This window comes from Podarcis gaigeae (genome assembly GCF_964106915.1).
Source record: "Podarcis gaigeae genome assembly, chromosome: Z".
NCBI lineage: Eukaryota > Metazoa > Chordata > Lepidosauria > Squamata > Lacertidae > Podarcis > Podarcis gaigeae.
In genome coordinates, this window is record NC_139691.1 from 18642354 (window position 1) to 18758832 (window position 116479).

Sequence of the window (116479 nt, forward strand, 5' to 3'; positions counted from 1 at the left end):
TAGTCTATAAAAAGACTTCACAAATCACTAAAGAACAATGACTGGTAGCAGCAGAAGGCTATATGGACCTAAATTCCTATTTAATTCAGCCCTTTATTCAGAACTATGAGGACTAGAATCTTACTTTGTTTGTAGGAAGGGCCATAATTAAGTATCAGAGCATCTGCCTTGTGTGCAGAAGGTCCCAGGTTTGTATGTTCTATGCTTATGATATTTTGTTAATTATGAAGTTTTAAATGTGCATTTTATATTTCACTTCCTTTAGTAATGTCTTATTCTGAAATGTTTAATATAATATTTTAGTCTCCTGTTAATTATGTTGCTTTGAATGTATACTTTATACTTGACTTTCTTCAGCAATATTTTATTATGGATTATTTTATTTGATGTTTTAATCTGTTGTAAACCACTTTGATTTTTTCCCCCCTTTAAAATATAAAGCTATATAGAAATGAAAATGAAAATGAAAATGATGATGATGATGATGATGATTCCAAGACATCTCCTGGTGGGACCAGAAATGTCCCCTGCCTGAAACCCTGGAAAGCCTCTGCCAGTGTAGGCAATACTGAGCCAGATAAACAAATGGGCTTGATTAAGCATCCCTGTGCATTGGACTAGATAAGTGAAGAACTTTGCCTGGTGCAAAGTAGCTTTCAATAGCAATACCCTTGGATAATTTTAGACCCCAGGCTAAATGGACTTATGGGGTCCTTTCTTTAACTAGCAGCGCTTATTAAATCATGTCCTTCAAAGTGTGGTAAGCCAGCTGCATTGCGTTCAGGCTGCCACAATAAGATGCACTCCTCTGGAAGCACTCTTGTTGTATAGCAGCTAGTGTTGGACAAAGACCTGGAAGCTCAAATCCCCACTTGGCTATGAAGCTCACTGGGTGCCCTTGGGCCACCCACTGCCTCTCAACCTGACCTACTTCACAGGGTCGTTGTTGGGGTTCAAAGGTTGAGTTTGTAGTAAATGCATGTACTGTACTACTTTAAACTACATGAGGGCACTGCTTGTGGAGCAATCTAGCCTCTCTGTCTAACTCCACCCCTAAAAGCTGAGCCATCCTCCTTGTTCTTGTCTCCAGACAAGATGTCTTCTTTCTTTTCATCTCTACTCATCCTGTAAATAGTTCCTGCATAAACAAGGCCTTAGAACTCTAGAAACTGTAAGTGATTATTCCAGTCTAATTCACCCAAGGTGCAAGATGTGCTAACACCACCTTGAGCTCCTAGGAGCAAAAAAGGTTGGATATAAATGCAATAAATAAATATAATAAATAAATAAATAATTGTTCTGGGCTGTGCAAACTCTTCTGGGTTTGGAGGAAAGCTTTCAATTTGGGTGACCTGAGGTCCCTCAGGAGCTGCCTCTCCTCCTGCTGCTGCTGTTGCCGCCTCTTATTTTCTCTTGGACAATAGTTTATCTGCCCCTTTCCTGTTTATTTTCTCCCCTAACAAATGGACTTTGATGCCATTTTTCTTCCTTTTTCAACTGTGTTTCCTGCCTCCTGATAGCAGTGATTGTTTTCGTACTGCACACCAGATCCCTGCTGCGGATCAAACACATTTGCCTGAGCCCCTACTCAGGTGGCGGGGGGCATAGGGAGAGTCAAGCCTGCCTTTAAGCATGAACTTGCACAATTTGCAATCTCGAAAACAGCACACCAACTATCCTTTGACATTTGGACTTCTCCACATTTTGCAATACAGTTCTCTAGCCCAGTAATGTGTACAAAAAGGCGCACACCAGAGCAAGGCGTGCAGGATGCCTCTGAATAATATCAGTAGCTGGGAAGCTCTTATTGCAGTCAGGTCCTGCTTGAGGGATTCCTGTAATGGGTGCCAGGTTCCATAAGAATATCAGAACAGTGTTGCTGGGTCAGGCCAAAGCCCACTTCGTCCTCGCAGTAGACAACCGGCTGCCCCAAAGGGAAGTCCACAAGCGGGACCCGAACATGACATCACTCTCTCCCCACTTGCAGTTCCCAGCAACTGATATTTAAGGCATTTACTGTAGCCATTGATAGTCATATCCTCCATGAATCTGCCCAGTCCTATGAGAATTGGGCAAAGGGCATTTATAGGCAGGTTGCTCTTTGAATGTATGCACTACTCATTTAGTTGCTATTTTGCAAGGTGAGGTACAACTTTTGTCTCCCTTCCTAGTGGAAACCAGCATCTATGAGAGTTTCTCATTGTCTTCGCCAGCATGCTTTAATGTAGGTGCATTATTGCAAATTTAAATGGAGCAAGGTGGAGAGAAAGAGAGTACAGTTGTAGGACACGGATGGGATGTTCCCCAAGGCCAGCTCTAAGGTAGGAAAGGACAGATCAGTGGCCCAATGGCCAAACCAGGTCATGACTGAACTTGCTCAGGAGTGATGCCAGGCTCTCCCCAAATTCATCTGCCTGAGTCCCAGTATGGCATTGTACCAGTATCTTCATGCTATCATACCAATCCATGGTGCAACCTCATTTGGAACACTGTGTACCGTTCTGGTCACCTTGCCTGAAAAAGGATATTGCAGAGTTGGAAAAGCTTCAGAAAAGGGCAACCAAAATTATCAAGGAGATGGAACGACTCCTCGTTCCAGCATTTGGCTGCAGCATTTGGGGCTTTTAAATTTAGAGAAAAGGTGAGGAAGACGGGACCTGTGGTTACTAGCAAGTGTGATTCAGAAGCATTATTGCCTCCAACTGTGAGGGAAGAGCACAGCTATTCATAGAATCATAGCACTATAGAGTTGGAAGGGACCCAGAGAGTCAGCTAGTCCAGTCCTCTGCAACTCAGGAATCCCAGCTACAGAATCTATGGCCATCTGATCTCTGCATAAAACTTAAAATGAAGGGGAAACTCTAAAGGAGTCTGTTTCACTGTCAAACAGCTCTTAGTGTCAGAAAGCTTTCCTGATATTTAGTCAGACTCTCCTTTCTTATAACTTGAAGCAATCGGTTCTAGACCTACCCTCCGAATCAGGAAAAAGCAAGCTGTGCCGGTAGCCAATGATAGCCCTCTCCTCCATGAATTATTCCAGTCATCTTCTAAAGCTATTCAAGATGGCGGTCATCGCTGCCTCCTGTGGGAGGAGTTCCAACATTTAACTGTGCTGCATGAAGACATCATTCTTTTTATCTGTTCTGAATCTTCCAATATTCAGCTTCATTGGATGTCCACAAGTACTGGTGTTATGAACTTTTCTCTGTCTGCTTTCCATGTCCCATGCATAATTCTACAAACTTTTATCATGCAACAACTTACTTTTTCTCTAAACTAAGTCCCAAATGCTGCACCCTTTCCTCATAGGAGAGGCACACCACCCCCCTTGATCATTTGAATGTCCCCTTTTCAATTTTTCTCGGACCTTCAGCTTCATGAGTTAGATCCCAATCCCGCTAATTTGATCATCTTGGTCTGCCTGGGAAGGGAGGTAGGAGAAGGGTTTGGCTGTTATGCTTGGCCCTCATCCAGGCAGCATTTTCACTTAGAGACACTCAGGGTCAGGGAGGGCTGGGAAGCCCACTCCTCAAACCAGTCCTTTCACACAGGGGAGGGGGTAACTTCAGCAATGATCATAAAAGGATGATAGCCCCCGCCCCCTGTGCTTTGAGGGAGAAAGCAGGAGGAGGAGGGGACCGACCTCAGACAGGGCTTCATCCATATGGTTGGGTCAGGTGTGTTGCACCTGGAGAAGATGAGAGGGAGAGGTGAACTGACAGCCACTTCAAGCATCTGAAAGGCTGTCCCAAGCTTGCAAGCTTGCTTCCTGCTGCTCCAAAGGGCAGAACTCTAACCAACAGATTCAAGTTGCAAGAAAGAAGTTTCAGACTAAATATTAGGGAGAACTTTCTGATGGTAAGAGCTGTTTAACAGTGAAACAGACTCCCTTGGAAGGCAGTGGACTCTCCTTCTTTGGAGGTTTTTAAGCAGAGGTTGGATGGCAATTTGCCAGGGACTATTGTGAACCCTGCAATGCAGGGGGTTGGACTAGATAACCCTTGAAGGTACATCCCAACCCTACAATTCTGATTCTATAGCCTAGTGAGAAAGCCTCTTCCTAAAGCAAGGACCCAGCCATGGGTGCCACATAGACAGACACCCTGCAGACTCTGGCTGGACCCATGGAAACCTTAGGGCTCTGTATATGTGTGTGTGCGCGCGTGTGCGTGTATGTGTGCGCGCATGCACACATACACACCCACACCCATGTATGAAAAACCTGCATTTCAAACCCCTGATTATTTTTATTGCACAGAACCAAGCAAGGAACTCTAATCTATGTGTAATAAGAATAATAAACCTGTGTTGTGAGAGGTGCTGTGGCTTAGTGGGTAGAGCACCTGCTTTGCATGCATAGGGCCCCAAGTTGAATCCCCAATGACATCTCCAGCTGAGTGGATGTGGAGATGCCTTGACTGGAATACTGGAGAGGTGCAGCTGCCGGGTAGTGTAGACAGTACTGAGCTAGATGGACCACACTGCTTGTTCGCATAAATATGGCTTGTGGCTTACTAGGATGTGCAAACATGGCTGTTGCAAGAACACGGCAAAAGCCTACTCTTCTGTTTCCAACAGAGGCCAGCCAGAGGCTTCTGCAGAGCCCACAAGCAGGTTGAGATGAAAGGTGTGGCTTCCCACTGTTGTCACCAGGATTTCCCCCTTGTATTTGTGGAGTTCGTCTGCCAGGACTTCTTGCGTCCCAAGGAAAGAGCTCTGCTACTACACACAATTCATTATTTGCTGGGTTGCCACTATTGTGTTGTCCTAGGCGTAATCTATTGTGTGTCCCAGTTCCTGGGGAAATCCTCCAGCTGAGAAGTAAATAAGACCAATTACTGGAGAATAAGAGCAATGGCATAAAATGGCATAAAAATGGAACCTACTTATCCAAGAGCAGTTAAGCCCCAGGCTTTTTCTCTCTTTGCCACACACCCTGTTTTGTGATCATCCACACACAGCCTCATTTTTCAAGAGAATGTTGGTCTAGATGGAGCTTCCTTCAGCCATCCTATTCTTACAACCTTTAAAAAAAAATTAAAAAAGAAAACAACACTGTACTTTAATAGCACAGAGAAATCTACCACAGAGACCATCAGGGCTACAGCTGCTTTGAATGGCATGGACATTCACATTCTTTTTTAAAAGGAACCTCCACATACAAGAACTGTATAGCTTTACTTTTCTCTTTTTGTTTATATACCCTGTTTTGTGATCACCCAGTGCATCTGGGCACAGCCTTCGATGCCAAGAGAATGTCAGCCAGGTGCGCAGCCTGGGAGTCATTTTGGACTCACAGCTGTCCATGGAGGTGAAGGTCAATTCTGCGTCCAGGGCAGCTGTCTACCAGCTCCATCTGGTACGCAGGCTTAGACCCTACCTGCCCACAGGCTGTCTCATCAGAGTGGTGCATGCCCCGGTTAACTTGCTCTTGGACGACTGCAATGTGCTCCACGTGGGGCTATCTTTGAAAGTGACTCAGAAACTACAATTAATCCAGAATGGAGCAGCTAGACTCGTGACTGGGAGTGGCTGCCGAGACCATATAACACCGGTCCTAAAAGATCTTCACTGGCTCCCAGGACATTTCTGAGCACAATTCAAAGCGTTGGTGCTGACCTTTAAAGCCCTAAATGGCCTCAGCCCAGTATACCTGAAGAAGCATCTCCACCTCAGCTTGGACACTGAGGTCCTCCTCTGAGGGTCTTCTGCTGGTTCCCTCACTGCGAGAAGTGAAGTTACAGGGAACCAGGCAGAGGGCCTTCTCAATAGTGATGCCCTCCCTGTGTAATGCCCTCCCTTAAGATGTCAAGGAGATAAAGAATTGCTTTTAGAAGACATCAGAAGGCAGCCCTCTATCAGGAGGTTTTTGACGCTTGGTGTTTTATATTTTTAGATATGCTGTGAGCCGCCCAGAGTGGCTGGGGAAACCCAGCCAGATGGGCAGGGTATAGATAATAAAATTATTATTTTTATTGGTTTAGGTGGAGCTTATTTTTTCAGTCAGGCTATTCTGATATTCTTTTTAATTTTATTTATTTTAAAATAAACAATTTTATTTATTTTAAAAACTGTACTTTGAAGGCACTAAGGAATCTACCATAGGGACCATCAGGACTATAAGGTGCTTTGAATGGCACGGACTTTCACAGACAAAAAAAAAAAATCCAGTTGCATTAACTTCCTTCTAGGAATGAGTTCATCGTCCTTTATTCTTTAGAATAAAGTGGCAGTTGAGGCCTCTTGCCCAGACACGTAGGATGAGGAATCCAGCTTACAATTTCTCTTTGGCACACTTGCTGCTGTTGGTGCCATCAATGCATTTCCGTTGCTGCATTTTTTAAAATCTGTCCAATCCCGCCTTTCTCACACAAACCCTGAAGTTCCATCCCTGCCAATGGAAGCATTTATGTATCTTGGGCTAAAAAGCAAATGTCATCCAGGAAAGAAATTCCCTTGCCTCCCCATGCACAACTACATTCATTGAAGTTTTTATTTCATATAATTTATACTGGGCTTTTTCTTTTCTTTTCTTTTTCTTTTTTTTTAAAGAAATACCTCAAAACAGTTTACAAAGAGAATAAAACAATAAAATCATCAGCAAAAACAACTCTTTAAAACATGCCAAAGGCAAAATCATCAATAAACGAAATACAGATTGAAACACACACCAACATTCCATGTCTAAACAAAAATGTTATCAGATGCTGAAAGAGGGCAGCGAAGATGCCTGTTTGATGTCAATAGGCAGGGAGTTCCAGAGTGTAGGTTCTGCCACACTAAAATATCAAGTTCTTACAGATGCAGAGTGGGTGTTATGTAGCACCTGTAATAGCACCAGTTCTACGGACTGAAGCAGTTGAGTATATGGGGCAAGGTGATCTCACAGGTAAACTGGTTCCAAGTTGTTAAGGGCTTCATATATTAATAATGACACCTTTGGGCTCCACCACAACTAGGAGCCACCTAGACTGGTGTTTCTCAGCGTCCTGGCAGCTCATACACCACCACTCCCCACTCCCCCGAGTTAAGACTTAACATCTGCCTGGAAAACAGGAGACCCTATAGCACAAACGCTCCCTTTCTTAGGATCAGAGTGATTGTCATCTTATAAATAGCTTCCTGCAGGGATCCACCATTCAACTTGGTGAAGCTTACTTTTGACTTCATCAGTTCAAATTGTAAAACACAATGGGTGCTTTAACAAGATATATTCAGACAGCTGAACTGCAGCCTTTGGCTTTTAATTAGAAATGCAACTCTTTTTTTAAAAAGTTACCATTTTAAACTGATGGCATGAAGCAGGGGCCCTATCAAAGAAAAGGAAAGTAGTATCTAGCCTCTACTTGGTTATCTACCTCTACTTGGTTATCTACTTGGTTATCTATCTAACTTCCTCAGGGCTAAGAGGCCAGAAACAAACTTTAAAGCCTCATTAGCACTTCACTTATTTCCAAATGAAACAGGCTGATAGCTAATGTGTGTTTCATTCCTCAGAAATACTGGCACCTGGGCCTAAACCTATCTGAACATATGGGGAAGGACTGCTGCTCAGTGATAGAGCAGCTGCTTTGCATGCAGAAGGCCTCAGGTAGGGCTGGGAGAAACTCCCTGCCTGAAACTCTGGCGAGCATCTGCCAGTCAATATTGGCAATAGTGAGCTCGATGGACCAAATATCTAACTCAGTATAAGGCAGCTCTCAACTTTCCTATTTAATTCAGCCCTTTCTCCACAACTATGACTAGAATCATATTCTGTATTTAGGTGAAAGGGCTGTAGTTCTGTAGTAGGACACCTGCTTTGCATACAAGAGGTCCTGGAGTCAATCCCCAATAACATCCTCAGGCAGGGCTGGGAGAGGCAGGCCCCTATCTAAACCTTTGGACAGCTGCTGCCAGTCAGTGCAGACAATACTGAGTTAGATTGACCCAAGGGTCTGACTTAGAATAAAATAGCTTCATATATGTTAGGGATGGGGGACCATTTTTCAGCCTGGGGGGGGGCACATTCCCTTCTGGGTGATCTTCTGAGGACTACACAGTGAGTGGGGCTTCAGGCAAAAGTGGACAGAGCAATGGATGCAAATGTATAACTTTGTTCCATAGGCTGATCTCTACATATGCCCCTCTCTATGTTCCATCCAGCCAAGCAAGCATGACCAGAGTTCCAATGAAGCGAAGCTGGATAAAGTGTTTCATTCATGGGATAACTAGCCTCATATAAGCTTCCTCCAGCTTAGCCGCATGGCTCTCATAAGCCACTCTTTTGAGTTCCTATACCAATAATTTAAGAACTTTCACCACTGCAACTAAGCCATGTTTTACGGCTTGTGCAGCTTTTTCTGACTGCTGTAGGAGAAAACTGTGCACCAGATGAATAAGTCTTTTATTTTCTGTCCTGAATTTTCCAACATCCAGCTTCAGTGAACATCCTTGTACTATAGTATTATGAGAGACGGAGAAAAACTATTCTCTGTCCACTTTCTCTATGTCATGCATCATTTTATAAACATCTATCATGTCACCTCTTACTTGACTTTTTTTTCTAAACTAAAAAAGGCCCAGACACTGCAAACTTTCCTCCTAGGGGAATTGCTCTGCCCCCTTTATCATTTTGACAAATTTGGCTAGAAAAAGCAAGTAATATCAAATCTGATAGCAGGCTTTTGGGGGTCCAGTGCCCCATCTGTTTAAAAGCCAAGATATTGATTGTGTGATTATGTAAGAGAGATGAAAGGGACGTGGATGGTGCACCCACCCAACTGTCTGGGCAATTGAGTAGCTGTAGGATTCGTGTGGAGCATGCATTTGTCAGAAAAAAAGTGGCTGATTTTATTTAAATAGCCTAGGGCAAATTTCTCACTAAATCAACTTTCCCACGCTGGGACTCTCCTCAGCCTCCACATTTTGGCAATTTTTTTGTTCCCTGAGCTGTCAGGGCAAAATATATAAGCATGCTGGTTTCACTTAGAAGGTTTTTTTTCAGCCCCTGGGGACATGAAAATAATTTACAGATGTGTGTTACCTGTTTATATTTCCTCCATGAACATAATTTCCTAGCTTGCAGGAGTGAAAAAGAATTAAAATAATCTTACGGAGGGTTTTTCTTATCCATTTTATTTTAACTTTCAGGGGGGGGGGGAATAAAGAAAGGGGAAAAAACCTAAACCCCAACAACCCCAAACCCTCCGAACTTAATACATGTTTAAATATGTCTGGGCAGGAAAAAAGTTCAGAAGAACAACGAATCCTGTGGAGATTTGCCAAGGTTTCCATTAAGACAGACTTAACAATCATTTATTTTTAAATGCCTAAAGTCCTGCTATTTTAACTGAAAACATGGACTCAAATTGCTCTTTTTAAAAAATAATGATCTGGCACCCAGTTATCATTTAAGATATTTTATTTTGTGAAAACATTTCTCTCTAATGCATCATTTAAAAAAGCAACAGGGAAAAAGTTAGCGTTTGTTACAAAAGAAGAAAGAAGTCTCTATGTCCCAAGTCCCATGATTTAAAAAATATGCCTTTTGCTTAATTACCCAGCGGATAACTTGAAACTAACTGGTTGTGTCTCACATAAGGAAAGCAAGATTGTTTCTGATTTTCTCCCAAAACCCTTTCCAAGAAACCCAGCAGAAGCTATTTGCAACCCTCAAACAAGCACCCACATTCCGCCAGACCAGTGTGAAATATCTTTGGATCACAGGTTTCTGCATGGGTACACCTTTAGCTCTGTATGAGCCATCTTTTAAAAAGTTATCCTGGTTGGGAAAACAGACCAGGCATAATCCTGAAAGAGATACTGTATTAAAAATACAGAGGCCAAGGATGCTTAATAGTGCACGGTCAGGAGTGCCTGTAAGTGCCATTAAATACTGTACAGTGGTACCTCGGGTTACATACGCTTCAGGTTACAGACTCCGCTAACCCAGAAATAAGAACTTTGCTTCAGGATGAGAACAGAAATCGTGCGGCGGCAGTGGGAGGCCCCATTAGCTAAAGTGGTGCTTCAGGTTAAGAACAGACCTCCAGAATGAATTAAGTTCTTAACTCGAGGTACCACTGTATATCTAATGTGGTGAAACAATGATAGGATGTAAGGCCCCCCCACCCCACCCCCCGCTGCACTGATTTAAAGCTTTAGGAGGCTAACCCTAATCCTGCTCCAATAATTACTTGCATTGGAGCTTGTTTCTGGGATACAATGGCCCATCAAATACAACATCCTTTCCCCATAGTGCCCAGCCAGGTGCTCCAATTGGAAGCCCACAAGAAGGACCTGATTCCTAGCAACTGGTATTCAAAGCATTTCTGCCTCCAACCGTGGAGCCAAAAATAGCCATAGAGGCTAGTAGCCATTGAGACCCTCCTCCTCCATGAATTTCTTTAATCCTCTTTTAAAGCCATCCAAATCGATGGCCATTACTGCCTTCTGTGAAAGAGAGTGCTGCATGAAGTCTAACTCTGTGCTGCATGAAGTCCTTCCTTTTATCTGCCCGGAGTCTTCCAACATTCAACTTTATTTGATGCCCACCAGTTCTAGTGTCATGAGAGGGAGGAAAAACCTTTCTCTATCCACTTTCTCCATACCAGGCATCATTTTGTGAACTTCTTGTCATGCCCCTTCTTGCTTGCCTTTCCTCCAAACTGAGAAAGGGAGTACCCCATCTGCTGCCAAAGGCTCAATGGAGCCACTGAATACTTTAAGCTGTGGAGCATTAAGGTCCCTGACTCTCACCTGAAGTAGCTCAGTGTTCTCTAATCCGTAACCTCACTTATCATATACCCCAGTTCCATCCTTAAATCATTTGCTCTACTTTTCCTAGGTCGAACGTAATTCCAGAGGGAAAGGAGCAAAATGAAACAGGAGTGGATGGTTCCACTATTTCTCCATCAACTGTTTGCTATCTCCTCAGAGCACCAGAGACCTGCCGCTTCTTGAGCTGAACACAGCCAACAGTTTAAAAAGCCACTCTCTTCTTTCCAGACGGGATCCCACTCAACTGCTCTATCTGAAATCTCTCCCCCAAGTTCCTACCACCAAAATCATTTCACACTCACCCTTAGAAATAACTTTTGAAAGCAGGAAATGTATCGGAAGCAGCCACTCTTTTCCTTGGGACGGGGAGGCCTTTGTGGGCCTCAAATGAGAATCGCTGTCTCTACTCAGCTGTTGCTGGTGCTGCATGCCTAACGGGTATTGCTGTTGGGGGGGGGCAAGAAATAAGGTGCCTGTTCCTGGCTGCAACCATGATTTTCAACTGCCCACATGCCAAGATTAGCTTCCCTCCTCCTTGGAATTGCTACCAAGAAGAAGAAGGGCTTAAAAGAGTCTTCAGCAGAGAGAAGGAAGAAGGACAAAGCGGGGGGGGGGCATGATGTCCCCTCTGCCTTTCCCTTGGAAATAAAAGAATGCCCCACTATATCCAGCAGAAATATTTTGCTAATGTGATGAAGGGGGATGGGAGACCAGTTCACAGGCCACAACAACTGCTGTCCTTCGGAACATTCCTCTAGAAACATGTCTCCAGCTTTAAGAACAACTGCTGTGGGACAGTGGTACTCCAGCAATTTTGGAACTACAGGAAGCTTCCTTATACCTAGTCCTAGCCCATCCCTTGTACCAACTACCTCAGTGGTGTCTACACCAACTAGCAGCAGCTCTCCAGGGTAGGGGACATTCCCACCCCTACCCGGAAGATGCCACTGGGGCTTGAATCGGGGACCTTCTGCATTAGCCCCAGTGAGTCAAACCATTATGTCACCCAGCTCAGCAGCTTCACCCAAAATTTTGGATCCTCTCCAAACTAATGCCAAAGTTTTGTGCTTGTTTTGTGCCATGAACCCTGCATTTTGTGCTGCCACCCCAAACTGAGTAAATGATACTCAGACTGGGGGCCATAGGTATTCTTCCAAAACCCAGCATTGTCCCATTCACTCCAAACTGGTGCCAAACCTTTGCAATGATTTTGTGCTGTTTTGTGTTGCAAACCCCACATTTTGTGCTGCCCCCCCCAAAACTGCGTAATAAATCTTACACATTTCCCTGCCTATTCTGCTTTCTTTAACTTCTCATGCATTATGCTTCTGGAATTCTTGCTGGGCCTGGTGATGCCAACTTTAACTGCTGAAAATGTCTTTGTTAATAATTTCCCAGTGTATTTGTGTATAAGGATATATGTGTATACTCCTTGTTATTCAACCCATGTGTGCATGTTTTTATATTTGCTCAACTTCTTCTCCATTCAGTTACATATCTTAAAGTAAGAAACCTCAAGAACAGAGGAGCATAACTTTGACATTGGGGTGAAGTAAGTAAAACAATGGAGGAAGCGGGTGGCGCTGTATGTTAAACCACAGAGCCTAGGACTTGCTGATCAGAAGGTCAGTGGTTCGAATCCCCGCGACGGGGTGAGCTCCCATTGCTCGGTCCCTGCTCCTGCTAACCTAGCAGTTCGAAAGCATGTCAAAGCAAGTAGATAAATAGGTACCGCTCCGGCGGGAAGGTAAATGACGTTTCCGTGCACTGCTCTGGTTTGCCGGAAGCGGCTTAGTCATGCTGGCCCCATGACCCAAAAGCTGTACGCCAGCTTCCTCGGCCAATAATGCAAGATGAGTGCCGCAACCCCAGAGTCGTCTGCGACTGGACCTAATGGTCAGGGGTCCCTTTACCTTTGTAAGGCAATGATGATTTTGAAGTGGGATTTTGAGTGCAGTTAACTACAGTGACATTAACTAGGAACCCAGCTTTTAGTATCAATTCCTCATTTTGGGAGTGAGGTTAAAAGTGCAGAAGGATTTGAAACTACAGTATTGTAAAAATTTGGCCCCAGTTTAGAGTGAACCTGTCAATGCTGGGTTGTGTGGGATACCTATGGCCCTTGGTTGAGTATCAATTACCGTACTCAAAACAGCACAAAACTTTGGCATCAGTTTAGAGACAAATTTGGGTTTTTGGGTGTCAACTTGTAACCCCAGTTTTAGACTGGACACATTCGCAGCGCTGCTTGCGATTTGGGGATTGAACTTGAGACCTTCTGCATGCAAAGCAGATGTTCTGCCACTGAACTGAGCTATTGCCCTGTACCTAACACCATAAGCCCATCCTGCATTTTGATAGGCCAACAACTGTTTCTTTATGATACCAATGTTCTCCAATATATCCCTTACTTCCTTTCTCTTTGCTCAGCTTTGGGACCTCTCTTAAGCCAGTGTGGTGTAGTGATTTGTGTGTCAGACTGCAGTTTAAGAGAGACCAGGATTCGAATCCCCACTCAGCCATGAAGCTCAATGGGGGACCTGGGAGAACAGTCGCTGCCTCTCAGCTTCCCTTACCTCACAGGGTTATTGTCGAGATTAAGTGAGGAGGGGGAGAAGAACCATGAACGCTACCTTGAGCTCCTTGGATGAGGTATATAAATGTAAATAAATAAAATACTGTAATATATGAGAAACTCTTTCCCCCTTGGTGATCCTTCTTGCCTGGATAAGAGGACCCACTCATTGCCCTCCCCCTATTAACTACATTAAACATGTTGAGTATTCTGGGTTTCTTTTTTATTTCTTTTTTTGTTTAGTCAGACATATTGATATAATGGAATACGATATTAGTCATTGTTCATTAAAGTTTACTCATAACCTGATGTGTTTTCGGTAAACTGTGTAATTACTGTTTGCTTGTTTCCATTTCTGGACTTGCATTTTCAGCGTAGTGACATGTCTGTTATCTTTATAAATATAGATGCATTTTTAAAAGGCTTTTGTGTGTGTAGCAGGGTTGGGGGGCAGGCTCCTTTGCTGGACCAATGTGCTTGGGGGCCAGCTCCAGGTTTCAGAGGGGCCTTGGCAAGGCACCACCCCATGGGCTGCCCCATGAATCACCTTCTTCACTGCCCTCGTGCTCCTCTTCTTCCTCCTCCCTGCTTCCACACGCTTCCTTCCCAGGCAGAGTGCCAACGGCTAAGCAGGCAGTTTGCTCCGCTGCTCCTTCCACTGACCTGTAGAGCCTAAGAAGAGCCTGGCTACACGTGGGTCAGGCCAAAGGGGCCCCATCATAGGCCAACCTATTTTGCTCTTGCAGTGGGCAACTGGGTGCCCCAATCGGAAGCCCAAGTGCAAGAGCAACTCTCCAGTTGTGTGTGTCCCTCACCATCTGGTGTTCAAAGGTAGACTGCCCTTGGGCGCTGAGGTTCTGCTACTATAGTAGACATCCGTATGGAGAGCACTGCTTGGATTGGGCCGAAGTGGTGGTATAGTGGTTAGGGTATCAGACTAGGACCTGGAAGACTCAGGTTCAAATCCCTGCTCAGCCCTGAAGCTCACTGGGTGACTCTAGGCCAGTCCCTGTCTTTAGCCCTAATCTACCTGGCAGGGCTGTTAGGAAGATAAAAGGTCATGTATGGAAGAGTCACGGTGTTTCCGTGTGCTGCGCTGGTGCTGGCTCGCCAGAGCAGCTTCGTCACGCTGGCCACGTGACCCGGAAGTGTCTCCGGACAGCGCTGGCCCCCGGCCTCTTAAGCAAGATGGGCGTGCAACCCCCGAGTTGGTCACGACTGGCCCGTACGGGCAGGGGTACCTTTACCTTTACCTTTATGGAAGAGTCAGTGTGGTGTGGTGTGGTGTGGTGTGGTGTGGTGTATGAGTGTCAGACTAGAACTTGGGAGACCCAGGTTTATCCATAAAGCTCAGTGGGTGATGTTTGTCTTTTTTTGGCAGAAACTGTCATGCGTTTGTTGTTTCAAATTTGTATCACTTCTGTTGTTTGTCTTGGCATTATTTCATATTTGCACTATGGTATTTGTATGTGTCTGTTCATTCTTGTGAGCCTCCTTGGGGGCTTTTTTTGGTTGAAATGACATACAGTATAAACAAACGGTAACGTAACACTCTCAGCCTAGCCTACCTTCTAGGGCAGTTGTGAGGGTCAAATGGAGAGCGGGTATAGTCCCTTGTAGAAAGGGAGAGCCAGAAATGTAATAATAATAATAATAAAATAAAAACAAATGATAAATAACTAAGTCCTCTCCATTCCTGAGAGGTCCCCTCGCCGCCTCTCCCTGGCGCTGAGGCAGGCAGGCAAGCGAGCGAGCGGAGAGGAGTAGCTTCCCTCTGGGTGGCAGGGCCGGGTCGGAGCAGGCGCCAAACTTTGCATGCGCTCGAGCGCCTTTCCCTCGCCCACCAAGAGGAAGGCTGAAGCCCCCTTTGAAGGGAGGGAGGGAGGGAGGGGAGCGTCGCCCCTCATATACTAAGCAACCCCCGAGGCTGTCCCGCCCCGCGACCGGCTGGTCCCGCCCCGCGAGAGGCTGTGGCAGGGCGCTCGCTTGCTCCCTCCCACACATACTCCCCAAACTTATCAGCGAAGAGGAGGCGGCGGCTGCGGAGGAGGAGGAGGAGAAAGTTCCTGTTTCTCTGTGCGGCGCGCGAGAGAAGGGCCGTCCCGAAGGAGAGCCCGCCGCGCGCCAGGGCGAGGAGGGGGACCGGGAATCGGGCGACGGGGGCTCCTTCTCTGCGCCCCACTGGGAAACTTCGCACCTGGCCCGGCGCGGAGAGATCCTCCGGCGGGGCGAGGGGGGGCAGCGCGCTCCAAGGGGAGCTAGAGCGGAGAGAGAGTTAATAAGTGTCCCGGCGCTTCCTTTCGAAGGGCTGCTGCGGCGCCCGAGAGCGGACCGAAGGGGCGGCCGCGTGTGCGGAGCCAGAGCCTCGGTGGGCAGGGCGGAGAGGACGCTGCCATCGCTGCCAACTTTGGGAGGCTGACCTTCTTCTTCTTCTAACCCGGCGAGCCGCGCTCGGCTGGGGAGCGGCGGGATGCGGCCCCTTGGGGTGCGGAGCCCCCGCGGCTGCTGCTGCCTCCTGCTGCTGGCACTGCTGCCCGCCTTCGCTCAAGGTAGGTGCGCTGGAGACCGCGACGCCACTTCGGCCACCTGTTGCGCTCCCCAGCCTGGACATCCTCTGGTGGGGTTCGCGGGACCGTCTTGGGCCTGATCCGGTGGGGGATGAGCTTCCTGGGCCGCTTTTTCCACTTTCAGGATTTCATGGCGAGCGATGGAATGGAGGGTGGGGGCTGAAATGTGTACCTGGTATGGTCCTCCTATGCTCTGCATTGCAGGGGGTTGGACTAGATGACCCTTGGTATCCCTTCCAACTCTTCAACTGTAGGATTGTGTTTGCAAGCGTCTCCCTTGCCCACGGCGTGGTGGTGCTGACGTTTAGGGCGATTAAAACAAAACAACGAGCCGGGCCGTTGTGTCGGCTCAGATCAGCTCAGATGGGAAGCCTCCCCGTGCAAGCGCAGTCTACCCTGAGGGTTCCTTCCTGCCCTCCGCGCGGGTTTTCCAAGCTGCCTGGCAGCCGGTTCAGGCAGCGTCGGTGACCTGCAGCTCACCTTAAAAGGAAAGAGGGCAGGATTTTCTTTTCTTACTCTCTTTACATATTTATTTGATGCAAAGGGCGCTTTGGGGTTTGCAACAAAAGTGAAACAAAACCGAACGGATAGGCTGCTTGGGGCTTTTTTTGCTTTTGCGAAAAAGTTTGCAGAGATGTTGATTTCCCCGGGCAAATGCAGCATGAGCCTGGTACTTTACTGGGAACGGCAGTCTTTCAAGAATGGAGCGCGCGCGCGCGTGTGCGTGAGGAATCCCCTCTCCAGCTGCTTTACAAAACTTTTTGCTGCCCGCTCTTTCTAGGAAGTGGGAGTGGGACTCTCCCAGCACCGTGTTTGAACAAATTCGTAGCCGTGCAGCACACAGTCCTGACAAAATTTGTACGGGGAGAGAGGAGGGAGAAGAGTTGTATCTAACAAAGCTCTTCTCGGAGTAGACTTTGATTGCAGGGGGTTGGACTAGATGATCCTTGGGGATCCCTCCCAGCTCTACCGTTCTGATTCTACACTCACTGAAACATAACCATGCGCATTCATTTCAGTGAGTCTGCTCTGAGCAAGGCTGGCATTGGAGATGACCCCAAATCATTGGATATCTGGTCCTCTGCCTCTTCCTGGGCCTCCTGGGAGCACAACCACAGTTTTCCCCCTCCCATCTTGGAGAGGGGGCTTCTTTTGCAAACACCCAATCAACCCAAACCAGGGTTTGCTGCATTATAATGTGTGAAAAGACTGCCTTCTGTTTGGTAGGAAGCTGTGAAAGGCCAAACTATTGTCTGCATGGTGGTTTCAGATTTAATTGGGAAATTTAGGACTCTGTCACAGGTTAGGGTGCTTTTTCTGCGGTTGAGGGGGGTGTTTCTACTTTGTGGATATGCGTAATATTTCCTGTATTCGCACTCTTGCCTCTCTTTCACCTCCCTCTTCCTTTTTATTTTTTGCTGTGTTACTTTCTGGGGGTGGATGTCACAAGCTGTTTCTTGTGCTCTTGTTCTGCAGAACTCTTGTGAATCCTTGGTGGGAAGGGGGGGACAGTGGAATGAAGAACCTGGACAGTGAGCGCTAGACTTGGAGATGGGGCAAAAAAGTTTTGCACAGAGCAGGCTGTTCTCACTTTTCTCTGAAGTGCCTCAGGGCAATCTGTTTTGGAGACAGAATTTTAACTGGAGTAGTGGAGACAAAGAGAAAAAGGCTCTGTGTGCTGGGTGAATGGAACTTCTCACCAGCTGCCTGATTCATTGAATGAAGTCGTTTCAATTTCAAATCAAAGTGTGCAGTGGCTAAATGCTGGGGTGCTTGCTGGGCAGTTTTTTCTCACCTTGATTCATACGCTTTGCTGCCAGGGAACGGTTTGTGATTGTTGATGCTGTGTGTGCTGAGAGTATATAATTCAGAGCACTTGCAGAGGTGTGTTGGTTTAGCCTCTGAACAAAAAACAAAAACTAAATTAAAGTTTGAGTTTCAGGTTTCTCTGTCACACATGCTGTGGGTTTGGAGAAGAAGGCATCCTTGCTTTTGCAAGCACCTTGAAATGGGGCTGTGGGGGGTGGGGGTGGAGAAAGAGATCTGCTCTGAGGTTTGGTGGGTGGGATCCTTAAACTATCTGGACACATAGATGTACACACACATCTCAAGCATAGCTCTCCCTGGATTGGAGCTGGGAGAAGACTAGGGCTCGGATCCTGATTTGGATCCCTTAGTGCAGAATTCATCAACTTTGTACTTCCAGGACTGCAGAGTACCATCACTGGGCTTAGCCCAATTATGAGAATCATAGGAAGCTATCAGGCAATCTTGTCCTAGCTCTACCTGGAAAGTCCAGGGATTGAACCAGGAATCTTCTGCATGCAAAGCAGTTGCTCTACCACTGATTTACAGGATGATGGGAGTTATAGCCTAACCACACGTGAAAATCTCAAGGTTGAAGGGGGTTGACCTAGTGACTCCAAGCTCAGCCACTCAAGTCTCCCATCAGTGTCACAGGTCTTGGTCTCTCTTTCTAGCAGGGACATAATTTGCTAATAATTTGAAATGGTCAAGCAATTCAGTAAATGTTTTTTAGAATAAACTTCTGGTGATAGTTGGCATGGATTGACCCATGTTAGTGAAAGTGAAGTGATTCTCTCCCCACCCCCGCACTCCAGCCCCCTTACTTTGGAGCAGCTTGTAAATAGTTTCCAAAAGTTGTCGGCCCAATATCATCCCCTACCCCCCCAAACCCTTGCATTTCTAGTCACCCAGAAAGACCTTTTTGTCCCCACAGCCTTGGTCTTTCCTGGTTTCCTCATACCCAACAGATAGTGTCATTTCAGGAAGACACCCCCTCCACCCCCACTTTGTGTCATCAATGTCTTGCATTCGGATCCTAATTCAGTTCTCACAGGGTCATCGTTTAATTAACTATCTTTTTTTTTAAAAAAAATGCATTTATATCCCACAAGGTGATGTACATTGTTCTCTCTCCTCCCCATTTAACCTTCATAACAACCCTGCGAGGTAGGTCAGGCTAGCCTAAGGGCACCCAATGATCTTTATGGTCAAGTGAGGGATTTGAACCCTGGTCTCTTGCAGGTCCTAGTCCAACATTCTAACCCCTATGTCATGCCCACACGGGCTCAGTGGCAGGGCAGAGGGTGCCTGGGAGGCTTGCCATAACCCTGAGATTTGCAGAAATAATAATACAAAAATCATAAGGGAGAGAAGGGAACTCCTACAAAGCTTCTTGAAAAGTTTGTGAGTGTGGGTCCTGAGCCTGATTGATGGTTAAGGGGCGGCGCTGACAGCTGTTTGGGATGAATGGAATGGAAGAGGAGGAGGGAGGAAGAGACATAGATATGGAAAAGGGTAGAGCGAACAACTTCATTGGCTAGGTAGCTCATTTCCTGGTTCAACCTGCAATGCTATTTTTATATCCCTCCCAGGGGTGGAAGTGATTAAACTTCCCATAGAAATCAGCAGAGAAATCAGAAGATTTTACGTAGCTGGGATTGGGAACCTATGTTTCCATCACACTCAGGCACCCAAATGGAGTATCAGTAAGATCATAATCTTACTGATTGCCTTTATATCCAAGGAGGAAAACCAAGGAGCTCAAGGTGGTGTACATGGTTCTCAGTCTTCCCATTTTATCCCCACAGCAACCCTGTAGGTAGGCTTAGAGGCGCTGACTGGCCCATTGGCCCAAAGTCAAGTGAGCATCATGGCTGAGTGGGAATTTGAACCCTGGGCTCCCAGATCCTATTCTGTGATTCTAAGCATAACACCACACCGGAATACACAGCTTGCATGGAGAGTCCTGATTGATTTGGTAATAAAATTAATTGGCCCATGAACAGAAGCACTCTACAGTCCTAGCACTTTGCTGCAGGGCCATCACATTATATGCCAATCCTGATCAAACAAGAGGGGCTTGTTTGATCAGGCCAGTGGCCAAACAGACCCCTTCCCATGTCTGGGTTGTATGTGCATGTGCAATCTTGGACCCAGTCAAACTGATAACCTCCCAGTCTCTCATAGAAGCTGGACTGTTTTAGCTTCCTTAGCAACTGAAAAAGTCAGGACCTTTGTTCCTGCTCAACCAATCAGCTTTTTAAGCTTCACCACCAGGAGCATTGAGACAATAATAGGTTTTTCTGTGGGATTCCCAAGAATATCTTGGGTGGTGGAAGGAAGAAACTAGGAGGCAGGAGTCTCCATTACTAGAGCTGAGGGGCAAAGTTCTAACAGGGAGTTGGGGGTGCCTTCCCCCTCCCGCCCCCCAGGCAGTTGTAGAGCACAGCAGAGATTAAAGCAGGCATAGGCAACCTGTGGCCCACCAAGTGAGTCTACAGTCTGGAGGGGGAGGGCACCATGTTGGTTGTTCATAGGTTAAACTGGATGCTCTTCCAGCTGAGTTCCTTGAGTGGAGTTTGGGGTTCAGTTGTGACAAGCAATTAGGAGCTGTAACAAAATGTTGCAGCGTAGGGTCCTTATTTTTTGGATTCCAGTCAGGATACTCCACCCTCCAAGAGTTGGGCTGCGCCCCATGCCTACTCAGCACACTCAGTGCTCACTGGGCTGTTGGGTTTCTTTCCCCCTAAAACTTGTTTGTGCTATATTGGGACTATGGAATGTGCTGCCACAAGATGTACTGGTGGTGACCAGCTCGGATGGCTTTATATAAAGGCGATGAGACAAAATTCAGGTTGGATTGCCATCTGTCATGGATGCATTGCAGGGGGTTGGACTAGATGACCCTTGGGATCGCTCCTGTGATTCTATGCAGGAGGATAAGGGTACCACTGCCTTCATTGTTGGAGGCAGTATGCTTCTGAAAACCAGCATTCCTGGGAACCTCAGAAGAGGGCGGCTGCTGCTGCGCTGAGGTCCGCCTTGTGGACTTTCAGTAGATACCTAGGTGGGCCTCTGGCCCGGCCTGGCCCGGCCCGGTAGCCTCTTCTCATGCTCATTACAGGCCCATAGTTGTCAACTTTTTCTTTTTTTTAAGGGAAATTCCCTTATTCTGAATAGGATTCCTCACAAGAAAAGTTGGCAGCTATGTACAGGCCACTTCTGGAGGGTCCTCTTTAGGTATTCACACATTTGGTGCAAGCCATCAAGTGGTTGTATGCGCACATGTGAACCGCCCCTTTGGAAGGGCCTTCTAAGGATCTGGGCTGCCTGAGGCCACCCTTTTCTGGTGTTCCTGTGCACAGCAGAAGTCTGCAAGTCACCTTAATCATCATGCCAAATAATAATTTCACCTCTTGCCTTCTGGGAAATGGAAGAGGAACAGCTCTCTTTTTTTTTTGCATACCTTTTGGGGTCAGTGTCTAGTTTCGCTCTGTGTTTTCTCCCCCCAGCGGCAGTTCCAGCTACACACAGGCCCATCCTCCACTTTCCTTCTGAGCTATCAGTAACTAGAGTGCCTGGTTGAGGTTGCTGTGTGTTTGTGTTGTGTGTGTGTGGTATGCCTGTGTGTGCATGGGTCCTGAAGAGTGCTCTCTCCCGACTCAGTCAGGAGCATGTAGGTGTTGGGTATCAAGGGGACTGAGCCAACCCCATCAGCTTGTAGTAAATACAAGAGGTATCCTTGGCTTTTGACAATGGGCAGCTCTGATTTCACCCCCTCCCTTCCCGCTTTGTTTGGGGAAGGCCCAGAGCTCTGCTCTGCAGCTGTTGCTTTTTCCCACGAACTCGGACCCGCCTGCTTTAGAACTCTCTCTTATCCTGGTCTCTGTTGGGCTCTTTTTGCAGACACACTGCGCTTAAAAAAATATATATTCATGAATATCTGAGCAGCCAGACAATTCAAAAATAGCTTTGTAAGAGAGAGTGTGTGTTTGTGTGTGTTCTGTGAGCAGGATGGTGGCGGGGTGTGTGTCTGTGTCTGCCCTCTGGAAAGAAAAGAGCCTGAACTCCTATAGCTGTAAATGAAAGACAGGTTTTTTGCTTCCTCTGTCCAGGGTAGTGGGTTTTCTAGAATGCAGCCGTGCCCCGGCTGCAAGGATGATCTCCCGCCTGAATGTTTTTGAAGCAGTAGCTTAAAAACTTAAGTGAAATACCAATACTTTGCTAATTTGGGGGAATAGTCACTGCCCCAGCCTCTTTGGGACAGAGACCAATGTTTCAGTTTCTTGCTTATGCTCACCTCACAGTGAATGTGATGGAAGCATCATACCCATTTTTATTTTACAGAGAGGTGCTGAGCTGAACTCACCTTGTTGAAAGCTAAGCCATAAGCCAGGGGTATTTTGTTTATTTATTTAGTGAGAGTCCTTGTTTTCTGGTTTTAGAGCACTCGCAGCCAAAAAGACTCAGAGTGGCTTTACATGCAATCAGTAATAAACAACAATAAAACAAAACAGTCTTTACCTCAGTAGGCCAAACAGCTGGTTCACAATCTAGACTTCCTTCATCTTTTGTCTCAAAAGCAACCTTAACTTAAGGTATAAGTGGCAGCCTATAAAGAGCAGAGCAGTAATAGGGTTGTGCTTGGTTCTGGTTTGCTTGTCTGAGGTTCTCCTGGCTAAGTGTAGCCTTGAACCCAGGATCCCAAGATTCAGCCATGCAGGTAAGTCTGCAGTAGCAGCCCTGCCCATAGCAGTGTCTCATGTGACCCATCAGGGACCTAAAGAGAAGAAATCAACAATTCTTTTCTGATGAGCAAGTACTTCCGTGCCTTCTAGGCAATCCAATGAATGAGCATTTAAATTCCACTACTGTTGCCATTGTTATACAACAGCAGAAGTTAAGTAGGCAGCTCTTTGCTTCAGTGAGCTACCACATAGGTGTGGAGCCTAAGGACTAGGTGTGGCCCTCAGGACTCTCTCTTCTGGACCACCCACATTCACCAGGCTGCATTAAATAGCCCTGCACTGCCCTCTCCTTAAGTGCTCTTACCTGGCTAGCTCTGGTGTCCTTAAACCACGATGGTGCTGTCTGCTTGTGTGGATGGAGAGAGAGGTGTGTGTACAAACTTCTGACTTTTGCATGGCTAGAGCAGAGCATACTGTTCACATGTAACAGCTGCATCCATTTGTTCTTCCCACTTTTTCCCCTAGCCATGCCCTCCTCTGATATGTGGCCCCCCAGAAGGTTGTGGCCCTTGGGAGCTGAAATAAAACTCCCTGTCCTTGGCTTACTGAACAATGCTGGCTGGCTTCTCTTGCACCTTAGCCACTAGTTCAGCCTTGTCTCATTTGCCGCCTTAGAACCCCATTGGAGAAGGGCTTTCTTGCTCTTTTCCTTTTCGCAAAGAGCGTTTGGTTTAAGACTGAACAGTAGCAGTTGGAGGGTCTGACATTTGAGGGTCTGATGCTGAGCTTGATCTTCTGAGTAACCACCGCTGACATCATTATGGGGCTCCAGCAGGGTGGCGTGAACCTTTTTCTATTAAAACAAAGCCCACGCTTATGTGCTTTGAAACCATTGCTGGTCAGACATGAACTTCCTATTTGCAGGGAAGTAGGGCAGATTTTGGGACTGATAGCTCCCCACCCACCCTCTTGCCCATTAAAAAAATGTGGCTCATCCAACAGCCAAGAACACAATATGGTTGTTCTTTGGATTTGGTTTGAGAATCAGACTTGCAGCATTTGCTTTTCCACAAAACTGGCCCTGAGGTCTCTCTGTTGGCTAACCAGAATTATGCTCAGCCAGGATGCGCCTTGTTGCAATGCGTTACTGCTGGCAAACCACAACACGTTCCAGTTTGTGGATCTTATCTGTAGGGCTGTGCACGTTTTCCCTGAATTGAGTTAAGCATAGAATTTGGCATCCTGATTTTTCTTCCTTTTCAAAACATTAAAACAAAAAACCCACCCTAGTCCTCATGGTTATGGAGGAAAGTCTGGAACTCTGCAGGGAGAAATCAAGAAGGAGATCTGATGTGGCTCGAAATTGTGGGGTTAGAGCTGGAACTTGCCGTTCTGCACAGATTCCTGTCCCTGCCAGGCTCCCTCCTCTTCCCACTATCTTTGCTTGCCCCTCCATCCTCTTTTAGCTTCTTGGGGAACTGGGACTTTGGTTCCAAGCTAAATTATGCACAGATAAGAAGCATGGGCTTCATTGCATCATTTGTTTTAACTGCATATTTTATTTTAACTGCACTTTAACACTGACTTGCAATTAACACATTCAAACCTGGATCTCTAGCCTGCTTCAAGGTGGCAGAGGTGTCTTTGGCTGTGTTTGGGACCACGTGCAAGCGAGAATGTCTTTCCACACTTTCATTCCACGTGTGGCTTAGCCCGGGTGGTGCTGAACTTGAAGCACAGGAAGTGTTCAGAAAGAGACCTTTGGTGGAAAGAGGCCTCTTTTCTCTTTTTTTCTCTTTTTTTCTCTTTTCTTTTCTTTTCTTTTGCCTGACTGATGCTGAGTTCCTACTTGTTGCATGTTTACAGTGGAGGAAAGTGAATCGTGTAGAACTAGAAAAACTGAAGGGCTGTAAAAATTCCCTTTCTTTACAAAGAAAAATGCCCCTCTTTACAAATCTTTGGGTTGTTTTCAGTTCCTAAACTGAATTGCAAACAATTGCTGCTATACTGAACTTGTTTCCTTTTTGCTTATTCTGTGTTTACTACTCTCCAAAGGCTTGAAAATAATGTTTTCCTTTTCTTTTTTAAAACACATTTATTTGATATTAAAACAAATGATAACAATACGTTCCTCACAAAATCAAGAGTTAGACTACAGCTTTGTCCACTGCCATAATACCGCAGAATAATCACTCCTTGCAAATAATAAACTAGGGTGGAGATAAGCGGCAGGCGGCTTGCGGTGACCTACTCCCTAAACAAGACATTGTACTCACTTAGCATTCTAGCTTGGTTCAAAAAAACCCTGAATGCTGCCACAGTCAAAGAAATATAATCATCAGACCTCTTTCCTCTCAGCATTAACAACCCCACAAGGTAAATGAATCCTGTCCCCATTTCACAGATGGGGATCTGAGGTTGAGGCAAGGCCCAGACTCAGGCTGTTGGCTGACTTAAGAATGAAGGTGGTCTGAAGTTTCCCAGGTTTCAAGATTCAAGTCCAATGATCTAAGCCCTGTCCTACATTGTCTTTTCAACCAAATTCCCAAATACAGTGCTACCTCAGGTTAAGAACTTAATTCGTTCCAGAGGTCCGTTCTTAACCTGAAACTTTTCTTAACCTGAGGTACCACTTTAGCTATGGGGCCTCCCGCTGCTGCCGTGCAATTTCTGTTCTTACCCTGAAGCAAAGTTCTTAACCCGAGGTGCTATTTCTGGGTTAGTGGAGTCTGTAACCTGAAGCGTCTGTAACCTGAGGTACCACTGTAACTCTCTGCGGTCTCATTGCAGGCATCCAGTGTTCCCAGGCTTCGGAGTCCTGCTTGAATGGAGGAAGGTGTGAAACCTACCCCAATGGAACAGGGGTTTGCTGGTAAGTGCGAAATTATATGCAGTGGAGGTGTGATTTCTGGTTTACATCCTCAGACCTGGGGGCCAGATGTGGCCCTCAAGGCCTCTCTTTCTGGCTCTTGGAACTCTCCCCAGGCAACACACACCCTGCTTCGCATCCCAAATTTGAGGGTCTTGTCCTTGAATTCTGAGGATACCCTCTGCTTGTCTGGATGGAGAGGAGTGTGTAAAAACAACAACAAACAACCCTTAACCTACTCACAAAGGTATAACTTAAAGTGGTTGTCTTACTCACTTTTGGCCCCACCTACCACTGGCAGTATGGCCCTTGGGCAGTTGCCCAGAAGGCAGTGTGGCCCTTGGGCTGAAGCAGATTCCTACCTGTTTTGTTTTTTAAAAAACATACATGGACTGATGGAAGCTAATCTGCAACCTGGTTCTGATAGGCAGAAAAGGGCTCCAGATTTTAATAGGACACTTTACATTTTGAGTTTGAAGTCCAGGATTACAATATGGCTTCCAGGAGGAGTCAGATAGCCTAATATTACATTGTGGGTGTGCCTATTAAGAGGGAGACAACTTTTAGTCTCCACAGGTGATAGATGTGACGCTGGGAGCCAACAATTTCCTGCCATCACTCCCCATCCACACCCCTAACTGTTTGGGGGTGTGCATCTTCTATTAACTGCTGCAAACATAGGCATATGTGTGTCTGTGTGATATGAAACAATGCTGTGCTGATGGGCGTTTGCAGACTGGATCCTTGGGAGCTGAACCTGGGCTCAAGGTGCAGTTCCATCTGTGGAGTTGCCATTATCCAAAGTAGTTTCAACACGGCAGCATGCATCTAAGAGCGATTGTGAGGATAACACACACACACACACACACACACACACACACACACACCTTCCCATTTAATTCATGCTGAACTTTGTGGAAGTGGAAGGAGGGGGATGATTGCAATTTAACTGAGCAACCCTAAACTATCCATGTCAATTGATCTGTAATTGTGTATGGCCCTAATGAATGTATGTTGTACTTGTGCTCTGTGCTGGGGATTAGAGATAACTGGGGTTGAGGGACAGAGCCTCTTCCAAGTGGGAATAGCCAGCCCTTGTCTAGATTTAGGATGATGAGCATAAGAAGCTGCCTTGTGCTTTTAAACCTCTGAGAGTTTTTGCTACTATCAAGCAGTATGTGCGTTTCGCTTAAATAAATAAATAAAAAATACTAAGTCAGGGGATTAGTTTATCTGGACCAGTGTTGTCTGCAGTGGCTGGCAGCAGCTCTCCAGGGTTTTGGGATCAGGGGTCTATTTTTCTCAGCCCTGCCTGGAGATGCTGCTTGGGACCTTCTGCATGCAAATCAGCCTCTCCCCCCCCCCCCCAAGCACTCCTAATGTTTCTGAAGAAAGAGATGTCAGAAGCACCATGCCTCTGAATACTAGATGCTGGGAATCACAGGAGGAGAGAGTTGCTGTTGAGCTCAGGTTCTGCTTGTATGTTTCTTGCCATCAGAGCGCTGTTGCGAACAGGATGCTGGTCTAAATGGGGACTCCTTTTGACCCATTCCAGGATGCTTGCCTTATGTTTGTGTGAATTAACTATGGAAATAGGCAGCTGCCTTATATGCAGTCAGACCATGGATATTGTCTGCACTGGCTGGCAGTGACACTCCAGGTTTTCAGGCAGGGATTCCCCCCCCAGCTGCACTTGGAAATGCCAGCAGCTTTACTGCAGTGCCCCCATGTTCCCTACAGTGAGGAAAGTTTTAGAGTCTTTGAACTTCTCATGGTCTTCCCCAAGTGATGGCTGCAGGGAACAAGTTGCCCACCAATTAATGTGGGGACGACCCAGCATCTCCTCCACCTCTGCTCTCTTTTCTTAACCCTTCTATAAAAGAAAAGCAAAAGGCAGCAGCCTTTCCGCCCTCCCTGTCCCCAAATGCATGTAGCCTCAGGATATGTTCAGTGGAATCCCCTGCTTGCAAGAGTCCTGGAACAGAATTTGATTGAGAGCTGGATATGTTGAGATTGCTTGTTTTGGTGTGTGTTTTTTTTAACTCCACCTGTTGGAAGCAAATGTGAAGACTCTTTTAAAAAGGGGGGGGGGTGCGTCTCTCTCTCTAAGGAAGCAGCTCTCCCTACAGGCATTCCTGATCCCAACTGTTGAATGGCAGACTTTTTCGGTGCAGTTGGGAATTGAGGGTGGGGGATGGAAGGCCTGCACCTCTCTGTCCCTTGTCTGCTCCACTTCTTTAATTTTGCCCCCACATTTGGCGTCTTCTGTTTGCTCCGGGGATGATGGGCGGGAGAGGGGGAGACAGGGGGAGAGAGAAGAGAACCCTTCAGCAAATTAATCGGGCACATGAGCAATTTAAGGGACAAAGGCTGGGCGCCTTTGTGAGCCGCTAATGAATGCGCACCGCACCGTCCCCCCCACCCCTTCTGCAGAAGCTGTAAGGACGCTTGACGCTCTAAATCTTGTTTTCTTTCATTCAGGGAGTGACAGCTGGGATTCGGTCGAAATTCAGCAGCTATTGTTGCGGGAGGCAGATTAATGCTATGTGACTAATCGCGGAGGGCTTCCCAGAATGCATAACTGACTCCTCTTCCCCACCTCCTGTACCCTCACCCACCCCCCATTCTCAATCTCTCTTCTCTGGGTGTCCCCCCTCCCCCAGTTTCTCTCTTTGGCTATTCTGCCCCCCCCCCCCCGCTCTTTCTTCCTCCAAAAAAGAAGCCTTCTTGTATTCCCCTTGATTTACATTGGATGTACAGATGGCAGGGGAATCTAATTAGGCTTGAGGCGTGTGAGCTGTGGCTTGGGGGGCGGCGTGCGGCGTTCAGAGAGAGGACTTCCCACTTGTAGAATGAGCAAGGATGACAGTGGGAGAACGCAGCCATGAATTTCCTCCTGGTGTCTCAAGCCAGCCTAGAAACCTTTGGGTCATGTCATATATATATCAATATTTGGACGGCTTCCAGCGTTCATCATCATTGAAAGGGCCAAGCAGCGATGTGGAATGGAACCTTTTTTCTGTTTCATAAAATTTGCTAGCAGTGATCACAAATGGAAGCAAGCCTTCAGGAGCAATATTGCTAGGCAACCTTCAGCAAGTTTGAAAGTTTCCAGCTTCTTAATTTTTGCAACTAAATATGAAAGTAAACAAGTAAGCATACTGCATTAGATGGTGCACTCTCTCTGTCTTGGGTATCAGAATATTTTTCAGTTGCAACCTGAACAAAAATTGTTCTGATAAAAATCAAGCTTAAGATTTGCCTAGAGAAAATGTTCTCCCATTCAAGGTTTTCTGGGGAAAGGTCTGCAGCCCTGAGGGCTGATATATTTGCATGGCTGCCCATCCAAGCCTGGCTGTGTATAGTTGGACAAATGCAAATGGCATTGTTATATGCAGTTTATTTACTTTATAGCACTTGCAAACTGCTTTTCGACCACTAAGCCTGCCAAAGTGGGTTATATACCATCAGTTAAAATAAGACATTAAATCCTTTGGCAGGATTTCTAAGGTGCTGTTGTCCTGGACCACTATCTCTACATAGGTGAGTGGGGGGACGACCTTTCAGCTTCCAGATGTTGTTGAACTACAACTCCCGTCCTTCTCCCTGCCCCATTGGCCACTCTCTGGAGCTGGTGGGAGTTGTAGTTCAGCAACATCTGGAGGACCAAATATTCCCCCACATCAGCCATGCAAGGAGGACCAAAATCTAGGAAGCAACATGTGCCAGAGTTGCCTCCTTTTCTGCACTTTCTATGCATGAGTACTGACTGTCTTCTGCATGCCAGGCAGCTGCTCTTATCACTGGGCCAGGGCCCTATCCTTCCAAGATGTTTCTGTTACACTGTATTTTGTGGCCAATGTAGGAACTTGGATGATGTTTTCAAGGCAGTAGCAGGAATTGAAACTGGGATCTGCTGAAGCGTTTTGAGAAGAGAATCATGTCTCAGTGGCCGCAGTGTGCAGGAGGTCTCCTCAACTTGAGAATCTTGTTTCCAACTTCAAAAGGCAAATTAAAACTCTCCTGGCTGCCTTTGGTAAATAGGAATCATATCCAGGTGAACTTTTTTCTATACTGTAACGTTTGCAAAACAATTCTAGATAACAGTGGAAGCTGCTTTGTAGATAAGACCTTTCCAAAAAATGGGGTAAAAATAAATAAATAAAAATTTATGAAAGTTGATTTTAGCCACACTATTTTGTTCTTACTAGATTATATGCTATGCCCATAGAAAAAAAAATAGCCAACTTTTTACAATAAATAAATGGAATAATAGTCCCAGCCCACCTGCTTAGAACGAAGTTTTTCCCTTGCATGTGATGATCTGTGTTCCGTCATCCTTTCAGAAATAGTGAGAACAGCACATAGAAACCAGAAAGCAAAACTATCTATCTATCTATCTATCTATCTATCTATCTATCTATCTAATATGATAAAAACAAAATAAGTGCTTGGAGGTGGCAGGGCTGGTCTTATGCCAACAAGCACTGATGGTAGCTTCAGCTTTTTTCCTGCGGAGTCCTGTGGTTTTGGGGTGGAAAGTGCTAACTGCAGCTTTGCAGAGGAAAAATTGGGCCCTCCACTTGGGCTAAATGCTTTTTCCCAGATCAGATGAAACGGTTTCTGTAGGGATCATGTAGCTGTCGTAGGTACCAATTAGACCTTGGCATCTCTGTCTCTCAGGCTGGCATCCCCACCACAGATGAAAAGGGACTTGCTTATTTATTTATTTGTCTTGGGATTGTGGTGGCGCGGCTTGCCACTTTCCCAGGAACTCCCTCAACCCGCTGGCTTAGTTAGAAGCAGATGGTGCTATGGGGGGGGGGGGGAGGGAGGGTCTGGATCAATGATTGGGTAGAAGGATGTGCTCATAAACTGGCCCAGAGTTGGGCTGGCTTATGTGTGCAGCTCTGGAGTCCAGGTGATGTGAACATACCTGCCATTGGCCTTGCATGGCAATGGGATTCCCATTTTGGCTGACTGGAGGTTGCTCTCCTGCTGCCGCAGTTGTCTGGACCACAGTGAGAGTCAGGTGGACAAGCAGTGTGGAAGAGGATGAGGAGGGGCTTTTTCCAGTGGTCATCCTTCTAGGTGTGGCCCCTTGGTAGTTGCCCAGTTGGCCAAACCTTGGTTCCAGCAATTTGATCTTATGCCTATGTTGGCAATACACTGCGACTTGAGCCCCAAGAGGAGCAGGGTGGCCCAGCCAAGGGGGCACATTTTTGCAGAAGGCCAAGGAATTTCCACTATGGAGAGAACAGCTTTTTAGATGGCTGGCCCTGTTGGCTACTGGAAATGAACAGAGGCCGGGTGATTGTTGGGTGATGATTTGCACCGCACGGCATCATTTTCAGAAGTGGCAGCTGCCTAGAAATTAGATTCTGATGTTTGAAACTGATTCTTCATTCTCGTGAGGGGGGATAAAGTTGTGAGGAGCTGCTTCTTGTTGTTTCCAACCCCACTAACTGCCTCTGCTTCCCAAGCCTCCGGCCATGGAAGGTTCAAAATGGAAGCCAGCAGCCACTATGTCTGACATGGGATAGCTATGCTCTGCCTCCACAGTTTGAAGCAGAAATGGTTCTGAATACCAGTTGTTGGTGACTGCAGGAGGGGAGAGCACAGCTATTGCACTTGGGTCCTCCTTTTGGGCTTCCTATTGGGGGCATCTGGCTGGCCACTGTGAGTAAAGGATACTGGACTGGATGGGCTCCCTTGGCCCAATCAAGCAGGCCCTTCTTAGGTTCTTAGCTTTTTGCAGGGGTTGCTTAACACTCATGGGTGTTGCAGAGAAAACCATACCAGAAGAGGAGTAAGTAAAGGACCTTGCATGGAAAGCTTCTTATGGTGGGGAGTCTAAAGCCCCTTCTGGTATTGGGTTTCTTCCCATCCAGCCCTGGGGTTATTTAACACCATTGTTTAATGCTGTGAGAGGTGGAAGTTTTTCTGCCTGAGTTTTTTCCTCCCGTTTTAAGCTGCTGTTAATTCCATCAAATAACAGCAATGTGGGAGTGGGGGATGGGGTGGGCAAGAGAGAGAATAGGGACTCTCAGTGGGCAGGAAAAGGATGTGGTGTTAAAATAGCCAGAGGAAGTCCATAAAGGAACAGGGAATAGTCTTACTGGAACTGGAACTGTTACAGGTCCCACATAACACTCATTCCCATTTTTAAGAAATCAGATCTTTTAATGTGGTGGTACCTGCCCTTCAGAACTCCTTGCCTACTGATGTCAGGCAAGCCCCTTTGCTGTACACCTGTTACAAACATTTTTGTTTAGGATTTTTTAAAAGTTTCACATAGCATTTTTTAAAAGTAAAATGCATACACTTGTGAAAAAACCCTCAAAGTGATTTACAAAAAGAATAAAATTATCAGTTAAAACAGTTAAAAATAACTGTTAAAATATATATTTTTTAAAGTAAGATCAGGAATTAACTAAAAACTGGATTAAAACACACACCAGACATTCTACATATTGGCATAAAAACAGAAATGTTTTTAGCAAGTGCCAAAAAGGGTACAGTGACGGCACCTGTTCGATTCCAACAAGCAGGGAATTCCAAAGTTTTAAATTGTTTTAACTGATGATTTCATTGCTTCATATATATTTTTTGTAAACCACTTTGAGGTTTATTCGCCTTTTTTTACCATCCATAAGTCTATGAATGTTATGCAATAAATAATAATTTTTAAAATACAAACAATAAGTGAAACCTAATTTGGCTGCCATTCTTTGTTGACAAGGGTGCCTCCTCTGCTTGAGACAGGGTGATCTTTTGCTTCAACCCAGAACTGAACTACAAGCACAGCCATTTCCTTGGCAGCTTCCTCTTTTCTGTGGCTCTGTAAACTTAAATGGGCATTTCTGGTTTTGCAGAGAGAGATGAAATGCATTTGTGGCTCTGCTGAGAGTAGCCCATGACACAGAACAAAACAGCAGTTTGGTGCTAAAGGACTGGCTTCCGGTATCGTGGGCCTGTGTTCATTATTATAAAGAGACGGCAAGTGGAAGGAAACAAACACACCCCTTCCCTAAATTCTTTTCCTCAGTTGGGCATGCAGCCCTGCCTTGCATCGGGCCAATTTCTCTTCCCCCAAACTTGCAAGGTCTAAAGTTAAACCAAGATTTCATGAAGATTGGATTATACCAATTCATGGAGGACTTTTGAGGGCAACTGGCCATGATGGCTATGCTCTGCCTTCCATGTTTTGAGGCCACAATGCTTCCAAATACCAGTTGCTGGAAACCACAGGAAAGGGGGGAGTGTGGAGCTGTTGTGCGAATATGTGTGGGGCTGGCCCAAGATCACCCTGTGAGGATTGTGGCTGAGGTGAGATTTGAACCCAGGGGCCTCCCCGCTGCTAGTCCAACATACTTCAGTATTACACTGCTCTGTCTCTCTTGCTTATCTCAGTCAGGGGACAGTCCAGCTGCATTGTATAAAGTGTTGGGTTTGGCATAGAAACATTGCAAGCACACACACACATGCACACAAGCTCTGGCAACATCTTGTGGCTTCTGTGCTTTGCAGCAGGGAGTGTGAAATTTTGGTCCCTGTCTTAATTCCGAAAGAATTGACACCTCTTTGAGGTTCTGACAGCCTTTTGGCTCCTTTCCTAGGTTGGGCGCTATTTGGAAGTGGGATTGGGAGAGAAATCTGCTTCATAGCCTTGTCGCCTTTTGCTGCTGGCAGTCTTTGGATGCTGGACACGTGCAGCTGTCCTTGGAGTGACCTGGAACCGGGCAGGGATCTGGTAGAACAACCCTAAGTCTATCCTGTGGGGGTGGTTTGCCTAAGGGAAGATAGCCTGTGCCCACTAAACTCAGAACTCTGGTCCTCTGACGCTGAATCCCCAGTAGCATTCTGACCACACTGACTCAGGAAGTGCTTTTAGGAAGCCAGGTTTGGGGAGTGGGGAACTTGCACACTGACACACCTACAACGTCCACAATTTCGTAAGATGCCTTCTAGCAAGCCAGACCTTTGACCTATCTAGCTCAGTACAGTATTGCCTACACTGGCTGTCAGTGGCTCTCCACATGCTTCTCCCAAGGCTTCCCCTCTTCATCTTCTGTGCTCCCATCAGATTCCTGGCCCACACTGAATAGAATGGCACTTCCTAAGTGGGGTGGGTTGGGTTGGGGGGAGTCCCTGGACCTGCCTGCTATCTTGCAGGAATTTTAGATTGAGAGCGCCTGGGGGGAACTTCCAAAGGCTGCATTCCACACCCCTCTTATCATGGGAAGGAGGACAGAGTTGACTTATTCAAAGGCTGGGATAATAACTCATACTGATGAGGCAGTGCCCCCCTCATCCCCTCCCAAGAAATGAGTGCAGTTTACTTTGCAATGTCAACAGCTCAGATTCAGTACAGCTCAGTGGTTCCCTTTTCTTTTTCCAGGCTACTGGTTTCATAAACTCATCTGGCATGCACCATACCCTATCTTATAAGAAGCATTAATCAGAACAGCAGTTTACATGATAATTTTGTTGGCATTGGCTTAGGGGTGTGCCTTTGGGGGTGAAGTCAAAACTCTGGAAAGGTTACAGTGCCTGCTATAGCTGTAGAGACAAAATGGTAACAATTAATTTCACATTTATTCCAAGCCTGATAGGCATTTACACCTCCAGTGCCTCCCTGTCACCCCTTGCCTCTTAGTACCTCCCCACCCCCGAATCCCACCTCCCTGTTTGTGTCTTGGTCTGATGAGTGTTTTGCACTGATTCCTTGTTCTGCCTCTACTTCTCTTTATCTCCACCCCCCACCCCATGTCTGAAGTTATTCAAGGGTAGAGTTCATCAAAGTTGAAAGCAATTAACTTCCTGGGTCTGGGTTGCCATACCTTTTTAGTGGAATGACCAAGGAAGGTTTCAAGGAAGAGGGATTGATGGTGAGGAGTTGCATTTTAACAGAGAAGTTTCACGCTTGGCTTACCTGCAAGGGTTTACAGGCACGTAAACCAGTGCCTTCTTTAACAATTTTTTTCCTGTTTGCATGTTCCTTGGACCTGTATATATCTACCCTACACACACACACACACACACACACACACACACACACACACTTATTCAGGTGGCATTTATATGTCTAGAAAGCTGATTTGTACCTTTTAAAAATTATGCCAAAACTGCATCCTCATCTCTCTCTTTTTCTGGGAATCACAGCTAAGCCAGTCATTTGAGGTGCTCTGGCAAGAAAATGTGAGCCCTTCATAGCTTGGGGGCTTGGATGGAACTGGCTGTTCGTTCCTCTTTGCTCCAGACACACAGCTGGTCACGAGAGTCTGGTGCAACAAGTAGAAACGCGAGGGGGGGTTGGGGTTTTTTTGGCTTTAATTTCTGACTGTACTCTTTCTGAACACTGGGCTCATCCAGACTTCAGCTTTCCCCACCACTTTCTCCTGGGGAAATCCAATCTTTAGCACTGAATTGGAGCAAACAGCAACTTAAAGTTAAAGAGCAAGTTTTCCCTAGGAGCGGAGCGAAACCACTTGGACCTAGAAAGCTTGGGTCAAATGGAAAACTGTTCAGACCCGTGCTTTCTAGGCACAGAACAAGCAGAGCCCATGGTAAAGAAACAGGTGGGAAAGCAGGAAGGTATCTTCCTTGTCCTGGCTTCAGTCTGTATCTTGCAGAAATGTTGTTTGGAGATGTGTTAGGTCTGATTGGATAGAGCGGGAAGAGAGACCCCTTGACACTTGTTGTGGCCTGGAAGAATTGATTGCCCAGAGGAAGCTGGCAGGGAGAGTTCAGAAACCGCCCCCTGCCCCCCATCCAGCTGCCTCCTCCTCTTCAGAGTCAAAAGGCAGAGGGGTGACAGACTGCTTTTCCGCACAGTGCCTGTTGTTCTCCATGAAAGGTGGGTTTCCAAGAGACCCCATGGAAGAATGGCGGGAGGGCCAAGACTCCCCTCATTGTCTAGAGTCTGTCAATAAGGCCTCATGTTGACACATGGGCTTCGCTGACTGAATCTTGGTCTGAAGGCCGCTGACAGTATGCTCCCAAGCCCAGCAGAGAGGATTTCTTTGCTCTGCAAAGTCTGCTTGTTTGCTTCAGGAAGTGGCAATTGTTTTCCCCCTCTTGCCCACCAAACACAACCAGAAGCTTCTCTTATAATAGTGCTTGAGGAAAAAACAGACAACAACACTTGTTAGCACCCACCTTGTTTTTATAACTTGTTTTAAGCGGCTTTTAATGTTCTCACTTGTCCTGGAACCTTAGGGTGAAGGATAGGTAATAAACAACAAAAACACAAAACAAAAACCATGTTCATTTCTAGTGGTTTGCTTTTATACTTCTGACTGTCCAGAGTTCTCTACTTAACCCCCTTGCAAATGTTCTCTCAGTTGCCATCTGACTCATCTGCTGATGAAAGATTGTGCAGTTTTTTGTTTTTTGGTGACAGCAACTGTTAGGAAATAGTTAGTCTGGTTTTGACATCAGTCCTTGGGCCACATGTTAATAGTTGGGGAGGTGGTCTTGTCTCAAAAACAGAACCATCCCTCCATCAATGCTCCACAGCACCACAAAGCAGCCTGAGATCGGGGCCACATTTTTTAACACTCCCCTCCTCCTCCTTTAAATCCCCCCACCTTGCTCTTCCCTTTCAGAAAGTCTAGCCCAGCTAGCCCAGATACAATTGCTCCAGCTATTGCCCTACAGCAGTGCAAAATTAAATCCATCAGACATCCAGATCCAAGTTTATTAAAACACTCCAGGATGCCATCGGCAGGGGGCAGGGCACACAATTAAGCAGTGGCAAAATGCAAGGTGCAAGTTATGAATGGCAGGCGGTGTTGTTGTTTTTTTTAAAGTGCCTCTTTGGTCATGTTTGCGGTCCCCCCCCCCCCAAAAAAAACCCCATTCTTAATTAAAAACAAATTGCAGACAGAATTGCGAACTTTTATCATCATCAACAACAAAAACCCATGTCTACCATTTATGGTGAAAGTTTGGGAGTGTTTCTTTTCCAATTTGTGTGCAACTTAGAATTGTTTTTCTTCCTCCATCCCAAGTGGGGCAGGGAGGGATGTATAGAATAAATCCTCAGTGCTGTTATGTAGGCAAATGTCACCCAAGTTTTTTTAAAAGTTTTTTTTAAGAATTGGGAGTCCCTATTGTAATGAAAAGACAGTACAGTCCCCACTGATAAAAGGAGTGTGGGGGGAGAATCACAGTTTGTGTCTGTCTCTGAATGGGGCGGGGGGGGGGTTGGGATTGAAAGAGAGGAACTGCTTTTGAATGAAGCATCTACAAGGTTCCATTCACAGCAGAAATACTCCTTTGCCAACTGAAGGGATTATGAATGATCATTTGCATCCACCCCCTTTTCTTTCTTTCTTTAAAAAAAAAAATCTAAGAAGAATCTCTTGTCTTCAAGTCTTTGAATATTAACCCTGTATATGCGAGTCTCTGAATGTCTTTGGGCATAATTTTCAACCCTGTGAATTACAGCTTGCTTTTCTCCGTTTCAAATGAAATTTTGAGGTCTCAAGAAATGATCTGGAAATGTGGGGTGAAAACCACACCTAGCATAGGCTCAGAAAGCGGAAGGCAGGGTTGTGCAGGGTTCTGTGCTGTTGCTCTTTAATGGGTACAAGGTGACTTCTAGCCAACTCATGGTCTTTTCCACATCTAGCTTTTCTCCCTCTCTTCTAACACTGGAACTCGTGGACCTCTAATCAAGCTGATGTTTTTGGAGATTCAGGATGCATAAAAGGAAGTACTTCATGCAGCGCAGAATTTTAACTACGGAACTCTCTCCTACAATAGGCAGTTACGGCCTCAACTTGGATGGCTTTAAGAGAGGTTGACAATATGCATAGTCCATATGCAATTACAGATCACTATTGAACAAAAACCAGACATAAAACAAATAAAAATAAACCACAAGCATACGAATGTGTGGAATGTAGCAACTGGATCTATTCATGGCATACGTACCTTGGTTCTCGAACGCCTTGGTACTTGTACGTTTTGGCTCCCGAATGCCGAAAACCCGGAAGTAAGTGTTCCGGTTTGCAAACGTTTTTCGGAAGCCAAATATCTGACACGGCTCTGTTTGAGTGCAGGAAGTTCCTGTAGCCAATCAGAATCTGTGGCTTGGTTTTCAAACGGTTTCGAGAGTTGAACGGACTTCCGGAACAGATCAAGTTCAAGAACCAAGGTTCCACTGTATCCGAATGCCCCAAGTTACTATATCAGCCGTATTCATTTGTAAGTCGGGGGGGGGAGGGGTCCTCCACCATGTTCCTCCTTGCTTGAGGTCAGATCAAAAAGGTACAAAACCATGCAGAACTCCTCCACCCATAGGTTCATACAGTGCACAGCTGAATTATGGAACTTCCACCCACAGGCATCAGTGAAGGCCACCAACTTAGATGGCTTACAAATAAGATTGGTAACTCTCATGGAGGAGGAGAAGGCTGTTGATAGCTACTAGCCATGATGGCTGTGCTGTGCCTCCAGGGTTGGAGGCAGTCATGCTTCTGAAAACCAGTTGCTGGAAAATAGTAGGAAGGGAGAGTTGCTTTATACTTGGTTCCTGCCTGCAGATTTCCCAGAAGAGGCACCTGGTTGGTTGGCCACTGTGAGAACAAGATGCTGGACTAGTTGGGCTCCCTTTTGACCTGATCCAGTAGGCTCTTCTGTTCTTAAATTTAAGAAACTCATGGCAAATCCAGATCTATGCAGCTTTAGTGGAGTCAAGAAGCTCAGAGCCCTTGATTCCTTTCCTAGCGTGTGCTGGAATCACAGGAACTGCTTGGAAGGAGAGGCTCTGAGTCATGAGATTGAGCTATCTTATCTGGGATAACTGATGAAAGACTCCCTGGCAGCATAGATTAGCTCTCCACAAGCGGCAAGTGCCTCCGCCTTGCCTGATTGAGAGCCTCTGCAACTTTCTAAGAAAGGATCTAAGAGAGTCTGGCTTCTAGATAAGGCCAACGGCCCACCTAGTCCAGCATCCTGTTCATACAGTGGCCAGCGAAGTTCTCTTTGAGGATGGGTCCACTGAAAACTTAGGTTGATGCTTGTTTGAGCTGGAGAAGTCAAAGTGGGCGCAGACAAAATGGTTGCCGCCTGTACTACACAGTACTATACTACACTGAACTGTTTAAATGCCTTTAAACTCCCCACCACACTTGCCATCTTCTCCTGCCACACCAGTATGGCGCGTCACACCCTTTGAGAACCACTGTACTAGTGGTATGCAACAGGAGCACTGCAACCAGCAAAAGGTCAAGAAATGTGTCCCTAGATGCATGTTTGGATTCTGGGTCTAAAAAGGTTGAAGACTACTGTTTTGGGGGCACATCTCCCACTTTTGGGGACCAAAGGAAGCTGCCTTCTGCTGAGTCAGACCCCATCAGTGATCCAGCTCAGTTTTGTCTACGGGACTTAAGGCAGGGAGTCTTTTCCCAGCTTTACCTGCCGATGCCCCAGGCAAGTGAACCTGGGACCTTCTGCATGCAAAGCAGATGCTCCACCACCCAGCTACAGCCTTTCCCCCAATTTTTGTTGCTGCTGGAGTGGCTGTAGGCAGTTTATGGAGAGCGGCAACCCCTTTTGATGGGTGTCATAAAACACTTGCTAGCCCTCAGGCAGGCAATATCTGTACTGGATTGCTGAGAAACCTATTTTCTCTTCTTGCAGAATATTCCTCCCAGTTCTCCCAGGCATGGGAGGAAAGAAGCCCTTTTATTTTAATCTTTATAAACACCCAAGAGTAGAAGTGCCAAACTTTCCTCAGGGCGGGGGGGGGGGGGGCACGGCACATCCTGGGACAGAGAGTGGAGAGAGAGGCACTTTTTCTGTTGACTTTTACAGCCAGCTTCAAACTTTGAGCCTCTGCATGGATCAATCATTAAGCACTTTCCAGATACAGGGCTAGGTGGCAGGGCCATAAAACGGCACCTGGAGCAGCAGAAGGGCTCTATAATCTCCACCAGGTGATACCTGTAATCAGGAGGACTTAGGGAATTTGCTGGGGAGAGCGCAGCTGTCAGCTACGGAACTGGGCTGGCAGCTCACCTGGGAGGGTTCCCAGTTGTCAGAGTGGCAGAGGTGGAAACTCTTAGTGCTTAATTAATGTGGAGGCGGGCGGGGGGGTCTAATTGAAAGGCAGTGACCTTTCTATTCCCAGACTTCCCCTTGAGTTGTTTTACCATGGGGGGGGGGGGGAGACAGGCAGAGCCAATATGATTCCAACAGATAAAGATTTTGGGGAGCAGCAGCTTCCATGAGAGAGAGTTAGCAGGATTGGGTGTGGAAAAATTTTTTAGAGGGGCATTTAGTTTGCAATCCTAGAACTTTCTTAGAAACCAGTCCAAGTCATTGGTTCACACAAGCGCTGATCTCACTTAATGAGTGGTGCTTCTTCATGTAGGGCATAGTTAAACTGTGGAACTCACTCCCACAGGAGGCAATGATGGCAACCAACCTAGATGGTGTTAAGAGGATCAGATGAATTCATGGAGGAGAGGGCTATTACAGTGGTACCTTGGGTTAAGTACTTAATTCGTTCCAGAGGTCCATTCTTAACCTGAAACTGTTCTTAACCTGAAGCACCACTTTAGCTAATGGGGCCTCCCGCTGCTGCTGCTGCACCACCGGAGCACGATTTCTGTTCTCATCCTGAAGCAAAGTTCTTAACCCGAGGTACTATTTCTGGGTTAGCGGAGTCTGTAACCTGTAACATATGTAACCTGAAGCATATGTAACCCGAGGTACCACTGGAATGGCTGTTAGCCAGGACACTGCCTGCACACTGATGGTACAGAGGAGAGGAGAGGAGAGGAGAGGAGAGGAGAGGAGAGGAGAGGGTTCTTGTGCTCCAATCCTGCTTGCTATTTTCCCACAGGCATTTGGTTGGCCACTGTGAGATGAGGATGCTGGACTAGATGAGTCTCCTTTGGCCTTATCCTTCAAGCTCTTCCTTTGTTCTTATGAAGTATGAAACCTACAAGATCCATTGGAAAGCACTGGGTTGTAGCCACTGTTGGACCGAAGTTATCCATTGGACTTAAGGAATTAACCCAAGATGTTCAATCCTGCCCATACTTCAAAGAGTCTCACTGAGGCAGAGTGAAATGTTATTTTCTTTTTTTTATAAGATATTTATTAAAGTTTTACAAAAAGCATAGAAATGCATACATCATAAAAAGAGAAAACAAAGATAACAAAAATACACAAAGAATAGAATACAGAACAAAGATAATGAAAAAACATAAACAAGAGGAAAAAAATCAATCTTTAACTCTATATTTGTTTAACCCTGGTTCTTGACTTCCTCACACCTCCCTTTTTTGTGTTCCCACTTTTCCAATCAAATTCAGCAAATCCCTACCCTCTTTCAGTTCTCATTATTAATTATATAACTTAACATAGTATGTCTCCAATCTTTCATCCCTTTTTAGTTCATTGTTACCATAACTTAATCACTAATGCCATATTATTTTTAAATCCAACATCATCTTAGCATTCATAAATTTTGCAATATTTTTGAAGATAGTCTTTAAATTTCTTCCAATCCTCTTCCACCGACTCTTCTCCCGTGAAATGTTATTTTCCCAGTGCAAGTAGGAACTGCTTCGTAGGCCCCACCTGCACATTTAAATAATGATCCTGCTTTAAAGAGTCATGGCTTCTCTCAAGGAACCCTGGGAACTGTAGCTTGTTTAAGATGCAGCAATTTGTACTTCCCTCCCAGAGCTACAACTCCCACAGTTCCTCATGAGGATTGAGAAGACATTCTGTGAATATTGTAGCTCTGTGAGGGGAATATGGGGGGGGGGCGCTCCTAACAGCACCCTGAACAAACTACAGCTCCTAGGATTCTTTAGAGGAAGCCACAAAAGTGATATGATGCAGGTTCAAATGTATAGTGGGGCTTTAGTCAGAAAAGCCAACCTCTAAACTCACCCCCTCAGTTTGAGAATTAACTTCGAATCCTGATTTAATCTGGTGGGCCCAGCCAGTTCACAGAGACACTGCCCCTTCCTAACCAGTTTTCTCGACCCCACTCCCCTGCTTTTCCTTCTTCGTGGGTCCAATAAGATCGTAACTTCCATTGTTGCTAAAAGGTGCAGTGGTACCTCGGGTTACATACACTTCAGGTTACAGACTCCGTTAACCCAGAAATGGTGCTTCAGGTTAAGAACTTTGCTTCAGGATGAGAACAGAAATTGTGCTCCGGCGGCGCGGCGGCAGCAGGTGGCCCCATTAGCTAAAGTGGTGCTTCAGGTTAAGAACAGTTTCAGGTTAAGTACGGACCTCCGGAACAAATTAAGTACTTAACCCGAGGTACCACTGTATTTGGTTTGACTAGGCCTTTTTGTATAGCTTTCGCTCCTCAACTTTCTATGTTCCTTCCTGGTAAAAACAAACAAGCCTCAAGTTGAACGGACAGGCAGTTTTAAAAATGAATGAATCAGAATTAGTTTGTGGGAGGGAGGCTGTGGAGCTGGGATGCCTTATGGTCCATGGGAAACTTCTTTCTTTGCAGACAGATTCCCCCCTCCTGAATTCACGCTTTCTCTTGTCCCGTGATGGACCTTTTGATTTCTGTGTCAGATTGGCAGTGGGCTTATCCACCGTAAGGTGGGAATAGGGACTCCCCCCGCTCTGAGAAAAGGGCAGAATGAAATGGACTGTGAGGCTTTTTTTAAGGGGGGGGGAGAGTGTGTGCGATGTGTGGGGGTGCGTGTGCATGGCATCTGTCCCTGGGGTGGCAGATGGTGAGCTGGAAGCTGTGAAAGAAAAACGGTGAACCTCTTGAATTGATCGCGGGTTAAAGGTCAGCAAAACATCTGCCTGGGGTTGTGTTAGGAGACGGCATTTCTATACAGGGAGAGTGTAGGGGAGACAAAACCTGTTGCTGGTAGAAAGGCAGAAAAGCCCCGAAAAACAGTGGAAATATTGAAATAAGAGAACAAAAGGCAGGGGGGGGCGCACGTTTTGTCAAACAGGCTCCAGACTGCCAGAGGACTGTCGGCTCTGTTTCAGTTTTAATTCAGGGAAAGTATTGGGCTTCGCCATTATGGGTTTCCCTAGAGGTCAAGCAGGCAGTTGCCCAAAGGGGTAGCTGGCATTCTTACTTATAAAACTATGTGCGGCACAAAGCTGGAGATGGGGAAATATTTCCTCCCTCTCCTAAACCTAGAACTCATGGGCATCCAGCAAGGCTGGATGTTGGAAGATTCAGGACATGTAAAAGAATGTCCTTCGTCACATAGTGCTTAGTTAAACGGTAGAACTCACTTGTGCATTTTGGATGGCTTTAAAAGAAGATTAGGCAAATTCATGGAGAGGATAAGGCCACCGATAGCCACTAGCCACAATGGCTATGCTCTGCCTCCAGAGTCAGAGGCAGTAATGTTTCTGAATACCAGCTGTTGGAAACCACAGGAGGGGAAGGGTGCTCTTTGCTCAGGTGCTGCTTTGGGGTTTCCCTTTGGGGCATTTGGTCAGCTACTGTGAGAACAGGATGCTGGGCTAGACGGACTATTGGACGGATCCAACAGGTCTCGTCTTCGAAATGAATTTTATAGGAGAATTTGTGAGAAATGCTGTTGCCTCTTAACTCAGACTGCACATTTTGGTGAAGTGCAACAGGCACCAACTAAGATCTTCCTCGTTTCCAACAAACGCCACCTAAGAAAAGCAGAGAGCCAGTTCCAGGATGCACCCAGTTTGTTACAGCAGAAATGTTTGAGAATCTTGTGGCATTTTGAAAGACGCAACACGTATATTTGTAGAATCATGGAATTGTAGAGTTGGAACCTCCTGTGATGCAGGAATCTTAGCTAAAGCATCCATGACAGATGGCCGTCAAACCTCTGCTCAAAAACCTTCAATGAAGGAGAGTCCACCATGTTCTGTGGGAGTCCATTCCACAGCTAGTTCTTCCTGACATTTAGTCGTAATCTCTTTTCTTGTAACTTGAAGCCATTGAGAGTCCTACCCTCCAGAGCAGTAGAAAACAAGCTGGTTCCATCTTCCATGGGACAGCCCTTTATATATTTGAAGACGGCTACCAGTTCTTCTCTTAGACTCCTCTTTCCCAGGCTACACATCCCCAGCTCCTTCAACCATTCCTCATAAGACTTGGTTTCCAGATCCCTCATCATCTTGGTTACCCTCCTCTGTACATGTTCCAGCTTGTCAACATGTTCCTTAAATTGTAGTGTCCAGAATTCAGACACAGGTGTGGTCTAACCATAGCAGAATAAAGCAATGGGACTCTTACTTCCCTTGGTCTATTCTTCAGTTGATGCAGCCTAGAATAGCATTAGCTTATTTTGCTGCTGCATCACACTGTTGAGCTTGTGGTCCACTAAGAACCTCTAGATCCTTTTCATATGCACTGCTAGTAGAGTGCACTTTCCTGGGCCAGAGACCATGTCATCAAATGCATGAAGCACTGTCCACATAGGTACAATTGTGTGTGTGTGTGTGTGTGTGTGTGTGTGTGTCTTGTTTTCTCCTGCTCTGGAGGGTAGAACCCAAACCAATGGCTAAAAGTTACAAGAAAGGAGATTCCAGCTAAACATCAGGAAGAACTTTCTGACAATAAGTGGAACAGATTCCTTCAGAAGGTGGTGGATTATCCCTCTTTCCTTGGAGGTTTTTAAGCAGAGGTTGGACGGCCATCCGTCATAGATGCTTTAGTTCGGATTCCTGCATTGCAGGAGGTTGGACTAAATGACCCTTGGGGTCCCTTCCAACTCTGCAGTTCTGTGATTCCTTTTGATTGGAAGCACCACCAGGCAGATCAATGAATGTGTGCACCTACACACACGCTTTTGCCAAATTGCACTGCTGCGCTCAGAAAAACCAGAGCCTCCTTTGCCAACATGACCAAGTGCTTCTTCCAGTGCCCAACACCACTGCCTACAGCCTGCACTACAAACTGTGATGTGTTAGCAGAAATTACACACCGAGCACACTGCACACAGAGCCAGTTTTCAAAAGAAAAGCCCAAAATTTGGTGAACAGATTAGATTAAGCACCTGCATTTATGGGTTGTTTTGTTGTGGTAGTTCCAAGATTGTGCTTTTAAAAGAAATACTTTGTTGGCAAAGCCCTACACGGGAAGCTGACAGGTGGGTGCTGTGGCATTCTTAGATTAAATGTCATGTCCTGATGTGATGGGAGGTAATGGAAGGGCCCCGGAGCCACAAAGAGCTCTGACAGGATGTGTCAGTTTGCCTCCCTGCTCTGCATACCACCAGAAAGCTTTCTTCAGCCTCGATTGGACTTCTGAGAATTGAAGCACCCTCTTCCCACACAGGTTTCCAAGCTTTTATTTGCAGGCATCGGGGCCACAGAGAGCTGTGCTTGTCTTTATAGACACACAACACACATGCACACTCTAGGAATGGTGGGTCAATGCAACGGTTTAGTTTCCAACGGAAGATCTTCACCAGGGCAGATAGATATGCCATGAGCTTATCTGGTGCTTATCTGCAGCAGATCTTGAATCCACTGGAGGGTTAAGAGCCAACCTCTCCAGCAGATAAGCAAGAGCCTTTATCGCAGGGACACAGGTTGGGAGATGCTCAGTCAGACAACCAAATGGAGTCAAGCACTATTACTCTGGACCAAGGGTCAGCAGCCTAAGGCCCATGGGCCAGAAGCGACCCGCAGAGGTCGTTTGACCGGCCCATGAGCCGCCCCCGAACCAAGCTGCCCACTCGCGTGCTGCACTAAAGTGGCGCAGCGAGGCATGGGGACTCACTTCTGTGGCGCTGGAAATTGCACCTGTGCATGTGCAATCGCGGGCACGCTCACTCATGCGCACGCATGATCCAGCCCACAGAGGGATCTCTACGGGACCAATCTGGCCCAGGCAAGATAAACCTTCCTGACCCATGCTCTGACCTTTGAGGGTGTCTGAAAGCTTGTCTCGTCCACCCAGAGACCTAGCTACTGTCTTGCCTCCTCCTGTCTGTGGAGGGATTCACACACACCCCCACCCGACCAATGCATTTTAATTTAAATGTCTATAAGGCACAAATTTCATTCAGTAGATCCAGGTGTTAATTGTTTTCGTTTTAAGCCAAACCGCATTACATTCCAGTAGGGAACGAGGGAGGGGAATTTCCCCCAAGAATCAGAACTGTAGAGTTGGAAGAGACCACAAGGGTCATCTAGTCCAACCCCCTGCAATGCAGGAATCTTTTCCCCAGTGTGGGGCTCGACCCCATAACCCAGAGATTAAGAGTCTCATGCTCTACCATCTGAGCTATCATCCTATTTCTTTCCTGGTTTAATGTATTTGTATCTAACATTTCTCCCTATTTGGCATTCAAGGCAGCTTCCAACATTTTAGAATTGTCATTGTAATAAATACAAAGCAATAAAAATAAACTAGGTAAGAACAATAATTAAAACACATAAATTAAAACAAATTTAAAATCAGCATTCAAATATGGTTTGACCTGATGACAGCCCAATACAGAAAATGGGGAAGAAACAAGTGATTAAAAAAAAAGTGTGTGGATGGGGAAGTAGTTTATTAACCATCATAAATCAGAGAATATCATATCATAAAATTAAAGCTGCTGGATTGTAATTGTTGCTAGTCGTACTTGCAGTGTAGAGGGTGGTTTTGCAAGCGTTTACTGTATTTTTTGTTATTGTTACTAAGAGAATCTTTGCCCCCCTGGATCCATACTTTGGCTAAACCCAAACTACATGGATTTTGCAAGGATTTGCACCTCCAATGATGTATTATTATTATTTTATTTTTTTATTATTTATTGAATTTATATACCACCCTATACCTGGAGGTCTCAGAGCAGTTCACAGAACAAGATCAAAATATATAAAACCACAAAATATATAATAAAAATAAAAACAACAGCCCAATAACACCCCCCTACACACACACCAAAAAAAACCCACATTTTAAAAGGGTATAGGATGTCAATCAAATCAACCAAAGGCCTGGTTTAAAAAGATCGTTTTTGCCTGGTACCTAAAGGTGTATAATGAAGGCGCCAGGTGAACTTCCCTGGGGAAGCTTTCCACAGATGGGGAGCCACTGCAGAGAAGTCCCGTTCTCGTGTTGCCACCCTCCAGACCTCTCGGGGAGGAAGCACACAAACAAGGGCCTCAGAAGATGATCTCGGGGTCCAGGTGAGCTCATATGGAAAGAGGCGTCCTTGAGGTATTGCGGTCCTGAGCCTTTTAAGGCTTTATAGGTCAAAACCAGCACTTTGAATTGGGCCCGGAAACAAATTGTTAGCCAGTGCTGTCGGACCGGGATCGATGTAATATTATATGCTCAAACCGTCTTGCTCCGGTGAGCAATCTGGCTGGTGAATTCTGCACTAGCTGAAGTTTCCGAACCATCTTCAGAGGTAACCCTGCGTATAAGACATTGCGTAATCTAACCTTGAGGTTACCAGCGCACACATAACAGTAGTTAGACTATCCCTGTGCAGAGAGGGGTGTAGCTGGGCCACCAACCTAAGCTGATGGAAGGCACTCCGGGCCACTGAGGCCACCTGAGCCTTGAGCAACAGCAAAGGATCTACAGTGGTGCCCCGCAAGACGAACGCCTCGCAAGACGAAAAACCCGCTAGACGAAAGGGTTTTCCGTTTTGGAGGCGCTTCGCAAAACGAATTACCCTATGGGGTTGCTTCGCAAGACGAAAAAAATCTTGCATCCCCCCGCGGGTTTTTTCCGCTTTTTCCGCCCTTTTCTTAAGCCGCTAAGCCGCTTATCAACTGTTCCGCTGATAAGCCGCTTAACAGCTGATCGCTGGAAGCCGCTTGACAGCTGTAGCGCTAATCCGCTAAGCTGTCAATGGGCTTGCTTCGCAAGACGAAAAAACCGCTAGACGAAGAGAATCGCGGAACGAATTCTTTTCGTCTAGCGAGGCACCACTGTAGAAGTACCCCCAAGCTACAAACCTGGTCCTTCAGGGGAAGTGCAACCCCATCAAGAGCAGGCGATTTCCCACCCATCTGGTCTAGGGAACCACCCACTAACAGTGCCTCAATCTTATCTGGATTGAGTTTCAGTCTGTTGGCTCTCATCCAGTCCATTACCAAGGCAAAGTATGGTTTTTTCATTGTTATTTGTAAAGACATGAGAGCATTTCCTGCAAGTGGCTCACAAATATGAGGCAATTTTCCTTACTAGTAAAGTTTGTGGGAAATGTAGAAGAGCAAAATTACTCCCAGACGTGGCGCACAGCATGATTCGTGAGCCCTGCTAGCTAGCATGATGCTGCACAGACAACATCTGTGGAACTGAGTTGGTCCGGAGAGTGTCCGCAGTAAGACAGTATCGGCCAAAAAGTTGTTCAAGAAATGTGACAAGCTTTTGAGACTTCCAGAACTCTTCATCAGGTGGCCTGCATTTGTATAAGAAAGAAGAGCCTGGCTGCTGGATCAGACCAGTAGCCCATGTAGTCCAGCATCCTGTTCTCACAGGGGCCAACCAGATGCCCATTATGGGAAGCCCACAAGCAGGACCTGAGAACAGAGCAACACTCTCCCCTCCTGCAGTTTGCTGCAACTGGTATTCAGAGGCGTACTGCCTCCAACAGTGGAGGAGAAACCTAAGAGGGATCCTGTTGGCTTAGGCCCATGGCCCACCTCGTCCAGCATCCTCCTCTCATGGTGGCCAACCAGATGCAGAGAAATGTGCAAGTAGGGCCTGAGCACAAGAGCACTCTCCCTCATGTTGTCTCCAGCAATTTCTATTCGAAAGCATTGTTGCCGCTGACCATGGGAGCACAGTACAGCCCCCATGGCTAGTAGTAGTAGTAGTAACAATAATAATAATAATAATAAATTTATTATTATTTATACCCCGCCTATCTGGCTGGGTCCCCCCAGCCACTCTGGGCGGCTTCCAACAAAACACTAAAATACTATAACCTATTAAACATTAAAAGCTTCCCTAAACAGGGCTGCCTTTAGATGTCTTAAAAGTTTGGTAGTTATTTTTCTCTTTGACAACTGGTGGGTGGGCGTTCCACAGGGCGCGCGCCACTACTGAGAAGGCCCTCTGCCTGGTTCCCTGTAGCTTTGCTTCTCGCAGCGAGGAAACCGCCAGAAGGCCCTCGGCGCTGGACCTCAGTGTCTGGGCAGAACGATGGAGGTGGTAGTAGTTGTAGTTGTTGCTAGCCTTATTCTCCTCTATGAGTCTCTTAAATCCATCCAAGCTGGTGCCCTTCACTGCCTCCTGCAGGAGGGAGTTCCATAGTTCAGATGTGCGCTGCATGAACTTATTCAAGCAGGAGCTCTGGGGAACTTGGGACCTTCAGCTGTTTATGTGACTTCTTTTGGTTGGCCCCAATGCAGACAGATACCCAGCTGTGGGCTGCTGAAATAAGGAAGTTTGCTACTTCCTTCTTCCCTTAAACAACTCACAAACCTCTCCCACTTCACGCACCCTTTAATGCCCGCGCCATGCACTTGGGGTGATTTGCTTCTCCAATCTGAGCTTATGAGAAAGAAGAGAGGAAGCCACCACAGGAAGTGCCAGAGGGTGCAGCCGCTAGTAGCCACACATGCAGCAGCAGCAGCCCTGCAGCCGCCATCCTCGGGATGCCGCCATTGCTGCCCTGTGCCTCCATCTCACTGGCGCCTTTCCCCTGAGCAGCGCCAAAGCAGGCAGCTGAATTCCCTAACAGAGCAGTATGTGTGTGTGTGTGCGCGCGCGCGCCCAGCCCCCTGCAGTTCCCCCTTCCCTGCAGCATTCGGTCCTCTGGAACAGCACATTGGCTGGTGAGCGGGAGAGCAGCTGCTCTGACCCTCTAATTAACATGCGCACCTGCTCCTGGCACCCTTTTGTCTGCCCAGCAGATGCCCTGCTTTCCTTTTTTCCTTCCCCCTCCCCTTCTTCCCCTCCTCCTTCTCTTTCTGTTATGCCCACTTTTCACTGGGCCTGGCTCATGCCATCTCATTAACTTGAAATGTCCTCGGATTCTCACAAACACAAGGACCCCAAACAATGGGAGCTTGGGGGTTTGTGGAGCTGGAGGAGGAAGGGGTAGGCTGTTGGCTGCCTCCTTCCTTTGCTCTCTCCATTTGCCTGAAGGACATTTGGGGGTTTGGTTTCCTTGCGCCCTCTGGATCAGCTGGTTCTGCTGACCTACTTCCTGCCTTGGTCTCCCACTTGGTGTTTTTGCTGCCCCCCCCCCCCCGGTTTTTCATCTGGACACATTTTGGCCTCCCAGGTCTTCAAAGTGTTGAATGTGGACCACCCAAAGCCGAGCAGTTTTGAAGCCCCATAATAGCAACAGTGCAAGGACACAGAGGGAGCTGCGCTTGCGTCAAGTCAAACCATCGCTATTTCAGCTCAGTCCTTCCAATGCTGACCGGCAGCAGTATCTCTCAGGGGTCTTTTCAGGCAGGGAGACTTTCCCAGCCCTCCCTGGAGATGCTGCAAGGGGTTGATCCTGTAGAGCCTTGAGCAATCTTAAGTTGCAAATGACCAGCATGGTTCTGGGTGGGTAGAGGAGGTTTTAGCGGGTGGGGGCATCTGTTACCCTCCAGATGTTGCAGGACGATGACTCCAAATCATCACTCCTGGCCATAGACCACACTGACTGTGGGGCTAAATTGGCGGGTACTAGTTTTGCCTGAAATGCCTCCAGCACCCCACGCGGTGATCTGTGGGTGGCAGCGGGGAAAGCTCTTGGCACTCACCCTACAGCTGCCCTAGGAGAATGGGCTGTGCCTCAAAAGGCTGCCCTTCCATGTTGTGGCAGTTTTGCTACATCCCATCCCCCTGTGTAAAGTGCTGCTTATTCTCCATGAATGCAAGAGCAGGCTGGGGCTGAAGCCAGCTGCAGTCCTCTTTGTGCAGGATGGCAGAGTCGTGGCAAAGTTAGATGGCGGGTGCAGGGAGTTGAGAACGGTGAGGAGAAGGAGAGAGAGAGAGAGAGAGAGAGAGAGAGAGAGGGGAGGGAACTTTCCCTCCCTCTCTCTTTCCAGAATCCAGACACAGGGCGCTTCTTAATAATAATCGCCATCATTGTAATCAAAGGGATATTCCCAAGACAGCCCCTGTCAACACCTGGCTAGCACAAACCCACCTGTCTCCTGGCCCTTTGTTCGGGCATCTGTGGCACAGGATGGGCCTTCATTTGCCGCCTTTGAACTCTTTGGGTTGTTCATGTAACCAGCCTTGCGGAAGAAAAGGAAAAGAAAGAGGGGAATTATGGTACACAGGACACCTTTTCTCTGTTTTCTCCCTACCATACAGGCAGAGTTTCACTTGGAAAGGGCCAAGTTCAGCCTCTGAACCAGAACTGGCTTCTATGTCCTGAATCCGGTGGATTTATTTATTATCTTTTTATTGCATTTTTATCCCACCTTCTTCCCTTCAAGGGGCTCAAGCTGGTGTACGTGGGTCTCCTCCCCCCTATATTATCCTCACAACAGTCCTGAGAGGCCTGACCCTCCCCTCCATCTTCTTAAGTTGTGGGGTGTTAGGCTAAAGCTGAGAGAGAAGCCCACAGTGTTCCTGCCATGTTGTCCATTCCTCTCTTGGGGCAAGAGAGCCGTCTGTAACATCCTTGTAGTGTAGTTCTGTTATGCCAGCATTGAAGGCAGGAATGCTGTGTTTCGAAGAGAGTTGCTCAGAACAGCCCAGCAGTGTAGTCCACTTTTAAGTGTTCCAGGCCAGAGGCAGGAATATTAAATTGCCCCATTCAGACCAAACCAAGCGCTTGAATTGCTTGGAGGGGCCTCATACTGGTGATGATGGTTGTTTAATACAATTTATACCCTGTCCTTCTTCCCCAAGGAGCCCAGGGTGGCAAACAGTTAAACCATTTAAAAGCAAAGCAAAAGCATTCTAAAAACAACTTCAGTTAAAAACGTTCTTTTTATTATTAGCATGAGGCTTCCTGGAGCAGCTGTCTTCCGCCTCCTAATGGCCGGGGTAAGCAGGAATGTTTTCAATTTCCTCCTGAAAAGCTTATAATGATGGAGACAGCCGCACCCCACTAGTGCGGGCATTTTGCAGCTGGGGAGCCATCACTGAAAAGGCCCAGTCACAGGTCAGCACCAACTAAGCAGCTCCCAACAAGCCCTCACTAGACAATCGCAGGGTCCGAGGTGGTTGGTACTTGGGAAGGTGCTTGCACACAGACTGGGTGCTCTTTTTAAAAAACATTCGGAACTTAAAATAAATCTCTCTTTTTTTTGCACATGATGTAATGCCCACGTTAGAGATGGGGGCTCTGGAGTGTTTCTCCATCCTCCCACCCACACCAGGGATAATGCTGCAATGGTTATATTGCAGGGCTGTGCTCGACTCTCCAAAATTCCAGCCCACATCACCACTGCAGCCCTCTGCAGGAAAAGAAACTGCCACCTTTTTGCTAGGCTATCCTTCAAATACCTTCCTTTCCCCAGAGCACTAAAACTAAAGCAAGAAAGATTCAAGCTGCACAGGATTTTGCTGCTGAAAGACTTTCTCCTGGTTTAAAAGAATGATTGTAGCTTCCTGGAATCTCAGAGTATCCTTTCCATGGAATACTCACATCTGCAAATCCTCCTCTTTCTCCGGCCCATATGTGTTTGTGTCACATGCTGCCTTGTTTTGTTTAGGGTCTCTCTCTTTTATTAACGAGCTGGCCCTTTTGGCTTCTGGTAACAGATGGCTCTGCCAGTGACCACTTGATGGATGGGTGTGTTTGCTGCTAGGATGTCTCTATTTTTTCAAAAGAAAGAGAGAAAATAAAAATGGAAGCGCTTTCACACTGAGATAATCTGGCATATGCTGTATTTAGGGGGAGAGCATTGTTTCCTGCCTTTTTAGCTGTAGGTAACAACTTTTGGAAGGGACGCGGGTGGCGCTGTGGGTAAAAGCCTCAGCGCCTAGGACTTGCCGATTGAAAGGTCGGCGGTTCGAATCCCTGCGGCAGGGTGCGCTCCCGCTGCTCGGTCCCAGCACCTGCCAACCTAGCAGTTCGAAAGCACCTCCGGGTGCAAGTAGATAAATAGGGACCACTTACCGGCGGGAAGGTAAACGGCGTTTCCATGCGCTGCGCTGGCTCGCCAGATGCAGGTTGTCACGCTGGCCACGTGACCCGGAAGTGTCTCCGGACAGCGCTGGCCCCCGGCCTCTTGAGTGAGATGGGCGCACCAACCCCAGAGTCTGGTACCTTTACCTTTACCTTTTTAACAACTTTTGGAAGGGAGCTTATAGTTGAAGAGAACGGCGAAGCAGTTGTCTCAAGGGTTGTGCACCCAATAGGGGTGGGGGCATTAGTAAGGGTGCTGCTTCACCTGTTGACAAGTGCAGAGTGGGCCCCTCGCTCTTTGACTTCCATTGCATAAGAACGTAAGAACGGCCTGCAGGATCAGGACAATGGCCCATCTAGTCCAGCAGCAAAAAAGGGTGTGATTTCTCAGGGATGGCTCTTTGATCTTTGGAGCAGCCTCTTTGAAGACTGGGAGATTTATAGCTCCCTCGGTGGCTCTGGGAGGAGTTGGGGCAGGTGGTTTGTGGGCATTGGGGGGGGGGGAGTGTGTGGCCAGGGTGTGAAAGTGGTGCCTAAGGTGCATGTGAAAAAAGGGTTCCCATGGGCTGTGGAAGGCTTGGACAGTTGATGGATTGCTTGTGATTCTCCAGCTCAGGTCTTTGCAGGAGCTGAGGGTAGTTTGTGATTTAAAAACCCAAGGGATTGAGTTTCACTTCTGTGGGAAGCCTGCCTTTATTTTGTGCAGTGACCCCTGTCTCTTGTCATAACATCAGAATCCAGGAGTCATTCAGTGAAATTGATTTGCAGCAAGTGCAAATTGTGAGATGGCTGCTTTCCGCAGGACATAAGGGCCAGTAGTTGTTTAAAGGGGGCTGGACAAAATCCAAGGAGGGGGACACATTTATTCACAGCTATGAGCTATGACAGCTCAGTGGAACCTCCACATTCCAAGGCAGTCTACCTCCAAGTATCAGTTACTGGGCCGGTGGGAAGCAAAGAAGCCTGTTGAGTTTCTGCCCTGTCTGAGGACTCCCTAGAAGCATCTGTCTAGCCACTGTGGGAGACGAGAAGCAGGGGGCTTTTAATGGAATCTGGCAGGGCTGTTAAGAATTTACAGCCTTGAGGCCCTGCCCTCCTTCTTTCTTCTTCTTGTGTCCCCAGTAACAGTTTATTCAGCTGTTTTTAAATGTGTTGCTTCCCACCTAGAACCTTTTGAATGGGATGGGCTATAAATCCAAGAGAAACCCACAAATGTGTGACAAGAGGTAACAAAAAGCCTGTTGTGGCCCTGCGGAATATACAGGTTACCTGTCCTGTCCTGGAAATGAGAGGGCATTTTTTTCAGGTGGCAGGGGTCAATTGCAGACATGGGCTGCAGGAGGTGATAGTTTGGGGGCATAACCCCTTCCCCGTCATGCAGAATGCTGGGAGGGGTTGAATCAGCCCCACCAACCAGTTGCCCTGAGCATTGTATGGATTGCTGAGGTACCTGAAACATGTTGGGAAAAGTCTCCTGGAAGACCTCCCCCAGCACCCTGTACTCACAGTGGGTGTCCAAATGCCTATTATGGGAAGCCCACAGGCAAGACCTGAGCACACAGCAACTCTCCCCACTTGTGATTCTCAACAACTGGTATTCAGAGCTAGACTGCTCCTGGGGATGGAGGTTCTGCTCTTATGGTAGACCTCTTATGGTAGACCTTCACGTTGGCTAACCAGATGCCCCAATGGGAAGCAGTGTTAGATATATAAGTTAGGCGCCAATGGTCACCTTAAACCTAGTTTGTGGTCACTACAATGGAGTGCCTTACTTGTCAAAGAGTTGGACTAGATGTCCCTCGGGGTCCCTTCCAACACTACAACTCTACGATTCTATGATCACAGCTACATTGCTTGACTATAGCTTGCTCTACAACAATTCCTTTGTCCCAGTATACAAGGAGAAACACAACACAGCAGAAATGGTATTAACTATGGCCTAAGGCAAAGGTTTTTAAATTGTGGTTGCCAACCTTGTGCCCAGAAATCTCCACATAGTTGCAATTGGGCCTGTGCCAGTAGCAAAATGCACCTCGGGAATTTCAAACACTGATGTGTTCTGAGTGCAACTGTAGTCTCCTCTGCTGTAGTTGGCATTCAGAGGCAATGGAGGTGCAATGTAACCATTGAGGTTTGCTGTTTTGGGTAAATGCTGCCATGCCACCACCCTCCTTAGTCCTGAAGTGTCCCCTTCTTCCTCACTCTAGGTGCCCCAGCTCTCATGTGGGCAGCCGGTGCCACCTGCAGAACCCGTGTCTCAGCTACCCCTGCAAGAATGCGGGCACCTGCCAGCCCATCGTCCGTGGCAATGTGGCCGAGTATACCTGTGCCTGCCACCTAGGCTACACTGACAAGCTGTGCCTTACTCCTGAGGAGAACGCATGCCTCAGCAGCCCCTGCCACAATGGAGGGAGCTGCGACCTTGTCACGCTGACGGAATACAAGTGCCGCTGCCCTCCAGGATGGTCAGGTAAGCGGGCAGCAAGTCTTTGAGCACCAGCAATCCCAGGTTATTATCAGTCCCAACTCAGTTAGGCTGCAGGATGTTTCTCTAAAGGAAGCTTGTGTTCTGTGTTCGCCCCTTCCCTAGGCAAAACATGCCAGCAGGCAGACCCTTGCGCCTCCAACCCTTGTGCCAACAGTGGGCAGTGTGTGCCCTTCGAATCGACCTATGTGTGCAAGTGCCCGTCGGGCTTCCATGGGGCCACATGCAAGGAGGACACCAACGAGTGCAGCCGCTCCCCTGCCATCTGCAAGAACGGCGGCACCTGCGTCAACGAGGTGGGCTCCTACCAGTGCCACTGCAGGCAGGCCTACACAGGACAGAACTGCGAGCACCTTTACGTCCCCTGCAACCCCTCGCCTTGCCAGAATGGAGGCACCTGCCGGCAGACCGGAGACACCACCTACGAGTGCACCTGCCTGCCAGGTATGGATGGGGAAACTGTCCGGTTCTTGCTGGCTGCTTGAAGCTGCCTTTCTTCCTTGGCTTCTAGTGGCCGCAAGCCCTTGGTGAGGGTGGGTACGTAGGAAGCTGCCTTCTGCTGAGCCAGAGAATGGGGCTCCCACTGAGCTCCAGCCCTTCACCAGGGTGTTTGTGGAGAGGAGTTTCTAGTCCTCAAGAGTTCTGTACCAAAGCGCTGAATTATATGGAAATACAGGAAGCTGCTCAATGCTGAGACATTGGTCCAACCAGCTCAGCATTGCCTACACTTAATAGCAGCTCTTCAGGGTTTCAGGCAGGGAGCAATTCCTGCCCTACCTGGTTAATTCAGACCTTTGTTTAGAACCATGAGGGCCAGAATCCTCTCTTATTTTGGGGTGAGGGCTGTAGCTCAGTGCTCTGCATGCAGAAGGTCCCAGGTTCAACCCCCAGTACAATCTCCTTATCTTGGACCCTAGAGAGCTGCCACTCAGTGTGAAGGATATAAAGCTAGAATATTCCAATTACCCAACTGCTATACGGCAGCTCTTTATGCCCTATGCAAACCACCTGGACCCAGAGCAAAGAGGGGCTTCTTTGCTCCCTCCAGCAAGCTACCCACTAGCAACCTGGCTACTAGTGGTCCTGTCCTATGGCACCCAGGCTTGACATCTGCAGCTAGAGGTCCCTTAGATAGGTTTCCTCCCCACCCAAAGTGCTGCTCAGTATCAGTGCAGTCCGTTTCCCAGGCAGCAATCAGATCCTTCCGTGTACCCAGGAGGGGCAGAGAGGGGTCAGTTATCGCAACAGGAGTGTGCTGCTGCCGGGCTCTTCAAAAACAAAGCCCTCTTCCCCTGTTGTTGTTTTTTCCATCCCAACTGCCTGCTAACTTTATCTAAGACCCCTATTGCTGCTGCTGCTGTTAATGTGCTGCTTTGAGTTTGAAAGCATTGGTGCCTCTCCAGCTGATTAATTGCTTGGGACAGGCTCAAAAGGAGTTGCGAAGTGTCTTTCCTGCCTGATCCTTAGATTGGTCAATTGGGCTTCTTTGAAAGATTAATCAGTTTGGAGAGGCACAAGTTCAAAAAGTAACAAAGAAGAACGAATCAGGCTTCCTCTTATCTTAGCTGCCCTACTTTTTTAGTATTCACAAATGACTAATTTTTCTTTTTTTCCTTTTTGTCTGACCTGCTGCCTATTCTTTTCATTTCTTTTTTTTAACACCCAGTCCTCTTTCTGTGCCGCTTAACAGCAGCCAGAGAGACAGCAATTTAACAGCTTTGTGGCGAGTCAGACATTGGTCCATCTAGCTCCATACTGCCCATGCTGACTGGCAGCAGCAGTGACTCTCCAGGATTTCAGGCAGGGGACAGTATTTTTCCTCCAATCATGGCATCTTCATGACAAGAATAACTTCTTTGAGCTGTAGCTCAGTGGTAGAATACCTGCTTTACATGCAGAAGCTCCCAGGTTCAATCCCCAATTGGCATCTCCAGGCAAGGGCGGGGAAAGACTCCTCTTGAAACTTTGGAGTGCCACTGCCATCTGTGTAGACAATATGGAGCTAGATGGCTTGTTGGTCTGACTTGTTCCTGTTTTATTCAGAACTATGAGGACTGGAATCTTAACTTTATTTTTAGGGGGAGGGCTGCTTTTTTGTGCAGAAGGCCCCAAATCCAACCCCAACAGCATCTCCAGGAGACTCCTCATGTGAAAACCTAGACTGCCACTATCATCCAGTGTAGGAAGGTCCTGGACGGAATGGGCCATTTGTCGTTACTCATTAAAAGGCAGCTTCTATTGTACATATAGGAAGTAGGAGTTTGCTAAAAAAACAACTTGCAGCCTGCAGTCAAAACAGCTGTTGCTTCACTTCTAGGTGTGTGTGTGTGTGTGTGTGTGTGTGTGTGTGTGTGTCTTTTTGCAGAACCTGCTTCTCCAGCTCCTTCACTGTATACTCTCAAGTATATTGCTTTCACCCTGAGTTGAGGACACAGGGTGGCAGCTGGAGAAATCTGTGTCGATGAAGAGCAGAGAAGGAGGGTTCCTTGATCAAACAAGATCCTGTCTTTTCCCTCCTCCTCCTCCTCCTCCTTCTATTTTTGAGGGTGGGAGATCCTTTCTGTGTGGAAATGAGCAAGGCTCTGGGTCCATTGCTGTGTCACGTTAAAGCCTTCAGACTTTGATGGAGCTGGTTTCTCGGGAGGAGGCAGAATATGCATCCAAATGCTGGCCGGCTGGGAAATCACAAGTGGAGGAGAGCGCTGCCGCCACTCTTATGCCTGAGTCCTTGTGTTCTTCCCTTCGGGGGTGTCTGGTTGGCCAAGGGGAGAACAGAAGTCTAGGCGAGGTACACCATTGGCCAGACCCAGCAGGGCTCTTCTTAGGTTCCTGTCGCAGAAATGGACCCCTTGTTTCGGGCTCCCAATGTCAGGATGCTAGGAGGACTTCCTTGCACATGGGATGGGGGGGGGGAGAGAGAGAGAGCGGCAGGAGCAGGAAGAGAAAAGCAGGTTACATCATGGACGGCACAGGGAGCTAAAAGGAGGTGAAGCGGGCAGGGCCCTTCCGCTATAAAACCCTGTGGTTGGCGGAGTCTGTGTGGCACCAGTCCCATTCTCTACCCCCACCCCCAATTGCAGTGCAGTTCCTTCCTTTTTGGGCCCTGTTTTCCTGCTGTGCTGAATGGAAGGACACCAGGCGATGGAGCCTCCAGCACTGGAATCTCCCACACACTTCATATTGCATTCTCTCCCCACGATTATTATACAGCTCCTCTCTTGTGAGCTTAGGTAGAAACAGGTTGCTGTGGCCAGATACTTACACAGCTTTTCTGCAAAGTCTTGTACCCGGGGGCTCGCTACTCTGGCTTCACAATAAAAGTGAACGTAAACATAGTCTTATGCAAATTCAGGCGTGTTGGTTCCTCCAGGGCGCAGCAGTTAAGTTTCTGGAAAAAAACAAACAAATGGTGATGCTCCAAGAACAAATGTGAGCTGAGCCTTTGACCCTCCAGATTGTTGTGGATCTACAGCTACCTTCCTCCGGTAGGGATCAAGACCTCCTGCTGAGAGAGAAAAAGGGGGAGTCCCATTAGCAGGGTCACAACATGTCTGGAGAGCAAGGGGTGGCAACCAGTTCACCGTGTGCTGTATTTGAACCAGCAAGGTTCAAGCCCCCGGCCCCCCAAGAGAAGATACAAGCAAGCTTGTGTTCTTTTGGAACGGACTTCTTCATACAGCACATAGTTATGACTGTGGAACTCACCCCCCACAAGGAGGAGTGATGGCCAACTAGGATGGCTTTAAAATAGGTTTAGACAAACTCATAGAGGAGAGTTTACTAGGCATGCTGGCGATGCTCTGCCTCCATATTTGGAAGCAATAAATGCTTCTGAATAGCTGTTGCTGGAACGTTCGGGAGGGCAGGGTTGCTGTTGTGCTCTGCTTGAGGGTTTCCCAAAAGAGGCACCTGACTGGTGATTGTCTATACTACGCTGGGCCCTCTTTGGCCTGATCTGGCAGGCTCTTCTTAAGTTCTTAAGCAAGCATGGAGGCTCCAAATCCAATATATAAGATAATTTTCCAGTATTTTTTTTTAAATGGGGCATCCATATTTTCTGAGACTGGATGGCATTTCACGTCAAGTCAGATTGACAGCATCTCTTGAGGTTTTCCAGCAAGCTGAGCAATTTTCATCCTCTTCCATTAAGTAACAGAGCCTGCTGTTTCTCCCCCATTGTCAGAGGGGGCTAAAAACAAGGTCTGACGCACGTTTTCTTCCTTTCCCCTTTTCCTTTCCCTACCTTCAAACACCTGGCAGGTTTTGCTGGTCAGAACTGTGAGGAAAATCTCAATGACTGCCCAGGGAACAACTGCAAGAATGGAGGGACCTGCGTGGACGGGGTGAACACCTACAACTGTCAGTGCCCCCCTGAATGGACAGGTAGGGAATGAAGGCCAATATCCTTGGGTGGGGGACAAGGGGACAGGTGAGGGTTTGGCTCCAGGGAGGGTCATGGTCAGGGTTTGAAGACTGGCTCAGCTGCACCCTTCCAATCCATTCTCTGTTCATAGGGAGCACGTAGGATGCCAAGATTTTAATGCACTTTCAGACCTTTACAGATTTATGTTGAAAGTTATGCATTATGAAATACGCAATACAGTTGTACCTCAAGTTGAATGTGCTTCGGGTTGAGCGCGTTCGAGTTGCGCTCCACGGCAACCAGGAAGTAACGGAGCGCATTACTTCCAGGTTTCGCCGCTCGCGCATGCACAGATGCTCAAAATGACTTCACATGCATGTGTGGAAGCAGCAAAACGTGACCCGCAGACGTGTCTTACGTTCGGTTCGGGATGCGACCGGGGCTCCTAACTGATCCCGTTTGCATCCCGAGGTACCACTGTATTAGTGTTGTTATTGCCATTTTATTAGCCTTAGCTACAACTATTATTGGTGTTGCTCTTGCTACCATTAATAATGTTGCTGGGGCTTATCCCACATTACACCTCCTCAAAGTAAGCCTATTGAAATTGGTGAATTTGACTCGCTCAGGTCACCCACATTTTAGTAGGTCAGCTCTGCATAGGACTTAGCTGTAAACAACCCACTCTTACAATTACCACGATTGTTACTGAGGACCTTGTGTTATATGAGTTAAATAAGTTTGCTGTCTTTTGACAATGAGGGCAAAGATAATTTCCAACTCATCTCTTTACTCCGCCCCACTGCTATTCCTGCGTTGCAGGGGCTGGACTAGATGACCACCCCTTGGGTCCCTTCCAACTCTTCCAATTCTATGATTCTGTGAACCTCTTCCAGGCCAGTACTGTGCAGAGGACGTGGACGAGTGCCAACTGATCCCCAATGCTTGCCAGAACGGGGGCACGTGCCACAACACCCATGGCAGCTACAACTGCGTCTGTGTCAACGGCTGGACAGGCGAGGACTGCAGCGAGAACATTGACGACTGCGCCAACGCTGCCTGCTTCGTGGGAGCCACCTGCCACGATCGTGTGGCCTCTTTCTACTGCGAGTGCCCTCATGGACGGACAGGTGCGGATCAAGGGAGCTGAATGCAAGGTCCCAGCTCCCTCCCCTGTTGGTACACGAAACCAGGGGTGCCACTTTGGGGTGGGTGCCCATGGGACTTTTGAGAGAGGGAGGGTCGGAGCCCCCCTGCAAGCATTCTTCTCTAAGCACCTGTGCCCGTTTCCTTGCAGGTCTGCTGTGCCACCTCAACGATGCTTGCATCAGCAACCCCTGCAATGATGGGTCCAACTGCGACACCAACCCAGTCACTGGCAAGGCCATCTGCACCTGCCCCTCTGGCTACATGGGGCCTGCCTGCAACCAGGATGTGGATGAATGCTCGCTTGGTAAGTGGGCACAGGGAGGACTTGGCGGGGAGAAATACCAGTGGAAAGGGTCCTGCGTAGTCTGTTCTAGCCTGAAACCCAATGTAATACAGTCAGCACACAGGAAATAAAGAAAGCATGCCTCACACAAGGACTTCAGAACAAAGCAGATAGCAAAATGCAAAATAACAACAACAACTGTAATCTGGAGTTAGAATCGTAGAGTTTGAAGGGACCCTCAGGGTCATCTAGCCCAACCCCCTGCAATGCTGGAAACCCGGCTCACAGAGTTACTCGCTGAAAATGCTCTCTCTTGGTTTCAGGTCTTGGTTTTTTCTCACCAATAGAAATTTAGCTGCCATTGATGCCACTGTTTATGTTTTTATCTTCCATTAGATTTTTAACATAAAGTTGAACTGACCTTGGTCAGCAAAGGGGCCAAATTTATTCTGCTGCGAAACTCCGGTTTAGTAATTGCAGGACAGATATACATTGTTTTGTGGATTCCAGCTCCTGATAGTTAACAGGGGCATAATACCTTGAAGGAAAGAGGGGAGCCAGCATACCTGCTGTCTCACAGCACTTGGGATATGGAAGGACATTGAATCTGCCCAGAGTTAACACTCTGCATTATTTAGCAACATTTGGACCCCCCCAAAATAGGGAGCTAGCTAGAGCAGGTCATCATAAGAAATACTCAAGGAGTACAGTGGGATCCTGAAACCTAGCTCAGGAGACTACATGCAAACAGAGAGTTTGGGGAAGGACAAGGCCAGGAGCCAGAAAGGTGCAGGCTGGGAGGTCCCGATCCATGGCCACCATCCCCAGTCATGCTCTGTTGCTTCCTTTGGGAGCTACTGCTTCTCTTCACTGTGTTTTTGTGTGTGTGTGTGTGTTCAATTTGGATTTGATTTAATATTTGTTTGCTGCTTTCTGGGAAGTGTGTGTGGGGGGAGCACAATGGCAGTGCCAAGCTCAGAGCACTCACAACAACAACCGTGTTACAAATGAGCAAACAATATTTCTTGTATTGAAAAACTCACAACAGCATATAGATAAAGCAAAGGCGAACACAGGAGTAGTAAAGAATTAACACAGTTCAGTACAAACTCGGAAGACCAGTAATGCTAATATAGAATGTTGATTATGTCTTTTTAATGGTTCTGAACCCAACAGGTGCCAACCCCTGTGAGCATGCGGGGAAGTGCCTCAACACAGAGGGCTCCTTCGAATGCCAGTGCCAGCAAGGCTACTCTGGCCCCCGCTGTGAGATTGATGTGAATGAGTGCTCCTCAAACCCCTGCCAGAACGATGCCACCTGCCTGGACCAGATTGGGGTCTTTCACTGCATTTGCATGCCAGGTGAGTGCCCAGTTCTACATACCACCCAGGAGGTATCCCCAGCAGTGTGCCCTCTAGGTGTTGTTGAACTCCCAGCTCCCTTTATTATTCACTTACACACATACACACACACCTCCCCGAAGGAGTTCAAGGTGGCATGCATGGTTCTTCCTCTGCTCCTCATTTAATTCAACAACCCTGTGAGGTTAGGCTTAAGCTAAGAGGCGGTGACTGGCTCCCAAGTTCCTGTCTGGAAAGCTTTGTGGCCAAGTTGGGGGGCGGGGGATTTTAACCCTGATCTCTCCCAGGTCCTAGTCAACACTCTTAACCACTGCATCAAACCTGACTCTCAGCATAGCCAGTGCTTGTGAATGATGCTGGGAGCCTCGGTTACAACATATTTGTATGTCAGTTTGTGCCTGCACTGTGTGAAGCCTGATGCCTAGGAGAGAGGTGGCGTCTGGGCATATTCTGCTTCGACGTTTGCCACACCTGGACTTCTCCTACCAATGAAGTAAAGCCATAGGGTTGGTGCAGCTACTGAAAAGGCCCTGTCTCTTGTTGCATAAGCTGTGCCTCCCTCTAGGGTGGGACCATAGAGAAAGGACATTTCCTTCTGATCTTAGGAAGAGGAGCAGGTGGGAACCCCATGAAACAGATCAGCATGCTCTTCTGAGATCTGGGAGAGACTCGGTTTGTGTGGGCTGCCTTTACACTCTTGAGTAACTCGTAAGAGAGCTGCCTCCTAAAACACAGGGTGCTTTGGTCTTGGAATGCCTGGGTTTTAGGAAGTTTAAGAGGGTCTGCCAGGGAAACAAGCAAGCTGCTTTGACCCTAGCCTGGATGCACAGGCTCAGAGCCTTTTTAAAAGTAATTGCCGTGGTGCACCCCAGATCCCCTCCCTTCTGGGCTGCAGGAGTAAGTGGGAGGATGGAAGGTGGCAGCAATTACCATAGAGTAAAACCCATTGGCAACACTGCAGGGCTGTTGTGTTGCAGCTGGTCAAGGAAGGGGGTGGGAGAGCCTCGCTTAGGCGCGCGCGCACGCACACACACACATGCATCACATCCTGAACAAGAGCAGTCCTGATATGTGTTGATGCACTGCAACATTTTGCTGCCACCAAAATGCAGGAGAAAGTGGCTAAGCAGAGCCAGGAGTCTCTCCTCCACCATAAAGCCAAAGGAGGAGCTGGCCTTGCCAGCATGAGCCATTTGCTGCTGGCTCTTTGAGGCACGGACCTTTTTCTGCTATAGGTGTGCTGTCCTCTCAGCATGCATCAGGGGAGCTCCTTTAGGCTTACCTTTTCTTTCCTTGTCGGGAAACTCCTTTCAGGCTACGAGGGCATCTACTGCGAGATCAACACGGACGAGTGTGCCAGCAGCCCCTGCCTGCACAACGGGAACTGTGTGGACAAGATCAATGAGTTTGCCTGCGAGTGCCCCAGAGGTACTACTGGAGCGGGGTGGGGTGGGGATGGAGGGGCATCGATCTCTCCGCCTTCAGTGCAAAGCCTTTGTAGTGAGAACGGAGCTGCAGTTAATCCACCACCCAGAGGCAAACCTTGCCGGCAGGTTTGAAATATGCTCAGAGTGGGCAGCTCGGGGGAAATTGGATGCTTCTCCTCTGATGTCTCTTAATTCTGGCAGTTCCAAGGGGCTCCACGCCTGCATTTGAGGTGGAGGAATGTGGTGTTGAGAAGTGGGTTGCCCTGTCTTTGAAGGAGTGTTGGGGGGGGGAGGCCTGCCACTGCTGTTAGCCCTGGTAAGTAAAGGAAACCTCTGGATCCAGAGGTCCAGTTTACCTTTCAGGCAGGGGGTATCTCCTAGCCTTACCTAAAGAAGCCACCAGAGGCTGAACCCTGGGGTTTTGAACCTTGTGCATGCAAAGCAGAAGGCTCCATGCCACTGGTGGCTTTTTCCCCTAAAAAAGGAAGTAAGGTTACTAGTCCTCATGATTGTAAATAAAGGGCAGGTTTAAATAGAAATCTGCCTTGCACAGACAGAATTTGCACTGTGCTCAGGACAGAAAGACACCCCCCCCCCGCCGCATCAGAGGTGTTGTGTCTTTAAATGCCAGTTGCTGAGGGGTGGCTAGCAAGGAAGTGCTATTGTGCTCAGGGCCCTGGTGTGCACGTCATGTGTGGATGAGAGGAGTGTGCACTGGGAAGCTTGGGAATCACCCAGGCACACTCATCATCAGGCAGACAGGACTGGTTCCGTTCTCTGCTCAGTGCCTGCCCTATGGAGAAACTGAGTTTATCATTTGGGTGTGTGTGTGTGTGTGTGTGTGTGTGTGTGTGTGTGTGTGTGTAAAATTGCTTTGTCATTACAAGATTCCTAACAGCAAATATAATTTAGGGTAAGTAGTTGTGACCACAGGAAAAAACCAATGACCTCTGTGGATCCTGTTACCTTTTTAGAGGCTGCATTCACTCGGTAGTTTATTTTGCCTTCATGACGTTTGCTCTGTGTTATATTTGAACTTTTGCATGAGATGAAAACCAGAGATATAGCAGAATACAACCGAGGTTTCACTCTCATTTCTGTGTTATTTGCAAACAGACGTTTCTTCTGGAAGCAAGTAACACAGAGATACATGTTAAAACTTGCTCTACATTCCACTAGATTTTTAGAGGTGGCTTCTTCGCCATGTTAAAGCTCATATAATAATGCAGGAATCAACAGTTAGGGAAACTTCAGGAAAATGGGATAAACTGTGCTGAGATTACAGCCTTCTCTATCTTCCTGGAAGTGGATTTACATCGTGTGAAAGCTCAAATATAACATGGAAACTAGCAGTTGGGGAAATGTCAGGAAAAGGGAATAGACCAGGCATCAGCAGACTTTTTCAGTAGGGGGCTGGTCCACTGTCCCTCAGACCTTGTGGGGGGCTGGACTATATTTTGAAGGAAAAAAATGAACTAATTCCTATGCCCCACAAATAACCCAGAGATGCATTTTAAATAAAAGCACACATTCTACTCATGTAAAAACACGCTGATTCCCGGACCATCCGCAGGCCGGATTTAGAAGGCAATTGGGCCAGATCCGGCCCCTGGGCCTTACTTTGCCTATCCATGGAATAGACTGTCATGTAAATGCAGCCAAAGTTATGCCACAGCAGCTTCACAACTCTGTGCCACTTTTGCAGAGTTAAGATGCTGAGGGTGGGGGTTAGGGGTTCTACCCTGTTGATTAGAAGGGGCCGCTACTTTGGGGGTTGTTTTGCCCCATTCTGACACCCCCCCTTTTTGTGCAACTCAGAACAGCAAATGCACACACCTCTCACCTCAGCATAAAGAGACTTTCAAGCCAAGCTCTACTTCCTCCTTCATCTGGGAGACAGAATGAAAGCGAGGGAGTGAGAAACCGAGGATTAATTTAAAAAATGGCAGGAACAAGATTTGCACTTATAAAGGCCCCCCTAGTTGGGGAATAAGTTGGTGAGGGGGAGCACTGGGAAGCTGGGAGAGGCAGAATGAGAGGAAAACTGGATGGATTTAAATGAGGTGATGCAGTCCACAGGGCGAGAGAATGGGGGAGAGGGCTGGATAATCCATGAAATGGGGCTTTGGGGGCTTTTTGAAGTCGAGAGGCCGGGCTTTCCGTCTCCTCCTCCTCCTCCTCTGTAGATGTAAATAAGATGTTCTCAGGGAGAGCCAGTCCAGCGCCCATTCAGAACCCCAGGCAGCCGTCTCCATGGCAATGGAGAGCGAAGGCCCTGAAAAACTTGATTTGGGGGCTGAATGGAGGGGAAGCAGAGCCACAGGGTACAGAAGGCTGGCACCCCAAGTGTTGACATGGAATAGTTGCCACAGCAAGCCACAATTTACTAGCAAGAAGAGGATTTGAAGGTCCCCCTCCCCTTCAGTGTCTAGTTGGAAGAGTTTCTGTGTGTATGGAGGGGTGTGTGAAAAACCCACATTTTCAAGCTCTTTTTTCTTATCCTGGTTGTAGGGATAGTTTAGGGGTCTGTGTGTGTGTGTGTGTGTGACAGAGAGAGAGAGAGAGAGAGAAAGCAAGCTTCACATTCACACCACAAAGCACTATGATTCCACTTTGAAGAGTCATGGCTTCCCCCCAAGAAACCTGGGAGCTGCTGTTCGTTCAGGGTGCTGTAAGTTCCTAGGAAACCCCTCTATTCCCTTCATGGAGCTACAGTTCCCTGAGTTCCCTTTGAAGAGGCATTGATGGTTAAACTGCTCTAGGAATTGTAGCTCTGTAAGGGGAATATGGGGGGGTTGCTTAACAACTCAACCCCCTGAACAAACTATAGTTCCCAGGATTCCTTGGGGGAAAGCCATGGCTTTTTAAAGTGGCATCACAGTACTTAAAATGTATGGTGGCCAGAGGGTGCCGGTGGTGGGAGAGAGAAGTCATATTGGCTTTTTGCAGTGAAGTGGAGCAGATTTCTACTGCTTCGGTGCTGCAAACTTCCCAGAAACAAAATGTGTAACTAAGAAGGTGCTGGAGACAGAGAGTTGGCTGTCGCTTTCGCACCTGGGCACTGTGCCAAGTGGGGCAACCGAAAAAAGGGGGCAGCCAGGCCCCCATGACATGCTTTTTACGCTCTCTAGAGAAGATTTCCAGAGACAGGACAAGATCTTGGAAGGGGGAGCAGTGCCCATCTGTCAGTTTGCATTTTCACATTTCTGGACATTTTTTAAGGGGTTGAGGATTGGGGGGGGGCGGGATACAGCTTTACCCTCCAGTTTGTGGGAAATCACAAGAGTTAGCGTAATTGTCCGCCCCGAACTGGGTCCCCCCGCCCCACTTTGGGGCTGAGGATGTTTGTGGGAAGGCAGCTGTGAAGTGTATAATGACAGCCTATTCATCAAGATATTTCACAGAAAAGGTTTTTTGGCTTTTATTCCCAACTCCTCTGACTGTCCCTTGGGTACTCCTTTTTTAAAATAAAAGTGACTGGGAAATTCAAGCAGGGTGTCTGGACTGCATCCTGACTAGATAAAGATGTGCACAAAGAGGTCATCGCCAGCTAAGCACTACTGAAGAGTAGAACCATTGAAAACCGAAGTTAGGAATGCCTGTAATTTCCAATAGGTCTATCTTGAGTAGAACTAAAATTGAACTTAAGAAGAGCCTGGCTGCTGGATCAGGCCACTGGCGCCCCTCTATGCCGGCATCCTGTTCTCACTTGTGGTGAACCAGATGCCCGTATGGGAAGTCTGCAAGCAGGATCTAAGCACAAGAGCCCTCCCTATGCCATGGTCTCCAGCATCTAGCTCAGTATTGTGTCCATTGGTTTCATGGAAGTCATGTTCCCAGCCCCACCTAAAGATGCAACTGGGGACTGAACCTGAGACCTTCTGCATGCAAAGCAGTGACTCTGTCACTAAGTCACAGCCCTTCTCCTAAAGCCCCTGCAGTTTCCCTTTCTGGTCACCTAGAGGTATCCATTACTTGCCACAGGTTACTAGGCAAGAAGAGGCTTCTCACCTGTGGAAGAGGTGGGAGCCATATTTGTTCCTTACCAGCAAGGGAGAGAAGGAAGGTGACCACTGCAGGGGTCTCAACCACCCTGAAGTCGGGGCTCAGGCCAAGCTCAGCCTCTTTGTTTCCCGGCAGGTTTCAATGGCCACCTGTGCCAGTATGACATTGACGAGTGTGCCAGCACCCCGTGCAAGAATGGTGCCAAGTGTGTTGATGGCCCCAATGCCTACACCTGTGAATGCACTGAAGGTAAGCAGGGTTGGGGGTGTGGGATCTCTGACCTCTTCTGGAGGGCAGGGATTCTGGGGCAGGGGGCAGGCCACTGCGTAAATAATGTATTTCATTCCTCTCAAAGGAATTTTATTTATTAGACTTTTATATTGTTTGTGCTAAAAGAAAGTCTCTAATGTGCTTTAGTATATATTTTGTAACATGCCTTGATTGAAAACAAAACCCTTCTGTGCAGCACAAAAATGCTTAAAACAAATTATCAATAAGAAGAATAAACAACAATAATTTAAGAACTGTTTTAAAGGTTAAAAGCACAATGAACTAAAGCTTGCATCAACTTTCTAAATACCTGGTTAGGCCTGTCTAAACAAAAATGTTTTTAACGGGTGCCAGAAAGAGTACGGTGAAGGTGGTTGCCTGATGTCACTAGGCAGGGAGTTCCAAAGTATACTGCAAAGTAATGCAAAATAGCATAACATAGTAGAGAATGTTACTCAATGTTGGAACAAGAATTGCAAAACAAAACCCACACACCGTAAAGCACTGACTGAACATTGTTAACAGTGTCATTAAAATCACCCATATCCCCAGGAGAATAAGGGCTTTTATTGGAGGAGGGCTACCTCCATATTCACCCAGTGCTTTTCAAGCTGCACTGGCTCCTGGTGGAGTACAGGGTCAGATTTAAGGTGCTGATTTTGACCTTTAAAGCCCTTCACGGCCTAGGACCCTCGTACCTACGGGACCGCCTCTCCTGGTATGCCCCACGGAGAGCCTCAAGGTCCATAAATAACAACACCCTAGTGGTCCCAGGCCCTAAGGAAGTTAGATTGGCTTCAACCAGAGCCAGGGCCTTTTCAACTCTGGCTCCGGCCTGGTGGAACGCTCTGCCTCATGAGACCAGGGCCCTGCAGGATCTGATTTCTTTCCGCAGGGCCTGTAAGACAGAGTTGTTCCGCCTGGCCTTTGGCTTGGAGCCAATTTGATTCCCTCCCTCTCTTTTTCCCCCCTTTCTTTTCCTTCTCCTCCTGCGATGAGGCTACATTTTAATATTTTAATGTTCCATTATTTTAATGTTGTATTTTATTTTTGTTTTTAAGTTGTAATCATTCATCTTGTTTTTATTATTGCTTGTAAGCCGCTCTGAGCCCGGCCTTGGCTGGGGAGGGCGGGGTATAAATAAAAAATTATTATTATTATTATTATTACCTGGAGATTCCGGGGGCTGTATACCACAAAGCTCCGACCATTCGGCTAAAAATAAAGTAAGATTCTAGTCCTCATAGTTCTGAAGGAAGGGCTGAGTTAAATAGTTACGTTGGGGGCACCATATACTGAGACTGACCCTTGGTGCATCTAATTCATTGCTGTTTGCACTGAGTAGTGTCTATTTTTTCTTTTTCTGCATTTCATCAGACATGAGTCTAATACACACTTTGCTCGTAAAGCCAGGCTACTGCCTATTCTCTCTCTGTATGTGTGTGTTTGGGACGCGGGTGGCGCTGTGGGTTAAACCACAGAGCCTAGGACTTGCCGATCAGAAGGTCGGCAGTTCCAATCCCCATGACGGGGTGAGCTCCCCTTGCTCGATCCCTACTTCTGCCAACCTAGCAGTTCAAAAGCACGTCAAAGTGCAAGTAGATAAATAGGTACCGCTCCAGCGGGAAGGTAAAAGGCGTTTCCGTGCGCTGCTCTGGTTCTCCAGAAGCGGCTTAGTCATGCTGGCCACATGACCCGGAAGCTGTACGCCAGCTCCCTCGGCCAATAAAGCGAGATGAGCGCCGCAACCCCAGAGTCGGTCACGACTGGACCTAATGGTCAGGGGTACCTTTACACACCTTATGTGTGTGTTTAAAAAACCTCTTAAGTCCTGCTTCTGTGCCTCTTGACAGTAGCCTGAGAGGCAGCAGTTTACCAGCCTTCTACTGATGCCATGGTCCCTCTAGCTCAGTCTACACTGGCTGGCAGCAATGGCACTCCAGAGTTTTCAGGCAGGAGATGATTCCAGCCATACCTGGAGATATATGTAGGGATTGAGCGTAGAGGCCTTTTGCATGCCAAGTAGATACCGCCATGACACTTCCTCAGATGTTTCTGAAAGGCCTAGAGGGGTCTCAGTTCGGCTTGCAACCTAGAAATGCTTTCAGGAGGGGAGGAGCAGGAGCCCTGGTTCTTGACTGGTGCAATGCCAGGGTCCCTGGCACCGACAACTGGTGGCACCCCCTCCAAAAAATATTTGGACTCTGCTTCCATTTCCTCCCTCTCTCCCCCACTCCTCATGAGTTTTGCTCTGTGCAGCACCTGACACAATGGAGGCAGCCCCCCCACCTTGGCTGAAAGCCAAACATTGCTGGGGAAGGGGGTGTTGTGTGCCAGCCATTGGGGTCTTTGCCTCTGGTCTCCTCCTTCCTTCTTGGGCCCCTCGCCTCCCCGCAAAGGAGAAAGCGGGGATGGAGCAATACAAAAAACAGGCCATTTCCAAACCCTCTCATACACATACACACGGGGTTTTTTTTTGGGGGGGGGTAGCAGGGGCCGTGTGCACTCGACGAGTGAAACTCAAGTAGGTTTGGGGACAAAGCCGACGCCATGAGCCGGCAGCAGTGAACAGAGGTGCTTTTGTGGGGGTCCTCCGCTAAAAATCTTCCAGCTGAACAGTCTCTAATGAGCATCTTGGTCTTGCCGATGAAAAGCTGAGATGTGGATTTCGTTGATGGGGGAGGCCTGTGGGGAGGGGAGGAACAGTCAAAGCCTGACTTTGTCTTCCTTCCAACCCCCCTCTTCCTCCCCCCACTCCCGGCTTTTGTCCTCCTCCCTCCTCTGTCTCCCGGCACTTCTCAGTTGCTATTATCCTTCCATACAGGCAGCCGTACATGCAGCCGTTTGTCCCAACCGAACCCGCACCTCCCCCTCCCGTCCTGGTCCTGCCCTTTTGGATTCCATGGCCAGCCTCTCTGAGCTGCATGCAGACAAAGTGGGGAAAGAGGCTGCCTCTGGGCTCCTGCGAAAGACAGGAAGAAAGGGGTAGTCTGTGCAAGGGGAGCCATTGTGCGCTCCTGGGGACAAAGCCAGGCTCTTTTTGCATTCAGTTGGGAGGCAGTAGGGAGGGGGGTGCGGCTCCTTCTCCTTCCTCCAATCGTTAGGGAACCTCCCCTCCAAATCCTCTTGCCACGCGCTGTCTTCCCTTTGCAGCCAGGGTCCCTCCTATCCATGTCTTGGCCATGCTGGCTGGCAAAGGGGTTGTTAGCTGCTGGGCTCAAGGGCACTTGGTGTGTGTTTGGTTCAGCTTCTGTGCCCCAGGCTCTCTGTCGGGGCTTCCCCGGGAACTCATCTGTATAGGAAGCTGCCTCATGCTAAGTCAGACCATGACATAGGAACATCAAATGAGCCTCTTGAGTCTGGCCATCTAGCATGCTGTTTGCAGAGTGGCCAACTACAGTGGCCCACAATCAGTACCTGAGCACAAGAGTAACTCTCCCTTCCTGTGGTTTCCAGCAAATGGGATTCAGAAGCATTGCTGCCTCTGACCATGGAGGCAGGGTGCAGCCATCGTGGCTAGTAGCCGCTGATAAACCTCTTCCTCTTCCTTCTCCATGAATCTGTCCAATCCTCTTTTAATGCCATCCAGGTTGGTGGCTGTCACTGCCTCCTGCAGGGGTGAGTTCCGTAGTTTCACTGGCCTCCACTTCCTGCACCAGGCGCTGATTCCAAACCAGCTTCAAGGTCACAGCAATGAGAAGAGCCACCTATGATTCCTGTAAGGACTGGTCATACTGGTGTTCTGTGATCCCTTAGAGAGAGGAGGCTCAGAAGGTGTCCACAAGAGGCTTTTTGGCTGTGCCCCACCAACCTCTGGAACACTTTCTCATGTGAAACCCACCTGCTGCAGACATTGACATCTTTTCAGTGCCTAGTTAAGACTTTCCTCTCCTTGCCTCCTGCCCAGGCTACTCAGTAGTTGATGGAATTTGAAAAGTTTTGAAAAGTTTTTAAACTTAATTGCAAGTTGCATATGGGTTGCCCTGTGTTGGTTTTTGTTGTTGTTTATTAAGCTTACAAGTTGCTTTTTTACAAAAATAACTCAAATCAGCTTATAAGGAAATAGCACGTACATTAAAACCAGCAGAAAGGTAGGCTCTTAAGTGCAGCCGTGTTTCATATCTGGACCTCACAACTCTGGGGTTTAATATTAATGCACAAATGGACAACACGTCCAAGAGAGTCAAACTAACAATCAAGCCACTACTGTTCAATCAACCTGGTATAGTTCTGCGATATATATGCAACATCGATAGAACATGGTTATAGGCTCTGAGGACACCTGGCAACTTGTGGAATGGTACATTTGTTTAAATCTTTGAAGTTAATTGTAATTAAATGGACATTTGGTGCTTCTGCAGGATGAGGGTGGCATGGTTTAATATTCATTGTTGCTTCTTGTATAAATAAGTGAAAACAATAACATATTTTTTTGGGGGGGGAAACCCAGTATAAAACAGAGATCTGTGTTGAGGTGGCTGACTCCCAATTTATTGATTGACTGATGGACTGATTGTCATGACCTGCTTGGTGTTGTCTCCTCCTCAGGCTTTTCTGGCCCCCATTGTGAGACTGACATTAACGAGTGTGACCCAGACCCTTGCCACTATGGGACCTGCCAAGATGGCATTGCCACCTTCACCTGCCTCTGCAAGCCAGGCTACACGGGGCGTCTCTGTGACATGAACATCAATGAGTGCCAGAGCCAGCCTTGCAAGAACGGGGGCACCTGCCAGGATCGGAACAACGCTTATAACTGCCTCTGCCTCAAAGGGACGACAGGTAAGAGCTCTCAGGGGTCTTCACTGCAGCAGTCTTTTTGTAAAAAAATAAAATTAAATCCTAACGGATGTTTAGGTAAGGCGAAGGCTCAGGACAGACAAAGGAAAGTACTTCTGCACTCAGCACATAGATTAGCTATGGGAATCGCTCCCATTTTCATAAGGGCCACATCATCTCCATTCTGTACTTGCAAGGAATTGATCCAGCACCATGGCAGCACCTCATGCCCACTCAGGGATGTCCCAGTGAGAAGCCCACAAGCAGGAAATAAGAGCATAAGAAGAGCCTGCAGGATCAGGCCAAAGGGTGCCCATCTAGTCCAGTGTCCTGTTCTGAAAGTGGCTAGCATGGAGGACAAGATCCCTTTCCCCTCCTGTGGTTTCCAGCAACTGGTATTCAGAAGCATTGCTGCCTCCCAACTGTGGAGGCAGAACATAGTCTTTATGGCTTGTGGCCATCAATAGCCCTCTCCTCCATGAATTTGACTAATCCTCTTTTAAAGCTATGCAAGTTGATGGGCATCACTGCCTTCATTGGGAGCGAGTTCCACTGATGATGGAAGAAATCAAATCTTCCATCATTCAGCTCCATTGGACACCCACAGAGTTCCAGCATTACGATAGAGGGAGAAAAGCTTTTCTCTATTTACTTTCTCCATGCCATGCGTAATTTTGCAAATTTCTACCATGCCCTCTCTTGCCTTTTCTTTAAACTGAAAAGTCTCAAATGCTGCAGCCTTCCTCAGGTGAGAGGCTCAATCAGCCCCTTGTTGCTGTAATATCCAGCTTGGGTCTCCCATCGTTCAGCCTGGACACTGAGATCCAGCTCCAAGAATCTTATTGTGAGAAGTGAGGTTAAGGGAATCAGGCAGAAGGCCTTCTCAGCAGCCATGGCCACGCAACGGAACGCTTCCCAGGGATGTCAAGGAGATAAATACCTGACTTTTAGAAGACATCTGAAGGCAGCCCTGTATAGGGAAGTTTTTAATGTTTGGTGTTTTACTGTGTTTGATGTTTTAATCTGTTGGAAGCCACCCAGAGTGGCTGGGCCAACCCAGTCAGATGGATGGCATAGAAATAAATTATTATTCCTATTCTTATTCTTAAGGGCCCAATTGCGAGGTCAACCTGGATGACTGCGCCAGCAATCCGTGTGACTATGGCAAGTGCATTGACAAAATCAATAGCTATGAGTGCACCTGTGAACCTGGATATGCAGGTGAGGAGCAGCATGGGATCATAGAACCATAGAATTGTGGAGTTGATAGGGACCTAAACCAACAATGGTTGCGTTGCAGTGCAATGCAGGGAAGCCATTCTTGTACTGTATTGGGTTTTCTTTACGGCTGTGGTGATTGGTTCTGGGTTGTGACACCGGGCCAGCCTGTGACCTCTTTCTCTTACCCAAACTTCACAGGGAGGATGTGCAACATCAATATTGACGAATGTGCTAGTAACCCTTGCCACAATGGAGGCACCTGCAGGGACGGCATCAACAGCTTCGTTTGCGTCTGCCCAGAGGGCTACCATGATCCCATGTGCCTCTCGGAAGTCAATGAGTGCAACAGCAACCCCTGCATTCACGGGAAATGCAATGATGGCCTGAATGGGTAAGCTTCTGGGGAGGCGGCTCTGGGGCTCTCTGTCTGGCATGGGGGAGTTCCCTCCGCTGTCTCACATGGTCAGATGCAGCCCTTGCCAAGCTGAGAGTAGAGCAAGGTGAGAGGTTCCGGGATCACTTCCCAGACAGGCATCTCTCAGGTTCTCATAGTCACTTGGTTGGGCACCATAACAACAGGATCATCAATAATTATCTATTGATTTATATGAAAAAAAAACCCATCTAAGCGGTTTCTATATAACACAGTAAGACAATTTTTAAAAAGAGAAAGAGAAATGTATGTACAACATTAGAAACAAAAAATATAAAGAAATATACATCAAGGAATACATCATGGAAGCTACAAAATGACACTGAGCAGAAGGCGAAGTCTAAGAAATCGTACCCAGCATTTTGGTTACAGAAGGAAATTTTTGATCGCTATCCTGCACATAACGATAGACAGTGGTTTAGAAGCTCCTTGTTGCAATTCCAACATCACATTTGGTAGAACATGCTTTTAGCGTGGTCATCCAAGCAATGAAATCAGATTCCTAAACGTGGTGATTTGAAACCAGACATCGGGAAACTGGTATCACTTCATGAAGCCCAGGCATCACATTAAGAATTTGCTGCACAGTGAAGGAGTTACTAAGACTCTTGCTAAATGACTACCAGATGTTGAAAAGCTGGTATCCCTGCATCAAGTTCCATCAATTTTGTTGATTTAATTAAACTCAATAGTTTTAAGTGGATTTTTAATAAATGTGCAATTAATCGTTACTGTTTTGAATTTTATTCTGCTGTTACCTTCCTTAGAGAGTTGTGAAAACCACTCTTCTGAATAATGCTTTTTATAGGTTAGGGGGCTGTGGGGATGAGTTGATGGAGCCAAGGGCACGGTGGCCCAACAAAATTTTGGGAACCACCGCTCTGTGTCTAGGGACAGTCTACCTCTGAATAACCGATGATGGGGAACAACAACTGGAGAGTGTTCTTGTGTTCAGGTCCTATTGCAGCATCTGGATGGCCACCATGAGAACAGGATGCTGGGATAGATGGTCCACTGGCCTGATCCATCAGGCTCTTCTAATGTTCTTTGAGTCTACTCTGAATAATTCTTGGTTTGCATTATCCTCCAAGCATCCGTAAGAGATGTAGTCTTCCTGTGACTGCATGGAATCTATGGGGTCAGAGGCAAGTTGCCCCTGAACGCCAATTTCTAGGAATCAAAAGTGGGGCTGTTGTGCTCAAGTCCTGCTTGTGGGTTACCGAATAGTGGCATATGGTTGGCCAAGTGTGGGAACAAGATGGCTGGAGTAGATGGGCCATTGGCCTGACCAAATAGGCTCTTATGTTCCTATAACAGCCACCATACACCAAGGAAAAGAGAGTCCAGAGAGGTTTCGGGAAGTGTCCCAGCTTAGTAGAACAGCAGATGTTTCCCAGGCAGAAAGTCCAATAGGGCTGGGACTGTCCACTGCCTGAAACTCTGGGGAGCCACTGCCAGCCAGTGTAGAGAATGCTAAGGTAGATGGGCCAAGGGTTTGGCAGCTTCCTGTCTTTGTTTGTCAGTTTGATGTCAGTTGCTAAGAATCACATGCAGGGAGATGGCTAATACATTCAGGTCCTCCTTTTGTGGGCTTCTGTGAGAAGATGATGCTGGACTAGATGGGGCCTCCTTGCCCTGATCCAGCTGTTGCGGGACCCTTCTGAGGTTCTTAGAACTGTATACATGCACAGTGTCTGAAAGGAACAGGGCACCCAGGGGAGGCAGGATGGCAGCTGCTTTGAGCATTTGGAACCAAAGATTACAAGATGGATTACAAGATGGGTCTCTGTTGGGGGGGGGGGTGGCTGCTGCAGACACACAGTCTGCACCAGCCCTTTCAATTGCCAACTTGGTGCCCGCCAGATTCTTTGGATCACAATTCACCCTTCAGGAGCAGGAGTTGTGTCATCCAAAACATCTGGAAGCCTCCACATTGGTCTTCACACATGCACATGCTCAGGGTGGGGCTCATGCGTGTTCTGCTTCTTAACGACAGCTACAAGTGCGATTGTGACCCAGGCTGGAGCGGGACAAACTGCGACATCAACAACAACGAGTGTGAATCCAACCCTTGTATGAATGGTGGCACCTGTAAAGATATGACCAGCGGCTACATCTGTACCTGCCAGGAGGGCTTCAGTGGTAAGAGGTCTGGGGAGAGCGGACAGGGAGTGCTTGCCCTGCCTTGAGCACACCATGAAGTGTGACTGGCCCATGGTGTAACAGGTAGTGTCATTCTACAGTCCAGTCAATAGGTGGCACTAGACTTCCTGGTTATAGCTGGGTGGAGATTTCTGGTCACTGTTCTTGTTTTGTTTTTGTTTTTTTGCTTTCCCCCCTTTTTTGCTTTTTTTTGCTTTTTGTTTGTTGTTGTTGGGTGTTTTTGTTTTTTGTTTTTTTTGAGAGAGAGAAACAATCGAAACTCTATTAAAAGCCAGGAGAAAACAAGCCAGAAGGAAGAAAATTCGATTAAATGGAAGGATGGGGTTTCTTCAGGGGGCGTCGGAGGCTGTATAAAATGAGGCTGGGGGCCACAGGTTGCCCACTTCCAGGTGCTCCGAAGTTTTTGTAGCCAGTGCTAGTCCTGCTCTAGAGTAAACCCACTGAAATGAATGAGCCTGAGTTAGTCATGTCTATTAATTTCAATGGGTCTGAGAAGGACTAGGACCTTCACCCCTAAGATCCCAAGGTGGCTCACAACAATTTAAAATACAACATTAAAAGCAGTTTAAACAAATTGCCTTTCATAGCTCGGCGCCGTAATACCTCAAGGACTGCTTCTCCCCTTATAATCCATCCCAGACTCTGCCTTCATCATCCAAGGCCCTTCGGCGTGTGCTGCCTCCATGTGAGGCCCAGAGGGTGGCAGCACGAGAATGGGCCTTCTCCATCATGGCTCCCCATTTGTGGAATCCTCACCCCTGGGAGGTTTTGCTGGCACCATCATCATATATCTTTAGGTGCCAGGTGAAAATGCCATTCTTCAATCAGGCTTTTGGCTGATTAATATGCTACAGCCTTTTAAATGTTTCTGTGGGACGTGGGTGGGGTATTGTTTTGCTGTTTTGTTTTACTTATTTACTTGTTTTTATCCTCCATTTTATTCAGTGAACTACCCTCAGATCTTATGATGAAGGGCGGTATATCAATCAATCAAATAAATGAATGAATATAATGCAGGTCATAAGAATAGGGAGGATCCTAAACATATGCCTCTCAGGTGTGTCAGAGACCAGAGTGAGGAAGATACGTCATCAGCATGCCTGCTGAAAACCTTTCTATTCCTCCAAACCTATGCAGGCAATTAAGAGTACATCCCCACAATGGCCTGTGGACGTTTGATTTCATTTATTTTTATTTTTAACTAGCTTCAAACTTTTAATGATTTTATTATTTGGTTTAATGTTTTATGCTGTTTAAAACCACTGTAATCATCGATACAGCGGCATAAAAAAGTATTTTTTATAAATAAAAGCTGTACTGTGAAGGTGCCAGGCACACCTCTGTTGAGGGGAAGTCTCACAGCATAGGGGCTGCCACAGAGAAGGCTCCCTACCAGACACCTCCCTCATTATGGGAGTGGGAACTACCAAGAGGGCCCCCTTTGCCGACCACAACACCCAAGGAGGGTCTGAAGGGAAGGAGGCTGCCTCTCAGGTATTTGGGACTTAAGTTGTTTAGGGCTTCAAATACTAATGTGAGCACCTTGAACTGCGCCTGGAAATGGACTTGCAACCAGTTAAAGGCTTCAGGGAGGCTGGCTTGGGAAGGACCCCAGCCTAGGAGTCATGGAGAGAGGAGGCAAGCTTTGGCAGGCTGACCATGCATGTGGGTCTCTTGATCTTCCCAGGTCCCAACTGCCAGACCAACATCAACGAATGTGCCTCCAACCCATGCCTGAACCAAGGGACCTGTATTGATGACGTGGCCCGTTACCAGTGCAACTGTCTTCCACCCTACACCGGTAAGAGACCAAACCCTGGATCAAAAACCTGTAGCTGTGGCAGCACAGGAAGCTGCTTTCTGCTAAGTCAGACTCATTGGTCCATCTTGCTCTACACTGACCACCAGCAGCACCTCTTCAGGCAGAGAGTCTTTCTCAGCCCTGTCTGGATGCAAAGCATCCATTGCATGCTGCTGAGCTATTGCTTTCCCCCTTAAATATAAAATAAGGTTCTAGTTCTCATGGTTCTGAATAAAGGGCTATTTTAATGACAAGCATAGAAAGTTTCCCATAGTTTTCTGGGAAGAGGGATTGATTATTAAACCGCTCTGGGAATTGTAGCTCTGGTGTGTGTGTGTGTGTGTGTGTGTGTGTGAGCAAATAGAGGCCTCTCGGACCCCTTAGCATACTGCTGTTTCCAGGATTCTTTGTGGGAAGCCATGACTGTTAAAAGTGGTGTGGTACTGCTTTAAATGTATCTTACAGGTATGTCTTCCCTCCAAGAACCCTGTAATTTACTGTACAGAAAGCTACAGTTCCCAACACCCTTAACAAGCTACAAGTTCCCAGAATGCTTTTTTTTTGGGGGGGGTCATAACTGTTTAAAGTGGCATGGTGCTGCTTTAAACATGGGGTCGGGTGTGATCTTAGCTTTTGTGCAAATCCAGAACTCTGCGCAGCAGAAGCACCTACGTCAAGGTTGTCTGAAGGGCTGCTTGCTCCTGTTTTCTGCCCTGAAATCAAAACCAGCTGGAAGAGTTTTCTAAACATAGGATGCTTCCTCCCGCTTATCATTTTCACATGCTCCTGAGTGGGGAGGGGGGAGGTCATCTTTTGGTTTGCTGGAACAGGAGGGACTCCTTTCCCACACTCACATTTTTCAGCACCTTTTTCTGTGAGAAAGCCTTATATGAACCAGTTTTTCTTCAATGAGTCCATTTTTCACTTAAAAAAAAAATACTGCAAAAAGACTTTTCGCTCATGCCCCTGGATGCTTCCTTTTGGAATGATGGAGGCCTCTCCCGCATCACCTGCATAGGCAGGTCCATCAGCTTTGTAAGGGCAGGGATTTTCTGCTGAGTTGAGTCGTCCTCTGCCCTGTTTCCTGCTTCACAAAACAGCAGCATCCTGCACACAATTAGAGGAAGCCATGACTCCTTTCCTGCCTTGGCCAGTTGCTGTGGAAACAATCCAGAGAAAAATGGGGCAGTCAAAGGCCCCCTTCTGGAAAACAGCAAAAGGGTCCTTGGATGGTAAGGGCCTGACAAGGGAGATAACGTAAAATGTGGGGAATACTGGCTTCGTAAACAGGAAGACAATGGGACAGAGGTGGGGAAGAGAGAAAATATGAGTTAAGTTGAACTTGCACACCCCACACAAATAGTGTTCCCTTATTGGGGTCGCCCTGACAGCATGCAGAAGCATGTGAAATTTGGGAACGTACCTTTCCAAAGCACCCCTTAACAAGGGATAAGAAATACAGTGGTATCTCGGGTTAAGAACTTAATTCGTTCAGGAGGTCCGTTCTTAACCTGAAACTGTTCTTAACCTGAGGTACCATTTCAGCTAATGGGGCTTCCCGCTGCCACCGCTCCATTTCTGTTCTCATCCTGAAGCAAAGTTCTTAACCCGAGGTACTATTTCTGGGTTAGTGGAGTCTATAACCTGAAGCATCTGTAACCCGAAGTACCACTGTATGTTTCTTCCCCGAGAAGAGAATCTCTTGGAAAATCTCTCAAGGCTCCCAGCAAGACCCTGAAGACCCACAGGCCAAAGGGCACAGAAAAGTTTGTAGAAATGTGTGCTAATCTGTCTCTCTCTCACACACACGAAAATTTTGCACAGCATGTTGCTTCTCCATGCACACACAGATCAGCCCAAGTCTTATTGGGCAGCATGAGAAAACCATAGCATGTCCATGAGATTTTCAGGGCGAGTACTGGACCAAGAGAATGTAAGAGCTTCCTTCTACTGAGCAAAGACAATTGGTCTGTCTAGCTCAGGATTGTCTACACTGGCTGGCGGCAGCAGCCTCAGCACAAGTAGGGACATAGGAAGGTGCCTTATGCTGAGTCGTTGGTCTGTCTAGCTCAGGATTGTCTACTTGACTGGCAGCAGTGATGCTATAGGGTTTCAGGTGGGGAACATTCCCAGCCTACCTGGCGACGCTGGCAGGAAATGAAACTGGGACCTCCTGCATGCAAAGCCTGTTGAGCTGCTATGGCTGTTCCCCTGACCAAATGTGTGGACTCTCCTCAACTTTGATGTATTTACACTCCAGGGCCGACCTGTCGGGATGTCCTGGCTCCATGTGCAGACGGTCCCTGCAAGAACGGTGGCAAGTGCAGAGAATCTGAAGATTTTGAGAGCTTCTCTTGTGCCTGCCCTCCAGGATGGCAAGGTAAGGGTTTGGTTCCCATTCCATGGGCTCCAGAGGTGCCCGCATGCACATATGTAGTGGTGGTGGTGGTGGTGCCTGCTTCATTCACTGCAACAGAATACAGGGATGACCTCCAGTTCAGACAACTTTAGAAAGGGGTTCAGTGAATTCATGGAGGAGGAGCAGGATGCCGATGACTGCCAGTCACAATGGCTATGTAACTGCCTCCACCGTTGGAGGAAGTAAATGCCCCCGAAGTTGCTGGGAATCACAAGTGGGGAGAGTTGCTGCTGTGGCACTCAGGCGCTGTTTGTGGGCTTCTCATTGGGGCATTTGGTTAGCAGCTGTGAGGACAGGATGCTGAGCTAGACGGGTCCCTTTTGGCCCAATCCGGCAGATCTCTTGTGAATGGCTTTAAATGTGGATTAGACAAATCAGTGGAGGAGACGATTATCGAAGGCTGCTAGCCGCAATGGCTATGCTCTGCCTCAGTGGTTGGAGGCAGCAATGATTCTGGACACCAGAAACTGGAAACCAGAGGTAGTGGGGGTTGCTGTTGTGCTTGAATCCTACTGGTGGGTTTTTCATGATTGACATCTGGTTGGCCACTGTGAGAACAGGAGGCTGGACTTTGGCAGGATGCAGCAGCCAGAACAGTCAGACTTAATAGACTGAGCCTTCTATTTCTTATAAACTATTGGTTGTATCCAAGTAAGTCCTCAGAGTAGACATGCTGAAATCAGTGGACCTATGTTAGTCATGATCTGGGGCCTGTCACTTCCTTTTAGCCTAGCCTACCTCACAGGGTAGGGACGCAGGTGGTGCTGTGGGTTAAAGCCTCAGCGCCTAGGACTTGCCGATCGAAAGGTCGGCGGTTCGAATCCCTGCGGCGGGGTGCGCTCCTGCTGCTCGGTCCCAGCGCCTGCCAACCTAGCAGTTCGAAAGCACCTCCGGGTGCAAGTAGATAAATAGGGACCGCTTACCAGCGGGAAGGTAAACGGCGTTTCCGTGTGCGGCTCTGGCTCGCCAGAGCAGCGATGTCACGCTGGCCACGTGACCCGGAAGTGTCTCCGGACAGCGCTGGCCCCTGGCCTCTTAAGTGAGATGGGCGCACAACCCCAGAGTCTGTCAAGACTGGCCCGTACGGGCAGGGGTACCTTTACCTTTACCTTTACCTCACAGGGTTGTTCTGAGGATGAAACGGGGTAGGAGGAAAACCATGTACACCACCTTGAGCTCCTTGGGAGGAAAAGGTGGGATATATATGTAATAAATAAATAAGATTAAAACAACACCTGTGTTCATTAACTTTAGGGGATATACTGTTGAGTAAGACTACTGTTAGATGCAACCATATATTGTTGGTTTTATTTTATTTTTTAAATTTGGACCAATGCAAATTGCTGTGTGCAGGTGGTAAAATAACTTTTTGAGAGTCTCTTAGGTCTCAGGTATTGTTAATCTCCCTCTCCTCCCCCACCCAACTCCCTCAACACTGAGATTGAGAAAAAGAGAGTATTGCATCTCGGCTCTAAATAATAAAGATACCCTGAACAGGCCCCAGATAGCTCTCCCCCCCCACAAAAAAAAACCCCACCTCCCTCACTCTTTCTCTCTCTAGTGGCAGGTTACTTGATTTATTGCCTGAAGCGACAACCGCTATATAGGTCTTGGTTTGCTTAGGATGCACCTGCCTTCCTGCAGCCCCTTGCTCTGTGGTTCGCTGTTAATCTTCTCCCTTTGCTCTCTATTCCTGCTTTCTTGTTGCTGGTGCCTTTCTGGGCTCATTTATAAAGAGCCACTCCTCTTCTCTTCTCTTCTCTTCTCTTCTCTTCTCTTCTCTTCTCTTCTCTTCTCCAAGGACATCAATGATTGTATTTGGCGCTAGCCTCAATTGTTTTGCATGTTGTCAGTGCGTGATCCCAAAATGACAGGCATTCATTTGGAATCCCTAGACAGACCCAGGACAGGCAGGAAACTCAGCCTGAAAGTCTGTCTTAAAGAGGTACACTTCCTTTCTCCCCTTTCCAGCACCTGTTTCTTCTAATGATTTTTTTTCAACCGTGGTTTACCATTACACCACAAACCATGGTTAGCATTGGGGAGCCTGTGCTATGTCTGCAGCAGGCAGATATTAAGAACATAAGAAGAGCCTGTTTGGTCAGGCCATTGGCCCAGCTTTCTGTTGCCACAGGGGCCAACCTGATGGTCAAATGGGAAGCCCACAAGCAGGACATGAGTGCAACAGCAGGAATAATAATAATAATAATAATAATAATAATAATAATAATAATAATTTATTATTTATACCCCGCCCATTTGGCTAGGTTTCTCCAGCCACTCTGGGCGGCTTCCAACAGAATATTAAAATACAATAACCTATTAAACATTAAAAGCTTCCCTAAACAGGGCTGCCTTTAGATGTCTTCTAAAAGTCTGGTAGTTGTTTTTATCTTTGACATCTGGTGGGAGGGTGTACCACAGGGCTCGTACCACTACCGAGAAGGCCCTCTGCCTGGTTCCCTGTAACTTGGCTTCTCACAGTGAGGGAATTGCCAGAAGGCCCTTGGTGCTGGACCTCAGTGTCCGGGCAGAATGATGGGGTGGAGACGCTCCTTCAGGTATACTGGATCGAGGCTGTTTAGGGCTTTAAAGGTCAGCACCAACACTTTGAATTGTGCTCAGAAACGTACTGGGAGCCAGTGTAGGTTTTTCAAACCGGTGTTACATGGTCTCGCGGCCACTCCCAGTCACCAGTCTAGCTGCCGCATTCTGGATTAGTTGTAGTTTCCGGGTCACCTTCAAAGGTAGCCCCACATAGAGCGTATTGCAGTAGTCCAAGCGAGAGATAACTAGAGCATGCACCACTCTGGCGATACAGTCTGCGGGCAGGTAGGGTCTCAGCCTGCGTACCAGATGGAGCTGATAAACAGCTGCCCTGGACACAGAATTGACCTGCGCCTCCATGGACAGCTGTGAGTCCAGAATGACTCCCAGGCTGCGCACCTGATCCTTCAGGGGCACAGTTACCCCATTCAGGACCAGGGAGTCCTCCACACCCACCTGCCTCCTGTCCCCTCAAAACAGTACTTCTGTCTTGTCAGGATTCAACCTCAGTCTGTTAGCTGCCATCCATCCTCCAACCACCACCATACACTCACACAGAACCTTCACCGCCTTCACTGGTTCTGATTTGAAAGAGAGGTAGAGCTGGGTATCATCCGCATACTGTTGAACACCCAGCCCAGCCCCCTGATGATCCCTCCCAGCGGCTGCATGTAGATGTTGAAAAGCATGGGGGAGAGGACAGAACCCTGAGGCACCCCACAAGTGAGAGCCCAGGGGTCTGAACACACACTCCCCACCACCACTTTCTGAACACGGCCCAGGAGGAAGGAGCAGAACCACTGTATAACAGTGCCCCCAGCTCCCAGCCCCTCTAGACGGTTCAGAAGGATGTTATGGTTGTTGGTGCCAAAAGCTGCTGAGAGATCCAGCAGAACTAAGAAACAGCTCTCACCTTTGTCCCTAGCCTGCCAGAGATCATCGACCTGTGTGACCAAGGCAGTTTCAGTCCCATGATAAGGCCTGAATCCCGACTGGAAGGGATCCAAATGATCCACTTCTTCCAGGCGTGCCTGGAGTTGTTCAGCAATCACTCTTTCAATCACCTTACCCAAGAATGGAAGATTTGAGAATTGGCGATAGTTGGCCATATTGGCAGCATCTAAAGATGGTTTTTTAAGAAGCGGTTTGATAACCGCCTCTTTCAGCAGGTCTGGGAAGGCTCCCTCACAGAGAGAAGCATTCACCACCCCGCGAAGCACATTGCCCAGCCCTTCCCGGCTTTGCTTTTATAAACCAGGATGGGCAAGGATGAAGGAGACAGGTGGTTGGTTTCACTGGTCCAAGCAGCCTGTCTACATCCTTAGAGGTAACAGATTGGAATTGATCCCACTCAACTAGACAGGGCTCTAGCACTCTCCCACTCCGGCCATGCTCCCACGGTGGAGTCTACCTCTTCCCAAATCTGAGCGACTTTATCTGCAAAAAACTTTGCAAAATTATTGCAGGAGATCATGTGGCCCGATGGAGCAGGTGGTTCAGCTAAACTGCGAACCACCTCAAAGAGTCTCCAGCTGCTGTTTTCTGCAGATGCAATAGAAGCGGTGAAGAAGGTCCTCTTCACCGTCGCCATTGCCACTTGGTAGGCTCGACGTTGAGCTCTAGCCCGTGTCCGGTCTGATTCAGAATGAGTTTTCTGCCACCGGCGCTCTAGCCGTCTCAATGATTGTTTCATCGCCCTCAGCTCCGGGGAAAACCACGGGGCTGTCCGGGCTCCATGCAGTCGGAGAGGGCGCTTCGGAGCCAGTCAATAGCCCTGGTTAACTCTGCATTCCAGCGGGCCACCAGGGAATCAGCTGAAAGGCCATCAGCTTGGGATAAAACATCCACTCTATGGAAGCTAATTGGATCCATTAAGTGGTGGGGGGTGGACCATCTTAATCAGTCCCACCTCTCTGCAGAGGGGAAGGGCTGCGGAGAAGTCCAGTTGCACCAGGAAGTGATCTGACCATGGCACTTCTTTTGTTTCGCTTTTAGTTAGTGTTAGATCACCAACGTCCGTAGAGGTGAACACCAAGTTTAAGGCATGTCCACGGCTATGAGTTGGGCCAGACTTATTCAGGGACAGCCCCATGGAGGCCATGCTTTCCACGAAGTCCTGAGCAGCCCCTTGTAAGGTCGTGTCGGCATAGATGTTAAAATCCCCCAGGACAACCAAGCTAGGTGTCTCCAGGAGCATGTCTGCCACGACCTGAAGCAGCTCGGGCAGGGAATCCTTGGTGCAGCGGGGAGGTCGGTACACCAATAGGAATCCTATACTGCCCCTGTTGCCCAACTTCCAGAACATGCACTCAGAGAACTGGGTCTTCCCAATAGGACACCTGGTGCAAACTCTCCCCACTTGCAGTTTCCAGCAACTAATATTCAGTGGCATTGCTGCCTCCATCTATGGAGGAAGAGCACAGCCATTGTGGCTAGCAGCCATTGATGGCCTTCTCAATGAATTTGTTCAATCCTCTTTTAAAGCCATTTTAGGTTGGTGGCCATTATTGCTTCCTGTTTGAGTGAGTGCCACAGTTTAAACTATACACTGTGCGAAGAAAGGCTTTCTTTTATCCATCCTGAATATTCAAACACTCAGCTTCATTGGATATCCATGAGTTCTAGTGTCCTGAGAAAGGGAGATAAGCTTTTCTCTGCCCACTTTCTTCATTTGATAAAGTTCTGTCATGTCACCTCTTCCTTGCCTTTTTTTGCAAACTAAAAAACCCCACATTCTGCAAGCTTTCTTAATAGAGGAGTCGCTCCATCCCCTTGATCGTTTTGTTTATTAAATTTGTACTCTATTAATCTTAAGCTTCCTTCAGTATCTCAGTAAGGCACCTATACTGTGATGAGTGACAAAGATTTCTTTCTTAGTTTATGGTGCTTCGGTCAGCAGAACTGGCACTGTTACAGTTGCCACATAATACCCTTTCCAAATTTGTAAGAGCTCCCATCTTTCAGTATGGCAGCACCTACACTTTGGAACTCCTTGCCTATTGATGTCAGGCAGGCACTTTCCTTCCTTTAAAGGTAAAGGTAAAGGTACCCCTGCCCGTACGGGCCAGTCTTGCCAGACTCTAGGGTTGTGCGCTCATCTCACTCTATAGGCCGGGAGCCAGCGCTGTCCGCAGACACTTCTGGGTCACTTGGCTAGCGTGACAAGCTGCATCTGGCAAGCCAGCGCAGCACACAGAACGCCGTTTACCTTCCCGCTGGTAAGCGGTCCTATTTATATACTTGCACCCGGGGGTGCTTTCGAACTGCTAGGTTGGCAGGCGCTGGGACCAAACGACGGGAGCGCACCCCGCCGCGGGGATTCGAACCGCCAACCATGCGATCGGCAAGTCCTAGGCGCTGAGGTTTTACCCACAGCGCCACCCGCATCCCCGCCAAAACCATTTTGTTTAGGCCATCCTGTCCAGATGTTTAGGAAGTCAGTACAAGTTTTTATCTGTTTTTAATCTATTGTTTTTAATTTTTGTATGTCTTAAAATATCGCTACTTTTCTTAGTGGCAATTTTATTGTTTAATCTTCATAAGCCTCATTTGAGGTTCTTTCTTTTTTTTAGCAATCAAACTCTGTAAATTTTATGAAATATGTAAAAAATAAATATCCATTCAAATTGCCTTCTCAGGGCAAACCTGTGAGATCGACATCAACGAGTGCGTGAAGAGCCCTTGCCGGAATGGTGCCGCATGTCAGAATACGAACGGTAGCTACTGGTGTGTCTGCAAACCTGGGTTCACAGGCAACACCTGCGAGACGGACGTCGATGACTGCCAGCCTAGTAAGAGCCTCAAGGAGGCTGGGGAGTGGGTTGCCCTAGGAGACCTGGACCCCATCTGCACCATATATTGAAAGCACTGCTGCACATCACTTTAAACAGTCAAGATTTCCCCCAAAGAATCCAGGGAGCTGTAGTTTATAAAGGAGTGCTGAGAGTTGTTAAGAGGACCCCTCTATTCCTTCCCAGAGTTACAATTTCCCAGAGCTCCCTGGGAAGAAGGATTGATTGGAACAGAAAAGAACAGGATGCTGGACTTGATGGGCCTTTTGGCCTGATCCTGCATGCTCTTCTGGTGTTCTTAACATGAGGAAAGGGAGGTCTTGTGAAAATTCATTGACATATTGGAATTGTTCTCAAATATAAATATTCTGGAAACTCATTCAGGCTAATAAGATCTCTGCTATGTGAGGAAATCATATACCCTTCGAACATAAAATATTTCTGCTTGGTTAATGTAAAAGATGTTCTTCTGGAAAATGATCAAGAAATAGTGTTTAACTTTTTAACTTTTAACTAAGATTGTAATAGCTCAAAATTCGGGTTGGGGGTTGGAGAAGCCTATCTCCTGCTATGTCTGAAAGAACTGAGAACATTTGCTCTGCAGTAACTATGATATGCTAACTTACTACAAAAGGCAACATCCAAAGCCAGGAAAACAGGTTTCATGGGAAAATGGGGCATTTTCTGTAATGTTTTGGAAGACTGTTCAGTGATAATGCTCAGCTGTGTACAGTTTGCAGCCATCTGCAGCAGTGTTTCTGTAAGCTTTATCTTTGATTTATTTTGTTTATTATTAACTAGATAAACAAATAACAGGGCACTGAGTTATCAAAGGCTGGGGCGAATTGTGTGTTCAGTTCACACAGAAGGTTTAGGAAAGAATGTGGGAAGTTTTGCAGAGGCCAAGGCAGCCTCAAAAAAATAATTAAAAAAACCATCAGCCCCATGGAATGAGAGTCCATCGCTGCCCCTTTCCCCACTACCTCTAGATCCTTGCCACAACGGCGGGTCCTGCTCCGATGGCATCAATGCCTTTTTCTGTGACTGCCTCGCTGGCTTCCGGGGCCCCAAGTGTGAGGAGGACATTGACGAGTGTGCCAGCAACCCTTGCAAGAATGGCGCCAACTGCACGGACTGTGTCAACAGCTACACCTGTACTTGCCCTTCTGGCTTTAGCGGGATCCACTGCGAGCATAACACCCCCGACTGCACAGAAAGGTAATTCAGGAGCCAGAAATAACGTTGGAACGTCATTTTTTAAAAAAACAATGTGCTTGGCTATAGTCATGCTCCTGTGTGTGAGTGGGGATGGTTCATCCCAAGAGAACCAACATTCTGCACACCGCAGTGTTGGTATAAATCACACCCATCACTTGCAAATTTTTATTTTGCACAGTCTATTCTGATGATGGGCAAGAGAGCTCTGGACCCTAATCAAATGGCCTTAGAATCATAAAGTCGGTAGGGACCCCATGGGTCATCTAGTCCACCCCCTGCTTTGCAGGGATCTCAACTAAAGCATCCATGACAGATGGCAATCCACACTCTGATTAAAAACCTCTAATGAAAGAGAGTCCACAACCTCCCAAGGGAGTCCATTCCAATGTCAAACAGCTCTTACTGTAAGTTCTTCCTTAATCTCCTTTCTTGTAGCTTCAAGCCATTGGTTCGAGTCTTGCCCTCCAGAGCAGGAGAAAACAAGCTTGCTGCATCTTCCATGTGACAACCATTTATATATTTGAAGATAGCTATCATATCCCCTCTCAATCTCCTCTTTCCCAGGCTAAACATATCCAGCTACTTCAACTGTTCCTCATAAGGCTTTGATTGCAGAGCCTTTATAATCTTGGTTGCCCTCCTCTGCACATGCTGCAGCTTGTCAACATTCTTCTTAAATTGTGGCACCCAAAACTGGACACAATATTCCAGATGTAGTCTGATCAAGGCAGAATTAAAAAAGGCAATGTCTTTTTCTGTGACTGCCTGGTTGGCTTCCGGGGCTGTTACTTCCCTTGATCTCGAGACTATACTTCTGTTGATGCAGCCTAGAATAGCATTAGCTTTTTTTGCTGCTGCATCACAGTGTTCGCTCACGTGAAGCTTGTGGTCCACCAAGACCCATAGACCCAATTCACATGTACTACTAGTAAGCCAGGTGTTCCCTATCTTCTCTTTGTGCAGCTAGTTCTTCCTGCCTAAGTGCAGAACCTGCCATTCATTATGCAACTGTTGGCTACTTGTGTACATTCTTCCTTTGTGATTTCCTCTTTCTTCCATTTCTTATACATGCCCTTCTTAAATCTCAGCTCATCTGTAAGCTCCTTATGCAGCCACACCAGTGTTTCTTCAGATACTTCCAACTTTTCTTTCTTGTTGGAATTTTCTGAAATTTGGAGCTCCAATATTTCATTTAATAAACTCCCACCCATCTTGGACTCTCTTCTCTTTGAGTATTTCTGACCATGGGATCTCACCCAGTAGCTCCTTAAGCTTTTTGAAATCAGCCTCCTTAAAGTCCAGAGTGCATGTCTCACTATACTCAGCTTTCCCTTGCCTCTGTGTCATGAAACTTTCTCTCAAGTTTCCAAATGCTTCCACTTCTTTGATCAGTTCCTCCCTGTTGGTGAGGACCAGGTCCAAGATAGATGATGCACTTTTTACTTCTGCCACCTTCTTGGAAATGAAATTGTCAGCAATGCAGTGGAGGAATTTGTTGGACCTTACATTCCTGGCATTGTTTGAGTTCCAACAGATATGGGGTACTTGAAGTCTCCCATTACTACTTTATCTCTCCTTTTTGAATGTTTAGTAATCTGCTGTAGGAAGGCACCATCTAAGTCTTCAGTCTGACCTGGTGGTCTATAGAAAGCGCCCATAGTAAGATCAGTATTGTTTCTCTCTCCTATAGTTTTTACCCATATACTCTCAATATGCTTTCCATGCTGCAGGTCATTGATTTATTCACAATTTTGGACATCCTTTACATATAATGCTACTCCTCCTCCCTTCCTGTTTGGTCTATTCCTTTTGAACAGTTTATGCCCCTCAATTCCTGCATTTCAGTCATGAGTCTCATCCCACCAGGTTTCAGTAATGCTTCCCAGGCCATTCTGCATTAAAAGCTCCAATTCGTCTTGTTGGTTTCTCATGCTCTGCATTTGTGCAGAGACAACTGGAACCATGAATCATTCCCTCCAGTTGCTTCCTTTCACCTCAATTTCTTGTGCACCAATGAAGCTACTATCCCCAGTACCAGGTGTTCTTCTGCCACCTGTAATGCTGTCTGCCCTCCCGCTCAGAATCTAGTTGAAAGCTCTCCTGATCAGGTATGCTAGACTCTTACCAAACACATTTTTGCCAGCCGCTGTGAGGTACGATCCAGAATTCCTTCCTCAAAGAAGCGGAGATTGTGATCCAAGAAGCCAAACCCTTCCTGATGACACTACCTGTACAGCCAGTGGTTTACTTTCAGTATTTTCCTCTTTTCCTGGGCCATGATCTTCAACAGGAAGAAGTGATGAAAAGCAACCTGTGCCCCAAGGCTCTTCAGCTTCCTGCCCAGTCTCATAGTCCCTTGCTATATGTTGAAGTTGTGGTCAGCGGGCTTTATAAGACTTGGCAAGTTCTCTGTCACATTGCAAATCTTTGCACCTGGAAGACACCTCTTGGGACACCCTGTTTCCTCCGAAAACTATTGCCTCTTGCCACTTACTACCACCAACAGTCTCTTCCTCCTCTGGGGAGTGGCAGGAATCATTCTGTACACTGTGCTTTCCAAAATCGCCTTGGAGTGTTCTAAGGTCTGCAGCTGCTGTTCTTGAGTCTTCCCCTCTCGTCTCTTCGAGCTGATCTGGATATTACTGGAATAGGTTACAAAGGCAGGAACCTTATGGTTCTAGTACTTCCTCCTCCTCCTCTCGCCTTCTCCAGAATGCAATTCCTTTTCTCCCAAGATCATTTCCTTGGAAAGTAGCAGGTGGATTATCAGCATACTCATTCGTGACCAGTAGCCTTGGATCTGAAAGGGTTAGATCAAGAATGGAAAAAAAACCTCCCAAGTCCATCTCCTCCTGTCTATTCCTCCTATTGGAGGTGACAGGAATCATTATGTGCACTGTACCTTTCACAGCTACCTTAGTGTATTCTAAGTTCCGTAACTGCTGTCCTAACTCTTCTGCCCCAGAATTAGTGTCCTAGGTGAGAGCATGGAACTGATTTCACAGTTCTAATGACACAGCATGGTTCCTCACAGTCCTACTTGTGTGCGTCACGTTCCTCCAGGGGTTGGTCTCTTGCCATGAGCAATCTTCCTCCTCCCTTGGGGCGCCTGTGTTGCTGTTCTGTCACAGTCCACTCAGCTCTATCGCGAAAGTCTGCATCTTGCCCTATACCTCGAAGTGTTGACTATTTGGACCTCAGGTTGTTGTACCTTCTCTTCCAGCAAGCCAACCAGTTTGCACTTGCTACAAGTGTAGCTTTGCAAGTTCTCCTGCAGGAAGACAAACATGGCACGGGTCTTCCTTAACATTAATTTACTTTCATTTATCTTACTGCATTTATATTCCACCTTTCCTCCAAGGAGCTAAAGTTGGGGTACGTGGTAATCCTTCAGCCCATTTTACCTTCCCCAACAACCTTGTGAGATAGGTTAGAGCTGAGAGAAAGCTGAGAGAAAGATCACCCAGTGAGCTTCATGGCCAAGTGGGGCGGGCATTTGAACCCTGGTCTCCCAGGTCTGAGTCCAACACTCTAAGCACTACACCATACTGGATCTTGCTTTGTTGCTCTCTCTGGCTTCTAAGATTTCAGCAGACATTGGCTGTGGACTAACTTTGCAGCTGTAGAATCATAAAAGTGTAGAGTTGAAGGCATCCTGAGGGTCATCTGGTCCAACCCCCTGCAATACAGGAATCTCAACTAAGCATAGAAGCACCCAAAATGCCATTTTCCACTCCTCCCCTAAAAACTCAATATGTCTGAAACCCTGGACAGCTACTGCTGCTGCCAGTCAGTATAGACACTACTGAGCCAAGTGAACCCAATGGTCTGACTAGGTATAAGCAGCTTCCTATGTAATTCAGCCCTCCATTCAAAATCATGAGATCTAGAATACTATTTTACATTTTGGGAAAAGGCCACAGAAAGGCTCAGTGGTAGAGCACACACACTGCATGGAAAGAGTCTTGGGTTCAATCCCCAATGGCAACTCTGTCAGGCTGGGTAAAACTCCCTGTTTGAAACCCTGGAGAGCCATTGTTGGTGGTGGTCAGTGTACCCTGTACTGCACTAGACGGACCCAGCATTCTGGCTTTTGCTATAAGGCAGCTTCCAACGGAGAGCTTTGATGGCACAGCCAGTTTCCTTCTGCCCTTCAGCTCCTGCTTCAATGGGGGCACGTGTGTGGACGGCATCAACACCTTCACCTGTGTCTGTCCACCTGGCTTCACGGGAATCTACTGCGAGCACGACATCAACGAGTGTGACTCCAAACCCTGCCTGAATGGCGGCACCTGCCAGGATAGCTACGGGACCTACAAGTGCACTTGTCCTCAGGGCTACACTGGCCTCAGTTGTCAGGTAAGGGGGCCAAGACCCCAATGGGTGCCGAACCAGTTCTGCCTGCAGAGCCTGACCTTGAGTGGGACTTGCTTTTCCCTGTTCATTTGCTTCTGTTGTTTCACTGGGGGCTTTGGGTGGGTGGGCTCACAGAGTGAGGAGCAAATGGCTGAAGTGTTGAGGTCAGAGCAGAGAGGCAGCAGCCCTGGTTCGCACCCAGCACAAACTCATGGTTTGTTTAGCTTGCCTATGGTTTGTTTGACTGTCTGAACCCCACCTGGCAAACTTAACAGTGATTCATTTCACCTGGCAACAAACCATGATATGAAGCCAAGGTACACTGCTGGCTTAAGGATGGTTCAGCATTCTGTGCATTCCCCATCAGCCTTGCTTAACTCTGGTTCTTTGACAACCCCAAAGTCACATTGCAAGAGCAGCTGGGGAAACCAAGCATGGTGAAACAAACTGTGGCCTTGCTTGTCTGTGAGATGATTTGTGGTTTGCTGAGCCAAACCATGGCTAACACAAAGAAACGTTGCTTAGCCATGGGAAACCGTGTTGCTGCACTACAACTCCTGTCATCAACATCCATGGCTATGCTGGCTGCCAGGAGTTGGAATCACATGGCACTTGGAAGGGCTGTTGACTCCCCTCCACCCTGGCATCTTCAGGGCCGTGTCCTTCAACCAGCTGCGCAGGGTTGAACCCACAAAGCCCCTTCTCCGTACCACCCTACCCTGGCCCTGGTGCTGTTGCACCCACAAACCTTCTGATTCTTCGCCCCCAGAACCTGGTGCGTTGGTGTGACTCCTCACCCTGCAAGAACGGCGGAAAGTGCTGGCAGACAGACAACCTGTACCGCTGCGAGTGCACCAGTGGCTGGACTGGACTCTACTGCGACGTCCCCAATGTCTCCTGTGAGGTGGCTGCACGGCAGCAAGGTAAAAAGGCCCCATCCTGCTTGCTGTGTTCCCCTTCCTCTGTCTTCCCTCTTTGGTCTGTCCTGGGAGCAGACTCTGGCCAGGGCAGGACCCGGTGAGGGGTGGCTGACCCCAGCCAGATGCATAGATTGGTGTTTGGCATTTCGTTTTGAAGTGGTTCAGTATTTGATAGTTGTTGCAGTGAGATGTTTATTGGTTTATATATATATTTTATATATTACAGCTATGTCACACACACACACACACACACACAAACACACACACACAGACAAAATCCAAGCTGCTGTAGTTGCACACATAAACAGATTTCTTCTGGCTCTTAGGGACCAGCTTACACAAATTTAAACAACACAGATAAAATACAAAAAGCTAAAAACATATTTAAAAAATAGTTTAAAAGCAAATTAAACTCCCAACGGGGGGGGGGGGACACCCCCAATAAGAAACACATGACAGATGATGATGATGATGATGATGATGATGATGATGATGAACACCATATAGAAACACCCATTCCTTTAAAGAAACAGTTCTTTCCTAAAAGCCTCCTGGAGTAAAAACAGTCTTCACCTGTGGAAGTGTGACAAGGAAGGAGCCGGTCTGGCTTCTCTTGGGAGGGTGTTCCATGGTCTGGGAGTAGACATCACTGAGGAGGCGTTCTCCCACACACCCTCACCTGTTACTTGTACCTGACCTCCCTCCTATACCTTTGCAGGCGTTGACGTGGTGCACCTATGCAGGAACTCTGGGCTCTGTGTGGACAGGGGCAACACCCACTCTTGCCAGTGCCAGGCCGGCTACACAGGCAGCTACTGCGAGGAGCAGGTGGATGAGTGCTCCCCCAACCCATGCCAGAACGGGGCCACCTGCACAGACTACCTAGGGGGCTACTCATGTGAGGTACGGTTGGTGTTCAGAAGGGAGGTGGCGTGGGGGGGCAATGGACACAGGGTGAACCCTCCTTTACCTGGGTTTGTGCATTGCCAGCGGAGCTGGGTACATGTCCTGAGATGAGGTGGAACATCAGAACGAAGTACAGGACATGCCTCCATCATAGATATTTCCAGATTGCTGGGTAGTTTACAGCCACCCTGAAAAAAAGCCACAGTTTCCAGGGAAAGGGGTACATCGTAACTTGGTAGCAGAGCATCTCCTATGCCAACAAAGTTAAAAGATGGAGGGCTGTCCTTCATTGGAGGCTTAGAAGCAGAGGTTGGAGGGCCACCTGTCAGGGATGTTTTAGCTGGGATTCCTGCACTGCATGGGGTTGGACTAGATGATTCTTGGGGTCCCTTCCAACTCTACAGTCCTATGATTCAGCAGTCTGGCTGGGTAGAAGGCAGCACCTTTGCCCCTGCTTATGCCAGCCTCCATTTCCAAGTCAATGTAATGCATTTCAGTGGACAGAGGCAGCCTCATAAGCTCTTGCATGATAGAACATTTGGGCGCTTCCCTTGCGGACTTCAAAGCTAGCTGAAATCGTAATGTTACTGTAGAGTGGAGGGCACCTAAACATCTTTCGGCTTTTCTTAATGAAAGGCCAAGTAATGCAAGTATTTTTTATTATGTCTAAGCAGTCTTGATAATTGTTTGACCATGAGCTTCAGAAATATTCCCAGCACACCATGCCATGCCCACCCAAAGTCCCCACCCCAGTCTCAGCCCCCAATTTTTTTTTCCACTTCCCGCGGCAAGATTGCACAGTTCAGTCTTGGCTAGTCCTTGCGAACCTGACCCTCCAGTGGCTCGTACGCTTGCAGCTCCTGTGACATTACAGCAGCTCAGGCACTAGCCATTTTTGGTGGGGTGGGTGATTTGAGGACGGTACAGTTTGTCTATTTTTCATCTGGTTGCATTTTTAAAAATATACTACAAGTTGGTTTTGGCATTTTCCATTGTGGGCTCCCTTTTGAGGGGCTGCCTTCCAAGGTAGGAAGGAGGAAATCCTCCTACCCCTCTAGAACTCATTTCAACTCGGGAATATTGGACTACCTTTCCTTGTAGTGTGTTGCTGGCTACCACGGGATCAACTGCTCAGAGGAGATCAACGAGTGCCTTTCCCACCCCTGCCAGAACGGAGGGACCTGCATTGACCTCATCAACACCTACAAGTGCTCTTGTCCCCGAGGGACTCAAGGTAAATGTGGGTTTGGGTGGAAGCAGGGGCATGGGCAGGTAGGGAAAGACCCAGTCTTTAGGGGTGTCCTACTTGATTAAGGGGGGGGGTGGAGGGCTCCAGTATTTCTATCAGTCTGTTCTGTATTGGCTTAAAAGTCATCAGTTCAGTGGGTGTCTGCTTTTGAATGCAGAAGGTCCCAGGTTCAGTGCTCAGCAGAATCTCCAGGTAGGGCTGGAGAAAAACCCATCCTTCCCTGGTAGAAATCCTGGCTTGTTACTCCTGATCAGTGTTGACAGTACTGAGCTAGATGGATCCAATGGTCTGATTCAGTACAAGGCAGCTTGCTAATGTTCCTATTTAAACCCCAAATTTATTGAAAACCCTGAGGATTGAGATTTTGGTTAAGTGGTAGAGCATGAAGTGCAGGTTGAATGCCGGTTGGGAGACTTTGCATATAGAGCTGACTGAATAGCTTCCCCCTACACACGCTTTTGCAAAGGGGTGTTGTATGTGTATGTGTGTGTGTGTCCGTCTCAGAAGGTGTGGGAGGGGTATTCAGCAACTTGCCGGGAGAAGGGGCACAGTGTTCTATCAAGACTTTTTGCAGGGGAAGGGTCTTGCCTTGATTGAAAGTGAAATACATCGCTTCTCCCCACTTGCGTTCTCCTTTGCTGTTTTCATGGGACCTTATTTCGAGGAAGCTGACTGGAATGCCATTGGGTTGGCAGCTGGATTGTCTTATTTGTGTATTTATGGCTATGTTGAACATTCCACCTTTCCTCCAAGACTCTCAGTGCCACATTTGTAGTTCTCTCCCCTCAGTTCACAAAACAACCCCGTGATGTACATTTGGACAAATACCTCCATGCCTTTGAATCCACGCAAGATGGTGCCCGTTGCTATGAATTTGGGAGGGTCTTGAGAGAAAGAAGGAACAAATTGTTTTTATAAAGCTGCTTCACATATGTGCTGCCAAGAGTGTGGAGGCAGGGGTATTGGTTGGCATTTTTGGTGGGTGTACCTGGTGGAAATTTTTAGATAACAAGTGTTTAATTAGAGATAAATAAAATGACTCATCGGCATGGCACGGCTACATCTGCAGATGCCCTCAGGTGTGTTGTCAGTGTTACTGAATATGGGTTTAAATGGGTATCAGGCCCTGATGAATAAACCACTAATTGGATTTCTATTAGTAGCTGCACACAGGGTGATAGCTGCAGTCTGGAAGGACTTAAAAGTGTGCAAACCTTTGGTTCACAAATTAAGGCTGGCAAGAGGAACAAAGCATAGATATGCCTCTGCAGGAGAACGGTGGAGCTTCATTTCATTCACTAATTCCACAGAAAACTATTGATTAGTCCCAAAGGTGTATACTAACTTAGAATTATAGAAGAGTTAGAAGGGACCCTGAGGGGCATCTAGTCCAACCCCCTGCAATGCAGGAATGTCAACTAAAGCATCCAAACTTTGCTTGAAAATCTCCCAAGGAAGGAGAACCTACCACCCTTTGGAGTCAGTTCCACTGTTGAAAAGCTCTTACTTCCTTTTTTAAAAAATAATTTTTATTAAAGTTTTTCATTGACTACAAAAAACCATGCAATCTCTCTTTTTTGTTGTTCAGATTATAAAGTCTTTTGGTTTATGTTCAGTGTAAGACAATATCCAGCGGGAGGGGGAGAGAGGGGAGGGGAGAGGGTGGGTGATAAACCTACACACTATTTTTTCATTTTTCCAGCTTTTACTTTCTTTCGTTTTTAAAAATGATTTTTATTAAAGATTTTCTTGGTTTACAAAAGTACGTGCATTGTCTCTTTTTCCAGGTTGTGCTTTCTACTGATCAGTCACATTTGTTATGAGACAACCTGTGGGTCCCTGACGTTGTTGAACTACAACTCCCATCACCCCTAGCTAGCAAGGCCAGAGCTCAGGGATGATGGGACTTGTAGTCCAACATCTGGGGACCCACAGGTTGAGAACCGCTATATTAGTGTGTTGTATACAGCAGTGTTTCCCAACCTTGGGCCTCCAGCTGTTTTTGAACTACAATTCCCATCATCCCTGACCACTGGTCTTGCTAGCTAGGGATGATGGGAGTTGTAGGCCAAAAACATCTGGAGTCCCAAGGTTGGGAAACACTGGTATACAGTATAAGGAGGGGGAGGAGAAGGGGGGAGAGGGGGATGGGGTGGTAAAACTTACCTTCTTTTGCTTAGTGTATGCTTAGTGTATTTGCTTTTTGTGGCAGTGCCACCTGAGTAGGTTCTCTTTCTACTGTCATGCCTTGGGTTAAATATGCTTCAAGTTGAGTGCTTTTGGGTTGCGCTCCGCGGTGACCCGGAAGTAAAATAATGCGTTACTTCCAGGTTTCGCCGCATTTCTCAACCTGTGGGTCCCAGATGTTGTTGAACTACATCTCCCATCATTCCTAGCTAGCAAGGCCAGAGCTTAGGGATGATGGGAGTTGTAGTCCAACAACATTTGGGGACCCACAGGTTGAGAACCGCTGCATTAGTGTGTTGTATACAGTACAGTGGTACCTCGGGTTAAGTACTTAATTTGTTCCAGAGGTCCATTCTTAACTTGAAACTGTTCTTAACCTGAAGCACCACTTTAGCTAATTGGGCCTCCTGCTGCTGCCGCGCCGCAGGAGCACGATTTCTGTTCTCATCCTGAAGCAAAGCTCTTAACCCAAGGTAATATTTCTGGGTTAGCGGAGTCTGTAACCTGAAGTGTATGTAACCTGAAGCGTATGTAACCCGAGGTACCATTGTATAAGGATGGGGAAGAAAAGGTGGGGGAGGGGGATGGGGTGGTAAAACTTACTTTCTTTTGTTTAGTGTATTTGCTTTTTGTGGCAGTGCCACCTGAGTAGGTTCTTTTTCTACAGTCATACCTTGGGTTAAATATGCTTCACGTTGAGCGCTTTTGGGTTGCGCTCCACGGTGACCCAGAAGTAACGGAACGCGTTACTTTCGGGTTTCGCTGCATGCGCAGACGCGGGTTGCGTTCGCTTCAGGATGCGAACAGGTATCCGGAACAGATCCCATTTGTATCCAGAGGTACCATGGTATTCACTTTATGTATTTCCTTGGTAGTGAGAGAAGTTGGTGGGGCAGGGTTTGGTTGGTTGTCTTTAGTTGGAACAGCTCTTATTTTCTGATGTTAAGAGCTGATTGACAGTGAAATGGACTCCCTGAAGGTGATGGACTACATGGAACTGGTGGAAATGACTGGCAGAATCCGAGACCAGGGAGAAGAGTCGGTGGAGGAAGATTGGAAGAAATTTAAAGACTATTTACAGAAACATTGCAAGATTACTGAATGTTAGAATGATGTTGGAATGAATTTATGTGATTTTAGCAGAAATGTTACAAAGATTTAGGAAAAATAGACTGTTAATTGGTGAAAGGAGAGAAAGTAAAGTTATATTAATTTCAAGATAAATTTACAGGACAAAAATTTGAAAAGAGGGAAAGGATTTGCTGAAATGGAAAATTGACTTAGAATACAAAAAAGGGAGGTGTGAGGAGGTCAGGGAAATAAGTTAATGAAAGATCAGTAATGGGAAGATTTGTTGTATTTTTTATGGATTTTTCTTTTTTGCTTAATGGATTTCAATTCTCTGTTTCATGTTCTTTTTGATTTTTCCTTTTTTTCCTTCTTTGTATTTCATCTTTTCTTGTTTAAATTTTTTTTTGACTTTTATTGTTGTATTTCCAAAACTTTAATAAATATTTTATATTAAAAAAAAAGACAGTGAAATGGACTCCCTTGGAAGGTGAGGGACTCTCTTTCATTGGAAGTTTTAAGCAGAGGTTGAGTGGCCATCTATCATGGATGCTTTAGTTGATATTCCTGCATTGCAGAGTATATGGCTCTTGGGATTCCTTCCAGCTCTCCAATTCTACCATCAGAAAGTTTTTACTGATGTTTAGTTGGAATCTCCTTCCTTGTAACTTGAAGCACTTGGTTCGGTTCGTACCCTCCAGAGCAGGAGAAAACAAGCTTGCTCCATCTTCCATAGGACAGCTCTTTAGATATTTGAGGATGGCTATTGTATCTCCTCTCAATTGTCTCTTCTCCAGGCTAAACATACCCAACTCCCTCATAAGGCTTTTCCAAACCCTTCATCATCCTGGTCTCCCTTCTCTGCACACATTCCAGCTTATCAATAAACTTCTTAAACTGTGGTGCCCAGAACTGGACACAGTACTTGTGGATCACTTAATTAAAATGTGTTTTACAGATGCATACTATTAAAAGTTTTGGTGCATGTACAGGAATACAGGTTTTCAATTTATTTGTTTTGGGGGGTGCCTCCAGGAAATGTAAAGAAAATGGATCAATGCTAGGCCAAGTTGTAAGCAGGCCTCTTGGGATCCAGCTCTCACCTTCTTCTGCTCCCCATCACTCTCCCCACCACAGGAGTGCATTGTGAGATCAACATAGACGACTGCAGCCCACCCTTTGACCCCAACACCTTTGCCCCCAAGTGCTTCAACAACGGGCGGTGTGTGGACCGCGTAGGGGGCTACAGCTGCATCTGCCTGCTGGGCTTCGTTGGGGAGCGCTGTGAGGGTGACGTCAACGAGTGTCTGTCCAACCCTTGTGACCCGCTAGGAACCCAGAACTGTGTGCAGCGCATCAACGACTACGTGTGCGAGTGTCGTCTGGGGTATTCTGGTGAGCACCACAAGGCTCCCCCAAAAAAACACCTGGTCTTTGGTGTTTCCCCCCCTCTTGCTTTTTCTCCTAGAATTACTGGCTGATGTTGACAGTAAAGGTATTCTCCAGTCCTAATGCAAACATGCAGTTTAATATACGTAGGTGGTTCATATACCCAAAGATTATAAGCCATGCACTGTATCTAGTAAGAATATAAGAAGAGATCTTCAGCTGGATCAGGGCAACTCAGCATCCTTTCCCCACATTAACCAAACCTGGTGCTACAGTGGGAAGTCCACAAGCAGCACTTTCTCCTTCTGTGGTTTCCAGCAGCTTGTATTCTGGGGCATTCTGCTCTGACAGTGGAGGGAGAACATAGGCCTTATCCTGCTCCATGTCTTTGCCCCCCCCCTTTAGAGTTTATCTATGCACTGTGTAAAAAAGTACTTTGTTTTTATTTGCCCTGAATTCTCCCAAGTGCATAGACTATCTTAGCTGGGAGTCCTACTCTCTGCCTTTTCCCACCTGGCCTGTGGGGGAGGGCCAGGGCCCTGCCTGACGACTCCCAGCTACAAAAGATGAGGCTGCTGAACAGACTCTTGTGTTGGGGTATTGCTTAGTGGAGGTTGTTGCTGTTCCTGGTATTAATTTTTTGCAGGCTTGTTTTTAGATCTTATTTTCATTTATGTGGAAATTTTTCGGGTTTGCTGTGTGCTTTCCCCCCTGTGTTTTATTTATTGTTCATGGCCATTTTTGTAATTGTGTAATTACATAGTTTTAACTGTGCAAAGGCAGTATACAAATAAAATGATGATGATAGTTAAACTCCTTCCCACAGGAGGCAGTGATGGCCACAAACCTAGCCTGCTTTAAAAGATGATTAGACAGAGGGCTAGAGATTGCTGCTAATCAAGATGGCAATGCTCTTGCCTCCACAGCAATGCTTTTGAATACCAGTTGCTTGAAATCACAAGGAGGGAAGAGTTCCCTTGTGCCCAGGTCCCCCAAAGGTATCTGGTTGGCCACTGTGAGAACAGAATGCTGGATGAGATGGAGTGCCTTTGGCCAGAACCAGCAGGCTCTTCTTAGGTTCTTAATATCTTCAACTTTTCCCTTTCTAGAGAAGATACATGGGGTGGAGTGGGCTGCCCTGATGGCATAGACATCTTCTTTTCAGCCAATAGGTATCCATCAGGGGGCCCCCTTAACTAGTAAAAGAGTGTGCACATGAGATTTCAGAGATGGAGAGGTGCAGCTGTTTTACTGCAGAGGTCCAGGGGGAAATGTTGGGGGTGACGGCGGGGCAACCTGACGAGGCTTTCTCCATCCCCTTTCCAGGGCGTCACTGTGAGACGGTGGTAGACGGCTGCCGGAACCAGCCCTGCAAGAACGGTGGGACCTGTGCAGTGGCCAGCAACACACAGCACGGCTACATCTGCAGGTGCCCTCCGGTGTGTAGTCAGCTTTTGGTTTTAGGGGACGAGCTGTGGGATTGAGAGACGGAAGCAGCCTCTTGGGCTGGGTGGGATTATTTGCGGCCATTCCTAGCCAGCATCTGTTTTGGATTCTTAGGAGTTGCTGGATGAGGAAAGGCCGTAGTTTGGTGGTAAATCAGCTGTGTTGCATGCAGAAAATCCTAGGTTCAATCCCAGGAAGAGCTGGGCACATCCAGTGAGTCTAAAACCTTGGAGAGCCCCTGCAAGTTAGTGTAGACAATACTGAGCTAGATGGATCAATTGCAATGACTTGGAAGAACACGGCTTCCCATGTTTCTGTTTATTTCATCCCCTTATTCATAACTTTGAGGACTAGAACCTTGCTTTGTTCTTAGGAGAAGGGCCATAGTTCAGCAGGTAGTGCATCTGCTCCACATGCAGAAGTTCCCATGTATATATATGCAACCCTGCCGGGCAAGTGTGGACAGGGGAGCACATGATCTCTGAAAAAAAAGGCACTGATTCTGCTCATCTGAACACTAGGAGACTAGCAGCTATCAGTAAAGAGTATGCTGACCTCTACTGACTTCAGCATAAACTGCAAATTTAGGGTTGCAACCAATGCTAGTCCTGCTCAGAGTGGACCCACCAAAATGTGCAGACTTAAGTTAGGAATGCCCATTCTTTAGCTGGGATTCTAGCATTCAGGGGGTTGAGCTAGATGCACCCCCACCACCACCACCAGCAGGACAAAAGCAGTAGCCAGACCAACGGCAAAGCAGATAAAACTTTTGCCACCACGTTCCTGCTTTGCCATGCAGCTGCTCCCCTCTGAAGGGAGATAATGGATAGTTCCTGGAGGAGGACACTGACCAACCCACTGCTGATATAAAACAGTTGGCCTGAGAACAGAGTTTGGGGCAGGTTGGTGAAGCTAAAAGTTGCAGAAATAGTTGGTGAAATCTGCTCATTAGTGGGTAGGAAATCTGCTCATTAGTGGGTGAGTGTATTCTTGGTTTATTATTTGACGATAATAGTTAATGTTGTTTGTTATTTATATAGCAGGTGTGTTTTTTCTTTTTTCTTTTTATAAGTATTGTGTTAGACCAGAGCTTTCCAAACTGTATCGTGACACATTAGTGTGTTGGCTGCAGTGTGTAGGAGTCTCACGTGAATACTCCCCGTGCTCCTCCTGGGGCTGAAAAGGGGTTAGTTTAACCTCTGGTTTGCTAGGAAAAGTGAATTATGGTGTCGCAAAGTGATGCATGCCTAAAAAGTGTATTACAAACATGAAAAGTTGGGAAAGCTCTGTGTTAGACAACATATTGATTCCCCCCCTTTTCTCCTCCCTTTTGGGAGGAGAATATTTGTGTGTGTGCGTGTATTACTGTAAGTCAATTGGAGACCTTCAAGTAACAAGCAACAAATAAGTTTAACAGATGATAATAATAATAAAAATAATAATGACCCCTTGGAGGCCTTCCCACTTTACTTTTCTGTGATTTGATTACTGCCTTTGTAGTAGTCTCAGTCGTTCCACTCTTTGCCCTCTGTAGGACTGGGACGGTGCCACGTGTGAGAACGACGCCCGCGGCTGCGGACCGTTGCGGTGCCTGAACGGCGGCACCTGCATCTCCACCCAGAAGAGCTCCAGGTGCCTCTGCCCACTGGGCTTTAGCGGAGCTGCCTGCCAGTTCTCCTCTGGCAGCCCCTGCCACTCTAGCCCCTGCTACAACGGGGGCACCTGCCAGCCTGCCAAGGAGCCACCCCACTACCGCTGCAACTGCCCAGCCCGGTTCAACGGTCTGAACTGCCACATCTTGGACTACGACTTCACAGGTGGCCTTGGCCAGAACATCACTCCACCTCCCTTGGAGGAGAAGTGTGAGATCCCTGTGTGCGCCAGCCACGCCGGCAACAAGATCTGTGACGCCCAGTGCAATAACCACGCTTGCGGCTGGGACGGCGGCGACTGCTCCCTGAATTTCAACGACCCCTGGAAGAACTGCTCCCAGTCCCTCCAGTGCTGGGACTACTTCAACAACGGGCGCTGTGACACCCAGTGCAACAACACCGGCTGCCTGTACGACGGTTTCGACTGCCAGAAGATGGAGGGGCAGTGCAAGTGAGTGGAGTTTAAACTGTTTTTTACATTGGGTCACGATGCACTTTGATATCAAAGTTATGTTTTAATTGTTGTAAGTCCCCACCCTGGGACTTTAGGTGGAAGGGCAGATAATAAAATAGTAGTAGTAGTAGTAGTAGTAGTAGTAGTAGTAGTAGTAGTAACAGTAACGATTTGCTTCTGGGGCTAAAGGATGTGCCTGTTTGCTCTTTTATGATGAGAGTATGTGGAAAGAGCAGGGAGGGCCCAGAAGCAAAAGGTTGTTTCTTCTTTCTTCTACACCTCCTTCTCCTTCTTCCTCCTCTTCTTCTCATTTTTATTTTTGAGCTATTATTCACCTTCTAAACCATCATCTCAGGGCAATTTACATATAATTTAAACAGTTCAAAAGACAATGACAACAAATATATGTAAAAACACAAGTGAAACCCAAACCAGTGGGCACTCATGTCAAATACTCATTTATACAGCGGAGAAAGCCTTTTGGGGACAAAATGGCCCTTCAGCTGTTTCTAAAAAGCGCAAATGGTGGAGTTTATCGTATCTCATCAGGCATGCTGCTCCAAAGGACGGACAGCCACACTAAAGGCCCTGCTCTGAGTGACTGTGGGGCTGAAGCAACCAGAATTGTGCACAGTATCCCAAATGTGGCCACACCATAGACTTGTATAGTGGCATTATAGATACCGGGCAGTTTTGTTTTCAACTCCTTCTCCTCCTCTCCCCATTGCTTGCACAGCCCTCTGTACGACCAGTACTGCAAGGACCACTTCTCTGATGGACACTGCGACCAGGGCTGCAACAACGCGGAGTGTGAGTGGGACGGTCTCGACTGTGCCAACAACGTTCCCGAAAAGCTGGCAGATGGCACTTTGGTGGTGGTGGTGCTGACCTCCCCAGAAAACCTAAAGAACAACTCCTTGAACTTCCTGCGGGAGCTCAGCCGCATTCTTCACACCAATGTGGTCTTCAAGAAGGATGAGCAGGGCGAGTACATGATATTCCCCTACTATGGCAAGCCAGAGGAGCTCAAAAAGCACCACATCAAGCGGTCGTTGGGGAGCTGGCCAGATGTGAGTGATGCTGTCTTCAAGATAAGATCTAGGCTGTATGAGACCATCGTTGACAGACGCAGGAGGGAGATGGACCATGTGGACATCTGCGGGTGAGTGGCTCGGCTGGGGCTCTCTGGGAGCAGGGAGGAGGAGGTTGTTGTCTGCACTGACTGGCAGTGACTCTCCAGAATGTCTGGCATGGAGTCTCTCCTGGCCCAACTTGGACATGCCATTGGGGCCTTCTGCATACAAAACAGGTGCTCTGTAGCTGAGCCATGGCTCTTCCCCTAAAAACAAAGATTCTGGTCCTCATCATTCTGAAAAAAGGGACTGAATTTTATAGGAACCTAGGAAGCTGTCCATCCAAGATTATTGCTTCTTACTCCCACTTTCTTTTCTTCTTCCAAAACCTGCAGATCAATCGTTCACCTGGAGATTGACAATCGCCAGTGTGTCCAGTCCTCCTCTCAGTGCTTCCAAAGTACCACAGATGTGGCGGCCTTCCTCGGTGCTTTGGCCTCGCGGGGCAGCCTGGACTTCCCATACAAAATTGAAGCTGTTAAGAGTAAGTCTGCCACACGTGCAGGAAACACCTGCTGATGCGTTAGCAGCCCTGCTGGCATATCCCGGGAAGCTGGACGGCTTCTGCCCCAGTCAGCTTTTGCCCCTAGCAGTTTTTCACTTTCTTTTACAAAGGCTACATACCACTTGATTGTAATGAAAGCTTTGAGCCAGGGCTGCCCAGGGTGTGGTCCATGGATGAGCTTCAATCAGGTGGTCCACCCATGCATGCCTGTGTATCTGAGGTTGAAGATGGGAGATGGCACACTCTTTGCATTAAATGTTTTTAATTGTGTCTTTCTTGTTCATTTATTTATTTGAAGCATTTGTACCAGGCTCTTCAGTCAAAAAGGCTCCCAGAGCAGCTTTCATACAGTCAAAACAAGGCAGTCCCTACCTACAGGCTTAAAATAAAAATTTTAAAAGGCATGATACATAAAGGAAAAGGCACAAGGAGGGAAGAGGAAAACCAAAACACAGGCACCAGTTTCTAAACAGTTGGTCCTCTAACAACCAGCTTGCACAATCCAGGGGCAGGAGGGGCCTGATGGGGCTGGTCTGTCATAGCAGAGCCAAGGGAGTCTTTTTATCACTTCCTTTTATTTATTCTGTTGTATTTTATTGCATTGCAATTAGAATTCCATGGAAGCAGTAAAATAATAATAATAAATTATTTATACCTCACCCATCTGACTGGGTTGCCCCAGCCATGTTGGGTGGCTTCCAGCTTATATAAAAACATAGTAAAACATTACACCTTAAAAAGCTTCTCTATATAGAACTGCCTTCAGAAGTTTCCTAAATTATATAATTGCTCATCTCTTTAACAGCTGGCAGGAGGGCGTTCCACAGGATGGGTGCCACTACCAAGAAGGCCTTCTGTCTGGCAGGCAGGAATTTAAGAATGCAGCTAAAAACCACACAGCATCTAGCATGGTGCATTTCCGTTTCTACAACAAGCTGAGAAATAATTCAGTGGTCCACTGAGACCCTCAGCAATTTTCAGGTGGTCTATTTGTGGGGGTGGGGAGAATTTTGGTGCCATTGCTCTAAGCATTTTCCAAAAAGATAAAAGCCTGACAACATTAAAGAACTAAGAAATATAGATAAGTGACAGTTTAAAGCACGTATTTAAAGGGATATTAAATAATTAAAATCAACAGTAGGCTAAAAACCAGATTAAAACACTTGTCATCATTCAGTATGTCTGGATGGACTTTACACAACAAACATATTTTAAGTGGGAGCCAAAAAGAATATGCTTTTTAGCCTATTCCTGGTTTCAGTCATTTTTGGAATGATTTAAATGGTGGGTTTTTTGCTGGTAATTTTGTTGTTTTGCGGGGTTGGGTGTTTCCGCCCTCAACAATCAAATGGTATATAAATTTTATGGAATAAATTCAAAAGAGTTACAGTGTATGATGTTTGTCTTAAACAATATCGTAAAAAGAACTTGATTCCTCTTTAAGAAGGAAGTGGCATCTCTTTAACTCTTTTTTAGTTCTTCTTCGAAGTTCTGTCTTGATGGTTCCGCCCCTCTCTCATCCATAGCTGATTCCAAAATCATTACTGCTGGGGGAGGATGAAGGAGTGGAGGGGGCGGAGAGAGAGAGAGAGAGAGAGAGAGAGAGAGAGAGAGAGAGCAAAGTTAACCCCACAACCCAAACCTTGTAATCGATCAGTGACACGCAGAGTGTTGAAGTTTGCATCTTCCAAATCCCCCTTCAATCCTTTTGACTTAACAGCTCAATGTGAATGCAATGATTTGAAGTTTGCTTAATCCTTTATCCGTGAAAGGAGGAAAGGGGGGGAACCCTCTCCCCCTCCAGCGCTGCAGATACAGAAACAGTTTGCAATTCTGATGAACAGCGTAGAAAAATGACCTTCTTTTTTCCAGGGGGCTTTGGAGGAGTTTGGGGGCAGTGAGTGGGGAGGGGTGGGGGTTCGGTTGCAGGCGGAAGAATCAAGACACAGCCAGGCTGGCAGCTTATTAACTTAATTTCACTGCATTTTGCCTTCTGCCTCCATTCAGAGATGCATCTTAACTCGAGGTCCTCTCGTCACACTCTGCCTCTCATTCTCTCCTAGGTGAAAGTACTGACCCCGAAAAGAGCACCCAGTGGTACCCTATGTACATGGTGGTGCCTGGTGTCTTTCTCCTCCTCTTCATTGGTTTCGGGGTTCTGGCATCGCGCAAGCGGCGGAGGGAACATGGGCAGCTCTGGTTCCCTGAGGGCTTCAAAGTGACCGAGTCCAGCAAGAAGAAGCGCAGAGAGCCCCTGGGGGAGGATTCTGTGGGGCTGAAGTGAGTAATCCCCCTCTTCACCTCTTCCTGGGTCTCCTTTGTTGCCATTTGGTTGGTTGGGGAGGGAGGGAAAGGCCCTTTCCCGCCTCTTTCCTGGGTTGGTGCTGTTGTTGGGGACCATAGTTCTTTTTATTCACCAACCTGGTGCCCTCCAGATGTTTCGGACTACAACCCCCATCAGTCCCAGCCACCATGGTCTGACGGGAGTTGTAATGCAAAAATCCAGAGGGCACAAAGTTTTGCCAAAGGCTTGATGTTAGCTTTTCGCTCTGCACATTTAAAAAAAGTTGGTTTTAATTTTTACTGTGCCACAGCTCTCTGGATGACAAGCTGGAGAGGAAGGGAAATTTGGTGTCAAAATGTTTTGGGAGGGATATTCTGAGCCCAATTTAAGTGTCAGTTTTTCCAGGCCATGTGGAGTGTCCAGGGAAGGATGGTGGAAGCCAGAAGGCTGGGCAGTTCAGAGCAAGGGGTTTAGCCCTTCACAGAGTAGACCCACTGAAATTGATGAGCATGGCTAACTTAGATCCATTACTGTAGTCCTCCTTTGGCTTGGAGGAAAGAAGGATCCTTTTGGGTTTGGGCACAACCTGCCCATTTGCTTTTGTCTGCTTTCTCCAAGTGTAGCACCAAGGTTTTATGGCATATATAAAAAGCAGATTTGGTGCATCATCCACACAAGGCAGAAATAGCACACTGAGGCTAGTGGAAGGACTTTGGAGAGGCTTGGTCCTTAATTTCACTTCTTTTCCAGCTTCTAAGCAAGTTCTCATGTACAGTGCCCAGCTCTGATAAATGATGTCTGAAATGTCACCTAGGGTGTGGCACAGCTTGGACAAGTCTAAGTATGGCAGGGGAAACTTTTTAAATCATCATCATCCTTAATTACTCCATTTAGCCCTTGGTGAAAAAATGCAGAGTTTGGTTTTTCTAGAGGTGGATCTAATTTCCTATTTTTTCTCTATGAAGACCCTTGAAAAATGCTTCCAATGGGACCCTGATGGATGACAACCAGAATGAGTGGGGTGATGAGGAGACACTAGACACCAAGAAGTTCAGGGTAAGCCAGCGAGCTGCTGTTTCTATGCCGTTTCAGCCTTAAAGGTGCTCACTCATTCATAGGTCTCTTCCATCCTGTTTGGATGCATTTGGTATGCACTGCAAGTCCCTCCCTCATCCCTGGCCCAATGGAACTTTTTGACACCCCCCAGGTCCCCCCCAAGCTTACCTTGCTATCCCACAACAGCCAAGGCCCCTATGGGCATCTGTAGATCTCCCTGCCTGATTTCACCAAGAGGTCCCTATCTTTGGTCCTGTCTTAAAAAAGCAAGTTTCTTGTCCTCAGCAGAAGATCAGCACATTGCTCCTTCCTTCCTTGCCTTCTCCCCCTTTGCCTCTCCAGTTTCAGGAGATACTGGAAAACCCGCTTATGCAAAATTAAACAACTCTCATTCTGATAATAGAATTTAGCTTTCCATATCGTGTAGTGGCAGGGTTCATTTTATATTTGTTGAAGTTGGGGGCAGAGGGGATAACTCTTGTTTTCAACTCAGCAGCACAATGTGCGAGAAAGAGTAGAGTTTTATGTCCCAAAGTATCCTTTAAAACCTCAATCGCCTCTCTTCCCAGGTGGAAGAACAGGCCATGTTGCCGGACATGAATGACCAGGCTGACCACAGGCAGTGGACACAGCAGCACCTGGATGCAGCCGACCTGCGCATCTCCTCCATGGCACCCACCCCACCCCAAGGGGAAATTGATGCTGACTGTATGGATGTCAACGTGCGAGGACCAGGTAAGGAGGGTGTGTGGGTGTCAAAGCCTCTCTCTTCCTCCCTTGCCGTGATTTTTTCAGGGGAAAATAGGACAATGCCAGGAGGGAGGGCATTAGAGCTGGCCCAGGGGAAGAACCAAACAGCATACAGGCCAGGTGGGATTTTGGGAGGGGAACAGGACTTTGAAGTAGCCCAGCTCTTTAAAAGAGGATCAGACAAATTTGATAGCCTTCTCTTTCTCCATTGACAGCTACTAACTATGATAGCTATACTCTTGTTTCCATGGTTGGAAGCAGTAATGATTCCAAATATTAGTAGCTGGAAATGGCAGGAGGAGGGAGTTGCTCTTGTGGTTCATGTTCTGCTTTCAGATTTCCCAGAAGAGGCATGTGGTTCGTCATTGTAAGGACAGGATAATGGACTGAATGGGCCCTCTTTGGTCTGGTCCAGAAACAAGACACTTGTTCTTAGATTCTGATCACCAATCTTCAGGCTTAGTTCAGGCCCTGGTGCTTTGATATCATGGGAGTGCATCCAGGCACTGTCATTGCGCTTCTGACAGATTTCCCTCCACTTGTGCCTTGGCAGATGGATTTACGCCACTGATGATCGCCTCCTGCAGCGGAGGTGGGCTGGAGATGGGCAACAGTGAAGAGGAGGAGGATGCCCCAGCCGTGATTTCAGACTTCATCTACCAGGGGGCCAGCTTGCACAACCAAACAGACCGCACTGGGGAAACAGCCCTCCACCTGGCCGCCCGCTACTCACGCTCAGACGCAGCCAAGAGACTGCTGGAAGCCAGTGCTGATGCCAACATCCAGGACCACATGGGGAAGACGCCGCTCCATGCTGCCGTCTCAGCCGACGCTCAGGGGGTCTTCCAGGTAAGGCGAGTCCAGTGCTTCCAGAGCTTGGGAGCGGTGCAGGAGGGCTGGGTAGCTCCCTCCCTGTTGGAGAGGATTGAACTTGATGAACCTTGGGGTCCCTTTCCACCCTAAAATTCTATGATTCCTATCATTCTGTGACTCTAGTGCAAAAGCTGTGCTCATTCTGGGCCTAAGTTCCTCAGATGCAACCATTCTGCCTTCCCAGTGAGGTTTTTCTTTTTTCATCCAACCCCCCTGCAATGCAAAGCAGGGACTTTTGAGTTTCTGGTTAGCTACATGTGGCTTTCAGCTGAGCGGCTGTAGAACGGACATTCACTCTCTTGCCTTCCCAGTTCTACCCCTGCCAGGATGTCAAATAACTAAGATGTCTCTCTTTCCTGGGTCAGATTCTGATCAGGAACAGGGCCACCGACCTGGATGCTCGCATGCACGATGGAACAACCCCTCTCATCCTGGCTGCCCGTTTGGCTGTGGAGGGCATGCTGGAGGACCTCATCAGCTGCCACGCAGACGTCAATGCGGTTGATGACCTAGGTACCTGGCATTCCCAAAGCATTCTGGGGAAGGGTGAGGGGCTCATGGTCATGGCCTTAACATTTGTGCTTTTGTGTCCATAGGGAAATCAGCGCTGCACTGGGCTGCTGCCGTTAATAATATTGATGCCGCTGTTGTGCTGTTGAAGAACGGGGCAAATAAAGACATGCAGAATAACAAGGTGAGAAGGGAGGGGGCTTCTTCCTGGAGCAGGGGTGGGCCAGTACGAGGCAGAGCTACTGGCCATCCAGCCAAGGACGGGACCAGCAAGCCCAGGATCTTCAATGACAGGGTCAGAAGCTTTGCTGGAATAAGCTGCGAAATAGGAGAGAGGTGCCCTGGCATCTTGTGGGCTTCCCTGGGCAGAAGGAGAAGTTTATCGTTTATCTGCAATTTAGGATGGGAAACAGGGAATTAGCTTTAATTCAACTTGACTTGCATCCGTTTGACGATTCAGAATAGGCAAAAGAAAGTCCTCCATGCAGCGTATAGTTAAACTATAAAACTCCCTCCCGCAAGAGGCTGGGATGGTCACCAACCTAGATGACTTTAGAAGAGGTCAAGACTAAGTTCATGGAAGAGAAGTTTATCAGTGACTACTGGCCATAATGGCTATGCTCTGCAACACTTCTGAATACAAGTTGCTGGAAACTGCAAAAGGGGAGAGGGCTCTTTTGCTTCCAGCTGGGGTGTCTGGTTGGCCACTGTGAGGAAAGGATGCTGGACCAAGTAGGCCATTGGCCTGATCCAGCTGCAGAGCTCTTCTTATGTTCTTAAGCTGCAGCTAGACCTTTCATTGTGTAAAGCAAATTGGTAAAAGTAAGGAATGACTAATAATACTTAAGCTGCATAACCCTGTTCATTTTGGAGAAGAGCCTCTAATAGTCTGCTTTCTTCTTCCCTTTCCTCCCATGCCCTTAGGAGGAGACCCCTCTGTTCCTGGCGGCCAGAGAAGGGAGCTATGAGACAGCCAAGGTCCTCCTAGACAACTTCGCCAACCGGGACATCACAGACCACATGGACCGCCTGCCACGGGACATCGCCCAGGAGCGCATGCACCATGATATCGTCCGCCTCCTGGACGAGTACAACCTGGTGCGCAGCCCCCCTTTGCACAGCGGGCCCCTGGGGGCACCTACCCTCTCCCCGCCCCTCTGCTCGCCTAGCAGTTACATCGGCAGCCTGAAGCCAGCTATGCAGGGCAAAAAGGCGCGGAAGCCTAGCGCCAAGGGACTGATCTGCAACGGGAAGGAGTCCTCCAAGGACCTCAAGGCCCGCCGGAAGAAGTCGCAGGAGGGCAAAGGCTGCCTGCTGGACAGCTCCAGTGTCCTCTCCCCAGTCGACTCCCTAGAGTCCCCCCGTGGGTACTTGTCTGATGTGGCATCTCCTCCCTTGATGACCTCCCCCTTCCAACTGTCGCCCTCCATGCCCCTCAACCACCTGCCAGGGATGCCCGATGCCCACCTGAGCATGAACCACCTCAACCTGGTGGGCAAGCAAGACCTGGGCCTGGGTGCCAGTCGGATGCAGCAGCCCTTCGACTCGGTGCCCCCGCGACTCTCCCACCTGCCCACCTCCAACGCCACTGTCATGAATTTCACCGTGAGCGGAGCGCCTGGCCTGAGCGGGCAATGCAGCTGGCTGAGTCAGATGCAGAGCGGCATTCAGGTGCAGGGCCAGTACAACCCTATGCGGAATGGCCTGCAGCAGGGGGCACTCCCACAAGGCCAGGCCCTCCAGCACGGTCTTCTGACCTCCCTCCACAACGGGCTGCCCACCACCACCTTGTCCCAGATTATGAACTACCAGGCCATGCCCAACGGCCGCCTGCCAGCCAATGCCCAGCCCCATCTCCTGCAGGCACAGCAGCTGCAGCAGATCCAGCAGCAAAGCATGCAGCAGCAGCAGCAGCAGCAGCAGACCCACAACACCGCCCCAAATGCCGGGAGTGCAAACTTCCTAGGGAATGAGCTGGGCCAGCCTGACTTGCAGCAGCAAGTGAATGGCGGGGCTCTGGCAGTCCACACCATCCTGCCCCAGGACACCCAGGTCCTGGCCACCTCCCTGCCCTCTGCCCTCACTCAGCCCATGACCACCACCCAGTTCCTGACTCCACCCTCCCAGCACAGCTACTCCTCCCCCTTGGACAACACCCCCAGCCACCAGCTCCAGGTGCCAGACCACCCGTTCTTGACACCTTCCCCGGAGTCGCCGGACCAATGGTCGAGCTCATCTCCACACTCCAACCTGTCAGATTGGTCCGAGGGCATCTCAAGCCCGCCCACCAGCATGCAGTCGCAGATGGGGCACATCCCAGAGGCGTTCAAGTAGAGCAAGAGGAGGGGAACCGCTTGGGCAGGCGACCCCAGAGAGTTTCCTTCGGAGGGAGATGCTTCTTTGGTTGAACCAGAGTAACATTTGGCTTGAGTTTCTGTTTTTTATATATATATATATAAAAAGAAAAGTATTTTTACATACAATGTAAGAGGGAAATTTCAACATTTTTCTTCCTTCGTTAGTATTTATTTATGTACTACATGAAAACACTGCCTTTTTTATTTATAAGTTTTGTTGAGAGCTCAGTGGGATACATTTGCTGTGGTCCAAATTTTAAAATCTTATTAATGGGGTTTGCTCTCTCTTGCTTACTACTTTTTTTTTTTTAGGACATCCTCTTTAAACAAAAACAAAAACTTTTATACCACAAGGATGTTCTTGTGCAGAGAGGTTTTCTTTTGTAAAGCTGTAAGCAAAGACCCATGATTATATAGTGACATTTATTTATTGAACAAGATATTTCTTTTCCTTTGTTTTTAATTCTGGAAAAATAGGGAGGATGGGCACATTTTTTCAACAAAAGTTTACCTATTTGAAGGGAAATTATAATTTAAACTTAAGTTGATGGTTTTTTGCGGGGGGAGGGTGGTTGTTGATGGTTTTTGTTGGGTTTTGTTTTGTTTTTTGTTTTGTTTTGTTTTGTTAAGTGCTTTAAAATATTCCCTTGTATGAGGGTGGATAAAGTCGGGGAATATTATGAGACAGCAGCCATGAATTTCTGTTTTAAAGTTTCAGTATTATATAGTTTATCTTGCTTGTCCTTTTTTGCATGATAGCAAGCTTTACTTCTTTTTTATTTATTTGAAATACTGCCTATGATCAAAAATCAGGATCACGGGTTCTAAGCTATAAATGAAATCCCAATGCTTCTTTCGGGGCCCACCCTCCAACTTCCCTTCTCCAAAAAAGTCTTGTGCTCAAAAAGGCTTTTGGTGCAGAGGAAGAAACTTTACTTTGACTCCAGGATAGCTTTGTGGTTTTTCTCTAAATTGTCCCAATCGAATCGTGCTATTTTTAAAGCACCCATCACCTTGGGGGGTGTTGCCATTTTAAGAACCACATTTCTTACTATGAGAAGACTTAACAAAATGCTGTTGATTATGACAGGCAGGAGATGTATGTGTCTGTGTGAAAACATAAGCTGAATAGGTTAGGGTTACCCAGAGAGAGGGTTGGTGTGTCTGTGCAGTGTAGAGAGACCTCAGGGTATGAGCCACAGGCCATTAGTCACGTGGCAATAGGCTCACCTATAAATATCACAGCGCTGTAATTTTCCCAGAAGGGGTTGATCCTAGCAACCCATTCACTTCTATGGAAGAGAGTGAAAGGTGCTGCACTCAGGGACATGTCTTGGAGAGGGTGCCGCTTCAACCTTCTTCCTGCCCCTGTTGCTTCCAGTGTAGCCCCCTGCAGCAACTGCAAATCCCACCCCCTCATCTCGTGAGTGGCTCTCACCTTTCATCTGTAGAGTCCTCAGTGGAATTCACTGTGTTCCTGTCCCACTTGAATATTGGGAGCTGGAGAGTGGAACTCTGGGTGGAAATTAAACCCTGCTTGCCAGAATCTAGGCCAGCAGTTCCAAACCCGCCCCCCTCCAATCTTTCTGCCCCGCCCCACATGCAGGAGGGCAGTGACGGGGGCATGGGGGGTGGGGATACCTAGACCTTGATGGGCTGGCAAAACATTTGCCTTGGGTGGCCCTTTGGGAGATGCCAGTGCCAAACTGGCCAGGCCCCAGTTAGGTGTTACTGATTTTGAAATGAGTTTTACAGCCCGACTTGGGTTGGACTCTTGTCATCACAGGACACCCCCAGAAAGCAAATAGGGGCTGAATTCATTGTTTTTAAGACAGAGGGAGAGAGAGAGAGATTGCAAAGTCTTCCGGAACGGCACGTTGGATGTTTGCTCTTATGGCAATAAGGAGAATGGGGAAGGGGGTCGACTTTGTAAAAAAAAATAAAAAATTATTATATATATAAATATATAGTATAAGCCTATGGCAAAGCTAATGTTCTGTAAATAAGTTTTTTGTTTTGTTTTGTTTTTACTTAAAGAAAAGAGAGATAAAGGGTGAATTTTGTTTAAAAAATCTAAAACGGTTTTAAGTTGAAAGTGAAAGTGGTTTAGAGGTGGTGAAATATTGCTCAAGAGAAGGAGCCCAATCCACCAAAAAGTTCACTGAGAGAGTCACTGAAATGAACAAGGCCTTTGTGTGACCACAGCACTCTTTTGAGAACGAGTTAGTTTCACTGGCAGGATTTGCCAAGTGAGCCACCCTTGAAGACTTCAATCTGACACACATTTCATTTGGCGCTCATGCCATTGACTTTGCAGGGGCTTCCTGATTCAGAAACACTTCCCTTATGCAGTGGTACCTCGGGTTAAGAACTTAATTCGTTCCAGGGGTCCTTTCTTAAACTGAAACGGTTCTAAACCTGAGGCGTGCTTTCGCTAATTGGGCTTAACCTTCCTGGTTAGTGGAGTTTGTAACCTGAAGCATCTGTAACCTGAGGTACCACTGTACTAACATATCCAAGTTGCTGGCTTTGGTGGGGTGGGGGCATTCCAATATCCTGTGCGTTTATGGTGCTACAGTGGTCCTCTGTCCAGCTGGACCTCACCTTGACACACTCAAGCATCGCGCGCGCACACACACACACACCCCCCGCTTGTGAGGGAGCCTCTTGAATATCCACCTCTTACGAAGCATGGCGAAGTGCTGATATTGGGATATCCCTAAAGCAAAATGATTTTTAAACACCCTCTGGTGTTCATTGTTTTATGTTTTATAAACTAGAGTGTAGTTTCTTAAGTGTGGGGGGTGGGGTGGGATGGGATGGATGTGGGTGGTAAAAAAGCACCCTTCCATAATAAAAATGTTCAAGCAAAATGTGTAGTTTGCAAAAGGATGTATTTCTTTGTTTTCTGTTTTTGTTTTGTTAACTGATTTGCAATAAAGTATGCCCCCGGGGCATCTAGAAATTCTATAAAAGTTGAAATGTGGTTTTTTCCCCTTCTTAATGCTGTGTCTGTTGCTGGGAATCACAGGTGGGGGGGGGGGAATTGCTGCTGTTGTGCTCAGGTTTTGGTTGTTGGCTTCTCATTGGGGGCATCTGGTTGGCCACTGTTGAAGACAAAGGTGCTAAACAAGGTGACCCAACTCTCATACTCTTTAACATTCTTATAACGGTTTTTTTATTTTTAATGGAGCTTCATAAGAAAATACAGTCGTACCTTGGTTGACAAACACCTTGCGACTCAAAACGTTTTGGCTCCCGAACACCACAAACCCGGAAGTGAATGTTCTGGTTTGCGAACGTTCTTTGGAACCTGGATGTCCGACGGGGCTTCCGCGGCTTCCGATTCTCTGCAGGAGCCAATCGGAAGCCGCACCTTGGTTTCCAAACATTTTGGAAGTGA

At 47.4% G+C, this 116479-nt stretch overlaps 1 protein-coding gene across 3 annotated transcripts; it reads left to right on the forward strand.

The window, feature by feature from the left end:
• The first annotated feature begins 15366 nt into the window (after positions 1–15366).
• Positions 15367–116051, forward strand: NOTCH1 (notch receptor 1). Of its 3 annotated transcripts, XR_014560166.1 has the most exons (35): positions 15367–15885; positions 25188–25269; positions 54473–54735; positions 54856–55194; positions 59011–59133; positions 60010–60243; positions 60411–60566; positions 61722–61907; positions 63222–63335; positions 67475–67588; positions 72158–72391; positions 73499–73609; positions 73808–74000; positions 76039–76184; positions 77893–78006; positions 80267–80386; positions 86611–86763; positions 87753–87981; positions 92139–92340; positions 93107–93260; positions 93976–94160; positions 95265–95397; positions 99805–100062; positions 101383–101495; positions 103037–103605; positions 104345–104770; positions 105077–105225; positions 107310–107526; positions 108496–108586; positions 109156–109321; positions 109890–110185; positions 110575–110722; positions 110806–110903; positions 111644–114290; positions 114322–116051. XR_014560166.1 is itself a non-coding variant. In XM_083721976.1 (34 exons), the coding sequence occupies exons 1-34, from the start codon at positions 15807–15809 to the stop codon at positions 113051–113053; spliced, it is 7605 nt and encodes a 2534-aa protein (XP_083578102.1). In that variant the 5' UTR covers positions 15367–15806; the 3' UTR covers positions 113054–116051. The 3 variants fall into 3 exon arrangements, 2 of the variants coding, with proteins under 2 accessions (XP_083578102.1, XP_083578103.1); XM_083721976.1 differs by having other exon boundaries at positions 111644–116051; XM_083721977.1 differs by lacking the exons at positions 15367–15885; positions 25188–25269 and adding an exon at positions 31008–31110 and having other exon boundaries at positions 111644–116051.
• Positions 116052–116479: the final 428 nt, after the last annotated feature.

Coding starts and splice junctions, on each gene's coding strand:
- NOTCH1 (XM_083721976.1), top strand. CDS start 15,807: ATGCGGCCCCTTGGGGTGCGGAGCCCCCGCGGCTGCTGCTGCCTCCTG. Junction 54,736..54,855: donor CTGCCCTCCAGGATGGTCAG/GTAAGCGGGCAG, acceptor CCCCTTCCCTAG/GCAAAACATGCCAGCAGGCA. Junction 101,496..103,036: donor ACATCTGCAGGTGCCCTCCG/GTGTGTAGTCAG, acceptor TGCCCTCTGTAG/GACTGGGACGGTGCCACGTG.